General features: G+C 36.3%; 5 protein-coding genes across 19 annotated transcripts in view; 1 reads left to right on the forward strand and 4 right to left on the reverse strand.

Moving 5' to 3' along the window:
* Positions 1-220: 220 nt before the first annotated feature.
* On the reverse strand, positions 221-30,663 carry PBLD (phenazine biosynthesis like protein domain containing). 3 transcript variants are annotated; one of them, XM_033129941.1, is made up of 10 exons: positions 30,525-30,663; positions 17,084-17,226; positions 9,932-10,031; positions 9,238-9,336; positions 6,879-6,988; positions 6,762-6,791; positions 4,488-4,576; positions 4,053-4,231; positions 2,088-2,150; positions 221-1,012 (listed from the first exon to the last, which is right to left on the reverse strand). In XM_033129941.1, the coding sequence occupies exons 2-10, from the start codon at positions 17,165-17,167 to the stop codon at positions 900-902; spliced, it is 867 nt and encodes a 288-aa protein (XP_032985832.1). In that variant the 5' UTR covers positions 17,168-17,226; positions 30,525-30,663; the 3' UTR covers positions 221-899. The 3 variants fall into 3 exon arrangements, with proteins under 3 accessions (XP_032985832.1, XP_032985833.1, XP_032985834.1); XM_033129942.1 differs by having other exon boundaries at positions 17,084-17,223; positions 30,525-30,656; XM_033129943.1 differs by lacking the exon at positions 30,525-30,663 and adding an exon at positions 13,166-13,245 and having other exon boundaries at positions 17,084-17,218.
* On the forward strand, positions 29,793-40,692 carry HNRNPH3 (heterogeneous nuclear ribonucleoprotein H3). 6 transcript variants are annotated; one of them, XM_033129939.1, is made up of 10 exons: positions 29,793-29,975; positions 34,830-34,964; positions 35,476-35,614; positions 36,126-36,310; positions 36,740-36,826; positions 37,120-37,235; positions 38,214-38,349; positions 39,134-39,229; positions 39,309-39,401; positions 39,532-39,832. In XM_033129939.1, exons 2-10 carry the CDS (start codon positions 34,853-34,855, stop codon positions 39,606-39,608), a joined length of 1,041 nt encoding a protein of 346 aa, XP_032985830.1. In that variant the 5' UTR covers positions 29,793-29,975; positions 34,830-34,852; the 3' UTR covers positions 39,609-39,832. The 6 variants fall into 6 exon arrangements, with proteins under 6 accessions (XP_032985830.1, XP_032985825.1, XP_032985827.1 ...); XM_033129934.1 differs by having other exon boundaries at positions 29,833-29,994; positions 39,532-40,692; XM_033129936.1 differs by having other exon boundaries at positions 29,833-29,994; positions 36,126-36,292; positions 39,532-40,692.
* A 238-nt stretch (positions 40,693-40,930) lies between these two features.
* RUFY2 (RUN and FYVE domain containing 2) lies at positions 40,931-78,253 on the reverse strand. 8 transcript variants are annotated; one of them, XM_033130876.1, is made up of 18 exons: positions 78,050-78,149; positions 76,012-76,185; positions 72,249-72,366; positions 70,515-70,616; positions 68,842-68,965; positions 68,587-68,648; positions 67,735-67,800; positions 64,786-64,855; positions 63,150-63,251; positions 62,892-63,008; positions 61,680-61,847; positions 60,710-60,807; positions 58,174-58,293; positions 52,261-52,390; positions 51,876-51,970; positions 47,417-47,465; positions 43,232-43,309; positions 40,931-43,139 (listed from the first exon to the last, which is right to left on the reverse strand). In XM_033130876.1, the coding sequence occupies exons 1-18, from the start codon at positions 78,132-78,134 to the stop codon at positions 42,996-42,998; spliced, it is 1,902 nt and encodes a 633-aa protein (XP_032986767.1). In that variant the 5' UTR covers positions 78,135-78,149; the 3' UTR covers positions 40,931-42,995. The 8 variants fall into 8 exon arrangements, 7 of the variants coding, with proteins under 7 accessions (XP_032986767.1, XP_032986769.1, XP_032986766.1 ...); XM_033130878.1 differs by having other exon boundaries at positions 40,931-43,309; positions 78,131-78,253; XM_033130875.1 differs by having other exon boundaries at positions 40,931-43,309; positions 64,786-64,852; positions 78,050-78,229.
* A 5,269-nt stretch (positions 78,254-83,522) lies between these two features.
* DNA2 (DNA replication helicase/nuclease 2) lies at positions 83,523-121,154 on the reverse strand. Its single transcript, XM_033129775.1, is given in 22 exon segments — positions 83,523-84,179; positions 84,795-84,941; positions 86,160-86,342; positions 86,932-87,021; positions 88,709-88,913; positions 88,998-89,087; positions 89,177-89,370; positions 92,185-92,409; positions 93,054-93,163; positions 93,446-93,555; positions 93,640-93,756; positions 96,621-96,851; positions 98,423-98,617; positions 100,013-100,178; positions 101,109-101,226; positions 105,581-105,800; positions 111,694-111,825; positions 116,349-116,494; positions 118,152-118,335; positions 119,355-119,537; positions 120,963-121,097; positions 121,099-121,154. Coding segments are annotated over 22 exon segments (3,306 nt in total). The 3' UTR covers positions 83,523-84,110.
* A 9,606-nt stretch (positions 121,155-130,760) lies between these two features.
* The window catches only part of SLC25A16 (solute carrier family 25 member 16), a 29,225-nt gene continuing 15,806 nt past the window's right edge, over positions 130,761-144,179 (reverse strand). Inside the window, exons 5-9 of the mRNA XM_033131412.1 lie at positions 141,333-141,454; positions 141,030-141,096; positions 136,556-136,718; positions 133,549-133,617; positions 130,761-132,309 (exon numbers count right to left, since the gene is read on the reverse strand). Of these exons, the coding sequence (XP_032987303.1) occupies positions 132,153-132,309; positions 133,549-133,617; positions 136,556-136,718; positions 141,030-141,096; positions 141,333-141,454 (578 nt within the window). The 3' untranslated portion in view covers positions 130,761-132,152. The remainder of the gene's footprint in view (positions 132,310-133,548; positions 133,618-136,555; positions 136,719-141,029; positions 141,097-141,332; positions 141,455-144,179) is intronic.

The following is a 144,179-nucleotide window of genomic DNA, read 5'->3' on the forward strand; positions in this document are numbered from 1 at the left end:
AGTTGGTTAGAGCGCGAGCTCTCATTGAAAAGGGTGACTGGACTTGGAGCTGAGCTGCGCCCTCCACAACTAGACTGAAGGACAACGACTTGGAGCTGATGGGCCCTGGAGAAACACACTGTTCCCCAATGTTCCCCAATAAAATTTTTTAAAAATCCTTTTTAAGTTATCACTCTAAAACTAAATATTAATATAAAGAAAAGATAAAGAAAAACACTTTTAGTGTTTAATTTTATTACCACACTAATACACATACATTTTTTTAAGTTACTGGGTTTTTATTTAGTTATACGTCCTGATTTTTAGTTATTAAAGATGAGCGTATTCCAATAAAGAAAATAAGTTTTTAAATACATTAAAATTATTCCCAATTTTATTCCCCACACATAAACTGTTTCCACTTGTCTGTCTTCGTGACCCATCCTTGTCCATATAAATTCATATTCTCCATAGAAAGCATAACATTCTATAGTCTACTGTAATTTTCTTTCTTAGTATTATATCTTGAAACATTTTTCTATATTTCCACATAGTTATTGGGTTGTTTTTAATGGCTGCAAAATATTCTATCAGATACACCTGAGTTTAAATGGTTTGATCTTATCCTCATAAATTTGTTCCTTATCTGTGATTGGTAGTCATAATCAAAGGTGACAACATTATTCTTTGTTACTGGTTACTTACACTTCAAATACACTCACAGGAGAGCCAAAACTCCATCAGTTAATTAGGATGCGTTATTAAATCTCCATGAATATGTCTTCATTTTTCTATTTTTAACATGAGGATTAAGTGGACTACTATGTAAGTTTGCTAAAGGCAGCCCCTTATGTTTCTTTGTAAACAGAAAATACTTAGTCATTTTGTGCTGAGATAGGAGCATCTCAGCACAACCATCTCTAGGCTGTGAGAGTACCCTCTAAAACAACGGCAGCGCCTCCCTTAATGTCAACTCGTCCATCAGGACGCAATGAAATCTCCAGTTCTCCTCCTCTGCAGGAACACTGAAAGGCTAAAGAAAACATAAAACAAATCACAAATTAAGATTGTTTTCACCCTTTTTAATTAACAGAACATAGTGAGAGACCTCTTATTACAAGCTCTAAAATTCTCCCAGGTCAGTTTAAAGAATAAATTTCTTCATCTGTCCATGGTACTGCCCAGCTCACCCCATCTCCTGAGGACTGAAGGGCAACGAATGCAATTTGATCCACAGAACACACAGCTCCACACCTTCCCTTCCTGAGCCATTTCCTCCCCCTTCTGTACTGCCCCAGACACACCCACATACAAACTTCCTCCCCAGCTCTGTCTAGCAGCAAGCAAGGATGTGCGAAAAGATAGACGCAGAACTAGACATGTAAGAAGACAAAGAGGGGTGGTCTTGGCCCTCCTGAGGAGGCCCCATCTTCGCAGATCTGAATAGGACAAAGGGAGTTCATTCACGCACTGTGGTTATCAAGGAACCACATGGGTCAGGCAAATGAGAGGCACAACCCTCACCTTCCTGGAGCTCAGTGCTGAAGAGAGTGGCTAAGCTCACCAAAGAGACTACAGCCACCCTGTTGCCCAAATCAGGGTCACAGGGGCCTAACCCTCCCACTACATAAGGCTTCTACCTTTTGGGTCAGACTCCTCTTTTAACTTTTAGAGCTGTGTAGCCTCCACAGTCTGAGCCCTGTTCTCTGTGCCCCGGAGACCAGGGGACTTGGTTCGACTCAATCAGGTGAAAGCAATAGCAGTAAGGGAGCTTGGTGACCATCCATTCTCAACTGGTCACATCATAAATTACCTCTTTGGGCCAAAGTTATACAGCTATTAATTTTATTCAACAAACATTTATTGGGCACTCACGCATACTATGCTAGAAATATGTTTGTGCGTCGGGAGGGATAAAGGTGGGAGATATTTGGGACTGGGGATATTTTGAGTAAGTGTTCAGGGTAAAGGAATTTAAAAGCCTTTCCTTTTCATGTGGGTGATACATAACATTGTATTATATCTCCAAGTGGATAGTACATGTGAGAAAGAATACTAGCTTAAGGCTAGGCAAATTTTTTTAAAAATTTGAAAAAAAGCCGTCCTACCATGCATGTCTTTCTTCCCCAGTTGCTGGGACCAGTAGCTGCTGAGAACAGTATGTGCAGATCCTTAAAAGAAATAAAAAGTAATGGTACAATTCCAAAGAAAACAGGGTGGCTTTGTGGCAAATTTATAAGCAATTACAATCAACTATCCAGTTTGACTAAATTTTAGATTACTTAGTCATTATGTTGGCATAGACAAAACAGAGTGTTGAATTATGAATGGAGATAGAAAGGAAGACACAGAACTTATGAATAAGCTTCTCCAAATGATGCATTTGCTATGTCTTAAACTTTCTGAAGGCTGAATTAAACTGCAGGCTTTAACTCTTGTCCTGTCTACCAGTTCATTGTCAGCCCATGGTAGGAAAATCAGGGCCTTCACATAAGTCTTCCTACATCTTTCAAGGGAAAATATCTGCTTCCTCTGGAGATGCATATGTAAGGAAAGCTAGAAACTCTGACAAAATGCCAAATTTTCTACCAAGCACACATTCCCAGAATTTTGGTGCTGGAAGAACTTTATTTCAGTGAGGTATTTTTTCACATGATTGTACCCTAGGTTTAGATCAGAGAGTAGATATTAAAATGAAGAAACAAAACATAAAGTAATAACTGACAAAAAAAAGTCTTTGGAGGAGAAAAAGATGGATTGGAAAAGACCACTCCTTCAGGAAAACTTATCAATGCTATGGGAGGTCCACATAGGGTGACCGGCCATCCCAGTTTCCCTGAGTCTGTCCTGGTGTTTGCGCTGAAGGTCCTGTATGCTGGGAAATCCCTCAGTCTCAAGCAAACGGAGGTGGTTGGTCATCACTGTCCAAAGACCTTCCCATTCTCGAGAAGCATTATTACAGGGGAAAAACTTGCCCTCTGTGCCAGTGAAATCCTTTTAAAGCAGCTGTGCATGTGTAAATCTGCTCAGAACTTCTTTTCCATAGGGGAGGGTTTAGTTGGACTGTTTGGGCTTCAGGCACTTTCCTGAGTTTTCAAAGTGCTTGCTTGCTGAGCTTTGGATTTCACGTTTTGTCCCTCAGAGACTAACTAAGTCAAGCTCCTGAAACCACTGCAGCCCCTGCCATCTGACCAGAAAAGGAGCCTGGGAGTCTCTGTCCCGCCTCTTTCTGCCCTGGCCACCAGCCTCCTCCATCAAGCATTGCTCCCTTTTGCTGCTCAGCCCACTCTTCACAAAGAGGCTTCACATTCTGCCCATCTTTGATTTCATCCCTCTGCTTCTGGCTGGTAGAAGATCTTGAATACCCCCCTGTTCCCAAACCCATCCCACCCACTTTGGAAGCAGGGCTGGGAAAGGAGGAAGGGAAAAAAAGCAACACTGTTCCTGTTCCCTATTTCCCACCTACAGCCCAGGAGTTTATCCTTCAAAACCAAATCTTATCTAGATATCAATGATTACGCAGGATGGTCACTAAAAAGGACAAAAGGTTTTGGAACGCACTGGACATCAGCCCCTGAATTTTGGAAATGGCAGATCTGGAAGTGTTGGCTCAGGGAGCCAGTTTCATTGTTGTTATTAAAATAATATTTAATAATAATATATTTTAATAAAAATCTTTCTAAAAAATAAAATAAAATAGCGAATAGGTTTGGGGGCACTTACTGTGTGCCAGGCACTGTTCTAAGCTCTTACCTTGCATTGGGTTTACATAACCCTATGAGTATTATCCATATTTGATAGAGGAACTTAAGTCATTTACCCAAGGTCAACAGCTAGGTAGCTAGAATGCAAACCCAGGCTGCCTGACACTAAAGTTTAACCCTGCTATAGTGCCTTCTTAATTCTGTGATTTTCACATGAGACCTTAGTGAAGGGATGGGGGACGGGTAGATAGGGAAACAAAGGCAACTCAAAACCCAAGCAATCTGGAAAGTTACACGAAGGGCACTTAAACTATTTGTCCTCCTCCTCCTCCACTGTTTAACCGTCCCTAGAACCCAAATCAAAAGTACCTGTTACAGGGTCTTCCGCCACACCAACCCATGGCGCAAAATATCGGGAATAAAAGTCAAACGCTTGGGTCTGCCCACCAGGATCTCCTTTAATGGTGAGAATGAGTCCTTTCACCTTCCCTGTGTTCTCCACTTGCAGCAGACTCTGTGTGTTCACTTGCAGTTTCTCCAAAAATGACCTTGTTCATAAATGGGATGGATTAGGACAAACCTATTCCACAGACTCTGTAAAGCGGGCCAGGGTGTGGCTTGCCCAAACAGATCAGCAGGAGGGGAGGGGAAAGCAAATGGAATATCTTCCTACCCGAGAACAAAACTCTCTGGCTGCATAAATCATCATTTGACTGGACATGGCACAGCCAGACCAACCCACAACTATAAATCTGGGTGCTCAGCCCTCCCCAAAGTGCTGACGAAGCCAAAAATCTTGCTCACCTGTCGTAAGTATCACTGAGTCGGACAAGGAGCTTTCGGGTATCTGGAGAATAGCGGATGTCCTGGACCTGTGTGTCACCTATGGCGGTCTGTGGAGACAGATCGGAAACTCCGTAGGAATGTGCCCTGGCTCAAGCCCTTCATCCCCTGCACGGAAAACGATGTCTAATGAGCATTTGCAGGGTGTCCGGCACACCCATCAGCTCCAATCCTCAAGTTTAAGTTCAGTTTCGGGATTCAAGGAAGGCCAATTTCCTGGTGACCAAAGAGGTCTTTAAGGGAGACCTCTGAAAGCCGAAGATAGGCATTACTCACAAGTGTCGACATGTGCCTCAGCACACAACTCCTTCAAATGGGTATTTCCCCCATAGATCAGAAGACTTAGAGAGGCCCAGGGTCTCACACACACACACACACACACACACACACACACACACCTTTGCCCCAGGTCTGAGGGGCCCTGGAATCAATGGTCATTGCTCTGTCTACTGTTTTTAGAGATGGGAGCCTCGTACCTACCTCTTAGAGTTGTTGTGGGGATTAAATAAAATATGTGAAGTCTCTGCAGCAGTAACTAGAATATTCTACATGCTAAGGACTTGGGTCTGGCAGTTTGATTGGGAGAGAGGAACTAGAGGACTCATCTTAATGCTGCCCTGCTTGGCAAGCACAGGGTTCGCTTCGATTGTATGCTACAGATCAGTAACAACGTTTTCTAAAGATGCTCTGATTCACCCTTGACCTAAGACCGCACATAATCTTGCTCATTTCCAATAACACTGTTTTGCTTGTTTGTTGGGTTGGGATGCTGAGGGAGATTATGAGGGGACAAAAGCCCTCCAAGCCATCCTTTGGCACTACCACCGGCTGCCGGCAGAGCAGATGACAATACTGATGACATAGTATGTATATGTCGTCAGTATAATGCTGTCTGGCAGTCGTTAGGTGGCTTCGGGTTTTCTAACTCTCTTTAGGGACTGAAGCGCTCCAGCTCCCAAGGCCAAGACTCCCTGCACCTTGTGGGGTGCCTGAGCTGTCTGTCTCTATAACTACAGATGAACAATGTCCCTCTTTCTAGAAATGAGAATTCCTGCAGCCAGATCCCATCTGCTTTCCGGGCCTTTCAGTCTCTCTAAAGGGTCAGCCAGCCCTTCTTTGCATGGATTCTGAGGTCGAATTGAAAATGTAATTCTCAGCAGGGAATCTTATTGCCAGTTTCTAGGAACACAAAATGACAACATTCATGACAAATAACTCTTTGTCATTCCCATTTTACAAATGCTGACCCTGAGGCTTTGAAAGATCCGGTTAAATTCTTTCTACCAGGAACAAGGTCTACCTACTGTTATGAATAGTTTCCATTTCCCTGCCAACCTGCTTCAAACAGTTCATTTATGAATTTGGCTGACCTCTCAAAACCCAAACCATAGGTGAGGCTGAGCGTAAAATTAGAACAGAATCCATGATGTTTGCTTATACTTTTTGAAAACTTAGATAAAGCAAAACACTAATGAAATTATAAATGATATTGTTGAAAATTCACTGAGAAACCCCCTAGTAGTACCCACAATAGGCCATTTTATGGAATCATTATTTTTCATGGCGGCCCTTCCTTCTCTACATACTAAGTACCTGGTCATCCAGGGCTGCTCTGGCTTTCTGGAAGTTCTATCAGATAATTACAGTGCATACTTTACCAGGCGACAGTGAGAATTAAATGAAATAACGCATGTGAAGTGCTTAATGGTACTGCCTAGGGAAGACTCAAAAATGTTCTCAATGATGACGATGACGCTGCTGCCACCGCGGCCCCACCCCACACGGACCCCTTGAGAAAGCCAGGCGTGGTGTGTTGTCTTCTCTGTCGAGGTTCCCATGCTTTCCTGCTCTCCTCCATCAAACCACAGACCCTCCACCTCAGCCTCATCCTTTGTTGCAGAAACTGTGGACACCGACGGCTGCCCGGCAGTTAGTTTCCTTTCTTTTCTTTTTCTCTCAGCCTTCCACACAGCAGTCTCTCCTCTCTCCACCCTACCATGGAGGTTAATGCTGACTGTGAAGAGTCAGGGAAAACTAGTCAACCTTCTCATCAAATAGACTCAATATTAAAATTCAAACCTCAAATGTACTGTGCACTATTTATCCAGGCTTAGACTGGAACATTGATACTGGTGGAAGGCCTGTCTTTTGGGATCAGATGGTACTGAATCATTGTGTTCAAACAATAACAAGTGACCAGACCACATGAGCTCAGGTTTGATTCTTTTCACCAACCTTTATCAAGTCCTTTACTTCATGGAAGTCCTAGATGGGGAAAAAAGACAAAACCATTATAAAACAGGCAAGCTGTTAGTTGCACACAGTTTATGGCAATAATTAGAAAGAGCTGACCTGGGGGTGGGCTGGATAAAGAGGCAAATCCAGGATGATACCATCCTCCGCTCTTCTGGCCTTTAGCTCCCCACTCAGCGTGACAAAGTTTAGAGTGCTATTCACATTCTCTGGCCAAAAAACAGAGAGACTTATTCTGTCAATCAGAAAACTGTTTGAAAAGGAATCAAGAAATAGGAAAATAAACTGAGGTAATAATACCAATTTCATTTTACCAATAACCATTTTCATTTTACCAATAACAGGGTAATAATTAAGCCTACTTCGTAGGGATGCTATGTTTTCTAATGAAGATTTAAAAATATTGACCTATAACAACTATAGAATTATAAGTTCTACTAGTCTAAGATATGCCAAGGGGGTGACAAATAGAACATACAAGTTATGAACAACAGTATGATATGAACAAATCGGATTTATTCTAAATAAACCAAGCTATACATAAAATTTTGATTTAAAGATTGGACCACAAATGCTGATATAATATCCCTCCCTCCATGCTACTAATACAACTTGAGCCACTTATCTGCCTTCAATGTGTATGGCATTTTTGGTGAAAACAAAGACTTGTGACATAATTCTTTGTCCCCCCCACCCCAGCATTTCTGTAAAACTTAATTGTATCTCAAAGGTGAGGAAATTCAGCATTGCTTATTAACTTTCACAGAGTATAAAATTTACATTCTGAAACCCAAAGTTTAACTTGCTCATTATAATCGGTGTAGGACATTATTTTCATACTTTTCTCATCTAACCTTAGAACCACCCTATGCCGGATCTGAGGGCTATCATTCAGCCTCACACCAACCAATGTGGGGTTTTCAAAAGGCATTCAATTCAACTTCAGTAAAACTGAAGTTTATTTTTCAAGACTGAATTCTTAAACAATATTTCAGGATGTTTACTTGCCTTCATTCTTTTCCCCTATCCACCGAAACCAAAATTATCTTTTTCAAATGCATAACGGATTACATTACAGAGGGGCCAGGGCCTAACTCTCGGTGCCATGTCCCATCAATCACCCCCTCCCCTCAGGAAACTTGAGCCCTCTGCTTGTACAGTCCCCTCAGGGGCTTTGCATTTACTTCTGCAGCTCTAATGCTCTTCCTCCCACAGATGGCTTCACATTCTTCAGTTTAAATGTTCCCTTCTCTAATGGATGTTGTTCCCCAACTTGCCCCTACCCTCCAGAGCCAGCACTAGGTGAGGTAAAGAAGTACCCAGACCCAGAATTTAAGGAGGCAGCTGCTCTCGGGTGCCTTGATTGTCTCACCCAGCCCTGACCCAGCTGCCGAGAGTGTTGGTGACTGACAGCTCTCCGCTGAATCCTGCTCTGGGATTTGCCCTTGGCTGAATAGAGCTACTTTACCCAAACTCCTGCCACTTTTCTGGGCTGTTGGAGACTGGTCAGTAGAGGGAATAAAAGCCTGAACCTTTGCTTCTATTTGGAACTACACTGTTTGGAGGACCTTCACAGCTTCAGACCTCCCTGTGGATTTGCCCTAGGCCTTTCTTTGTGGCTAACATTTTGCAGTTCAGCTTCTCCCACTGGTCAATCCTTTCTTTACTCCCCTACCAATATTGACCTCAAGAATACTGCCCCTAGTTCTTCCGGCATGTGTCCCAGAGTCTGCATCCTGCGGGAACCTGCCCTGTAATACCTTGCTATCCCCATCTATAGTAACTCCCCAAAGGCCCTCCTTCTCCACCCCCCACTTTTTACAGTTACCCTCTGTCATGCCACCCTGTTTTTTCTTTAACTTTCTGTTTGTTGTCTATACTTGTTCATGGCTGCATCCATCTCCACTTTCAGGGAATCTCCAAGCATCTCTCCTCTGCCCCATTCCCACAAAGCCCTGATCTTTACTAAATGTACTAAATACAACTAAGATGGAAACTGATAGGATTAAGGTGCTACAAGGTAAATGTATATAGTGGGGGCACATGAATCTTTAAAATTCAGAGTAAAGAAGTTCTTGTTGTGAAATGAGTGTCAGTGTGGGTGGGGACACTTTGGGGACAAAGTGTGCCTTTTGGTGCCTGATATCACATCATGTGTGACACCTGTTCTGCCTTATGAGCTCCCCTCCACAGAAACCAGAGAGTTCCTATTTAAAATAAAAAGGCATTCTAGGAAACAACCACCACAGCTTTCTAACATGCCTGGTGCATACTCAGGAAGGCCAAAGTGTTATTGAAGGTTGCTGTTTTTGTTTCTGCGTAATGAATGGCTCGAAATAAATTCTGTAATGTCTTACACCAGTCATTTGGTTCACTGGAAAGTGTATATGAGAATTTAAAAAAATATTTGCTATTTGCTAAGTGATAGGTTCACTAAAAAGAAAAAAAATCATATTACTTATTTTGTGAAACAGCACAGCTGCGGAAGCCAGGGTAGCATGGCCACAGAGAGGGACCTCACTTGCTGGCGTAAACCACCTTAGTCCAAAGCGGGAACCTTCAGAGGAAGACAAGCCAAAGAGAAAGAAGACCATTCTTATACAAGTGAGTTACAAACTTCATTTTCTCATTCTTTTCAAAATATTTCACGGGCATGAATTAATTGCTGAAATATGTTGTAAAATGAAGAGTGAAATCTAGGCAGGCATCCTAGGGATCCCCAGTACTGATCTGGAGCTGAAACATACAAATTAACCAACACCTGATCCCCCAGATGAACTGAAAACCGAATCAGAATCCCCGCCCTCTCTCCTACTGTGTTTCCCCGAAAATAAGACCTACCTGGACAATGAGCTCTAAGACATCTTTTGAAGCAAAAATTAATATAAGACCCAGTCTTATTTTACTAAAATACAAGACTGGGTCTTTATAATATAATATAATGCAATGTAATGTAATGTATACCGGGTCTTGTATTAATTTTTGCTCCAAAAGACACATTAGAGCTCATTGTCTGGCTAGGTCTTATTTTTGGGGAAACAGGGTAACTGCATGCAAATAGTAAATGGGCATTTCCCTTAAATATCATTCCCCCACTGGAAAAGCAGCTTCTGGTATCATTCAAGAATGGTTAAAAAAAAATGCATATTTACTTTGTGTAAAGTTGTCAGTTGGGTCCAGTTTTCGGATAAAAGCAGTTTCTGAGAGATTCATTTCCCTTGCAATTTTTTGATGCATGTCTTCATCCAATTTCTAAATTAGAAGCAAAAAGTTATTGAGACTCTAGAAACACAAAACAGACTTCCTTGGATAGCAACTGCCATTAGTTAACAACACAGTTTATTAATATGAAAACTTACCCATGGTTAAAGGAAATAATTGCCAAAGAATTCAAAGCACTATTATAGAGATTGTTTTTCAGAAATCCATGCTTACAACACCCTTTGAAGAGCTGTGGATGTACAAAGCTAGGACAGACTGAAAAACCTACTGGGCTGGCCTATCCTTTGTCAGATTGTTACCTAGTCTATCTGAAAGTATCCTAGCAGGAGATTTACTTAGCTTTTCCTAAAGAAGCACTGTATTCAAAATCTACAGAAGCTCTGTAGTTCTATAGAAAGAGAAATCACTTAAGACATTGATACTTGTTTTCTGAAAACCCAAACATAATACAACGGTTTTGTTTTTTACTTAACATTTTTCTTTCAAAAGATTAAGTCCAATAATGCATATAAAGTGCTCATCACAGTGCCCAACAGATAGTAAGTACTTGATAAATGTAAGATTTTCATTTTGAGTGGCTCAAAGCCCAGGGCTTTAACCTGCCACACTACACTCCCCATAACAAAGACAAACACTTACTCACAGTATCCCTATAGCACGCTGCAGACAGGAAAACCAGTCAGTGTCTATCAGATAAAACAGACGCCTGCCACATTTCTGAGGGAATGCAGCAATCAATTATCGAGTCCTGTGCTGGGCCAGCAGCACCATCACAACCACTGAGGGACTTTGTTAGAAATGCAGAGTCTCGGGAAAGGGTGGTAGAAGAGGGTAAAGGGGATCAAATATATGGTGATGGAAGGAGTACTGACTCTGGGTGGTGAACACACAATGTGATTTATAGATGATGTAATACAGAACTGTACACCTGAAATCTATGTAACTTTACTAACAATTGTCACCCAATAAACTTTAATGTAAAAAAAAAAGAAAGAAATGCAGAGTCTCAGGCCCCACGCGAGACCTTCTGACTCAGAACTTCCATTTTAACCAGATCCCCAGGTGATCTCCGTGCACATTAAAGTTTAAGCAGCCCTGGTGCATAAGATACAGCCCTGTGTTCAAGGGGCTTAGCTTCTCTGTGGGGAGTCAGGACAGACCCAGAACGCAGCAATGAACAACACCAGAGAGTACATACATATGTATGTATTTGATATACACAGATTTTGACAATAAATATGCTAGGACTTTAAAGAAAAAGGGCAAATTTTGATGAGTTGGACAGAAAAATGTGGGCAAAGAGCTTTGTATTAGTGACACTTCGTGGGCCAATCACTTGATCTCACATCTGTTCTCCTTCTGCTAAATCTTTGACACTCTAGGATTCTGTGAGCCGAGGTAAGGAGAATTAGGATGGTAGGCATGAAGTAGAATATGCACCTGTCACACCTGTGGGCACCTGTGAGTCTAGGGAGTGAGACGTGCCACCTGAGTGGAGCGCGGGAACTGCTGGGGCATCCCAGCCAACAAGGCAATACTGTTAAGAATTGAATTCAAGCTCTTCCCATGGCCTATAGAATATTGTCTGTGGAAACTGGCTCACATACCTGTGTATACAACACCTGAGAGAAACCGGAAGCCATTTAATTCTCTAGTTCAGAATCTGCAATCGCAGAGCTCAGTGGTGATTGAAGGGGTGACAAAGAAAAGCCTGTCCTGGTCTTCCTGGGTCTGCCTCCTTCGCTCCAGAAACTTGCACTGCCTGCCAGTCCTTCCTCTGGCTCACGCGGCCAAACTCCCCCTATCTTTGTCCTTCCTTTCTTTGTTTCTTCCCTCGATCTTTAGGACAAGAGTCTCTAAAAGCATTAAAGCATCCCCCATTGTAGCCAAGCTCACCATCTATTGCTTATGGATTTCCTTGCAAATGGGCTTTTTTACACATCAGTTAGAACACACACTTCACTGACCATCGCTCTTTAATCTTCTCTACCTTGGTGTATTGCACCAATTGCAATTTGAATTTCTATAACTGTAATTTCTGTCCCAGAACATTTAAAATGCACCTGTCATTTGCCTGAGGGACCAGACATAATGTAGAAAGTTTGATCGTAGCAGCCCTCAGTATGCACAACAGGCAGCTACTCTGGAACCAAAAGTCAAGATAATGGTGACTCATGAGAAGGCCAAAATTGGTTCAACTTTGAGGGCTTTCGAAACAAAAGAAAGAAGCTGCATTCATTCAAAATACTGAATTTTGGTTCCAAAAATTTTTCCATTTTACACTACAGGCTTATTTTCAAAATCAGCACATAATAGTTAAAATACCAACAGCTATTAATTCTTTTGTTTTAATATCCATTTCCCTTTGGCAATTTCACATGAGTCAAATTTCCAACAGCAAAAATTGCCATGTTTTTGGGGGGATTTTTGATGTACTGCATTGGCACACTGAAACATTCCATCACCATAAGGCCTACAAAAAATTAATGATCAGAAAATCAGACTAATGTTTTAAAATACTCCCATCTTGTGGCAGTGTAGAACTATGACATCCTAAACATGACAATCTTGCTCTGTCTTTGTTCCTTTGTCCCTCTGCTGCAGATAGATTGCAGCGAAGGAAAAGCTTTCGGATGTAGAAAGTTCTAAATCACCTAGGAAGAAATGAGAAATTCCTTCTGAGGCACTTGGATTTATTATTGTGAAGTTATGTCCTCACAATGAAGTACTCAAACTGTAGGCCATCTTTAGTTGTTTCTAATGGTTCTCTGGGATGCCTACTCCCTCTAGCTGCATCATAGAACCCAAAACTCACACTCACTTGGCATACCCCACCCACCCTGCCCCACCAATGAGAACATAAACTCAATAATTGTTGGTTAACTAGAACTCTTAGGAAATTTTGCCATAATTTAATTGATTATATTTTCACTTTCCTCGACACGTTATTCATGTAGTGCCTCCCATGTGCTAGGCCAAGTGTATTGGAACAAGTCAGAATGGATTAAGAGCTCACAGAATGTGCAGTCTAAAGAGGAAGGTAGGCATTGAATGAATTACAAGAGTGATGTTTGTTACCAATGGGGATGTAAGAGGTGCCATGGGAGCACATAAAAGAGAGAACATGTAGTTTAATAGTGAGTACAATAGTTGAAAGCACAGACCTGGGATCCTGAAGTCAGCCACCTAGAAGTGTGTGACCTCACGCAAATTACTTAACCTTCTTCTGCCTCTGTTTCCCCATCTGTAAAATGGGGACAATAATACAACTTACTCATAGAGTGGTTGTGAGGGTGAAATGAAATAACGTATGAATAGCGATTTGCACAGTATCTGGCTGAATTTGTCTGAAGTCACTGCTCCCAAAGCTGAGGGTAATGTTCTAGAAGCCACTGAGGATACTTGGGAAGCAGAAATTCCTATACTAACATCTCCTCCTCCTTTGCATTGCTTTTTTTCTTCAAACACTGGGCAAAGGAAAACCCTTCAAGGCCTTAAAGAATCTTCTCTGCACTCCTCATCCCTTCTCTGGGCATAAAAATGAGATATGAGGTTGAAACACCCCAGAAGCCCCACCCAGGAGTCTGACCCAGTGTGGTCACACCCAGTCAGCCTCTCTCCAAGGAAGGGCACCAAGTCTGGAAATGGCCAGGATACCATAAGCTTCCCCACATGAGTTAAAGCATAGGTTGAACACAGTATTGTTATACACCTGTTTTTTTCTTTAAATACATAACACTCTATGCTGTAAAGGGTTTTGTGGTATTCTCTAAATTTAATAAGGAAATCTGGAACAGCAAATAGTTCAGGAACTAAAACTGAGCATTCCTCTTTAAAAGTGTGAAGCCAATGCTTCTTGTTGTCACTGGAAATGATCACTGGTGTTTAAAAGAATAATAATGCAGATATATGAATATTACATTTGATCCCAACACATGGTAGATAGCCAGGAAATGCCAGTTGAATTGGAATAAATGTATATAGTGGACACACAACAGAGTTGTTTTTTATGGGCAATTTTAACAGGAAAACTCAGGAATAAACCTCTTGTGAGAAAAAGTAACCTATGAAGCAACGGATCTCAACTGGGGGTGATTTTTGAAGGGGGGAACCACTGTCGTCTAATGGGTAGAGGCCAAGGATACTTGTAAACATTTAACAAGGCACATGACAGCCTCTTACAACAAAGAACTACCCAGTCCAAAAAGTCAGTATTGAGGCTGTTAAGAAACCCTGCTCTAAACACATGCGCGCGCGCGCAACCACAAAAAGATAAAAAACTTAAGGCTTTGTTAAAATATGAGGGAGAATAAATATATGGGCTCTTTACCCCTGCTGATATGTTATTTTCACTAAATATTAAAGTTGGCTTACAGAAAAATAAAAGATCACCCCTCATCACTACCACAGCCCTCTGACCTATTCCAATAGTTGGTCATGAGTTCTTGCAGTTTTTTACACAGCTATCATCGTAATGTATCTATTTAATATTTTAAATATTATTTCTATACATTTTCCATGTCTCTCTACATAGCCTTTATTGTCAAACAGATTGTCATGCATTTGAGGACAACATCAATTTTTTTAAGGTTTAAGTATTTTTTCAAATATCTGTTTCATGTTCCACTTATCCCTTAATCTGTTTTTGTTTTCACCTAATGTACAGCATTAGAAGTTCTTCGTATGAGAATATTAAAAATTGACTTGTCCTGAAAGAAAAATAAAACTTTAGAATATTATAAAAGTTCTTGGAACTTTGTTACCCAGAACTTTTTACTTTCCTTCCAGTGTTCTTTTATCAAGTATTCCAAAAGCTCCACGTGCAATTACCTAGTCTTTAGTCTGTCCATCAAGTTTTTCTGTGTTTAGCCTCATCTTGCTCAAATTTTAAATAATTTTAAACAAGATATAACAAACAGAATTTCCTTTGAAACACTGCACTTAAAATCGGAAGTATTTTCTTCTCCACAAAATCCAACATTGTTCTCTGAGTCCCCTTTGTACCTGGTACCTTTAGGTCTTTCAGCCTCTGTGGTGACTACTGAATAAAGATCAGGTTTACATGCCTCCGTCCTGCACTAGACTTTGAGAACCTCAAGGGCAGACAAACTTTGTACCTCCCATGCCTAGCCCAGAGCCTGGCTCATGGTGGGTGTCGATAAACATCCGTAGGATATGTTAATAACAGGCTAACCGCCTACTGAATTGTGGTCAGTATTAGAAGGTGTAGCACTTATTTGTCTCTGATATTTTCCTGAGCTCACTTGTGTTCTTTCTCTCTAGGTATTTCAGGTATCCACTGTCTCCAGCTATGGGGAAGAGAGTCCATGGGCAGAAAACACAGTTTGTATACTTCCTTTATAATTTTTATTGATTATGAATTGGGGAAATTGCTAACTCCAGGAAAACAGGATTCTCATGTCCACAGAATAGAAAACTAGCAAACTAGGCTTTAGATATCTATTCAGTTGTCCCTGACAGGCCATCACATAAGCCTGGTCTCACAGGTCTCAGGCCCAGAGGAAGTGAAGGGGGCCGAGAGGGTGTCCCCAAGTCACGGACTTCCTCGCCTTCTTTTTCTTTCTTCCATTTGCACTTGTTTACGTTTTTGGTTTTTGTTCTTTGTCAAATGATATCAGCAATGTTCATGTGTGCAAGTGGATTTGGACAAACTTCTATGGTGAGAATGCTTCTACCTAGATGCTTAAAACTACAGAAATGAAGATTTATGTAGAGAAGGACTAGAGTTCCCTCTTAGCCGTTAGGTTTTCATTTACTTACCAAATGTGGAAGAGAATAAAATTAGATTAGTTTTATGTGACTAGACATGGCTAATATTACATTTAGCGTAACAGATTCTAGCTGGATATCTTTACTATTCAGACAAGTAGAAATTCTTTTCAGAACAATAAAAATGAGACATTTTTTGCAAGGAAGTAAGTAAAAAGATAGAAGGAATTAAGCTCTAAAATAGGGAGAACTTAGTTTACCAAAAGTCTCGTTTTTAAAAATGGCTTTTTGATTTGGGTAAATATTAACCGAATAGTTAAATATTCCTTGACTTTCACTGCTTTTGTTGGTCTCTGGGTATTAGGAAAAAATCAAGGTGCCCTTCCACTCAGAGCAATTAGTGCAAGAGTAGATTACCTGAGAATTACTTCAGGAGTACAGTAAGCAGTTGGTGATCTTAAATACATCTTACTGAATTGGGCAAAGTGTGCTTTGGGGCCTTGGAGTGCAGTGAATCTCAGCCTGGCCTGCACATTAAAATCAGCTAAGGAGCTTTAAACATTTCTAAGCTCAGGCTGCATCCCAAACCAATGACAAGAGAACCTCTGGGGGTGGGACCCAGGTAGCCCTGCTTTTTAATCTCCTCAAGTGATTCTACTGTGAAATCAAGATGGAGAATGGCTGAGGTTTTACTGAGACAGGTGAATATTGTTAAGTGTGTCCTTAGTACACTTATTTTCTCTCTCAAATGGAGCAGCAAAATGGTGATCAAGAATCTTCCTCTCACTCTAATAAATGCATTCGTTATGCAACCTCGCAGCCGGCATTTTCCAACCACTGAATGCAGAAAGTAATAAATACGGTTTTATCAAGTAACACAAGAGATTCGAAGGATTAGTGAGAGAATAATTAACAACCAGAGTCTAAATCATGAACTTTCTTTAGAAACAATCTGGCAAGGAATTGTGAAATTGACTAAATTTCAAGAGTCTTAGTATATTTATTTGCCCCATGTTCCCATGTAATATCGTTGAAGAGTTTTAAAAATACTTTTGAGTGATTTATATTCTCAGTTTACATCAGATGAGAAGGATTTGCATTATCCCTCAACTTAGTCCTTTTACCTCCGATATACTCAGTAAACAACAGACTTAAGGCTATCGCTCCACCTCTATGTACCTTTCTATCTCTGTGTCTATCTCTCTACCTCTCCATTAAAATATATTTTACATGTTATTTATATATTTGGAATAACCAGGAAATAAAAATTTAAGCAAAGAACATAGATCTGATTTTTTTAAAAAGAAATATGGAGTTCTACAGGAATCTAGAATTTCCAAATCAGTACTTACATCTTCTAGGAGACAAACAGCAGCAGGATTCCCACGAAATGCTTTTGCTGTGAATGCATCTGCTATGAAAATAGGGAGCTTCATTTTCCTTGCAGGCTGTTTTTGCAAATTCTCAGAATTGCTGTTAACCTGCTTTACTTCTTCTTGTTGGAAAAAAATAATAAAGTTAATGTTTTACTTGGTGTACTGTTTTACTTGGTGTAGCAGTTCCCAGATACAAAGTCAAGCAATTATTCTAACACACCTACATTTAAAGGTATGTGACCCCCTAATTTTTTAAGTCTTTACATTGAATTTGTTTTAAAACATTGGATGAATAGAATGTTTTCTTTTGAAATTTTGTATTCCTGTTTCAAACTGTACAGGTACTTAGCAACATAATCATATTCTTTCTTAGAGTAGCCAGAACTAGCTTAGGCTATGCTTTTAATGGAGTGCATGAAACATCCAAGGAGCACATAATTGGCTATTGTCTCCCAATGAATATTACTATCCTTTCAAAAGCATGTGTATTTTTTCTAATTATAAAAAAGTGCTTGTTATAAAAAACTCGGAAACTTAAAAAGTGACCTCTGCAAATCAGCAATAACAGTTTTAAAAATTTTTGGTTACTATAGTCACCATGCTGTACATTACATTACCATGGCTTATTTAACAGTCAAAAGCCTCATGCATTAATTAATTTTGTGTTATTTTATTACATCTGTAGATGGAGACTTTTTGAGCTCATGATATAGATTTGTTAAAATAAAGCTTTTCATTATAAGAATACTTTCCCTTTACTAAAAATGTACAAAATACAGAAAAGCAGAGAAAAAAAATAATAATCTCCTGTAGTTCCACTCTCTAGAGATTAATTCTGTTAACATTCTGGGTGTTTCCTTTGCTTTACTAGAAAGTACAGACTTTGTTATCGTCATGGAGGGATTGCCACCTCCCAAAGTTATAGTACTTTTTGAACATTCAGCAAACTGGGGTGGGGGGTGGGGGAGTTGATTACATCTAAAGGAAAATAACCTATCCTAATGTACATGTCTTGTTCTCAAGGAGATAAATAACCTAGGAACCCTGAAGCTTCCAGGTCTACAAGTTTCTCTTTCTTTCTTTCTCTCTCTCTCTCTCTCTCTCTCTCTCTCTCTCTCTCTCTCTCTCCCTCTCTCCCTCTCTCCCTCTCTCCCTCTCTCCATCACTTCCTCCTTCCCTCCCTCTCCTTCCTTCCTTCCTTCCTTCCTTCCTTCCTTCCTTCCTTCCTTCCTTCCTTCCTTCCTTCCTTAACTTACTATTTAAGTGTTTTTGCTTAATTTTCTTGCCAAATGCCTGCTTTTCTTTCTTTGTTGAGGTACAATTGACATTGTTTCAGGTGTACAACATAATGATTCAATATTTGTATAGATTGCAAAATGACCACCACAGTAAATGTAGTGAACATCCATCAGTACACATAGTTACAAAATATTTTTTTCTTGTGATGAGAAAGTTTAAGATCTACTCTCTTAGCAATTTGCAAATATGCGATACAGTATTATTAACCACAGTTACAGTGTTGTACATTACATCCCCATGACTGACTTTATTTTATAACTGCAAGTTTGTATCTTTTGATCTTCTTCAATAACTTCAAAACGTTTGTATCTTTTGACTCCCAAGCAATAACATTATTAATATTTTAGATATATTGTTTTTAATCAGAATTTTTACCATCTTCACAGTGTAGCATGAGTATTTTCCATGGGCACTAAATGCTTCAGAAACAACATTTTAATACATTTACAATAGTCTTGTGGATATGCTATACATTATTTAACCATTTCACCTTTGGTGAATATTTAAGTTATTTCTAATTTTTCACTGGTAAAGATAATGTAGTGATTAAACTTATTAAATGTGAATCTTGGCCTGCATTTCTGATTTTTAAAATTATAATAGATTCCTAAAAGTGAAATCCCTGGGTCAAAGTATATAGATATCTTAACTTACACCTTACAAACACAGTTAAATTTGTCTTCAGAAAGAGTGTACCATTTTAGACAGCATATGAGAGTGTCCCTCCCCATTGCTAATCTCATAGATAAAAAATATCTTGGGTTCTCATTTGTGTTTTTTTGGATTATTCTAACTAGACTATTAAAAGCATAAAGTCAGAACCTCTTCTTGCTTTTCTTTACTGCTATAATCTCAGTACCCAGAACAGTGCCAGGCACACGATAAATATTTATTGAATTAATTAGGTAAGTAAATAATATGCTGTGCATACATCAAAACTGGACTTCCACACATTGATTGACAAGTACTTAGAGTTTCTCAACATACTATCATCTGCCAGCCAACACTTCCTTTTCAATAGCGTCACCATTATTGACAGAACACTGCTGTTTTGTTTATGCAATTATTTGGAAATTTGATTATAGATTGTCTTTACTATCTTAGAAAATTTGAATAGACAACAGGAACAAATTAGAGTTCTGGTAAGGAAATACAGTTTTCCTAAATTTAACAGAATTGAGACTATTATAGAAATCATAGGTATGCCAAAAGGAGCAATGTTTTAGATTCGCTGAACTTCAACCTCATTGGTCCCAGCCATCAGCTACATGTTCAATTGGATGAGAAAATATATATTGAAAAGACTGTCTAATTTTTCTATAGTGATTATGAATTCATGTGCAAGTTTTTAAAATAATGTTTGTTTAAATAGTCTTCTGAAGTTTTCTTAATCTAATCTAGTACAGAAGAATAACATTTTACAACTAAGTTCTTTATCAGGCTTCTAGAAATACTGCACAGCTTCTCAAATGAAAACATTTCTTTAAAGGGAAAAAATTCTGAGACTCTAAAGCCAATGTCATTTGCCTGTTTAACAGCCACCTCCCACTACCACCCCACCTCCAACCTCCCCCCACACACTTGCTGAATTGCAAGCTATAAGGTAACTAAACGAAGTCTAACCAAGTTATTAATTTTCCAAGTTTCACCCTTATACCAGGGGATGCTAAGCTGTACTTGGAGAATAGCCATAGAAACAGCATGAAGTTTCTAATACCACACATATATAAAAAATATTTTTCTAAAATGTATTGTATAACTTTAATTTTTATTCTGTCAAAAGGTAGAGAAAGGAGTTTTTTTCATTTCCGTAATTTAATTAATATCTCTGTCCTATATGGTGACAGATTATGCTGAAGGTAGGACTCACATTAACAATTTTATTTCAAAAATTACTGTGTATCTCCTAAGTGTTAGGCAGCACATGCTAGACTTTGGGGATAAAATGATGAATAAGTCACTGGGTCTCTCTCAAGAAATTCTCAGCCAGTAAGGAGACCAATGTAAAAATTATTATGTGAATGAAAAATATATAGATAAAATGCTTAGGAACACAATGAGTGAGCAATAACTATACCCTGGAGAGAGAGGGAGCTCCAAAGATAAGGTGACATTTGAGTGGGTCCAAAAACACCCACAAAAAAGCATTCAGCAGTTCCAATAGGTGGGAACAGGCATCTTAAGCAGAGTGCATAGACTGATCACAGGAGAAGCAATTGAATGTGGAAATAGAGTGGGGAAGGGGATAGGAAAGAGTGGAGACGAGACTATGAAGACCTGCTAGAGCCAAGGTTCATGATTTGGTCTTCATCTTTGTGGGTTCAGAAATCCAAAGTTCAGTTCAACAGCTACTGTGTGTCAGGCTCCAATGCCAGGCACCCACAGAGAAGAGAGGCTCATGAATGAGCCATAACTCTCTACCCCAAGGCTCTGATGTAGAATTTATTTCTGAAGATGTCTCTCTTTTTTTTCTCTCTCTCTCTCTATTTAAAATTAATTTTGATATCACGTCTGTAAGGAAAAGTCAGCCTTAACCTCCCTCTGAATTGATGAGAGAAAATTTGAGGCAGGTAAAGTTTAAGCAGTTTGTCTTTCTTTACCCAGTAAGTGAGCTTACACAAATTCTGGCATTCTGGTCAACTTAATCGTTGGTCTTGGGGTGCAGCTATCAGGCAGGTGTTTTTCAAATGACCCAAATAATTTAAATTATCCTTTTCTAGTTTCACTCACATTCCATTTGGACTCCTCGGTTGGCTTTATATGCCCCTCGATAATGCCAAACAAATATTCTGTTTAAACAGAAATAAATTACACCCAAAGGGCACAAGCTCATAAATCTAAATTCATACAATTTCTCAAGTATTCCTATCTCTTTTTTAACTCTTTTAAGTTGGTTTTTAATCACCAATTTAGTATATGAATATAATCTTTTTATAAACAATAAGATAGTATAGAAATAAACTAAAATCCCGTTTGACAAATCCCTGTCCCACTACCTTCCTCAGAGGTCCATCAGGCTTGTTTTTGAGAACACTGCAGACACTTCCCGGAATTCTAATCTTGGTTTCATTTACCCTGTAAATGTAGGGAAATCATAAACCTCCCTCGTTCAAATAACTTAATTATTAGACTGGCCCATGGGTGCGCCTGGGAACATGATGCTTAATTGTCCCTCTGTAATAGTCTTAGTTTGTTTACAGTCTCCTGTGGCTGCAGACAACAGAAAGTTGATTTCTGTTACCCTGTAGCTGTTAACATAAAAGAACTCACTTAGCTTTGCCTTATGACTGCTGCCTTAAAACTAATAAATGCCATTAATAAATGCCATTAATAAAGTTCTTTGGAAGGGTAAATAATAATAATAGAGTACTGGCATTCAAAGTGTACGTGAACATTGTCTACTTTCCTAGCTGGGGAAAAGAAAATAAATATAAAAATTACAAATTCTAAATAATATAAGTTTTAAATCAAAATCTGAAAGAAAATTTATTTTTAAATTAGCTTCATCTAGTTACTAAGATCATATATATGTATATATAGGGTTGGAAAATTAAGTTCAGGAACTTTCCACCATGTAATTGCCGTCAACTACTTTGTGTTTACTTTTATGCATATTTCATAGACTTAATAGAAGCTCTGGAACAGTGCCATTGTTAAAACATTTATAGACTCGTTCCGATTTCCTCAACTGCATTTATGTTCAAACACCCACTGTTTTGGAATTTTTTCATGTTTCTCTTTAAGTTTACAGTTCTCATCTTATCATCATGACTTACCATTTATCAACCAAATTTTTAAAAAATACTTTGACTAATTGAAAATAAGACCCACATACTTGCCCTCTAAGAAGTTCAAGGGATTAGAGCAGATTCCAGAAAATAAATTATAAACTGATTTTATGATTCTTTCTAAGTAAGAAAAACATGATTCAGTACTTTGTCTGCAGTGGTAAAACCCTTAGCGTGTGTCAAAACTTGCTGAGGCTCTTTCTACTACTCTATATAGAAGTTGTATACTACCCTATAAAGAAGTTGTATTTGACTATCTAACTCTACTGCATATTTATATTTTGAATTTTGAATTTTTAGACAGTCTCACAGTTAAAGACTTATCAATGTTTTTGTAAAGCCCTGATGGAGTCTTGCTCTATCTTGAAATTAAATGGAGAAAACTGGGTCGACAAATTCATTAGAGAAAAATACTATCTATTTCTCCACATACATACATCAACATAAAAAACATCTAAACCTGCAGAGTATTTTTATAAGAATTTATTTGAGTCAAACTGACAACATATGCTGGAGAGCAAGATCTCAAATGTTCCAGAGAATAACAGTTTTGCAGTTTCCTTTATGCATTTGAAATTTTGGAGGGAACATAAGGAAGATTACATGGAGGTGGGGAAAAAGCAAGGTGGGGATTAGATTAAAGGATAGTTAACAAGATTAAGTGCTCTCTTGAGGGTGGTTAGGGATTATTTCAAAGGTGTGTTAACTGTGTTGACCTAGATGCACAGAAACAATGGACAGGGCTTGCTTAAGGCAAAGATAAACCTTTTACTAAAAAGTTATATGCCCGAGGTGTGACTACCCACCATGACCTGCCCAGTTAGGGATTTATGATCAGATTACCCTGAGGTTACTTTCTATAGAACCCCTTTTTTCATCCACACATACTATTTGGATTTGACTTTAGCAATGGTGGGAAATACTGTTTTTTGAAAATGTTATGATTATTACAATCTCATGAATAAGTAAAATAATAACGCTTAAAACCTTGTAGTCCTCTCTATGTGTATCCTTCTGTTTTATGTACACTTACAAACACATGCTTATTAGAAATACATATAATACATATATTCATATATATATATGTATATATATATATTTAATGTAAAAGAAACAGTAATGGAGGAATAGAGGAACAACAGACATAAGACATAGAAACAAATAGCAAAATGGCAGACTTAAACCCTACCTTATCAGTAATTACATTAAATGTAAAAAGATTAAACTCTCTAATCAAAGGGCAAAGATCAGCAGAATTGATTTTTTTCTTTTTTTTGTTCCTTATTTTTTTATCAGAATGGATTTTAAAAAACATGATCTAACTATACACTTTTTACAAGAGACAAACTTTAAATGCAAAGACACAATAGATTGAAAGTAAAAGATGGGGAAAAGATGCCATACAAAGAGTACAAAAGAGAGCTGGATTGACTGTACTAATATCAGACAAAATAGACTTTAAGACAAAAGTTGTTACTAGAGACAAAGGGGGGCATTTTGTAATGATAAAAAGGATCAATCCATCTGGTAGATATTACAATTCTAAACATATATGCACCTAACAACAGAACCCCAAAACACATTAAGCAAAAACTGACAGAACTGGAGAAAGAGATAATTCAACAATAATACTGTAGTTAGAGACTTCAATGCATACTTTCAATAATGGATTCAACAACTAGACAGAAAGTCAACAAGAAAACAGAAGACTTTAATAACACTACAAATCAACCAGACCTAACAGACATCTGTAGTACATCCCACAATTAGAGTTAACAACACGCTCTTCTACAGGGTTGGAACATTCTCCAGGATAGACCATATGTTAGGCCATAAAACAAATTTAAAGTCCTGGATCATACAAGGTATGTCCTTTGGCCACAGAGGAATGAATTCACATATCAATAACAAAAGGAAAAGGAAATTTGGGAAACGTAGAAATTAACATTCCCCAATAATAAAAGGAACTGGGGCTCCTTAGAGAAATGGCTGATTCTAAGGCCAGGGCAGGGAAAATACCAGATGAGACTGGAGCATCTTCTAGTACCAGAAAGTAAGGAAGTACTGTTGTCCCTGAGTATCCGCAAAGGATTGGTTCCAGGAACCCCCACAGATACCAAAATCCAAGGATGCTCAAGTCCCTTATATAAAATGCCATAGTATTTGCATATAATCTATATACATCTTTCTGTATACATTAAATCATCTCTAGATTACTTATAATACCTAACACAATGTAAATGTTATATAAATAGTTGTTATATTATTTGGGGAATAACGACAAGAAAAGTCTGTACATGTTCAGTGTAGATGCAACCATCATACACCTAACTACATAGTACACATCAGCAACAAATTAACATTAAAAAAAATATTTCCATCCATACTTGGTTGCATCTATGAATGCTGAACCCATAGAGGACCGCTTGTGCTCAAACAATAAGAAGTATAAGAACATGTCAAAGAAATACAGGAGCCAACCTGAATGAGCTCCTAGCGGCCTAAGCAAAAACAATTTGAGCAACAAAATAAGTAACATAGTATTGGTTTATAATACAAAGTATAAAATTAATATATACATGAGTCTGTACAGACATAAAAGAAGGAAGGAAGGAAGGAAGGAAGGGGAAGAAGGATTGATAGATCCCCCTTATAGAATAATTCCAAATCATTTACCTAGCTACTCTCCATTCCAAGAGGTGGAACTTAAATGCCTCTGTCGTCTTGAGAGTGGGCTGTACTCAGTGACTTGTTTCCAGAGGGTAGAGCACAGGAAGAGGATAAAAAGTAACCTTCTAGTGGAGAAACCTGGCAGAAACATTACCTTAGCCAGGTGATCAAGGTAACATTATCAGTGATAAATCATACTGACAGCATGTATCCTTGACATGAGATGAGAATGGCACTTTACCTCTGTGATCTTCTTCCCAAGAACGCATACCCCTGTCTAATCATAAGAATAACATCAGAAAAATCCCCATTAAAGGATATTTTACAAAACACCTGGCTAGAGGATACTAAGGAGACAAGATGACTAATACAGTGGCCTAGATGGGATCCTGGAACAGAAAAAGGACATTAAGGAAAAACTAATGAACCCCAAATAAAGTGTGGATCTTAGTTAATAGTAATGGACCAATGTTGGTTCATTAGCTGTGACACATGTACCATAATAATATGTTAACAATAGAGGAAACTGAGTGAGGTATACAGGAAACTGCCATACTAAATTTGCAACTTTTCTGTGTATCTACAACTATTTTAAAAACTTTTAATCATTAAAAAAAAAAAGGATCTGGGCAGCCGGATGGCTCAGCTGGTTAGAGTGCGAGCTCTGAACAACAGGGTTGCCGGTTCGATTCCCACATGTGCCAGTGAGATGCGCCCTCCACAACTGGACTCAAGACAACTAGACTCAAGACAACAAGCTGCCGCTGAGCTTCCGGAGGGGCAGTGGGATGGCTCAATTGGTTAGAGCACAAGCTCTGAACAACAGGGTTGCCAGTTCGATTCCCACAGGGGCCAGTGAGCTGCGCCCTCCACAACTAGATTGAAGGACAACGACTTGGAAGTGATGGGCCCTGGAAAAACACACTGGCCCCCAATATTCCCCAACAAAAAAAAAAAAAAAAAAAAAAGGATCTGACGCCTGCCAATAGACACATTTATTGTCGACAACATGACAAGCACATATGAAATACGATGGGACTAGAATTCTTATTTCAACTAAAAATCTCTACCCTATATAACAACAACCCATTTTAGAGATTAAGAAACTGAGGTTCAGAAAAGCTAATGTCCTCAGCTCAAAATCAAACAGCTCGTAGATAAGTGTCAGAACTGGGGTTGTAACGGAGGCCTGTCCAACTCCCATTATGAAGACAACTCTAAATTCTACCATTGATTTTCTTTGTAAACTTTGGATGGAGCATTACATTATCTCCTGATTCTTCTATTTCTTGCTCCATAATAACTTTCCTAGACTGTGGTGAAAATTAGTTACTTAAAGTGCCTCCATCCCCAACATGACCATCATTGTTTGTGCACTGAGAGGCATAGGCACATATATAATGAAACCTATATTTGTATCTACCACTCAGAAGCTTAAAATCATGTGTGGGGGTGGGGGGAATGGTCTGTTACTCTACTATCTGTGCCATGTTCTTTAAGTTATTAATGTGCTTATGACACATTAAAAGCAGTATAATTGATTTCAATGCCTTAAGTAGCTTTCTTTTGTAGCTGTTTTCTCTGTTCCTCTCATCAATCTACTAGAACAGAGAGAATGTTCAATACTTTTACATTTTTTTGAATGTTCAATACTTCTAATATTTTCAAAAATTAGAGTGCGTGATAAGTGCTTCCTTCTTTTTAAGTTTCCATTTGCTTATTTAGTGTATAATTATTAAAATTGGATGAGACTTTTGGTTTACCCTAGTCCCAGAATGAATACTGATGTGACACAAAGTATTAAGAATGTTAACTGTAATTCATTAAGCCTTGTTTGGAGAACTAATTTTGACAAATAATCATGACAAGGAAGATCACTGATTTCTAAAGACAGTAGATATATATGCTATAAATCCAAGAACAAGCATTTCACAAAACGTTAGTAAGACAGATTTAGTGTTCAGAAGGCATTAACTATACCCCAATTAGACATGCTCGTAGAAACTTATGCATAAGTTTTGTTATGTTTAACTTATTTGCTTTTCATATAGGCAAAAAGATTATGATAACCCACTTTTTATGTTATTTTCAAATGTCATTGAGGGTATGTGAACAACTATCTTAACCAATTTTTAGTTAATGTGTCTTCCTCTCCCAGAAGCGCAATCTCTTTCAGTTTCTACATCTTTCTTTTACTTTCAGGCTCTGCATGGAATTTTCCTCTCCTCTTCATGTTGATGGTGTAATACACGATCACCTGTTCCTTGTCTTGTTGTCCCCTGGGTGATGTGGGTACTTCTATTTCTTTCTCCTTTTTCATCTTTTCTCTCATTATGGCCTCTAACAAGATCCTCTCCAGGGTCCCTCTGATCTCTATGTCAATAGGAAAGCACTGAAATGACTGAAAGAAAGACAAAGAGAAAAAAAAAAATCCCAAAAGCAGCTGGGAGCCCTTAGTTCTAACCATCTCTATGGAAACAATTCCACAGAGATCCATCTGGAAACAATTCTGTAGGGATCACTGGAGCAGTGGTAAACCAGTTCACCAAGGCTTACTTACAGGATAGGATTCAACTTGCAAATAGGAATAGTTGATAGACTTTTTGTTGTTGTTGTTGAGAAAAGTAGTAAAATAGGAAGCCAAATAAAAATTAAGTTTACCCCTATATAGTGTACTTTTTTTAAAACTCAAAGCTTCCTACTTGCTATAATAATAAAAAAGCAAAAGGAACATATGTACTAATTTCAAGTTCTTTGTAAGCATTCACACTGGCAAACAGTGGAGTGCCCAATACAAAGAAATTGTGATACCCACCCCCCCAAAAAATAACACAGAAAAAAAACAAACAAAACATCACGGTGTGGTGGCAAAAAGTCATTAGAATGATTTTAGGATTGTGGTCCATACCACACTAAGTAAGTATGTGCAGTGCCAAACCTCAACAAGGCAGTAAATAGATTGTTTGAATTCAGGAAAAGGGTGAAAGGCATTACAGAATTCCATCCACCAAATCAGGTTGAAAGATTGAAAGGATGACGTAGGGATGTAACCTGAACGGAGGAAAAGAACTCCATCCGAAGTGTGGGAGGTTGGAGACTTACTAACACAGAAATTATTTTAAAAGGGGGGGGGGGGGGATTGTTCACAGTGTCAATGACACCAGGACATCAAGTTTCAGGCCTGTTCAAATGTCTCCAGACAATAAATTGTTAACAGCAAGGTCTCCTGAGATCACAACTCTAGTGTTTATTAGGAGAAGTAACTTCAATTTGCCTAAAATGATGTTTGTTTCCTTAGCATGGTTAAGTTATTTGCAACCCCAGGAAGGTTAGTTCTTTTAAGTCCCTGGTCCCTGGAGTAAAACCATTCATTTGGGTTCAAATCCTAGCTTCTGCCACTAGGTGTGTGACCTTGGGCAACTTTCTCACTTATCTAGAACTCAGGTACCTCATCTGTAAATTGGGGATAATAATAATCTTTCAGGGTTGTACAGAGTCAGCGAATTGAGCACAGCGTTTAGCTCAAGCATGCTGTCAATTCACGTCAGCTATTATTACATTATTCTGTTTTTTTCTCTCTTTCAATGATGACCACACCATCCCTTCCCCCTTTTCTGAGGGGTATTTTGAAGGAATAGGCTCAAGAAAGGCAGTACAGCACTATGACCTAACCAATTCTCACTGTCCCACACTTGTCTTAAGCACATTTGAGAATGAATGAAAGCCATGAAATTGAAGTTTCCATTATCTGAACGTAACCGGCCTCCTGTCTTTACACATTGCAGATCTTAAGGAGGAAAAAATTGTTCAAGCTTCTCCACTAACACACCCTGCGCCCCCTACGCCATCCTCAACGGGCTTCCCAATAGCTGTAGTACAAAGTCCAGTCTTTGGCTGGGTATTGAGGGTCTACAACCTAGTTGTGTCCACCTTTCCAACCTACAGGAACAAGTGTGTTCAAACTCATTTCTTTTCCTCCCTCTCACTTCATGTATCTCCCTTCCCACGTTGGATATTAATTTACATTGATCTCTTTACCAGTACTGCCCTCCTCTCTTCCCAGAAATTGGGCTTGCATTCTTTTTTAATTAAAAAAAGGCTATAAAGTGTCACTAGGAACCTTGGTGACAGCACAATCAAAAAGTATTAGATGTCACTTGTACACGCAATTTTCAAGGATGCAAAGCTCTATTTCGAAAACCCGAAGTCGGCCGTGAACGACTGGTCGGTCACTGACGTTACACAGTGGAAAAGATGAAAGGCAACAGAGAGCGCAAAGGCGAGGAGAAAGCGAGGAGCGATTTGTAGAAGAACGTGGCAGGGAGGAAATCAATCAAGAAGCCCCCCAGACTAAACCCGCTGGGGGGGCCCGATGCGGAAGCGCCAGGGCCCGACGAAGTTGGAGCCCTAGCTCGAGTCGAAATTGGGGTCTGGGGAGCACTTCTGAATCTCCGCAGCGGAGAAATAATCCTATTTTCACTGCATAATGCAAACATGGTGGACGAGAAAAACCCTCCCTGCATTTGGCAGCCGAACCACGTGGCGCCTTTTCCACGCAGACGACGCTAGGATACGGGCGGGGCCTTTATGGAATTTGTTCTTGGTGGGGCAGAGTACCAGAGAACTTTTTCAAACTGCGACACCACGGTTCCTTCAACACACGTTGGCAAGACTACGACCGCCACTTATCGTCCGGGAGAGGGCAGAAAGGTGGACTCTGAGAACTTGCTGGTTGTACGGTAAGCAGGAAGGGCGAAGTCTCCGCCCCTTTCTCTAACTGGGCAGCCCTCGACACCTCCCCTCCAACAGTGGTCCAGCCTACCAGTGCGCAAGCGTACTACTTGCTGCCCGCGCCAAAGCGGGACCAACTCTCTGATCTCGCGAGCACGGGGCCGGACCATCTTCGTTGCTCTCGCTCCGCCCACCCCCTCCTCGTTCGCGCTTTCCCATCCCCCCAAGCCAGTCGCTCTGCTGCGCAGCTCCCATAGCGGTTGCCTCCGCCGGAGACGGTTGGAAGAACCGTTGTGGGGAGCGCTCCAGTAGGCAAGCGACTTCTTCCTCACGATCGGACATCGCGAGTCCCGGAATCGGCGCTGTTGTCGTTCGACAGGGTATCTGAAGTAAAAGGGGGTAGGTTGGGCTGGTGGTTTCGAGAGCGGAGTCGGGAGGACGAAAGAGACGGGGAGGGGGTGCTGTGGGGGTGAAGTGTGGAGGTCGCCGCTCGGAAGAGGCCAGGCTGCGCCTCCCAGGCGATCTCCCACTTCAAGGAGGGCGGCATGCCGGGGGGTGGGAGGACTTGCTCAGGTGGACTTCAGTGGACGAAGCCGAGGCCTGAAGTGGGGGTCATCCAGCATTTCCCCTCTCCCTGCTGGTTTGGCCTCCGCCATTTTGGGTACGGTGGCGCGGCCACCTCGGCTTCCCGCCCTTCCTCTCTCTCTCTACTTTCTGCCCCTCAGCTTCCGAAAACTGATTTAGAAGGCCAAAGGGTGGTCACAGCGCCCTGGAGGGGTGAAGGTGGGGGACGAAACAAGCAGGGAAAGGCCGGGCAGTTGGGTGGGGGGAGGACCTGGGCAGGCGGGCGCGTTCCCGTTGGAAATGGCGCGGGATGGGCCTGGCCTCCCACCGCGGCCTCCCTTCCTCCGCAGTCTCGGATGGGCTACCTGGGCTGGCGGGACTGCGAGTGACTTCTGACGCAGATTCTCAAGATGAGAGAGGCTGGAGCTGGGGGAGGAAAGCCAATGGCGACGAAGGCGCTCAACTCCCAAATCCAGGACAAAGGAGGCAGACGGTCTCCTTTGTAATTCCGCCGCCCGGTGGCGAAGGATTTTAAGCCAGGCTTGGCTGCCGGACGGGGGGCGGGGGGGGAAAGGGGAGTACTCTCCCTAGCTTTCTGGTCTCTAGGGCAGCTAGATAAACGAAAAGTCTCCGGGGAGGAATAAAGGACGCTTATCTGGCCCTTATATTCCAGATTCGGAACTTCGAAAAGAGTACGTACTCATTTTCCGAAGGGTTTTTTTTCATGCTTATCTTAAACGTAAAGACTTTGTGGGTAATTGTTTTGTAAGCAGAAAAGTGGGTGACTTATAAAATAGGAATGTGAAATGGGCATGTTTCAAATAGGTCGTCTGGGCCCAGTGAACTGTGACTATGATACGGCTTACTGAACTTTTGGGCGGGGGTGGAATGGTTTAGCAATGATTTTTGTGTAGTTTTGGCACGTACTGGGTTAGAACTTAAGCAGTTTTTACATTTGAGAAACGGTTAAAACACAACCAGTAATGGCAAAGGGTGTGTGTGTGTGCGCGCTGAGTTACTGACTTAAATCTGCAAGAGTTGTATTTTGTGCGAAGACTGTTGGCATTAGTATAGGACTATAGTAATATTTTGACCAAGAAAATACACCTACTCAATAGAAAAACAAATCCAAGTCATGTGGTTGCCATGATTTTTGGTCCTTATAACACAGGAGAACTGGCTAGGTGATTTTCACGGTACAAAAAGGACTGGCAAGACATGAGAAGAGTTTCCCATAATGCATATGGGTCTTTACAAGAAGTCTATTTTCTACTTTTCCAGCTTTAAAAACAAAAACATTCTTATTGAAGATGTTTTATGATTTTAGTGGACTTTGAAAAGACAGCCCAGAGTTATCCTATAAAGTAGTATATGATATAACAGCTTTCCTAATTGGATTGTCCTAGAAATTTTCTGCCCTCATCTGCATCAGAATCTGGAAATCCATCTAATTGCCTTTGTATTTTTAATAACCATGCTCTTTTTTGGTATCCTCATTTTGATGAACAAGCTGCTGAACTGTAATAGATGGTAACTTTCTTCTAGAAAAAAACTCATTTTTCGTGACCTCACCTTTAAGTATTAGCGATTAAAAAAGTGATTAGTCTTTTTTAATTCAAAATTGAGCAAGCACATTGGAAGGGGGAAATGATGAAAAACCATTTCAGTTAAACATCACCACTTTTCTGCCAAAATTTGAAGTTCATGCTCATGTTTTAGGACCAGTGGGCTACCATTTAGAAAGTTACTTGTGGATGCATCAAACCCTTTTAAGTATTATACCTTGGAAGACACTATAATCTCTTGTAAAGATATTTTGTATTTCATTGGCCTTTGTTAGGTGCATTTTCTTAACAGCTTTGAGATAAAATTTGCATAACAAACTTAATACATTTAAAACCATACAGTAGGCCTATGTGTTCTTTTGTGGCTGGTGTCTCAGCATAATGTTTAGAAAATTACAAAACTGACTACAGTTATCCTAATATTTCCACTGATGGTGTTTTTAATTGGTGCTTTTTTTGTGATTTTTTTATTTTTAAACACTTGTCATTCTTAAAAGCAGAATTGAGATGGACTCTAAATTAGTAAAAACTTAGGTAGTTTTTGAGACAACTTTATGAAGGTACTAAAGCAGATTGTCTTTTTGTATGGTTTTTGTTTTGTAAGTAAAATTTTAGACTCTAACATTGAATTTTGAAGAGAAAATAGTATGTCTTTTTTTATTTTGTACTCTACATGCACATAGGAAGGAGACTTGCCCTATAAAAGTTTCTTCCGAATCTGGTTAACTTTTCCCAAATTTAAAATTTAACTTTTCCCTAATTTAAAACAGTTTAGTGTGTATGTCTCTGTTTTTGTTTTTAGACATAGTACTTTACTTGTTTTTATATCGGTCTCATTGGTATGGGCTGATCAAAAAAATCAAAACTAGTTTTCTTGCTAGTGTTTGTTGGAAAGTGCTAAGATTTGTAGTATGGATAAGTCGATTTCCATTTTTTGTGTGTGTTCCCCCAAAACAGTAGCTTTACATTGAAAAAAAAAGTGCTAAATGATAAAAAGCAACACACTAACATCTTTTCACAACAGTTTAGATTGACTTTGCAAAGTTCTTACATTTTTCATGAGAAATTAACATGTGACGTTGGATACTCTCTCCCTCTTCTCTTAAATCACCCTTTATAGGAAATGGCTGTTATTTAAATCGGTGCTATTTTTTTGAAAAGTTTGTTTGTTTATTAAAAGAAAATGGTAGGTCTTCATAATGTCTCAACTTTTTTCCCTAAACAGATTAGCGGCCCTCTTCTTTCAGGGCTGCTATATTAGAACAGTGTTTTAAAATCATCTAGCCTAACATGTTGTAGTAAACATTTCCCAAAACCCTGGCTTTTTTTCTCTGCTTTAGATGATTTCTAAGGAAACATGAAAATGTAAAGCCTTTGTTGACTTTGGAAAAGACTTGTAACAAACAGTTCTTACTCCTTTGAAGACTGGGTACATTTCTATCCTTTAAGGTTCAGTTATTTTGTTTGTGGTACATTTCATTCGTTCCACCAAGCCTCTTCAAATCCAGTAACACTGGCCACCATTGAATGGTCGTCCTGTCTCAGACCACTGCTTTATTTTACAGTTAGACACGGGTTAAGCAGTTTGCTGAAAATTAAGTAGCCAGTGAGTGACAGACTAGGGATTCAAACCCAGTGTTTCTTTTATCTTAAAAAGTTCATACCAGTTATTTGTGTGCATAAGAATTAGATGTAATGTCAGATAAAAATTTCTATTCTTCCCATTTTGGGTGTGTCTAGAGTGGCACCTAGGATACTGGCTTTAAAAAACAACAGGTCCCAGGGGTGGTGATTTATATGCAGAGATGTTTGATTAATAACCACATTTGAAAATGTCTACATTAGCTTATTTTAACTGCGTAGATTCTAGGAAAAAGAAATTTTACTCTTTGCAGATGCTGCCCCTAACAGTTGCACTGATAATTAGATCATACTTAACTGAAATTAAATATTAGTGAATACTGTTGACACAAAATATAATCCTTGAGCATAAATAAAGGAATGAAGTTGAACAAATTGTTTTGTTTACAGGGGAGGTGGTGGTGAGGGAAAGGTTTGAAATATTCAGGTGAGTAGGATTCCTTGTAGCTGCACAGTGAAATTTGTAAGGTCTGGTAAGTTTCTGCAGCTGAAGGACTTCTGCATTAGCCTCTTTTATAGTGTTCTGGAAGTTGAAAAGAAAGGATGGTTGTCTTGGGAAGGAGACTGGGTGGATGGGTTCTTTTTGAAAGGAAAGGGCTTCTTACTGTACCCTTTTTGATACTTTCTGAATGTGAATGTATTTTTTTTTAATTTGTGTTTAAAAGTAAAGCAGTGAGTAAATTGGGATTTAATACACTATCTTCAATAACTTCCAAAACAGGTGGCCTCAAAAAAACACTGATACTGTTGGAAGGCATTCATCTTTGAGTGGTATTGTTACCTCAGTTTTCAAATCCAGCCTAATTCAGGCATTTTAAAACTTGCTCTTGAGGAGTGTTTAAACTAGATTTAATTAAAATAGAGATACGAATTTTTCCCCCTTCAAAAACAATTTGATATGTTCAGAATTATAGTGCATCTAATAAATTTAGGCTTTTGTAATGCCATTTTTCCAACATCATAGCATACTCGTACTTTTAACTTAGGCTCTTACTGTGAATGGATAGTGGTACTATGTGCAACTTTTGAGTAATGAAGTTTTAAAGAATTTGCAGAACGAACTATTCAAGTGAATAATAAAACCTGGAAAATTAAAATTTTGAGAGAGGAGGAAGAGGCAAAGTTGACATTAAATGACAGTCAAGCAATAGGGAACATTTGAAGACTGATAGTGAAATTATGTAAGCTATCTTAAAATTAGGCAACATATAATATTTGACCCTTAGAAATTCAGTTCAGTACTTTTTGGTGGGAGGGTTAGGTTTCACAGCCTTTCCCCAGTCTTTTTGCTTACCCCACCAAAACAGAAAGCTGTTGTACTGTTGTATTGTGGCATTGTCGCCGGAGTGTCACTGAGTTGTATGTTGTATTTCCTGTTATGCATCACTGAGAGGTGTTTCTTCAGTACCTCTGACAAGAGTATATTTTGATTGACTGCTTTATGTGCTTGTTTATTTTTTATAGCATTTAAATCAAACGGTATTGAGATGGATTGGGTTATGAAACATAATGGTCCAAATGACGCTAGTGATGGGACAGTACGACTTCGTGGACTGCCATTTGGTTGCAGCAAAGAGGAAATAGTTCAGTTCTTTCAAGGTACCTCTAGTATTAGTCAAAGTTTAGTAGTATTTTAATTTTACATTATATTACTCAGTTTTTAATTTGTAAAACCCATTTATTTGGGGGACTTTTTAATTTGGGTATATATTGGTTAATGTATTAAGTTGTGGGATGTGCTCCAGTTAATATTCAATACAGAATGTGTAGAAAATGTAAAAACTAATGTGCAATAAACTTGAGAGTAATGTGTGATAAAATGAACCATGAATTAGCATATGGAGCATAAATTTGATTCGAGCTTTTTTTTTCTTTTAATATAGGTGGGCTTTTAGCGTATGTGTATAATTTTAAAAGACACTGGTCACAAAAAAATTTATGTAATCCAGTAATATTTGAAAAATCTTCCATTTGTATTATGGGGTGATGGGGAACTAAGCTTTTTTTTGTTTGTTTTGTTTAGACTTGTTTTAAATATTTGATTCAGATGGGAATGTTTCAGCCTTTAACACTGTTCCCCTTGATGGGGTTATTTGTCCTTGGGTTAAAGGGTTGGAAATCGTGCCAAATGGGATAACATTGACGATGGACTACCAGGGGAGAAGCACAGGGGAGGCCTTCGTGCAGTTTGCTTCAAAGGAGATAGCAGAAAATGCTCTGGGGAAACACAAGGAAAGAATAGGGCACAGGTGGGGATGGAGAGTTTGGGATGGTGTTAAATTTTTATTTTTGGGGGTTGTGGGTCACTATTGCTTAAATGGGGGGGTAACAGTAACATTTTTCTGGGGTAGTTTAAAAGAATTGATAATTATCTAAATTTAACTTGGAAACTACAGATTTGGGTGGGGAATTAATGCTAATAGTTGGCTTAAATTAAAATTAGATTGTTTCCATTTTCTGTAGGATGTTGATAAATGTTTTTGTATAATCAACTTTTTTCTAAACTCCTATCATGTACTAAAGGAAACAAGTTAAAATTATATTTATATTATAAATTGTTTTCAAATGACTAATTTGTCTATGTAAACTTAAGTATTATTTAAGTTTGTAGATGTTAAAATGTTAACTTTATGGTGTATTTAGGCAATTTAAATTGGCTTATGTATCTAGATATAGAAAAACTTACTGCATTTTGCCCGATATCTTAGTTACTCTAATACATTTAAGCTGAAACCTATACCTTAAACCATTTTTAAATAGGTATATTGAGATCTTCAGAAGTAACAGGAGTGAAATCAGAGGATTATATGATCCACCAAGAAGATTGCTGGGCCAGCGACCGGGACCATATGATAGACCAATAGGAGGAAGAGGGGGTTATTATGGAGCTGGGCGTGGAAGTATGTATGACAGAATGCGACGAGGAGGTGATGGATATGATGGTGGTATGTGTATCTAATGAACAAAGGTTCTGTTGTCATTTTCTTAATATTCCTGACACTTTGTCAAGAAATATAGAAATGGCAGTAATTTCAGTACCTACTAGGTTTTAAAACCTGTTCATGAAAATACAAATTCCCATGGCCAGCTGTGGGACTTGATTGATGCACATATAAGCACCTAGATAATGTATACAGGAATTAAAATTTTGACATTTTTCTGTTTGGCATAGGTGAAAATTTTGATATCAAAGTGTATCTTTTTGTGATTTTAATTTCCACCAAGTGTTAACTGCTTTTTTTTCACGTTGGGCGTTGTAAACTTGTGATAATTAATAATTTGACCAGACTGCTTATCACAAAGTATGCTTTTGTAAACTAGATTATAAAATGTATCTCTTTAAAGTGTATTCGTGTATTTCTCAACTTATGCAGGTTATGGAGGTTTTGATGACTATGGTGGCTATAATAATTATGGCTATGGAAATGATGGCTTTGATGACAGAATGAGAGATGGAAGAGGTAAACTAAATATTAAAGACATACTCATTTTCAATTTAAGTATTTGCTTTACAACTACCTAGTGGTAATATAAGTGATTTATATAAAGTCAACTCAGGCATCTTTTAATACATTCCTACATCGGGCTTTTATATGATGTATACTTAAAAGTAAATTCTCTTTGATGTTCAGAACACCTGTGTTAAGATCTTTCGAGGTTGTCAAAAAGGTGTAAATTGGGAAAGGTGTGTAGGGAAGAAATGCTTTCTTTTCTACACGTATCAGTTTATAATCTTGGAAATTTTATTCTCTAGGTATGGGAGGACATGGCTATGGTGGAGCTGGTGATGCCAGTTCAGGTTTTCATGGTGGTCATTTTGTACACATGAGAGGATTGCCTTTTCGTGCAACTGAAAATGACATTGCTAATGTGAGTGATTTTGGTAATTTACTAGTGGTTTTATACTTAGTCCTAATATCTAAGTTTTGAAGCATTCTTAGTGTTATCTTTAAGTAGTTGATAAGTATTTTTGTATCTGTTGTGTGCTGACCTATGTACGTAGGATTCAAGCAAGTAAAAGTTTTAAGTCCAGTTAAGAATTAAGTGACAGACTGATCATAGAGTGGTTGTGACTAGAAGATTGTTTCTCTTGTATAAAGTTTTAAAAGTGTAAATATGTTAACAAGTCAATACATTTTAGTAGTTTGGTTTGGCTTTCTAGGCTACATGGTGGGTGAGGCGCTGAAAATAATGGAAGTACATGCTGCTATTGATTTGAAACTGGTTGGTTTCAAATTGGTTCGAGAATCAGCAAACTTCAGCCCATGGGCCATATCCAGTCACACTCATTCATTTACTATCTAGTTCTTAAAATTTTTGCTTATATCTTACTGGGAACCAATTGGCCTAAGTTCCAAGTGCCTTTTAGGATCACTGAAACCTGATTAACTTATGATTAGAATTAAATGATATATTTTGGGAGCTATCCATATATAGTTGGTAGGTTTATCAAACTCCATCGTTGTGAATCATAACACCCAATTTCTCAGCACATACTTTTAGGAAACCTGTTAATATTTCAAACAACTGTGAAATACCTTTCTCGGGAGTGGGATACCTTCTCTCTCAAGTGCTACGGTTATGAAACTTTTTTATTTATTTAGGGTAAACTGTTCTCTAGGTTAGAAATATTTTTCTTTTACATTTAATATCACTTAGATTAGTTTAGAAGAGATAATTCTGTAATTTTTTCCAAGTGAATAATCTTATATTCCTAGAACCTCTGGAATTGTTAGCCTTGTGACACAGTGCAGAAGAGTTTGTTTTAATGAATGAGGAAAAACCAAGGCGTGGTAATTTCAATACTATAAATAGAACAATAAGTAATAAGAGTTATCTTTTATTTAGTTCTTCTCACCACTAAATCCAATACGAGTGCATATTGATATTGGAGCTGATGGCAGAGCAACAGGAGAAGCAGATGTAGAGTTTGTGACACATGAAGATGCAGTAGCTGCCATGTCTAAAGATAAGAATAACATGCGTAAGTGGAATCCTTGGCATGCTATCTTGTTTCCTACCGTGTTTCCGCAAAAATAGGACCTAGCCAGACCATCAGCTATAATGCGTCTTTTTGGAGCAAAAATTAACATAAGACCCAGTATTATATTAATTTTTGCTCCAAAAGATGCATTGCAGCTGATGGTCCCCCTAGATCTTATTTTCGGGGAAACACAGTAGGTGTGAACTTGCTTATAATTTCAGGGTTTAGTAGCTTTCTAGAGGACTTTTTATTGAAGTTAATTCAGACTCTTAATACTTGACAGATTATTGGATCTTAAAGTTATTAAAGAGGGAAAATAGGTATGTTACTTGCATTTGCCTGAGTTTCCGTGCCTTTTGCAAATTAATACCACTTCTTAACCTGTATATTGATCAACTTTGGTAAGTTATTGCTGCATGTCATCAAATCTGTTCTTTAAGCCATTAAATTTCACCTTGATCAGTGATTCCCAAATCTGGCTACACATTCATTCACTTGGTAGTTTTAAGATTCTGATTCAGTTCTGTGGCTGGGCCTGGAATATATTTTTTAAGAAAGTATACCAGCTAATCCTGAAATAATGAATCAGCCCTTTTATAGGTAAGACTGAGGCCCAAAACATTTTCTGTACTTGTTCAAGGCTGTACAGTTTGAACGAAACCTAAATTTTAGCCCTACCTGGCATACATTTAGGTTAATATTAGCCAGTCACCCTTTTTTATGTTTTGATAAATTTGATCCATCATTTCTTTCTCCCTTGTTACTCTTTTTTTTTTCTCTAAAGAACACCGATACATTGAACTCTTCTTGAATTCTACTCCTGGAGGCGGCTCTGGAATGGGAGGTTCTGGAATGGGAGGCTACGGCAGAGATGGAATGGGTATGTAAAGTTTTTAAAAGAAGCAGAGTTAGATACTTGGCAATCAATCTTAAACTTTTTTTTTCTTTTTTTTTTAAAGATAATCAGGGAGGTTATGGATCTGTTGGAAGAATGGGCATGGGGAACAATTACAGCGGAGGCTATGGTACTCCTGATGGCTTGGGGGGTTATGGTAAGTGTCATTGGTTACCGAGGTTCAGTTTATTAGCCCCATATGTGGTACAGACAACTTAAAGTTTATGTGTTACTATATTCTACATTGATACCTCCTACTAAACAATTCTTAATGTCTTTTTTCTAAGGCCGTGGTGGTGGAGGCAGTGGAGGTTACTATGGGCAAGGTGGCATGAGTGGAGGTGGATGGCGTGGGATGTATTAAAGCATAACCACCAACATAAGAGTCCTGACAACAGCATCTGGTCTACTAGACTTTCTTACAGATTTAATTTCTTTTGTATTTTAAGAACTTTATAATGACTGAAGGAATGTGTTTTCAAAATATTATTTGGTAAAGCAACAGATTGTGATGGGAAAAATCTGTTTTCTGTAGGTTTTATTTGTTGCATACTTTGACTTAAAAATAAATTTTTATATTCAAACCACTGATGTTGATACTTTTTATATACTAGTTACTCCGAAGGATGTGCTGCTTTCATAAGATTTGGGTTGATGTATTTTATTATTAGCTCTACAAGAAGTAGTATGGTGTAATTTTAGAGGACAATGGTTCACCTCTGCATAAGCTGTAAGTCTTAATAAGCAGGCATCTGGAATAGAGCTTGGAAAATAGTCTTTTTTCTTTAATTTCTCCTGGACAACATTGTAAATATGTAGCACGTAAAGATGAGTTTAGATGGCTTCAGGAGTGTAAATTCAGCTAATTCTATATTTGTCTTTTTCAAATGTCACTTAACCAGGCATAGCTCTGAAATGTTAATAATCTAAGTAAGAGGTATCTGGATTTCTGAATATTCACAATTGTGTTACCTGGGGATGGGGGTGTTGGAAATTTAAATTCTAGCCCTAGATTTTAGAATAAAATCCTCTCAGCACTTGACTGAAGTACCAAAAAATGTATCCAAAAAAGTGGTAGTTGTGTTATCTCAAAATGTCTTAGACTAGATTAAGGTTCTCAGTGACACCAGAATTCAGTACAAGTACAAAGGTATTTACCGTGGAGTATAATTCTCAGAGATGTATTTTCGGTTTCAGCCCAACAGTTAAAGCATATGGTTTTTTTAATAACTGTGTAACTTAAAAAATGTAAGAGACAAGTCCACGTTGTAGTCTTAATTAAAATGAGTCCTACAGTTGGGTTTTGCTTCTGATACTTGTTTGGAGTTTTAGAGCCATTGTGTTAAAAACTATATGTAGCCAGGAAAAGGTGCTTTTTACTTTTAATCCCTTTGATCAATATCCAAATTGGCTAATGGATCAAAATAAAACCTGTTAATGTGAATTCAGTTACTGAGTTATTGAACTTGTTAACTTGTTTTTGCTAGAAATGTTACTAATGTAATAAATATCCATGTGGGAGATAATAGTATGGCGTCTGTCCTAGAATGCTTTGTGTCATTTACTGATTACAAATCAAATTGGTAGAAGGTGCTAAATGTGTCTAATTGAAGATTAGACAAAGTGACTCCTAAGGAATGGTTTCTGCTGTTAGAGAAGGTAGCCTGAATGTAGCCTATCAACAGAAACAATGATTCATCTTAATGCCTGTACCCACTCCCTTACATATTAGGCTCATACCACTTACCTTTATGTGCTTTTATTTGCTCAGGAGTACCCTATTAAAATCTTCAAGCAATAAAAATATAAAGCGTTAAAAATGAAAGTTGCCCTTGTAAAGCAGGCTAATTTTTGAAATCTTTTACTTGGTTTATAAAACTTACATTTTATTTTAAAACATTGCAGGGTGGAATGACAATCACAATTCCTTGGCACCATGACAGCATTATTGTGGTAATACTGGCTAGATGAGACAATGGTATGTGAAGTTTAATAAAATAAATACATCTGTGAGGGCAAATCTTACTTGAAAAGTAAAAGTGTAAGTTTACCACCACAAAATACAAATTGAAGGTTTTGTAACAAAATCCAAAATTAGTATACATGGTTTTTTCAAAAGCCAAAACTAAATGGAGCACGTTGTACTGCTGTCATAAAAGCTTGCCTACAAAAAGTCCAAATCAGTGGTGATAACGTGAGTTTTGAATAGCAAAGAATTTAAAGGGGGACTAAAAAATCAGTCCTAGAATTTAAGCGAAATGGAATTTAAGCAAAAATGACATTTTGGAAGTTGTAGTAAGCACTGTAATAAAAAAGACCTAGTATTTGAAATTTTTCATTTTTGCTTATTCTCATTTTCAGCAATCATAAAAATGTTAATCCATTCCATCAATACAAAACAGTTCAAGAATATAATTCGTATCTCTTGATAACATTTCTACCAGCATTTAAGAAAGACCACCTAAAAATCTGTTTTGAAGACATCCAATTGAGTTATGGAGAAAATAAGTCTTAAGTAAAATGTTAGTTTCATACTTTGGCAATTTAGAAAATTACATAATTTTAAACTTTAATGGAAGTATGTACTTCACTGCAGAATAAAGTAACACCCTACAGGTAAAGAAATGGCAATGATTAAATTCACTAATGTTCCTAAAAATAATGTAAGATTCCTAATATGACATTCTTTGAAAAGTTCACAGGCTTAAAGTGCATGGCTGAAATTACAAACTAATAGAAAAAAGAAAAATTACGGTCTCAAGTAGTGATGTTGTTCAAGTGATTAATTATATATACTTATATACGGGTAACTTTAGAGATTAAATTCTTGGTAATGCTATAAGCAATATAAGAGGATTAGTGTTTACTGAATCATGCTTGAAATGGTTCAAGTATGTTTCATTGCAGGGCTGAGACCATATCTTCTAAAGACCCTGGCCTAGAGGTGCTCAATATATGCTGAATTTTTTACTCCTATGCAGTAATAGACCACTATAATATAATGCTTAAAAGTTGCTGGAAAGATCTGCAAATAGCAACTTAAGGTAAAAAGATGCTGGTTTTTCCTTTCAAACTAAGGAAAAAGTTGAGGCAAAAGAATACCTCTTTAATCTACTGTATCTGAAAGGTATCAGCAAATACATTGATTTTTAGAGAGGAGGAAGACCGAAAGTAAATTTTACAAAACACTGGCTTTTTCTAATGCAAAATGGGCAAAGGAAGGTGGAGAAAAATGGCAAATAGCTTGAAATCTTACCAAGCTAATGGAAAAATCTTGAATTGGAATGTTAATGCTTGTTAAAAGTTCTACATAATTTCAGTCTTTCTCTGAGAACCATTAAGCTTTAAAGTGCATTAGGAAAATTACAGGCACCACAAAATACCAACACAACGATCAGGAGCATAAATCTGAAGCCCTGTTTGAGAAGGCCATTACCAAATAAGGCAAACGTGTGTTAGCTATGCTATGTGGCCTTGCGTTGTCATTAAGAGTTACATGATTATTACATGAATTAGGAATTAGGCTAAAGTTAATTTTAAAGCATGCCCTCTTAAATGCTTTTTGAATAGCAATGGGAAAGGAAATACCAAATTATACAACTTCTAAACTCATGAATATGTGGAAGGTAAAACTGTTTCCAATACTATCTGAAAGCTGCTTAAGAAGGGCTGTCTGAATATGTTGTGTACATGTTCATACATAACATTCAACATAGGTACTGGCATACAGTAAGGATTTAGTTCTTGAGTCTTAGGGCAAGTTAGATGAGCATCTCTGAATCAGCAATGCGTGACAGGAATCACAAACCCGTACTGGCTTTGGTGAAGAAGGCAAAGGCAGTTCGTTGTCAGAGCAAGCATTACAGAAAATTTCCCCACAGTTTCTACAGTGGTGCTATTTTTGGAAAAATCAGAAAAAACTTGATGAACAATATTAGAAGCCATATTTGCACTAAAACTTTTGGACTCACTTCCTACTTCCCTTACCTTTCTCTTAGAGAGTGAGAATTCCTTTTCACAAAGCTTACAGTGTGTTGCTTCTTTGTCTTTCAGCCAAACCAGTCCCTAGTAGGAAGGAAAAGTGTAGATATTGATGTTCAAATTGGTAACACAAAAAATTACATGTGAAAACAATTTCAACCAAGAACATTTTACAGGAATATATATAGATGAAGAATCAAAAATGAGTCTTTTTTTCTTTGAAAGATAAATACTGAAAGAGTTGTAGATTATATAAATGTGGAATTTGCTTCAAAATAATTGGTAAGAAGAAATACAGGTTGAATATAAGTAAAACAAGATGGCCATATATTGATCAATATTGAAACTGGGTAATGGTTTGTTTTTCTCTCCAATTGTATGCTTGAACATTTCCATGGCAAAATGTTTTTAAAAAATAATCTATTACTGATGGGAATTTTCTTTTAAGAACCTTCAAGATTACCTAGTCCGACAATGTTTAAGGATAAATTCACCGAAATGCATTTGAGTTTGGCATTATGTATATCTTACATATATAGTAATTCCCTAAAATTTGAAGCGAATTTGTAAATCAGATGTTAGGGTTCATTATTATTTTAAGTAAGACTTCACCTTAAATTCACTTTTACATGGCTATCCCCTCAAGTTCTGTAACTCACAGGTCTAATAGCTCAGTAGAAAATGAACGTCAAATATATCGTGATGGAAAGAACTGACTGGGTGGTGAACACAATGTGAGATATAGATGATGTATTACAGAATTGTACAGCTGAAATCTATGTAACTTGACTAACGTCACCCCAATAAACTTTAATAAAAAAAAGAAATGAACGTAAGTAATCTTAAACAGGTGGGAGTTAACTTGACCCATTCTTAACCAACCAAGTATCTTGGCTGGAAAGAGCATTTTCCTTAAGAAAGCAACTCTGTCATATGGTGCCAGTTTTATAATGAAAAGACCCAAGTGAAGGAAGAGCCCTCAGCACTTATGATTAAGCCCATCTCATTCCTTTTAAAAACAGCTTGGCCTAAGCTACATTGCTGCTGCTTCCTAAGTACCAAGTATAAACATTATCCAGTGCGGGAGGTGGAACAAGTGCCATCTGTAAGGTACCTCTGAGGCACAGGGACCATTATCTCCAAGCAAAAAAATCCCACAGATACGTTCCCAACAAACCTGAGTTTTCTTAAAAGACTTCTGACTTTTAAGACAATAAAACATTTAAACATTCCCAGACAAAAATCACAAGGTTAATTTCAGGTACTTTTGTTTTAATAACGCCTATTGTAGAGCAGAAGTAAGACAAACGGTGTTGGGTTACTGCGCATGAGGCAGTCTAAGGTTCCTTAGAGCACAGTATTATAAAAAGGGAAGGCTTAAAAAATAGTTTATATCAAACACTAGCAAAGAATAAGATAACTTGAATCATGGAATTTTATTTTTAAAGCAAGATATGGGACCTTAAAATATAATCCAACCCAACTTGATGAACACCATAAAAAGAAAAGGCACTTGCCAAATGTCCCAAAGCCACCTAGCGGAAGCAGCTTTGCTTCCTACCCAGCTTTGCCTGTAAGGATGGAGAGCCTGATGTGAAGATTTCCAAGCAAACCACTAGGTTCAGAGGTACCCCTTCTGATATTAGGGTTGGGCCTTCCAGACTTTGTTGTTGTTGTTAAACTTTTATTCATCTAAGTGTTTTACTTCAGGACCCATCAGCTCCAAGTCCAGTAGTTGTCTTCAGTCTAGTTGTGGAGGGCACAGCTTCCAGTGGCTCATGCAGGAATCGAACCTGCAACCTTCTTAAGAGCATCACACTCTAACCAACTGAGTTAACCAGCCACCCCAGACTTTTTTTAATTTGACTGAATTTACCCTGCCCATCTCCCAAGGAGAAAGCTGTACACTATAGGGTGAGCCTAGTGTATCAGCTGGAAGGGACCTCAGGGATCAATACCTACAGCTCTCATTTTGTGGATAAGAAAGTGTGAGGTCCAGAGAGCTGAAGTTGCTTCCTCAAGGAAGTGCAGCTGAGTATAGGCAAAGCCAGGACTGCAAGCTATTGCTCTATAAATAGCTGTTCTTCTCTGCCTAATTCCTGTCAGCCACCTGAGTTACACCCCACCAGACAGGACATTAGAGGATCCTTTTCTAGAGAAACTCAACTGCCCCAGAGACAACTCCTGTAGCTGCAAACATTTAGAGAGGGTATACTATATATTCTCAGCTAAAATAACAGGATGCTATGTTAAAAAGTAAAACTGAGCAAATAAGAACTTGCTGAATATTAAAAATACGGTAGTAGAAATAAAGCCCCACAGAAGGTTGCACCTGAAGGTTGCATAAACCTTTAGATTTAACTTCCACTTTACAGGTAATAAGGGCCTGACAGAAGTTTAAGATGAACAAGCAACCAGATAAAATGCAGAACGTGTAAACAGCTGTCACAGGCCCAACAACGGGTCAACAGTAAGGACAAAAAAGGAAAGCAAGTCACATGTTATTTTCATACATGTGAAAATGTGGAAATCTAGATAATATTTTGTTAAAGGCAGACATGAATGATAAAACTGTATTTTTAAAAAAAAATAACACAAAATAGAGGATTGTTACTATCTGGAGAAGAATGTACTCAGGGACCACATATGTTCTATTCATTATAAGCTAAAGCAGAATATGTCAGTATTTTTAAGTTTACTGTATGTCTCGCTTGTACATGATATATTTAACAATAAAAAACTTTTCAGAGTTCAATGACAGTTGAGCAAACATCCCTACCCATCTCCTTAAAATTGAGAGCAAAATAAAGGCATATGCAGATATGCAAATTCTTAAAATCTTCACCACTTTCCAGGAAGGGTGCGTTGACTAAAACAAGAGCGTAAACCAAGAAAGAAGTTATGGGCTTCAGGTAACAGGAGCTCTAACACATGAGAAGGGTAAAGGGAATTCAAAGAATGGCCAGCAAAGGGAAATGTAAGGATGGGTGACCAGACCAGACAGGAGTAGAGGAGAACACAGAAATCCAAGGATTCCAAGGAACAAAGAGAGAATTACCCAATTACCTCATTCATTTTACCATGTGAAAAACGTTTATCAAGAAACATTTTATAGAGGTATAAGAAAACACTGATGTTCAAATACAACTAACCAACAAAAAAAACACACAAAAAAACAGGCAATTAACTCCAGAGGAAATAAAAAGTAGTTCAAGAAAGAAAATATAATCCCAGTACACTACTTGGCCCAGCAAAGAACAATATTGAAATAGTCATAATGAACAATACAGAGTAAATGAATTCCACAAAAACTTGTACTTAATTATACTGGGAGGACGGGGAAGAGAAGACCAGGGTGAAAATCAGCAAAACTCTTCATCCACCATATTAACCAGGCAATAATAGATGGCTCTAAAATAGATTGGTCTTAAATAAATTAAGAGCAAAGAGTATATACTACTTATCATTTAGAAATGGATAAACGCCTGAAGAAACAACTAAAAAAATTAAAAGTAGTTCCCTTGAGGAGGCAGGAACTGGGGTGGATAAGGTATAAGGGGGTGAAGAACAAGAGACATGCCATTATTTCAGTCTTTCTAGCACTATTAGACTATAAATTATTTTCATTCAGCACTTTGATAAAAAACAAAAAGGGTAGCTTGTGCAGGAGGAAGCCATCTGTCACTGAAGTACTCACACAGAGACTGTATTTTTGCCTATGTTATAGAAGGGATTCTTGCATCCAGACACATTCAGAACCATATACTGTACCAACCACTTTCACCTATATTAACCTACCCAATATTCAAAGCAACTCTGCAAAATCGTAAGTCCATTTCAGAAGAGGAAACAGACTCTATGAGGATATGTGACTTGCCCAAGGTCAAAATTAGTAAGAGACTGGCCCAGGAACTCAAGGATTCTCAAATTCAAAGGCAATTACACTCTATCATGCCACACTGTGTAGAAGGTAGACAAAATTGTTTCCAAAGTCATTTCCAACTTGAAGATTAATAATGTGATTCTAAAGGTACAGAAAAGAGCTGGATCCCCATCACTGAGGCTCCCCATTCAGTGTTTCTACCTCTATAAATCCTGGGATTCAATCATAATACCTTAGATTTATGCAGGGCTTTACCTTCTATTGAAGACTTTCTTTCACATATATCTTAAGGAAAACTTTCTACTCACCTGCAATGCTTTGTTGGCTTCTTTTATATCTTCTATTTTAAGTTTTGATCTAAAAAAATTACAAATAGATCCAAATTTCAGTACACATATTTAAATACAGAACATGTAGTAGAAAGGTACAGAACATTCATTAAGAAGGTACTGCTTTTTCACAGGCTATAAAACGGTATATATACCACATGATTCTAATAATCTTCTTTGGCTAGTGGGATTATATTTTATATTGTCCTATATTTTCGAAATGAAAGCAAAAAATGTAATTTTTAAATTAAAAAAATTGCATTTTTAAGGAAAGAATATTGGCATTTTCATGTGGTTATGACAATATTAATAATAGTTACCATTTATTGTTGGCTTATGGTCTGCCAGAAATTATGCTATGATCTTTGCATGCATAATCTCATTTAATCTTCAAAAAAAACCTATCTTAAAGACGAAGAAAGTGAGGCCTGATGAGGTTTAATCACTTGTAACAGGTCACAGAGGTGTAACTGGGGAAGCCAGGATTCAAGCCCTGGTCTGTGTGACCCCAAAGTCTACATACTATCCATTATGTACACTATTTGTCTAGGAGATGCAAAAGGAAAAATTCAGGAAGCTATAGCTGTAATACTGTTTCACTTTTAAAAATACATATTAATGAACATACAGATTATAAATAGCATTATTTACCTGTGATCCCACTACCCAGAGATGATAATCTCTACATGTCAATGAGTGTGTATTTTAAGTGGAATCATTATTGACAGTTTTCCATAAGGAGTTCTTTATACTTAACAATATATCCTGAAAAGGCTGAGCTTCTTAGTATCTGCCAATTATATTAAATGGTTACAAGTATACCATGAAAAAGAATATAAAGTGGTTTATATAATTATCTACTGCTGAACTTTCAACTTGTTTCAAATTACTTGCCACAAAAATTATTCATTAAAATTGGAATGACCAAAACATTTGTATTATTTTTTCTTAGAGCAACAATTTAGAAATGCAATTACTGATCAAAAGATCCATGAAACACTAAAGTCTCTGCTAATGAAGCGGAACATTAGGAACTTGCTTCACCCTACAAATGCTCTTTGTTCCAAGATATAAAATGAAAGTGTTAGTCTTTTATCTGGCTCATACTGACTCTTATATTGAGAATAATCAATGTAAAATTACATAGAATAATCAAATTTTTTTGTCTGAATTCACGTGTACAAAATGTGCCAAAGCAAAATTGATGCTGATGGGAATAATGGCCAAAACAATAACAGTGCTGTATATAAAAACAGAATATGGAATGAAAGTAGTTTAATAACATTCACTACAGAAATACTCTATGAAAATTTACTGGTGTTAATATATTTCTGGTTAAAATATCTTTATTCACAAATATGGACTCTAAAACACTTGCCCCTCTAATACAAATTGGTAAAGTATCCTAAAGAAAGGGGAGGGCCGGCCCAGAGGCTCAGGAGGTTAGAGCTCCATGCTCCTAACTTCAAAAGCTGCCGGTTTGATTCCCACATGGGCCAGTGGGCTCTCAACCACAAGGTTGCTGGTTCAACTCCTCAAGTCCCGCAACGGATGGTGGGCTCCGCTCCGTGGAACTAAGATTGAACACAGCACCTTGAGCTGAGCTGCCGCTGAGCTCCCGGATGGCTCAGTTGGTTGGAGCACAGGCTCTCAACCACAAGGTTGCTAGTTCGATTCCTTGAGTCTCACAAGGGATGGTGGGCAGCGCCCCCTGCAACTAAGATTGAACACAGCACCTTGAGCTGAGCTGCCGCTGAGCTCCCAGATGGCTCAGTTCATTGGAGCGCATCCTCTCAACCACAAGGTTGCCGGTTCAACTTCCACAAGGGATGGTGGGCTGCGCCCCCTGCAACTAGCAACAGCAACTGGACCTGGAGCTGAACTGCGCCCTCCACAACTAAGACTGAAAGGACAACAACTTGACTTGGAAAAAAGGCCTGGAAGTACACACTGTTCCCCAATAAAGTCCTGTTCCCCTTCCCCAATAAAATCCTTAAAAAAAAAAAAAAAAGGAATGGGTTATCAGTTATAGTTCCAACAAACACAATGTACAAGAGCACCTTCTCCTTGTCATAGACAGGGAGGAAACACATGTCCACATTACTCCTTTTAATTAGCTTTTATTTAGGAACATGTGTTTAAGTGTGTGAAAATATTTGACCATGACATGAAATCAATGTAGAGTAGGGTCAAAATAAAATGTGATAATATAAATGTGATACAACCAATTATGGCCCTCTAGGAAAACATCCATAAAATATAACAAGCCTCTGATAATCCTAAAACCCCTGCTTTTGAGGGGGGGAAAAAACTATAGAAGTTTCTTTATATGGAAAGAATAGCATTTACAAAATACTATGTTTGGAAGAGTCCTGGTTAATACTTCTAAACTGAAAATTCTTCTTGTTGAAATTTAAGCCTTGATGAGGACATGGGAAGAGCTGGTTATCATCCTTTGTGTATTTTAAACTGTCAGTCATAACATAGATACATTCATTACTCTAGATTCTCTTCCTTAAATATTTTATCCTAATATTTCATACCTTCCATGTTTTCTTCAAATATAATAGTTCTAGGTTATTTTCATTTTTTTAATCCTAAATTAGTCTACCTCAACCATAATTTATTTAGAAGAATAACATTTAAAGCCATTCTAAATCTACCAAAAATTCTCTCTTTATAAGAATCCTTCAATAAGAAACCAAGACTAAATATTTCATTATTAAAAGTATTTTTCACAGAGTAATTTTCAGATCCAATCTGCTCATGTTACAGACAAGAAAACTGATATTTCAGTTGCTTTGAGGAAAGGTACTGTGCTAGGTGCTTTCACACACTTCTCCTCTGTTAATTAGAAAAAGAATTCTGGTGATTTTATAATTCTCCAATCTACAAATAGAGCAACGGGCTTAAAGAGGTTAAATAAATGACCCTAAGTCACACGGCTGGTAAACAGTAGAGGGATATTGTGAGTGACATTAATGAATACTAATTTTTAAATTTAGTCATATCTTGAAAATGCAGATCTTAAATGGTAAGTTTAAAAACTATTCTTTCGGAAATACTAATTTTTCCCTTTTTTACAAAATTAAACATTTTGTATTATTCTGTATGACTTTCCCCTTCTCACTCCTCACTTTAAACAATACCCAAATGGTCTATATAAAGCCTGAAGCCAATAATGGTAAATTAGGAGCAAAGGTTAAAAAGTATCAACCTGCCTCCAAATTTTTTTCCCCCCCCAAAAAATGTATTGACCCAACTTCAGGCCCTCATCGTCAAAAATTTTTAAAGACATTCATTATCCTGTGTATTAGGAAGGAATTTGTTTTTACTTAGGTTCAATCTTATAACATACAATCATAGGAGTAGGAGGATGACGAAGAAAAGTGTTTCAGCAGATACACTGGTACAGTCAAGGAAAACTTATAGGCCCATTGGTCCTTTCTTAAGCTCTGATTAAATTCTTATCACTGCGGAAGAGAACTAGAGTTGAGAAAGAATAAAATATGTTCTGACTCACAATTGGCCCTACTCATGTCTTAGGGAATATTGGTCTCAGAAGCAGTAAAGGAAAACTATAATAAAACTGCACCATAAAATTCAAACATTAGCAAGGAAAAAACATAGAGTATCATAAATGAAGTAAAACGACAAATGACAAAATGGTGGAAAAAAGATATACACTGTGTACAACAATTAATTTACAAAGATCCCATAAGAAAATAATGAGCAATCCAACCAAACAATGTGCAAAGGATATGAACAAGCAGTATAATAGGAAACAAAATGCAAATACAAACAGAACACAAATAAATATAGATGTTTCCTTTTGTGGTTTTAGAGAACTACTCTTTCCTATGCCCTTGGAAATTGGACTCAAGATTTCTTAATGGAATCCCATCTTTAGCAAAACAGACCGCATGAAACAGGAGGGAAATGTGAGAAAGAACACCATTTCTTGTTGTCTTTATAGGAACCCAATAACTCTTCATTGCAATAGAACTAACCACACTGTGTGAAGTTAATACCCTACTCATGATGAGATAAAACACCATTCCCATCTCATAATGTTGGCTCCTTCTCAAAAGACTGACAAAGCTATCTCCAGATATTGTGAAAATTTGGCTTCCGTTGTTCCGAGAAAAATATATTAAATGAAATTCAGAATTCTTTGATTTGAAGAAATTAAATAAGTCTTAGCTTTCATCTCCAGAAAAAGTTTAGAGTTAAGATCCAATAAAATAACGTAACTTTTAACAAAATCTCTCAAACCTACAGTCTTATTTGTTAATTTTTAAAGTTTTTGTTTGGTTTTGTTTTTAATAGTTCGTATCTTTCTTTTCTGTATGTAAACTTTTCTGCCTATTTGGTTTGGCACACTCATTCCTTTATAAAAGTCAATGACTGCTTAGTTGAAAGAAAAAAAAGAAATTACTCGCTAAGTTTGTTGCCAAGTTCTTGAAGAGCTTGCTCCTGTTCATGATATATTTTTTTCAACTGCTGATTTTCATCCTGGAGGTTAAGGAACTCCTTCAAAACATAAAAAACAGAAAATGCAATTTAAAAGAGACAAGAAACTTCACATTGTATACGTACCATTAATTAGGAATAGAAATCCTTCAGCATTTTATGAAAAACAGAACTGTCCAAAGCTCTTTCATAGCTGCTCTATCAACTATTTTCCATTCATTTAATCTCCTTACTGGTATTTTTAAAGATGACCAGTATATTCTATTTCCTTGGTATAAATGTAAATTGTGATTTTCCTTTTTACAGAACTTTCATCAAAATGTAGTTTTAAAAGTTTTACCACCATTTACTTTTTTAAGACTAATGATCTGTTGGGTCTCATTTCTAAGATGAGATAAGGAATCTTTCTCCTTTTGAAGATCTTCCTGCAAAGTCTGCCTCCATTCCTTCTCAATCTTCAAATCAGTTTCCAGTTGTACCCTTGAATGACAAACAATAAACAGAAGCTCAGAGCTATTTCTCACATGACAGTTGTTTGTATTCTTTAATAAGAGTATCTATTTGGTTGACGACTTTTGCCTTTATAATTCATTTCTTCAGATATTTTCTTTCACAGATTTTTTTTTGGTAAACAAGTTCAGCAGCACAGGGTTTTCTAATCTCAAAGTTATCAGTTTATTTGCCAACCATAAAAACTACTTGCTAAACAATAATTTATGTAATTTATTAATTCTGTACATGTAAATGCTGTATAAGCATAGAAAATACCCAGAGAGGCACATTATACTATTAAAACTGGATACGTCTTGGGAAAGGAAACATGGAGAGGATGACCAAAAAAATCATTTTGATAATTATTGCTCATAAGTAGGTATAACAGCTGAGGCAGGTACTAATAATGCTATAGTTTCTAATACTTTACACTTTAATTGCAATATATCATAATACTGAGAACATCACATTATTTTAATATTTTTGGTAACACTTTTGTGTCCTCTTAAAGTTAGCATTTCCATTAACAGCTATATTATTTTCTAGTGAAATACATTTTAGATTTTATAATTCAAGTTGGAGAAAAGAAATACCTCAAAACAAAATTTATAAATTGTTGACAGATACTATTTCACTACAAAATTAGAAGGAATACGGAGGAAAACTGAAGTAACCAATGTATAGAGTGCCTTGCCGAGTGGCCTGATCATCCAGAACCAGAAAATCAGTGAAAAAGCAAAGGAAAATTTTGTTTTTAATTATAAATATATTGTCAAAACACATGTTGACCACCAAAAGCAGAAATTATAAAGGAAAAAAGGGGAAAACATAACTATATAAAAATTTTAAATTTGTAAATGAAAAAATAACCACTATGAACAAAGTTTAAAAATTATAAAATATTTTCACTGTATGTGAAAGACCCAGAGTAAATACACAAAGAGCTCTTACAAATAAATATTAAAAAGCTGAACACCCCAGAGGGGAAAAATAGATATGAACTGGCAAGTCACAAAATAAAGACATTCATGCTATCACTAATAATCAAAAATATGCAAACAAACAATAAAGCAAAATTTTTCGGGCTAAAGGATTCGTTTAGGTTAATTGTGACAGGATGGTGTAGAATTATATTAATTCATATGATAAAATGTCCATTATGTGGTAAATACAATAAATAAGACACAAAAGAGCATGTAGCATGATCCTTTCTAAAAAACATAAAAAAAATCTATGTAATATCAAAATAATGTAATACCAAAAATAAATAAGGATATTCATCAAAATGTTAAAAAAAGAAATCCTAGCTGCTTTTTTTTTTTCCCTCCCCATTCTTCTGCCTCCCTCCGCCCACCCCCACTCCCGTTCAAGCCACTGTTAGCCGCTACGGGCCACTCATGGTAGCCCACGGCTGTCTGGCTGCTCACAGAAGCCTAGGGAGAGCCATTGTTCACAATCTTAGCTGTAGAGCGTGCAGCTCATTGGCCCATGTGGGAATTGAACCGGCGACTTTGGCTTTAGGAGCAAGGTGCTCCAACCACCCGGGCCCCTGCGCCAGCCCACCAGCTGCCCATTTCTGTAGTAATGGTTCCAATTTTTCTGAGCCATCAGGGATCCTTCCTGATCTCCCAATTAACATGTTCATACTCTACCAAGATGGCACAAAATTACTTTCAGGCTTTTAACAGGGACAAACATCTCCCTGTAGCTATACCATCTTATTAAGTAGGTTGGGCCTATAGGAAAGGGCCAGGCACCTGTAGCACTATTTAGGTCATCCTTTGGGCAGGGATCAAATAGCTGCACCACTGCAGAATAAATATCAGATTTGTCTTACCTACATGTTTGGCAAACTCTAGAAAACTGATTCAGTAACACAGTACAATACCAGGGTTTCAAGACTGTATTCCAGGGACTGGCAAAGAGTGGCCCAGCCTGGCTTTTCTTGTTTTTCATTTGGCAGAGCACAAGGACTTAAACAACAAAACCCTTGATGTTATTAATAAACTTGTTGACTTAAGTGCGCCTCATGATTTTTGTTGCCTAGGCAGCCCTGAAAGTGCTGGCTGTCTGTCCTTTTGTGAAAGTCTTACAATTAAGAAAAAAATGTTTGCTTGCTGAGTGTTTTTGTTTTGAGGGAAGTAGTGGATTTTAGTTTCAAAAAGTACACATGATGCACGTTTTCAACCAAGGTAACATTTCCTGCCCTAAAGCCTTATTCTATATACCAATTTCTCAAAATGTTATTTTTGTGGTAGATTTAAAAGGAACTTAGAATTCTGGTTCTAGACAAGATGGAGTAAACATATTTCTACCTATCCATTCAACTAAGTACAGTTAAAAACCCTGGACATTATATATAAACAAACATAAGATTCTGAAAGGGAGAAAGAAGGCAGACCAGCTAAAAACCCCAGGACTCAAAGAATAACACGGTGATGAGCTCCGAGGCTTCTTTGTGCCTCTTCTATAGCTAAGACTGTGCACCAAAGCTGCCTGCAACCCACAAACACCAATGGGCACAGACCAAAAAGAGCCACAAGAAAGACCTGCTCTCTCTTGCCAAAGAGCTGGGAAGAGGCAGCCTAGTATGATAGAAACCTTTCTGACAATAAATGCCCTATTCCAGCAAAACACCAGAGGAAAAAACCACAGGCCCTGACCACACAGCAAAGTAGGGAGCCTAAATTTCCATCCTCATCTGGCAATAATGAGGTGTCCCTTCCCCCACCCCACTGTGGTGATATCAGAGAAGGCCAAATCAGGGAAGGGCATCTGAGCATCCACCCCTGCCCAGCAATAATAAGGTGTCTCTCCTCATCCACCCCTGTGGAGGCCATGTGAGCAGGCAGTACTTTTATCCCTATGCATCAGTAACAAGGCAGTTCTCACCTTCCCCACAGTGTCAGCCAGGGCCAGGTGGGGAGCTTAGATTTCTATCTCTGCGCTGTGATAATAAGGGTACCTCTCCTTCTCCCCTCCAGCATAGTGTCAGCAGAGACCAAGGAGGAAGCCTGGACTTCCACTCCCACTTGATCGTAACAAGGCACCTCTCCCCGTCTCTCCATAGTGTCAGTGGAGACTGAGTGGGAAACATAGATTTCAATCCCTGCCCAGTTAGGCACCCTTCTCCAGCCCATCCAGGACGGTCCTGGGCTTCTATCCCCACTTAGTATAAAGGTCAGTGTGCACATTTCCCTGCTGGTGTAGTTATCATAGAGGACTGCCAAAACAAGATTTAAATACGATGCTGTCTCATAATTCCCAAAATGTCTAGAATGCAATGAGAAAATACTTGTCACACCAAGACCCAGGAAAAAAAATCTCAATTTGGATGAGAAAGAACAATCAACAGATGCTAACATGGCAGATAGTTCCAGATGTTGGAACTATCTGACAAGAATTTTAAGACAGCCATTATAAAAATACTCCCATGATCAATTAAGAACATGCTTGAAACAAATGAAAAAATAGGAAGTTCTGGCAAAAATGGAAGAGTGGACGGAGGGATGAAGGGAGGGAATATAAAAAATTTAAAACATACAATAATCTCACTGGATGGGCTCAATAAAGGAATGAAAATGAAGAGGAAAGAATGAATGAACTTCAAAACAGAAAAATAGAAATTACCCAATCTGAACAACAGAGAGAAAGACTGAAAAATAAAAGTAAAGAGTGTCAGGGACCAGTGGGACTATTAAAAAAAAGATCTAACATTCATGTTATCAGAGTCCCAGAGGAGAGGAGAAAGCAAGTGGAACTGACAAAATACCCGAAGAAATAATAGTCAAAATTTTTCCAAATTTGGCAAAGATAAACCTAAAGACTCGAGAAGCTGACCAAAGCCAAACAGGATGAATCCAAAGAAAGAATCTTGAGCATAATTAGAAGAACAATTCAAACGACAGTCAGAAACAGTCAGAAAGCCAAAAGAAAGTGGCACAACACTTTTCAAGTGCTGAACAAAAAGAATTATCAACTCAGAATTCCTAGGGTAGTCTGAAAGTACACTTCAGCAATGAAGGTGAAATCAAGACATTCTCAGTTCAAAGAAAATTAAGAGAATTTGTTGCCAACAGACCTGCCCTCAAAGAATGGCTAAAGGAAGTTCTTCAGACACAAAGGAACCTTGGAACATCAGGAATGAAAAGAACAATAGAGAGAGTTTTCTAAATTATGTTTAATGGTTGAAGCACAAACTATAACATTGTCTGATGTGGTTCTCAATATTATGTAAATATTTAAGCAAATTATGCTATAAAGGGGAGACATAAAAAGATCTAAGTAGAGGTAATGCTTCCACACTTCATTCAAAGTAGTAAAATGTGGATGCCAGTAGACAAAAAAGTTGCAAATATATTAATATAAAGTCTAGAGTAACCACTAAAAACTCTATACAAATAAATACACTCAAAAACACTACAAATAAATCAAAAAGGAATTCTAAGTAATGTTCAAGTAACCCATGGGAAGGCAGGAAAAATAAAACAGAGGAATAAAAAAACAGAGAAGAAATAAAACAATAAAACAGCAGACTTAAGCTCTAATATATTAATAATTACACTAAATGAAAATGGGCTAACTACGTCATTAGCAGAAGGAATAAAAAACATGAATTATAAAAAACTTACTTCAAATATAATGATAAAGATTAAGCTGAAAGTAAATAAAAAGTGTGAACATTAATCTTTTGTTTACTGCATGAAAACATTAATCAAAACAAAGCAGAAGTAGCTATATTAACTCAGACAAAGTAGACGTCAAAAGAAAATTACCAGAGACAAAGAGGCATATAATATAATGATAAAAAGGTCAATTCACTAAGAAGATTTAGCAATCCAAAATGTGTAGACACTAAAAAATGGAACTTCAGAATTCACAAAGCAAAAACTGATAGAATTGGAAGTAGAAATACCTAAATCCATAATTATAGTTGGGATATTTCAACAAATCCTCTACTGATAATTGACAGAACTACTAGACAGAAAATCACCAAGGATAGAGAAGAATTTAACAGCACCTCAACCAAAAAAGGCATCATGCATAGAGGTATCATGCGTGGCATGTGGGCTTGTTTAATGATCTGTTAAACATAATATGTAACTGTAGTTTCCATTGTTGTTTTTCTTTTAGTAACAAAAGTGATACATATTTACTGGGGGGAAAATATTGATATTTATAAAGTAAAAACTAAAACACCCCTGCCAATCTGCCATCACTCCTGAGATAATCATTCCCCAGGATCTGTTTTAAACTCTTTTCTACGTATATGTAAGTATACATATATGCAGTTTCAACTTTATAAAAAAATGGGATCATACTTAGTTTGCTTTCCTTTCAACTCAATGACATTCTTCCCAGCTGACTATATACAGATCCACCATATTGAAATACTAATTAAAATGTTCTCAGAAAGCATCATGTTCTTTGGTAATATAGGCTCCTTTGAGTTACAAAGGTCTATTATACTTAGTATCCAGAAACATAATGGCCATCAGATTAACCTCAAACAGCAGAAAAAATAAAATTGTCCTTGAGCAAGAAGATAAGACAGTTGAAATTGCTCTGCAAGCAATAAAGGGAGTAAAAACATAAGTTTTATCATAAGTATGTTTTCTAAGGTTTTTATCTTTTAGAACTCCACAATCTACACAATCTATCTGACATCATTAAATAAATGAAAATATAGGTATTCTACTATATGTTCAAAAAAGGGAGTGGGTGGGAATTAGGTTAACACAAGTATTTGTTTCCAAGAGTGAAATACTCACAGCTGTTTCTCCTTTTGGGAGATTTGTTTCTGCAGACTGTCGGATTTACTCTGACATCCTTGTAGGTATTTCCTGTCCTCATCTTCAGCTTCCATTTGCGCCTTCTCTGCTTGCTGCAATCTGGTGTAATTCAAATCAACTTTGGGTAAAACTGAGGCTAGAACTAGGGTGTAAAAGGGTGAAGAAGACAAATAAAAGAAAAATGGGGAAATAGAAACATTTCTAAATGAAAACAAAGTTTGGGGGAAAACTCACAAACTCAAACGTGAAAGAGCCACACAATGTCTGTTTGTGATTTTTTTTTCAGTATAACATATAATATGCCCAGAATACTATCTTCAAATTCATTTTATTTCTTGTTCATAATTAACAATGCAAAGCAATACAGCCTCTACCACTTCTGTAGAGCGTAATGAATCAACTTCCAAAGTGTAATAGGTGTGTTACTGTCTTTTTACAAAACCATGAAAAGCATAGTACTTAAGTCTACACTAGCTGAAGAAGCCGCATTGTTCTATTTTATGTTAGGATATGTATGCCAGGAATCAAGTGTGCTAACAAGGCCAAGAGCAAAGACCTGCAATTACTTCAAATAACAGCCAAGTCTTCCCTGTAGGATCATTATGCATGTATTAATTATGCCAAAGCTGTTATGTGTGTATGTGTGTGTTTTAAGATTTAAAAGAATTTAGTTACTAGTTGGCAACATTCTCTAGAGATCATTTTTGTTCCTCATCACTGAATTTTAAAAATTAGCTAAAAATGTGATTTTCATTTTCTCTGTTTTTATTTGTAAATTGTTGCTTCTCCCTGTGCTTAGCTCCACTCCATGCCTCCTACGGTCATTTAGGATTTCTTAGATTTAACTTCAATATTTTTATAAGAAAACATCTACCAAGTATTCAAGGGACATCAATTTCTTATAGGGAATCATAAGAGAAATTTCTATTCAACTAACCAAAAAAATTGCCTCTTCTTTTCTTCCTTAAAACCATACCAATGGGGCAACCCCCACACATTTCAGAAGTATAAATGCCACTTCCAAGGAGAAGGGAGTAACACTGAAGTTACCTCTAAATCCAAATTTAAAATATTAAGGTGGGGGGATGGGTGGCCCAAGCTTTTCTCTCATGTTACTAAAACTAAAAAGTGAGGTAGGCCTTGAAGTTGTGCTATCATAGAAGAGGGCTAAGGGGAACCAGAAACTTGAGGTGTTAAGCACAAGATGATGGCCAATCTGGGTAATGAACTATTTTAAAACATATTTAAAAAATCAGTAAAAGAGCCATTAGGCAAAGAGTGGACTTATGGTGGGGAAAAAATCTGTGCCAACACATTGTCAAAACAAAGGTTAACTTTTTAAACAACTTTTATGTTTTCCATCAAAAAATGGCCAAAAAGATAAAACTGCATTTGAAAATCCTGACCTCCAAAGGTCAATACTCAAATCAGCCCTTGTGCACAAGGTTTGAGGGATGTGTTTGTGGAAATCCAAGTGCACCCACTCTGCTTGAGGGCAGTGTATTACCACAGCAGCTGATCAAGAAGTGTACAGGGTTCCTAATACCCTTTTAAAATACTTAATAGCATAAATTCTTTTCTGTTTAATATATTATAAAACTGTTGATTCTCTTTTAGTCTGTTTAAATACAAGTGGTTTTCAGAAAGATATATCTTTGACCAGCTTGTACTGGTCCTGAGTGTCACTGCTGGCACATTTCACCAATGACATTGCAATTGTCCTAGTTTGAGTTAACAAATCATTGTCACTTCATAATGGAATGGACAGAAATCAAAGACAGAAAAAGGTAATAAAGATGTCCAAAATGTAAAAATGGGGATAAAGAAACAAAAAAGAAAAAAGAAGAAAGAGGATGTCAATAAAAGAATACTCATGTCAATAAAGCATTAATAGTTATGTTTTTCATAAGTAGATTCAAAGAAAGCAATGATAAGACATATGTTGACACCAACATGACAGGTCAATGGAAGTACATTACATTTTCCAACAATAAAGGTGAAAAATGCCGATATAAAACAATTCCATTTTAAACAAAATTATTTCTTGGGTTGGGGTGAGGGTCCTAGCTCGAAGAAACACAACTAAACTGCCAACTCAGAAAGCTTGATTTCAGATAAAGAGATGGTGAATGACAAAGGATATGACAATCAATATGCATGGAAATCAATCAGGGATAATTCAACCGTTGGTTTTGTTCGTTTTTTTTTTTACTTTTTTGAGGTTTTTGTTTGTGTATTTGTTTTATGTAACATAACAGATTGAACCACATAAAATTGCTGATATTAGGCCTTTTCTAAAATGTGCAAAATGGTAAGTTCAAATGAATCAGCCTAATATAAAGCAACTTGATTCCATGCAACAACCAAAACAAAAAAGGCAAAATTCTGCTGGGCTTAAAAAACCATGTCCTAATCTAAATTTTCCTAATGGCTTTTGTGGCAGATGTTAAGAGTTAAATAAAGAAAAGGAGGGGAAAGGAAGGAAAAAAAGAAACTAAGACAGAAAATGCTGTACCTTTGTTCCAGCTGCCTCATGGCTACAGTAATTTTATTGGTTTTTTCTTCTAGTCGGGCAATTATTTCATTTTTTTCTTTCAAACCATCTTCAGAACCCTATTTAGAAAAACACAGTGCTTTTGATTTTTAAACCTGAACATTTATAAGCTTTGTATACCATTTTGCTATGGGATTATTACTTTGAAATGAGCCAAGTTAATTTGTAGTTTAAAATACTCCGATATAAAGCACTAGTACTACTAGTTTTCCTTCAAAGTAAAATAAAGAAAAAAAACCACTCAGCCTTTAATGTTTTTGGAAGACAACCAAATAAACTCTTGTAAAATATGCTATTTTTCAAATTAAATTAAAAAGGGCTTTTGGCAACATGTCTACTTAAGAAAAATGTCACTTTATTAGAAAATTTGTAATTATTATAGTAAAGCATTTCAGTCAAAATTAAATCTTTCTCAGGACTATGCTATATAAAGAAGTTCACAAAAATGTCTCGCATATTTAGATTGAGTTTTACCAAAAGATTTAATCTTCATACTGTTAAACTTTCAACATCAAGAAATAAATTCAGAAGGGTGCAGGGGGTTCTAGAAGAGGGTAAACGGGGTCAAATATATATGGTGATGGAAGGAGAACTGACTCTGGGTGGTGAACACACAATGTGAGATATAGAGATGATGTATTACAGAATTGTACACCTGAAATCTATGTAACTTTACTAACAGTTGTCACCCCAATAACTTTTATGAAAATAAATAAATTAAATAAATTCAGATAGGTGATTCTGTTTGTTGTTTGATACCTCTTTCATTGCTACATTTCTAAAGCTTCCATTTAGCAAAAAAGACACTGCATTTTATTACTAACATACCACTGTTAAAATAGGCTCATCTCTTAAAAACCAAATCCTTTTACAAACATTCATTTTTAATTTATATAACAAGAAATTCCAAGAATTTAAGAACGTTCCTTACCTGCAACTTTTGATACATCTCTATGTTAATTGCTTTAACTTCCTCTAGCTGTTGTCGAAGGCCTATCAGAGTATCTTGCTTCTCATGGATATCTTTCTCCAACAATTTCATGGCAAGTTCAATCTCATGTTTCATACTAACTTGTACCGCTAGCTCGTTCTCCACATCCTGCAATTTCAACATATCCTCAATTCACATGTCTCTTCAGGATGTCAAAATCAGACACTCAACAATTAATGCGCTCAAGAAAGTTTCTATTCAATATATGGACTATTCCTTTTGAGGTATAAGCCCCACCAATGGGAATCCACCATGCCATATAATAACATTTTAAGTATTTTCAAATGCATATTTTGCTAAAATGAAAGCATTTTCTAGATTCTGTTAATTATCACTGTCCTATTGGTTCAAGATTGAAGTATTTTTATGCCTCATAAACTCAGTATAATTTTCCTTAAACAAAAAAAATGAAGCAATCTGTATAAATGAAAGCCAAAGATAACTCAAAAATCCTATTTCACAGTTTTAATTTCTTCTTGTAAAGAATTTTACATCAAAAGGAAAAGAAGTTTCCTAATATTAAAGACAAATAGCAGGGATGAAAAGGCTGGCAATACTCTTCCTGACCTGGGTAGTAGCTACACAGGTATTTACATTATAATCCATTAAGCTTTACATTTGTATTTTTCTGTAGGTATCATATTTCACAAATTAAAAGGGTAAAAAAAAGTTAATATTAAATATGATTCTACTAATATTTGAATACATCACTCTATTCTACTTCATTTTTTGTAATGCTAGTCACAATCCATTCATTTCACACACACAGATTGTAACAGTTTAAAAACACAGTTTAAAAAAACACTGATCCAGAGGCAGCCAGTTAGCTCAGCTGGTGAGAGCTCAGTGCTCTTAACAACAAGGTTGCCAGTTTGATCCCGACATGGGCCACTGTGAGCTGCGCCCTCCACAACTAGATTGAAAGAACTACTTGACTTGGAGCTGATGGGTCCTGGAAAAACACTTAAAATAAATAAAAGTTAGGGAAAAAAAAGCACTGATCTAAATGGGAGCTTAAAGAATTTGAGGGGATTAAGTGAGTGAGACTGCTACTCCACACCAAGGAAGATAAGGCTAAAAGAGATTTTAAGTAGAACTTGCTTAAGGGCAGATGATAATGATGATGGCTAATGTAATTTTAATGCAGCCTACCTGTCGTAACTGAGATTCATCTCGAAGTTGCCTTCTGGCTTCATTGTACATTTCATCCAGCCCCTGCCGAGAATGCTTGTATGTTTGAAGCTCAGCCTCCACATCCACTTTAGTAACCTAGGAGGAAAACATAAAACTTATTATTCTGTAATATCTACTATTAATACAGCACAGAAATACCCAGTCTACACGCAAGAGTCCCAAACAGTCACAATTTCTGATACAAGCCCGTCTGTTTGCAAATCAGTGTATACTTACCTCTAGGTGCTGCTGTGTTTTCATTAAAATCAATTTATTTTCATTTCGTAATTGATGATTTTCTTCTTGGAGTTTAATGATATTATTCTTTGCTATTGCTAACTAAAAATTATGAAACGGGCAAGAAAAAAGATTTTAAACATTCATGGCAATAAATAATAGAAAATAAAATCCTACAACTAGTAAAATGTCTCACATCTACTGAAACTTTCATAAGAAAAATGTGTTCCTATTACCCCAAGATACCAACTAAAGAAACTATACTGATTTCTACTATTTCTTTTTGTTAGTTGAAACATGCTTATCTGATTTACAATGTCCTGAATACAAAGTGCCTGAGCATATAAAAAATTGTGCATTAAACAATAAGACTATAAAGACTTGTGTAAATATAGGAAAAAAGGTTGTGCTACCATTGAAATGTAATACAGACATAACCAAATAGGACACCCTGTGAAGCCTGGACACACTGAGTGACCATCACAAATTTGAGACAGCTCCAATCATCAGCATTAAACATGAATGACTAGGTGACTTGGCTCTGAGACCTAAAACTGGAAAGAAGGATCCTAGGAAAGGAAAGCTGGGACCACTGCCCAATATTGCCTTGCAAATAAATTTCTGAACACTGTTGAGGACATAACTTGAACTTCACAGTGTGCCTAAGGCCAAGAAGAGACACAAACCAGTGAGCACCTCGCTCTCTCTAATAGTCCCAGTTTATCGAACTACCAAATGATCCAAAAATGTCAAAATGAAGAAGCATTCTTTTTTTTTTTTCCAGGGCACATGTGGGGATAGAACCGGCCAGCCTTGGTGCTATCAGCACCACGCTCTAACCAACTGAGCTAACCGGCCACCCCTGAAGATGAATTCTTAACTGTAGTCATGCAAACAATCATGCGTTCCCTGGTTTTAAAAAATTAGGAAATAAGAATTTTTAAAGAAATAAGAATTTTAATTAACATGAAAAATAGGGTTCATAGCACTAATAACAAATTTCTTCCTCTACCCTAAATAATTCTGAAAAATAGAAAGCAATAATTCTGTGGTTCGACAGATTAAAAAAAAAACTTATCTAAAAATCAATTTTACGAATAATATTAAAAATAGAGCTGAAATAAATTTCTGGTTCTGGGACCACCAAATAGCCACTTTAAAAATACTGGAAACCAGAGCATATCAGATGAGTTTTACACATGGGAAGGTAGAGAAAGTGTGGATATGATCACACTTGTAAAGAAAAGCAATCTGAATAGTGGAAAAAGAGGGACAGTATCATTTTAACATGTCTAACTACAAGTGATCCCACTATCTAAATACAGGTCATCCAGATATGAAAATGAGAATCAGAGCACATTTACAGAAGAGTTTGTATGAGTTTCACCTTTAGGCTCATTTCTAGAAGCTGAGTATCTCGAAACAATTCAGATTCACCTGAGAATTTGCCTGATAACATGTGGTTTCTATTGAACTTCTCAATTACAATTATATTACAAGTATTCCATCATAATGATGAAAATATCTGTCTGTGTGTGTATGTATGAGTATGCTTAATGCATTCATAATGAAAATGAAAAAGGATCACAAATACTAAGTCCATGAAAGACAATTATCCATGGCTGGGTGACAATACCTCTTCAATCAGCTTAGTATTTGACTTTTCTAATGAGTCAACTCTTGAATGGAGACTGCTGACTGTGCTGCTGAAATTAATAAAGAAAAAACTCATTCAAAATTACACACTCTACAAAGGCAAGAAAAAGTATGTTACCCTAGAATCATTATGTTGACTAACATGCACCAACTGCCCTGTCTGAATTTTTGAGTGTGGGAAATTTCATTAAGTTGAATAACTTGATTTGGCTAGGAGAGCATTAAAGATTGTAGCAAAAGAATTAATATTTCTATTAAAATTTCATTTGATGCTGCTCATGATTTTTTGTTGTCTTCTTAGGGTCCTTCTAACATTTAACTTACAATATTTGGGAATGGAAATTCCACACAAAGAATACTAAATAATATCAAAACTAAATTTAAAATAACATTTTAAAGGATGAGCTTTAAATGTCCACTTTAATAATTAAGCGGTTTAATGAAGCTCACAAACAGAAGCCCCATTCTGTTTCTCCTCTCCATTTTCATAATAACTAAAGACCTCCAAAGTCACCCAGGTTTGAGAAATGTGAAGATGAGATACCCAACATTAGGTACCCAGTCAGCCTGCAGCTAAGCAAACAACCCATCTTTCAAGGGTAAAGTCGAAAGTCAGGCGACGCTACATGAACACATTTGTTTTTTGCATTTTTGTTTAAACTGCTCAAGATTGGACATTATTGTACAATTTTATTGAGTTTGATTTTCAAGACCTGTTTGATTTTACTAACTCCAACTTTCTCTAATAAAATATAATATGCAGTATACATTACCAAAAAAATCTATATTAGATTAAACGAATTCTATACCAGCCGCAGAAACAAGTACTGACATTTCAGTTTAACTGGTGAAACAAGAAAAATATTGTTTCATTCATATTAAATCATTTTTAAATATAATAATTCTTAGGTAAATAACTTGAATTTTTCAGAAATAGCACCAGGGTATCCTGATGATGAGATATAGCAAGTACAGGACTAGGAGATGGAAGATCAAGGTTATGTTCCCTGCTTTTCTACTTTTTAACTGTATCTCAGATAAAGGTAGGGCAAATATTATTGTCAGATTTTATAGATAAGGAAACTGAAGCTCAGAAAGGTTTTACAACGTAAAAGAAAACCTTTCTGTGCTTCAGTTTCCTTATCTATAAAATCTATAAAATCTGACAATAATATTTGCCCTACCTTTATGTGAGAATCAATAAAATAATCATCAAAAAAGCACTTTTGAAAACAAACCCTCAATAGTGGGTGTTTTTTTTGAGTGAGGGATAATAGGTAAGTTCTATTTTTTCTATATCTGTGTTCTATACTTTCAAAATATTCTAAATGTACAAGAACTATTTTTTAATTTAAAAAACAATGAAACTTTTTAATACATAAAATGTAGAAAACTAAGGCACTAGTATTGCTGTAAGTGATTAACACACACATAACATAAAAGGGAATGAGAAAGCTCTTTTGAATAGAATAGACTCTAAGATAAACTGTCGAGTAAAAACAGTAAAGTACAAAATAGTGGAAAAAGTATGCTACCTTATGTGTAAAGAACTGAGGAAGGTAAGAAACATAAGAAAATATATGCATATTCGTGCTTATTTGCATAAAGTATCTGTGGAGGCATAAATCAGAACCTAGTATATCAATTACTCCCCAAGAGTAAAACCAGATGGTTGGAGATCGGGGAAGAGGGAGATTTTTCATTTAACATTCCTTCTGAAGTTCAAACTATGGGAATGTTTTACCTGCTCCCAAAAAAATGAATAAAAGTTTAAAAGTAAATAAATATGCATACAAGGTTGCACTTAGAAATACAATCTCAGAAATATAAAATTACAAAATACACATATTTCCTATGATAGCTATTAAAACTCCATGATTAAAAAAAAAAGATACTGACACAAGATCTTTCCTATCTCTCTAACTTCAGAAGAAAAGCCAGTTACGGCTTATTAGTTTCTTTTTCTAAAATGGGAAAATGTTTAATTGTACTTTGACTGTAATGCATGTTTATTGAGTGAAATTCAGAAAATACAGACGAGTACAAAGAATAAAAATTATTCGTAATCCCATTACCCCAAGATAGTCATTTATGCTAATTATTCATTTTAATAAGAACAGTCCATTTCTAACTATGTAGCAAACATTACTCACTACACCTGTGTTATACAGTATGTGTGGTAGCCATAAACCACATGTGACTAATAATAAGCGCTTACAATGTGACTAGTCCAAACTGAAATGTGCTATAAGTATAAAATATACATTGGATTTTAAAGATAGTACCAAAAAACTGAAAATAAAATGCCTCATTAATAATTTTTATATTGATTACATGTTGAAATAATATTTTGCATATACTGGGTTAAATTAATTGTATTTTTAACTAATTTTATCTGTTTCTTTTTTACCTTTTTAATGTGGTTTACCAGAAATTTTAAATTATCTATGTGGTTCACATTATACTTCTATTAAGCAGAACTGCACTATACTATTTTATAAACAGGTCTCAGAAATTCTTCCCACATAGAGTATTTACTGACAGCTCCCATGACCAGGTGACACTGTAAGGAGAAAACTTCCATCATGGAAAATGACAGCTTACTTTAAAGTAAGAAAAATGAATTTTTTGAACCATTAGATATAAACTTCTACCCTATCTAGTCTTTTCTCTCAAGGATACAGGGATAAGTTTAAAATTCTATTTTTAAATTCTCTGGAGATTCTATTTAAAAATCTGACTCTCGTTTTCTATTAAAAATGAGTAATATCCAATAATTCTCTGTATTCTTAGTCTCCATGCTCTCAATCCCCTCAACCCCTTCTAAAAAATGCGTAGAAGAAAGGAATAGGGTTAAGCTGACCTGAAAGGAAGACCCTAAGACAACAGTCATCAATGCATTAAGTATCCAACTATCCATAACACTTACTTCAGTTGTCTATTTAATTCTTCAACATAATTCTTCTGGTCTAATATGGCAGCAATTTGAACATTCCTAGAAGAGGGGAAAGTAGTTTTGTGCTAGGTTACAAAGGTATTTATTAGGTGCCAAAAATAATGTCTAAATCATCTAAAATTGTTATAAAACCATAATGGTAAAACATTATCTTGCCTTTAAAATGAAATTCAAGAATATAATCATATAGCAGTAAGCTGTGTATTAAATAACTATAACTTTTATTAAGTAAATTACTTGCTAATATTAGACTTAACAGTACCATTAGTATATTTAAATTTTTTTGCAACAGTATGATTTGTTTTTTATTGATTTATATGACATTATATTTTTATTGGTTTATATTTGACATATAATATTGTGTAAATTTAAGGCATACAACAGGTTGATACATTTATATATTGTGACGTGACTGCTATTCTAATGATAATTAGCACCTCTATCACGTTACCTAATCCTTTCTTTTTAGTAGTTGGAGTAAGGATATTTTAAATTTAAACACAATTAGATCTGGAAATAAACCATCATACGTAAGCTTGTAAATAGTAAGTTTTCATCCCTTTTATGACAAAACATAGCTAACTATTAAAATGGGTCTCAGGAACTGCAGGTATGACCCAAGTTGGAGGCTTTCGTATGAAAGCCTCCTTCTAAATAGTTTTTTGCTTTATCAAGCTGGTAAATGGAAGTGAAAACTAAACAAAGCAGGAACTACACATAAATAAATGAAATAAAAACCACATTATAAGTAGGTGGACCTCATACTGATTTGTAAAGAGCTAAAGAAAAAAAAAAACCATGTGAAATAACTTATGAAAATCATACCTTTCTTTATTTCCAACATCTTCTTCATTCTTTAAATACATGGAAAAATCAATCACTCCAACCTGAATTAAATAAAGTTATTTTTATTTAAAGGGGAGAAATATCAGAAATACCTTTAACATGCAACTGAATTTTACTCGAAATTTTTCTTTACTGTTAACTGCACTGTTTACAACTTAAGAGTATAAACTAGATCAAAGAAGAACAGTACAAACTTAAAACACTCTGCATTTGGTACTAGTCACTTGCACTTACTTGTGAGTCTAAATCTTCTCCCTTGACACAGAGATTAGCATCTATCACATTCAGGCCAACCAGCAGCCCAACAATTACTGCTCCTTCTTCTTCCATCATTAGTGCATGATACTCATAGAATTCACTGTAAAAATTAAAATAATAAAAAACTTAAATCACAAATTTATTTCAAAAACTAAAATTTAAATTTTAGTACCTTATTATAAAGATGGAACCAAGCTAAGTCTTCAAATTAGCCTTTCTATATGTGAATAACTTAAAATTTTTGAAATTTAAATATCTATACAGAAAACAAAACAAAGAGACTGAAGGAGACAAAAGAGGAAAAGGAATTTTGATGAGAGAAAAGAGAGATAAAAAATTGGGCGGCCGGTTGGCTCAGTTTGTTACAACGCTGTGCTCATAACACCAAGGTCGCTGGTTCAATTCCCACAGAGGCCAGTGAGCTGCGCCCTCCACAATTAGATTGAAAACAACGACTTGACTTGGAGATGATGGGTCCTGCAAAAACATGCTGTTCCCCAATATTCCCAAATGAAAAAAAAAAAAAGAAAGAAAGATCAAAAGAAAAAGAGCCATCACTGAGGGGTCTGAAATGTTTGTAACTCTCAGAAGACACAGTGACTGCTGCTGATATAATTACAATACTTTTATTAGAGTTGAATTTTCAGTTCTTAGATTTATTAAGACCCTTGGGATAAAGACTAAGGTGGGAAAATGAATATATGAAACATTTCCAAACTCAGGTTCCAGTCAGTTGCATTTGATATGTATATTTCAAGTGTTCTTAATAGATAACCATCAATAAAAGATACTGATGGGTATCTATATTCTTTAAAAGTGTTCAAATAAGAGGCCTCTCAAAGAAATTGGACAGTTTAAAAACTAATACTTGACAACTTATATTCAAAGAACTAGTTATCACTGTCTCATGCCTCCCTCAAGAAGTCCCACTTTAATTAACCTTTAGAATACTGAAAAATTGCAGGTGCTTAAAGTATGATCATTCTTATTTAACAAATGAAAAAACCAAGATGTACAACCAAAGTCACAATTCTCCAGAACATCAGAAAGGTACTCTACAAGAACAAGGGTGAATGGAGGGGCTACCATGGACCCAACTCCCTTTGAGAACTGCATACCTTGCTCTGAAAGTCTGTGTTAACCATTTGGTCTTCAATTTAAATTAATAGTTTAAAATGTGCCCACAATACAGTCGAAGCAGTAGTTTGGACACTCAAGATCAAAAAGATCCCTCTTGAATTAAAGCCCCAAATTCCACTACAAATTTTTATTCATAGAAGTAACTGTAATTTATTAGGTTGGTGCAAAAGTAATTGCAGTTTTAATCTTTTAAACTGCAATTACTTTTGTATCACCTAATAGAAAAAAAAAATGTATGTTAGTCTTAAAAAAAAGAAAGAAACTTAGAAATATAACATAAATTTCCCCTTATCAGCTGATAAAAAGCTTACGGTACTTATTTTTTAGGCTAGTTCCTGATCCATATTATGTCCCCACCATGATTTTCTCACTCATTTTGCTCCTCCTTTTATTTTATGCCATCTTGTTGTATTTTATGAATCCTTTTGTACTACACCTTCAATCCTTTTTCGAAGATAGGATATAAATGAAATAAAAAATGAAAATGAACATGATTTAATGGTACTAACCTCAAGAGATCCCTCTGAATAATTAAGCAACGCAGGTAATCGGCCATTTTTTTTTGCATGAGAGCTAATCGAAGCCATGCTCTTGCACGACCCAGGGGTGTCCTGAGAAACAAAACCAATTGTTAAGAAAACAGCCCCAGCCCAAAGATTATAGACTATATGTTCTATATCTGTTGAGGTACACATTAATAAAGAAAAAAGGCAATTTATCATGGTTTTTCTTCATTTCTATAGTTTTAAGCTAGCTCTTTATAGCATGCAAACCAATCCCCGAGAGCTATTTTAGTCTCTAATGTAAATCTGAACCTGTACAACACCTAGGTAATATTTTATGACTTGGAAGAAATTAAATAGTGAGGATATTTCTACAAAAAATACTTTGTTCAATTGTCATTAGAAAATTAAATCTGGTACCTCTTACTCAAGTTCTATCATTTAGTGAAAATAAAAGCCAGTTTTACAGAATATGTATGATTTTTTTGAAGAGAAAGATACCATTTACACTTTTATGTTTTCTTATACAGAAAACATTTTGGCAGGTAGCGTGGGCGGAAACAATCTTCACTTCTAACAGACAATGAGTTTCTTATGACTTAGCATTTTAATGAATATCATTCTTCAGAAAACATTTTTTACATTTGTAGAGTTTGGCTTTTTAAAAACAATATGAACATCTATTTTCATATTAAAATGAAACCAAATTTTATATTTCTCTTTCTGAGACTTGAAATTCCCTTTTTCTTCTGTCTTAACTAAAAATCACTACACCTAATCTACCATTATAAGAAACGTCAAGTGTAACATCACTTGCTATTTAACTCTAAAAACTGGGTTTGAATCCTGGCTCTGCCACTTATTAACTATAACTTCTCTGACCTTTATTTTTCACAGCTATACAATTATTATAATAACCTCTACCCTATAAGACTGATTTAAGCACTAAATGAGATAATTCAAACAATTATCTTATTACCCTGACACAGTGCTCAATAAATAGCAGCCGTTGACTTTTATAACTCAACTAAATACAACTTACAAACATCTGCATGTTGTGATAACAGCCAGAAAACACTTAGACAGCTTTACAATTAAACCCTAAATTGTAAAGCTGTCTAAGAAAAAGCAAACTGATGATCTGACAGAAAATGCTAAACATAAAAAAGTTATCTCATTCACAAGAATTAAGATAAACTAAAAGGAGCTCTTACATCTTAATCATACCCTGAAGAGCATTAAGACCTTAGCCTTAACACTTTCTACCTGCAAAAAATATTCAACACTCAGTAGTTACTAGCTAGAATACTCAGCTACTAGGACATTTCATATATGTTTGTCAAGTGAAACAGATAGGTGACATTACATGTCCCAATTTTCAGTGGAAGAAAAGTAATTTCCACAAGTCCTATGTTATATAAATGGCTTACTTGAGAACTCAAATCTCCTAAATTGCCTGGATTTAGCATAAATCAATCTCAAACAAATTGTTATTACTGCAAACTAGCTTAACACTCAGGAAACTGAAATACAAAATTGATACATCCTACCTTCATCCTACATTCATAAAGGAAATGTAGTTTGAGCTGAGCCATAAAGAAAGAACAGAATTTTATTAGGACAGAATGGAAAAAGGCCACTTAAGCCTGAGAGAAGATAATAAACTACCATTGAGGTACTTTTCAGGAACTGTAAGTACACTTCTGTGGTTAGGGATGAACAACTAATAAGAGTACTTACTTAAGACCAGGTAAATCCCGGACACTGGCTCCTATTTCCTCTGCTTCTGGGTATAGCTTCTCCACCAATTCCAAAGGGCCCCAAATAGTCTTGTTGTAACTCAAAAATGATTTTCTTACTGAAAATAGAAAATATAATGCATATAACTTCAACATATAAAATAATATTAACTTCCTTTTAAATATTTAGTTTCAACATTTCTAACAACATACAATTAGTCAGAGACCTTTTCCTCTTTTACCACTACACAGCCTTGTTGATCAACAACCTGTTAATCAGGATCCTGAGATTTTTCCTTATCACAAATATGATACGGCCATGCTTCCATATCAGAAATATGGATGCATGTAATTACAGTAAAAAACTAGGCTCTTTTTTTTTTTAAGGAGGGCGCAGCTCCCAGTGGCCCATTCGGAGATCGAACTGACAAACTTGGAGCTATTAGCACCACGTTCAAACCAACTGAGCTAACTGGTCACCCATCTGGGCTCATTCTTTACCAATACCAAATATAAAAAGGCTGGAGGCCCTAGAAAGTTGATTTTTATGAGTTTACTAAGTAAACCAAGGACAAATAAAAAGTTATCTTACTTTTAAACATGAAAAACTGTGACTTTACTTTTCCTTTTATTCTGAGATTTGGGTAATATAAAATACCATGAAACCACTATCTGTTCTTTCTTAAGACCTACCGGCTCTAAAGACTTCAGATCCAGTGTGCCTAACACCCGAGGACAACCATGAAGTTAGGCAATTTTTCCTTGGGGGATAAAATCAATCAGCACAAAGTAGCTTTACAATAATTCATCAAGATAAGCCTCTTGACTGTTAGAACATGCCTCGTGGTATTTTGTGACGTAAAGGAAAATAAATTCAGAAGAGTTTAAAATTGAACTCTTTTGGCCATCATTTGGCAAATTCCATCTCACAGGTTGGGGGAGAAATTAAGTCAATGTTACTGCTATAATCTAAAGATAAAAAGGACAATTTTCAAAAAGATTGATAATAGCAAGAGTAGCCAAAAATGTGGGGAAAGAAAACACTCACGTTCACAGTACTTTGATAAATCAGTGAAGCCTTCATAGAAGCCAGTTGCCTGTATCCTTTGACCCAGTAGGGTTCCTAAAGAAATCCTAGCACTTGTGCACAAACATATACACCCAAAGATGTTCTTACAGCACAATTTGAATAGCAAATAATTGGAAACAACCTAAGTGTACATTAAGAGGAGAGCAGTTAAAAAGTTATGGTATACATATACTATAAAACATCATACAGCCATTAAAAGTGTGATAAAGACCTCTATGTAAATGGAAGGATCTCCAAACTATACCATCAAGTTGTGGGGTTTTTTTAAGAGGAGGGGGAAAAAGGAAGTCACAGAATAACATGTATAGCATGATTCTACTAAGAGTAAAAAAAAAGAAAAGTGCTAGAATTACAAGGATTCCCTTTAGGGAAAAGAATAAAGGGAAACTATGTCTTGCTCTTTGTGCTTCTATACTGTTTGATTCGTGTACAAAAAGAATATATTTCTCTATTATTTATGTCATTTTAAAAATTATCTTAAGGCTTTTTTTGTGTGGAAAGAAAAGCAGGTTTACCCAAAATGCTGGCATTCTATGAGGGTGGTGGACTCCTGTCCAAAAATCCATCCCCCCTAAAAATTATCCTAAGGCATTAATTAAAAAGTGGAATCCCCCCAAAAAAACACACAACTCAGACACAGAGAAGAGATTGGTGGATGTCAGAGGCAGCGGGTAGGGGTGGATAAAATGGATGAAGGTGTTAAAAAGGTACAAACTTCCTATTATAAAACAAATAAATCATGGGAATGTAATGTACAGCATGATGACTACAGTTAATAATACTGTATTATACGTAAGAATTACCATAATTAGACCTTCAGTATCTGTAGAAGTGTATATGATAATCACACATAACAAGTGTATACAGATAACTACATTAATAATGAGAAGTTGCTACATTTTAATAGGAGACCTTTCTGAATATTTCCTGATGAATTGCTCTTAGCTGCCAAACTGCCCCACTGTTGGGGCTTCTAATCTTCTCTTCAAGTGTATATCAACATAAGATACAAGAGGAAAATAAATATGTAAACTTTTAAATAAATAGTACTGTGTTGTATATGAAAGTTGCTAAGAGCAAATCTTAAAAGTTCTCAAAAAAATTTAAAAAATAAAAATAAAAATGGGGTAGCCAGTTAACTCAGTTGGTTAGAGCATGGTGCTGGTAGCACCAATGTTGCTGGTTCGATCCCTGCATGGGCCACTGTGAGCTGCGCCCTCCTTAAAAACAAACATACAAACAAACAAACAAACAAAGAAAAAAGTGCTCATCACAAGAAAAAAAACTTGCAACTACGGGGGTGCCAAAAAAATGTATACACATGGCTTGTATTCATCTTTTGTTATCGGTACATATTGAGTATTACAATTTTAATAGTTTTTTTCCTTTCTTAAAATGTGTATACATTTTGGCACCCTTTGTTTGTGTGGTGATGAATGTTAACTAGACTTGTGATCATTTCATAATATATACAAATATCAAATCATTACGCTATCTACCTGAAATTAATGTTATATTCTAATTATATCTCAATATAAATAAATATTTTTAAAGAAAAAAAAAGAACAAGAAATGAGTACATTAACATCACACAGTGTTTCTAAAATTCTAATGCCAAGGTCCCTTTTCAGTTTGAACTACATTTATTAAAACCACATTTAGATAAATCTCCTCTTTTGCTTTTTACATTAACCCCCACTTTCAACCACCATAGTCAGAACTTCTAGACCCTCCCAACCTACCCAGTCCCTAGTATACCAACAAGAGACTTCTTTTGCTTTATAAGTCACCTTAGTATCTAACTCAGGGGTGTCCTAACTTTTTCCAACGTTTTTCACCAAGGGCCATATGCGGTAAAATACACAAACAGCCGGGCCGCTCACTCGAGGTGAAGTACGTATTGCCTCACCTGGTTTATTTAAGTAAACTAAATATATTTTTGGAATTTGCTGCGGGCCAATTAAAACTGGATCGTGGGCCGCAGTTTGGATACCCCTGATCTAATTCTATTTACACATAGGCCTCCACACAGCTGCTGATCATAGGAATTCAAGATGAAAACTGTCAATGACTGTTATCATAAGTAGTTATTACACTGGTACATAAAACAAGTTATTGTACAACGTATATTAAATACCTAAATATAATACATTTTATACATAATAATTTAATATGAACTGTATAAAATACAATAATCACTACTATCATTTTCAGGGAGCACTCACATTTTTACAACAACCCAATCCAGAAGACAATTTTTCTAGATATGTTCCCATGCCTAAGGTGGTTTATATTTCAACAATCAACTATTTTAATGTATTTGTTCAACAGCGCTCAAACTAGTAGTAATAAGAGTTCATAACAGAATCACCATGCTTAACACTTTTAAAATAACTCTTTAAATGTCCTAGAAAATGAAAATCAATTCAGAGTATGTTGAAAAATCTTAAAATTAAATATGCTTTTTACAAAACACTAAGCATTTTCTAAGACCACTCATTTGAAAACATAAAGCAGTAGGATATTTTCTCCCAAAACCAACCCACCCACTATTTTTTAAATGTAAAGTAACAATAATTACAGATTTTTTAAAAAAAAATCACATTTTCAAGGATGTTTAAGATGGAAGGGGGGGAATTCTAAAGTTAATTAATTTTTAAAAATCTCATGATACCTTTAAGACCGTGTTTCAGACAATGTTCCATAACAACAAAAAACTGCTGTAAGGGGGGATAATCAGAATCCAAAGTGCGGCCAAAGCTTAGAGCAGATTCAATGAGTCCTTTGATACTCAGTTTAGCCATGTTTAACAAGTTTGCTCTCTCTACAGCTGTGGGATCTTTTGTAGCTGAAAGCACAAGAAAGGAGTCCAACATTATTTGCAAGATATGACATTGAAAAATATACAAACACTTTCCTTCCCCTATAATACCAACAGTGGTTTGTTTTTCGTTGGTCGACAAATTAGTATTCCTAATTAACCTATACCACTAGTTCAATTCTCTTTATGTTTCACATACACCACAGAATACCACCGTGCCCATTCCAGCCAAAGTTTATGAATTATTGCCAAGATCCTGATTGGCTTGTCTCTAGTATTTATTTCACTTTTGTGGCACCTCTTCAGGGAGAATGAGTTGGGTTTTTTTAAATGACTTTCTGCAGAGAAATAGACTCCACTTTCTGTGGAGTAATAGACATGTTTAAGGATCTCATGCAAAAGGTGGATAGCAGGAACCATCCAAGAACAAATTCCAAGGAAAAAATGTTCAGAATAAACTGGCAATAAAATAAAAGGTAGTTAAAATTCTAAGATTCTCAAATCACCCATAACAAACATGACAGGTAAAAATAAAAACATACTGATAAATTAGAGGATACAGGAAAAGCCATTCAATTTTCACTCATTTTATCCCTCTTTTGTTTTCATTGCAACTGTAGTTCTATATTGCATGACTCCTTTATTTTCCCAGAGAAAATAAAAGCAGGGTCCAGTTTCACATTAAAGTTCCCTGCCCTTTCACACAGATGATTCAGTTGAATACCAATAGATGCACTTTTAAAAACACTCATCTTAATAATATTTTCAATTCACAAAAATATTTTTTTCTATCCTACAAATTTTATTCTCAGTTTTCTTAGAAATTCAGATGTTTCCCGATACTCTCATCACTGTTGCCAGAGGCAGGAATATTTTCGCAAAAACAGATGACAAAATGAAGTGCAGAAAAATGCAGCACTTCGAAAACCGTTTCATAATCTCTAACAAATTTACTAGTCCAAGTAAACCAAGTGTCCGTTTTTCCTTCACTGCACAAAAGTTCAGGGTTCCCAATTATCTAGTATTCTAGTTCTGATCTCAGATGGCTAGGCCTGACACTGAATCCTAAGCAACTCAAAATACAAACAGCCATACCTGCTATGACCAAGCTAGCAGGTGGAAAATCTCCACACGCCTCATTTCTTCAAATCTGCATAGTGTATGACTCCCTCTCTTTTCGGGGTCGAAACCACTTGATATTTCATAATCTATGGCAATTCTTTATTTTTCTTAACAGTGCCCATCACAATCCGTAACGTACGAAGCGACAGACAAAGGGCTCCTTTGAAGCTGCTCCTAAGCAGGTCCGAGCTAGGTGACAGCAGCATTCTCGCAGAGGAGCGTTAACAACCCGAACGCACCCTGCCCGGGCTCACGGAAGTGTCCTGCCGGGTCGCGGCCCCCCAAACCGGACCAGAGGCCAGTCCCCGCATCTGGCCCCGGCCTAGAGCCCTTTCCCTGCCTCTCTTCCCCCTTCAGCAAGGCCGCCCAAAGGTCTCGGGGCGCCCCCCGGGACCCTCGCGGAGGGCTCATCCGAGGTCCTGCGCGGCATCGTTACCACTCTCCCACCCTCGGCGTCGGGTACCCAGGTCAAAACCTGAGACGCGTCTTTCCTCCGCCATCCCCCAAACCAGAGAAGTCATCTCCCGTCCCCGACTGTTCCCACGACCCGGGGGCTGCACCCCGGCGGGCCCTGTCCTCGTTCACTGGATGCCGTGGGACCAAGAGCTCTCGGTCATTAGACCCCCGAATAGGGGCGCAAGCGGGAGGGAACTGGGGTCGGCCTCGCGTTGCCATGGCGACCCCGGGCGACCCGGAGTCCCCGGCTGCCCCCGCCCAGCCCCAGGCCCGGGGTCCGGCCTAATTCTGATCCGGAGGCCTGGGTGCCCACCACCAGCAGCTCTCTTCGTCCAGCCGCGGCCTTCAGCCCAGGACGCAGCGCCCAGCGTCCATCTCGGCCCGCTCCCCTTACCCATGGCGGCGGCGGCGCGGTCTCGGGCGGAGACTCCCTGGGCCCCGCCAGCAGCTCCCTTCAGGCGCGCGGCGGCCACCACGGCGTCTGCGACCAGGCCCGCTGCGGCCCACAGCGCTCCCGGCGGCGGGAGGACGCCCGGGCAGTCCCGCGGCGCCGCGAGTGGGGCGGGGGGCCGCGGAGCCTGCAGCCGCGAGAGAAACCCGCCTTCGCTGAGCTTCTCGGAGTCCAGAGGGACCGGAAAGAGAAGGAAAAGGAGCATAAAGGAGACCTCGCGAGTGAGGAGCCGGAGCGCTAAAGCTGCATTTCCAAGGGGATGCGAGCCACGTGCAAACGTTTTCATCCACAGGATCCCGCTGGGTTTAATCTAACATACCTGACCACTTCCCTTTCAACTGCACAAACTTGTAGGGAATCAAAAGAATTTAGAACATCTGAAGCAATTAACAGGCAGCAACCTACTGAAACTAGCCCAAATCACAACGTTTAAACCAGTAAGTATACAGGTTTAGAAAAACAATGAGGAAAGATCTCATAATCAAGAGAAAGAGGTGTGGAGATAAAGCTAGTGTTTTTCCATTTCAGGGAGAGAGAAAAAAACTTCAAGTTAGATGACTAGGTTTAAGTTATATATCATTTTGGGGAAAGTGAGCTATTACCTAGTTAGATCAGCAATTGTTAAGACGGTGGCTAAGCTAGAAATAGACCGAGAGATATGGTGAAAATGGAGCAATGTTCTTCTCTTCATCACTTCCATCATTATAAAGACCTATTGTGTTTCTTTATTTGGTTTTTAATTTTCGTTATTGTGAGATAATCATACATGGATAAAATGGATAAAACGTAGTATACACAGTTTAAAGAATCATTATGCAACGAACAGCTGGGTAACCATCACCAGATCAAGCTGGCATAGGACCGAACCATCCTCCCTGGGAAATGCCCCTAGCCACCACTCGCAATAGTTTTCCCCCTAGAGGGAAATACTATTCTGACACATGAGAATCATTTCCTTGCTTTTCTGTATACTACTACCACTCAAGTATGTGCTCCTAAACAATGTGGTTTATTTTTGCCTGTTTACAAACTTTTCACAAATGGAATAACACCACGAATTTAGTTACTTGTTTCATTTGCTCAACATCATCCATGTCCATGAGGAGTTTCCTGGCTGGTGTGTTTCAGGTTGTACATACATCCTGGTGCCTATGTGCAAGTCTCTAGGGCATATAATTAAGAATAGAATTACTAGACATCAGGTCTTTCTTTCTTTAAATTTGCTGGATAATGCCAAACTGTTTTCAAAACTCCTCTCAAAATTGACACTCCTATCAGCAATGTAGTCTTTCTGTAACTCCATGTCCATTTTAATCGGCGCAATTGTGGTAATTTCATTATTTTGCCAATCTTGTGGGTAGGTGATTGTATGGTGGGTTCATTTTGTATTTATCTCATTACTGATGACAGTCAGCACTTTCCCTATGTTTACTATTTGGAGATTCACTTTTGCAAAGAAACTGTTCAAGTCTTTAGCCTATTTTTCTATTGGTTTATCTTTTGCTTATTGGCCTGTACAAGTTATTCAATATTCTACATAATAATTTGGTGTTAATTATATGTTGCCAATATCTTCTAATATTTTCTTTTTATGGAGACCTTTGATAAATATAAAGTCGCAAATTCTTTGTAGTTGAATTTATGGTTTATGCTTTAATCTTGTTTAAGAAATTCTCCCTACCCCAAGGTCCTGAAGATACTCTTTTAAGCGTTACAGAGTTTTGCTTTTCATATTTAGGCTTGTTATTGTACTCACAACTGATTTTGGTGAATGGCATGATAGAATCAAATTTCTTTTTTTCCATATGTATAGCCCATTATTTTTGCCCCATTGTCTTCCATGCCCCCTTTCATATCAATGAGCATGTATATGCAGGTCAGGTTCTAAGCCAAAGTCTCATTTGATTTTCAAAACCATTCCAGGAGAATTATCTTCATTTTGCAGATGAAACTAACCTCAGAAAGGTTAAATGGCTTACCCATATTCACAGAACTATTCAGTGACAGAGCCAGAATGTGAATCAGTGCAAAGGTAGCCTCCATTTTCATAATCTCAAAATATAGCTGAGGTTTTTACAGTGTTTCAAGGAGTCTAAAACTCATCACAAGTGTACTTGTCCCCTTCTACTATCCTGCTGTTAAATATTGAAATATGACTGACTTGTTCATTTTTCTCCTCTCCAAATGAAGGGTAAAAAGGGAGGAATTCTAAGTGCATTTGTATTATAAGTGCATTTTAGAAAAGCAAATAAAATTAAATACATAATTATTTTATAAACCCATGAGAACAAGGGAAAAGAGGTTTATATCCTAGATTGCTTTCCCCGGGGACTTTATAGGTAACAAGTAGGAAAGAAATTTAATTCAGTAACAAACCAGCTTTATTTAAAGCAAAAAACATTTCTCCCTTGAAGGCAGATTCTTAAGCTCCGAAATGAACATTTGTGGGATAGTCTAGCCCCCTTGTGTTGTACAGAACTGGAATTTGGTGTGTTATGTTTAAACTATACTTAAGAGGGTTAAAGTTGAATTTTAATCTCTTCTGAGTCCTTGATCTACTAAGGCCAAGAATCTAGGTTTTTAAGCATACAAATATCATGTAATGTTTATTTATGTAAATACTGTTTTAAAAGCTCATCACATACTGAAGTATGGGGGTAAAATTAAATGTCTAGAATTTGCTTTAAAACATCTCAGCAAAGAAAAAAATTAAGCAAAGAAAAAAATTAAGGATGTTGAAAACAACTCCAGCAAAATCTTCTAACTATTGAATATGGGTGATGGTTATATAGTTCATTGTACTACTCTACTTTTGTGTATGTTTGAAAATTTTCATAATTTTTTAAAGCTCATCATAAAAAGTAAGCTAAAGTAAAAAAAAAAAAAATAAAATGTAAAAATCTTTATACTATGTGCCAAAGCAGTATCCATGAAAGAGCTGATAGGAGACAGACTTCATCCCCTGCATCCATCTTGGTTCACACTTCCCAGGATTTTGAGTTCCAATACCGAAGGGTCAGTGGTGCCTTGAGTGGAATTGGATAGGCCTATCCTATTAGTTACAGGCAATCTTTTTAATGAACAAAGCTGTCCCCTGAATCCAAGTAGAGCAGCTTGTCACATCATGCCACAAGGCTTTCAGTCAGCCCCAGCTGGTCCAAGATGCGATTTGCTCACAATGACAATTGTAATGCTTCTGGACATTTATATAGCACCTAGAAAATGTATGCAACACCAAATGGGGAACTCGTAGTACCTGGGAAAATTGCTGAATTATTAATCAAAATACCTAGATTCTAGCAATGACTTGCCCAGGGCCAGAGGCTAATACAGACTTCTATGCTAGGTACTCTGGAGAGTTAATTCAATTGAGAAAACATCTATGAAAATGATTGGCAAATTTTAAAGCATGCAACATATTACTACTGCTGCTAAAAAAAAACCAGTAAAGTACTATTATAGTATAAAGATGAAAATAATTCTTTTGTCAGGAAAAAAACATCAGAAAAGTCTTTTTGGAGAAGCTGGTATATTAAAGTCTTTCAGACTGGGTAGAGTTGCATAAATGGTAATGGAGGAATAGGCAAAGCTAGATTGAGGGTATAAATGGGAAGAGGAAAACACACATACAGGGAATAGCAAACATGGTTTAGTATAGTTACAATAAATATACAAAGAAGTATTAGAGAATGACCTCTATTACTAACCATGGGTTCCAACCTATTAGTGGAACATGAAAGCAATTTTAATAGGTTGCCACCAGCTTTGTTTTTAATGGAATGGAGTGGAAAATATCAGGTTGTATCACATATAAAAAGGGTAAATATTTTGTTATTGTTTCAGGTGCACACACATACACGTATCCATGCTGTCATGACATAAAATGTATTGTTGTGGGTTGTGGTAATTTTTGTTTTTTAAACACCAGGCTAGATCAACATATACCAAACTATAGTAGTTATAACTAAAGGATGAGATTACAAAGAAATTTAATTTTCTAAAATACGTAGTGTTTGAAATTCTCATTAAAATCATGTACTGCTCTGTAATTAGAAGGGGGAAAAATGAAAAAAAAAAAATGTATGCCAAGACGTTTAAGCTCAGATAACTGTGAGGTAGAGGGAGATGTTAACCAAAATAAGGATCACAGAGGGAAGGCATTAGATGAAGATGGAAATTAACATTTTATATGTACCGAGTCTGAAATGCTCATAGAAGATTCTGAAGGCATCAACTAGAAAACAGTTATAACCAGAATTTAAGACAGATAGCATGGAGTATACGTTTGGTAAATAGCCACACAGGTGATGGTTGAAGCCAGTGACCGTCCAAGGAGGGACAAGAAGACCAGAACTAACAGAGCGCACTGGGAAAGACCTGCCTTTAGAGAGTGAGAGAGAAGGAGGGCGAGGACTCAAAGCCGGCAGCAAGAGGGAGAGGTCAGGAGGCTGGAACTCTGAAGTGATTCAGGACTGGGCCCACTGGAATGGCTACACTGTCATCAGTCTAGGCTTCATACTATATGAAAGATCTTGTTTAGGAGGCTGCTGGTGCTTTTGATCTAGAACTGAACAAAGTGAGGGCCCAGGAACAGGAGTGATTGGCAGCCATTGCTGTCTTAGTCCTTGGCATGGACTATCACACTTATACTGACTGCACTCTTTGCTCTTTGAATGGCCCAGTCTGGGTTTAACTTCCAATCACTCCAAGCCTCCAACTCACAGCACCTTATACATAGACAATGAATCCTAACTCTTTCAAATAATTAAGTGGCTAGCATCATGTAACCAAGACAGATTCACAAATGACAAAAAATACAGAACTACTCCTCAGGTTCTTCTTCCATAGGGCTTTACTTTACAGGCCATACAAACCTGTAGAGAAGCAACCACTGACTAAACCAAGAAAACTTTCTTATTCATAATCACGCGCAGAAACTGAAATTATCTAAAATCCTTCAATACCCCTTGGTTTCAGCTTTAGAGTAGTATCAATATTTCATTTGTGACTACTGGAAAAAATGCTGGATAACCCTGAACTTAATTATTATTCAGTATTAATAATTGACACAATAAGATTTAACAGTAGAAAACAATTTATTTCATAAAAACTTCAAGCAATAATTTTTTAAAAACATGAAGTAGAAACAATTTAGAAAAATGAGAGATTTCCCCCCAGAAGATAGATACACAGAGGTTAAAATCAGTCACCATATTCATAACTAAGTACTTTGAGGTAATTCTGTTTTACAAAACATCTTTATATAAAGAAGAAAAATTGAGTAATACCCCAAAACAAAGGGGCATATGAACATAAATAGGTGAAAACAGGGATATATCTTTTCAATTTGTCATCAATTCAGTAAACAAAATTTCTTCTCTAAAAAAGAGTAAAAATTATTCTTTTATATCAAAATCTACTCTAGAATACCGAATACTGAAAATTACAAGTGGGAGAGCAAGAGAGAATCAGAAATTAATTGGACATAATAAATGGCCTTTGGACAGGGACCTCAAAATATAGAAAATAATCATATCTATATTCTCATCATCACAAGACTGTGCTTAACTTATAAAAATAAATCAATTTTCTTTATCTAAATTTCAAATAAACAAAACATGATAAAAATATACAAAATCAAATTAATCCTGACACTTTAGACTTAAAAATAAATACTGTGTTCAATACTGTATGGTGATAGAACTTTATGCTTAACAAGATTATACCCCCCCCCCAAAAAAAAACCCACAAAAAACAAAACCTGGGACTCTGAACAGAGTACATATATATCATTTCATACCCTTGGGATAAAAGTTATCTCCACAGCCTAAACAGGCACTGAAAAATCAGCTTGTCCAAATTACAAGTGATAGAAAAATAGAGATCATTATACAAGTATGAAAAAAGCAAGGAAAACAGTGTTTCATCTTGTTTGAAAATCACCCAATATGTGACAAAGGCTTTCATGTTCTCCTGATGGAAGATCAATGATGTAAAATAAATTAAGGAAGATATATTTAACACAATATGGAATCACAAAAAACATTTATGACATTATTATTTAATATTGTATAATTTGGTTTACAAGACTGCTAAAAAATTATATAAATTTTACGGCATTCTATGGATAATAATGTACTTAAACAATAAGGTTTATATATCTTAGCCTAACACCTTCAAATAATTTTTTAAAAAGATAATCTATTTTTTAAATAAACCACAATATGAAAAAAGGAATACTTCCCCATTTTTAAATATAATGCTTTGTCCTAGATTTTTTTAAAAAGTTATAGTTGGGGTGACAGGAACCAGAAGGGATAACCAGTATTCCTAGATGTGTTCTAGGAAGCATGCACCCTGTTCCAAGGGCAACAAATCAAGTTCCTTTTTTCTCCCTTTCTCACTCCTCAAACTGTCCTTTTCCATCACCTTCATTATTTCACTTTTTGCTTAAAATTACTTACTGTGAATTGTTTTCTCTCTGTTGTAGAATCAGATCTTTGAAATATGCACATGGAAAGACACTGAGTTTTAATTTCTACAAGTACATAAAAAGTACTCAAAATAGCATGATCAAATGTGACAATACACAAAACAAAAAGGATATTAATTTTTCTGAATTTAGATGATAAAGTAGTTTCCTCAAAGAAGGATAGCGGTTTAGTGAGGGCACACATCCCAGGAGAATCAGTTTATGTTTGGCTCTCGTTATAGCAACATTAAGACGTCGCCAATCTTTCAGGAGTTCACCAAGCTGAAAGAAATATAATTTTCGATTATTTGAGTTTTCTTGTATATTTGAGTTTGTTCTGGCAAAGAACACAGTTTGTCTTGAACTATTTTATTACTTTTAAAAACATACATTGCAGAAAAAAGTTCAACACATTTAAAAATCTAGACAGCTGGAAAAACTTGACCACAATGCCAACTTCAAATATTTTATCTTGGGTTGATATCCTAGCCATAATTTAAAATTGATAAATACATACAATAAAAATTAAAAAGTGGAGCTATCTCGTCATTATAGTATTGTTCGTAACAGTTATAAAAAGAGAAGACTGGGGGAATGGTTAAATACACCATGACACATATATATAATGGAAAACTACTCAACTCTAAGAACAGATCTTCAAGCTATTTTATTAAGTGGAAAAAGCAAAGTTCAGAATAGTATGTATGTTACCTTTTGTGTAAGGAGGGAACTATGAATACTGATTCCTATCTGCTTGCATATGCACAGGAAACTCTAATAAAAGTTTATCCAAAAAAACCAAATATGTGATTTTATCTGTGAGGGTAAGAATTGAGTAGAAGAGGAACAGTGTAGAAGGGAGACTTTTTACTATGTATATTTTAAAGAACATATTACATAGTCAAGAAAAATGAATCAAGGAGAGGTAAAAATACAAAAAACAAAACAAAACCTGAAATTGTCTATAAATCTGAAAGTATATCTAAGGAAAACTTTAAATTTAAAATGCCCCAAATGCTATAGCCAAGAGGTGGAAACAATCCAAATTCTGTTGATGAGTGAATGTATAAATAAAATATTCAGCCTTTAAAACAAAGGAAATTCTGACTCATGCTAACACAGGGATGAATCTTGAGGACATTATGCTAAGTGAAATAAACCAGTCACAAAACAACAAATACTATATGATTCCACTTGCATAAGGTACCTAGAGGAGTCAAATTCAAAGAGACAGAAAGCAGAATAGTGGTTGCCAGGGGCTGGAGGGAGAAGGAATTAGGGGTTTGTTATTCATGGGTATCGAATTTCAATTTTGCAAAATGAAAAAATTCTGGAGATCCGTTGCACAACAGTGTGAATATACTTAACAGTACTGACCTGTACACTTAAAAATAGTTAAGATGGTAAATTTTATGTTCTGTGTTTTTACCACAAGTTTTTTAAAAAAAGAGAGGGGAAAAAATGTCCCAGACAAATCAGCAGAAAATACAATTGACTCACAGTTCCATCTTTATTACTTCTAACAAAAGATACCAGAATGATACTTTTGTCTCTTCCTTGGTATTTGTCTACTGTATTAACTTCAACCATCCCAACAGAAGAATGTGCCAATAAATCATTGATGATCTTTAATTGCTGCCTGTACGGTGCAATGATACCAATATCAGAGGGATTACATCCAGCCTAAACAGAAAAGGATACAATTTAAAATGAAAAATCCTGATTTTTGTTATTTAAGCTTTACTAAATTTATTAAATTAAATGTTTACTACATAATGCACGCAATTTAATAGATATTCCTATTGGCAAGGAGTAAATACAATTATGGAATTTGCTCTAAAGCTACATCCATATTGCCTGAGATGAAATAAATTCCTCAGCCATTGCTCCCTTGATTTTTAGAGGTTGGTAGCAGTATAATGGTTTTCATGCCACTAGAACAGTGCTGCCACACACAAAAAAAGTATAAAGGAATACATTTCATTTTCTGTTATCCCTTACAATGAAGTTCCCAATCCCCAATCATACTGACTACAGCATGTACCGACACAATCAGAATCATCTGATGTTACAAAAAGTTATCCTAAATGGAAACCCAAAATGCCATTATGTCTCAGATAAATTTTCTCAAAGAAACAAAAACAATGTTAATAAACAAAAATTAATGCTAATCTTAAGTTCCTTGCATTCTAACATTCTGTTACTCTGCACTAATATTAATTCTATTACCCTGCTAATATTAATGAGCGCTCAAAATTAAATTATAAATTACCTTAATAAAAATTGAGGTCAGGAAAACTGTAAGTTTAGCTTCTATTATATTGGTCACACCACCTTTTTCAACTTGTTCTGGTGCTGGAACCTAAACAGAAAAATATACATCCTGCTTGTAAAACAATTTCTGAAGTTAAGAGTACTATCAGTACACAGGTAGCCATGGAGACTGCACTACTGATTGAGGGGACAGATGAAAAATATCTTCATCTTAACAGTTGAAGGTAAACAAATTAACAAAAATGAATGAGATTCTTTACCTTCAGAAAGCCACCCAGAGGCAACCACCTTAAACATGCTACGGTTCAGACTAAAATCTCTCTATGAAAGCCGACCACATACTGGGTTCACATGGTTTACTTTGTTATCTCCCATTTAAAGGGACCAAGGGCCAGAAAAGATAAGTAACTTACCCCAGGCCTCACAATAAATCATGGCACTAGGAAATCGCACTTAGATCTAGCTCTAATATCTGTGTTCTTTCTATGCTTTTTGTTGCTTTTTATACAAATAATGGAACAGATGAAAGTTCCCCAGGTTCTACCATACCTGGTAAAACTCTCCAAGGACTATTTTGCTCCTACATCATCCCTAAGTAATCTTATTGATTTTCCCCCTCTTTCTTCCACCTACCGCCCCCCGACACACACATTCCGGTTTCTCAGTCTAGTTATGTAGGACACAGCTCCCTGGCCCAGACTGGTATTATGAGCCTTGCGGGGGGGGGGGGGGGCCACCCCACTCCAGCTGAGGCAATGATTATTTTTAATACAACTTATTTGGAATTCTGACGCTAAGAAAGAGGAAACCTGAAGTAGCAAAAATAAAGAATCTGAGTGGTCATTGGTGAGGTAAATAATTGTAAATTATAACTAATAAATTGAAATTGTGGTTTATAAAAGCAGTCATTTGTGAGATCAGTTTACCTGAATAAATTTGCCAGAGGCTGCCTGTCCCTAGGTGTTAATTCTTGAACCTGAAATGCTTAGGGCAATGCATAAGAAAATGAAAATTCCATCAGGGTGCTTATGGTGAGGCCCTATTTTTAACAAGCAGCTGATTCCAACCATCTTAATAACAAAAGATACAATTATTTCAGAGTAATATGCATATATATAATTGACCACTATATTTTTATTTGAATTTATGTGAAGACTGCCAAATCAATGCTAAGAAGCACTATATAAAAGACACTGTAGGAATACAGGGTCGAACTTTTGTTCTTAGTTCCTAGAAATAATAGTCAAGTCATTTAAAGTCCTCCTGAAGATTTCTGTTTAATGACAAGTTTCTAAAGACGTCTTCGTATACATATGTGGGGCAGAAGGTATATGGGAAATCTCTGTATTTTCAGTTCAATTTTGTTGTGACCCTAAATAAAACTGCTCTGGAAAATAGTCTTTTGTTTTTTTAATGTCTTTAAAAGAATATCAATTTATCGTATCTTCTGTCCATTTGTAAACCTGAGCCCTTTGACAGTATCAGTGCCAGTTTCTTTTCTAGGAAATGTAATTATACACTTGAGTTCACTTTCTAGCTTTACTTTCAAAGTCAATTTTGACATCTGTCAATCCCCAGAATAAACCTCCTCCCAAAGATACTGGGTGTACCACCAACGCCCCCGCCCCAAAAGATTCTTTTGTGTCTCAGCTAAGTACAAGAAGAACACTAATTTTAATTCATTAGCTCTAATGAAGCATTTGCTACTGAAAACTGAGAAATTTAAGTAATAAAAGGAGAAAAACTAAAGAAAATGTTGGGTTTTTTTTTTTTACCTTGTCTGTATTAAGAAAACAAACAGGATTGTTTGGTTCAAATACTCCAATCAGCCAAGGATTTTCAGAATAATCAGCATAAAATTCCAATTCCAGCTTTACATCTTTAAAGTTAGGTAGGTTTATCACTGCATTGGCCACTTTGTCTGATCCACACTCCAACTTTCCTTCATATGTCAGTTTATTACTTAAGGACATAATTTTACTAAGGGAATTACAAAAATAACTTTAGTTTTGGTAGATGAAAACAAACATGAAAATCTCTCATAGCTGACACTGTTACAAATACCTGTTCATTCTGTACTGCACAGTTAATTGTACAACAGCGTTTTTATTCCGCTCCAGCCTCTTGAATAAGCTTTCACTCATGCCAAGAGTTCTGTCAACACAAATTCAGACTTATCAGTGTACTGTAACTGTCCCTTAAAAAGAATCTGGTTTAAAATGAAAACTTCAATGTCTGTTTACCTTGCTTCACGGTTTAGCACCAGGGGAGGAAGCTGCTGATGATCCCCCACCAACACAAATCTCCGTGAGAAAAACAGTGGCCCGAGGCAAACTGGTTGGCTAATTTGAGAGGCTTCATCCACAATACAAAAATCAAAAACTTTACGAGAAAATATTGGATGGTTTATTCCCATACATGTTGTTGCCACTATAAGCTAAAAACAAATAAAACAGACCAGTTATTTAGTATGTCCAAGAAATATAACTTGTTTTTCCCATTTTTGAAGTTAAAAGATCCAAAAAAAGTTTTTTGTCCCCAATAACAGGAATCCCCCAATATTATTTAATTCTGAAACATTTATAGCATGCAAAAAAAATTAATGTTTTTACTACAAATTGAAAAAAGTCAAGTAAATCTTCCAAGCATTATTAACAATGCTCAAATTTGGATATTTCCAAATAGAAATCTGAAACACTCAAGAGGCAGCAAGTTGGGGTTTTTTCAAAATGTCAACCAGGACTTTTCCTTATTTCTCCCATAGAGTACAACTAAAATCCCTGGGCATTACATATAAAACAAACATAAGAAATCTGAAAGATAGAGAACAGGTTGACAAGCTAGGAATCTTGGGACCAGAGGAATATCCCAGTAGTTTGTTCCCTAAGTTTTCTTTTTGCCTCATATATCCCAGATATGGAAGCTAGCAAGCCAAGAACAGCAATGCGTACAGACCAAGAAAAAACTCCAAAAAGAAAAAGCCAACAGAACAGGAAAAGGAAAGCCTAGTAGACAGAAAACTTACATAAGAACCACTCTACTCTAGCCAAACACCACGGAAAACACTGAGCCCTCACCCCTATCTCCAGCAGAGGCCAGATGGGGAGCCCAGACTTCTGCTGTCCTGAGGCCATAATAAGACTCCCGAATACCTTATCAGGGTATAGTTTAGAGAAGGCCAGGGAGGGAGCCAGGACTTTCACCCCTGCTGACTGGTAATAAGCCCCCACCCACAATGTCAGTGAGGACTGCTTGAGGAGCTTAGACTTCCTTCACTGTCCAGCAGTAAGGAGGGGCACCCACCATAAGTGCTAAGAGGCAGTGTGGGGAACCTGGACTCAAGTCCCACCTGGCAGTTATGAGGTGGCATACCCTCCGGCCCTACCAAAAAAGTGTCAGAGAAAGCCAGCTAAAACAGAAGTTTTAAATAATGGAACACAAAAATGCTGAGGTTTCATCCAAAATCACTCGTCATACACAGAACCAGGAAAATCTCAAACTAACTGAAAAAACACGAATCAACAGATGCCAACACCAAGATGACAGTGATATTAGAATTATATGACCAAGATTTTAAAGCAGTATGATAAAAATATTTCAGTGAGCAATTATGAACACATCTGAATCAAATGAAAACGTAGAAAATCTCAACAAAATAGAAAGTTTTGGCAAAGAAAAAGATAAAAGTAGGGCTGGCCCGGTGGCTCAGGCGGTTAGAGCTCCATGCTCCTAACTCCGAAGGCTGCCGGTTCGATTCCTACATGGGCCAGTGGGCTCTCAACCACAAGGTTGCCAGTTCAACTCCTCGAGTCCCACAAGGGATGGTGGGCAGCGCCCCCTGCAACTAAGATTGAACACAGCACCTTGAGCTGAGCTGGCACTGAGCTCCCGGATGGCTCAGTTGGCTGGAGCTTGGGCTCTCAACCACAAGGTTGCGGTTCAACTCCTCGAGTCCCGCAAAGGATGGTGGGCTGTGCCCCCTGCAACTAGAAACGGCAACTGGACTGGGAGCTGAGCTGCGCCCTCCACAACTAAGACTGAGAGGACAACAACTTGACTTGGAATAAAGGCCAGGAAGTACACACTGTTCCCCAATAAAATCCTGTTCCCCTTCCCCAATAAAAAATCTTTAAAAAAAAAAAAAAAGATAAAAGTAGAACCAAATGGAAATTTTAGAACTGAAAATATAATAACTGAAATTTAATAAAATCACCGAATAAGCTCAACAGCAGGGGACAAAGGAAAGAATCAGTGAACAGAGCCACAGAAAAATAGAAATTATTTGTGGGCTTGGAGAAAAAGAAATATTTGGTGGGCTTGAATGAAGGGATTAAGAAGTAAAATATTGGCAGTTACAAAATAGTCATGGGGATGTAAAGTGCAGCATAGGGAATACAGTCAATAATGTTGTAATAACTGTGTATGGTGCCAGGTGAGTACCAGACTCATCGGGGATCATGGCATAAATTGCATAATGGTCTAATCACTATGTTGTACACCTGAAACTAATACTGAAAGTCAACTATAACTGAAAAATTTTTTTGAAGTTTTAAGAAAAATAGAAATTACAGTCTGAGTAACGGAGAGAAAATACTGCGGGGGAAAATAAACAAGTCTCAGAGACCTGTGGAACAGAACAAAAACTCTAAAGGGTGGTTTACCTGGAGCGGGCCAGAAGCTCCAGGAGCCTTTCCAGTACCTTACCGTATTGCATCTCTTCCATTTCGCTGTTCCTGAATTGTATCCTATATAATATATCCAGTAATAGTAAGTAAAGCACTTTCTTGAGTTCTGCCAGCCATTCTAGTAAAGTACTGAACTTAAGGAGGGGGCCATGGTAATCTGATTTATAGCTGGTTGTTCAGACAAAACACAGGAAGCCCAGACTTACAAATGAGAACTGAAGTAGAGGGCAGTCTTGTGGGACTTCGCCCGTAAAGCCCTTCATCCGTGGAGTCTGTACTAACTCCAGATTGTTAGTGTCAGAAGTGTTGTGAGTAGAGAGAAACAGAGTTTTCCTTTACTAGGTTATTTTAAACTAGAAGGTAAGAATCCCTGAATAATAAACCAAACACCTCATTTCAGTTCAGAAGCAAACAGCAAATAAATTAGTAAACTGGTCCTGTGGCTTATATGAATTAATCACGTGCAAATTTGGTCAATGCAACTGAATTTTCCAGAGTGCTGGAAAATTCCCCTCATTCTGTCCACAAAATTACTGTCAGTATTATTATACCATACTTATACTTACTTGACTATTGTAGAGTTCTTCTAAAAGAGCTAAAGATTTAATGGACTTTGATCTGCAAATTTCCTCCTCTGTAAATTTCTGGATATCTGGATGTACCTTCTGAGTCTGACCCAAGCGCAAAAATCCTATTTTAAATTTCGCTAACTTCAAAAGAATGTTGTCAACAGCAGAGTGTGTATAACTGGTCAGCAAAACACTAAAACCACAGGCATAAAGAATTCTTACCTAATAACGAATAAGAAAAAGGTAAAAAGCATTACTTTTTATTCCAGAAAATTTTTAACCTGCTTATATTTTTCAAACAGAATTAGAAAATTTAATAGGAAGCATATCTAAGAGCTGAGCCAAGTAACTTGTTTTAAATTTATAAAGCCAAAATATTTTATGAAAATGACATGGCATTATCATGTTATTTGTGTTAATAATATATTAGTGATAATAAAATTGAATAATATGAACTTTGAATAGTGCCTGCCACATGGTATCCATAAATAAATATTTGCTGTCCTCATTATGATTATTCCAAGACTGCTCAGAAATTTACTAATATGAAAAACAAAGAAGAAAATCTATTTTAACCATACCTATATAATTGATCATTTTTTAATGAGAAGGAAAACATACAATGATACACATACGACCAACAGAAAGAGGTCTTAGACAATCCTAAATACAAGAAATCTACAACATGATGATAACTATTTGTGATTCAGCTTTTCTATTTTTCATGTCATTCTAAAAAGTTAATTTGAAATAACAGCACTTTAATTGAAAATTCAGTCATTTTGATAACAAACATCACATTCTATGAACTAAGGAGAAGCTGATTTAAACATTTAGTTTCTAAGCAAAAAGAAGAGGAACCTTACAAGAGTGCATATTGTAGTTGTTTTTCCTGTTCCAGGCATACCAACGATGAGTGTGTAGTCTTTTGAAAGAAGTACCTTTTTCATTGCTTGCCTTTGAGGCTTATTCAAACCTACATTTAAATTTTAAAATAACAGGAAAAAGAGTGTTGAATTTCAGAGCAAGTTAACTATCTTATCAGAAAAGCAGCCTCTATTCAAGTCTGTTCTTCAATACATCTTTTCAAAGTAAGAAAATATGATGATGTTAAGGACTTCTGGAAACTACTTCCAAAGACTTTGTCTAAAAACTATAACTGCATATAAATTATTAAAATACTAGACTATAATGTAGATTAACTCATAAATAGAACCAAGAAAAAGTAATGGAAGCATACATGCTGATTATAGCATACCTTTTAGAATGCAGGCAACTCTATCCTTTGCATCATGTGGAAGAACAGAACTGAGGTAGGATATAAACTGAGGTTCACGGAAGTCAATGATTAAATCTCGAAGTTTTTGGCTGAAAAGAAAGAAAATGCTTTTAGTAATATTCTTAGGAAAGTGGGGTAAAATTCAAAAATCAGATTCATTCACTGTTACACACCTGATATTAGTATTTTTCATCAATTTAGAAAGATTTCCTAATGGAGTATCTGTATCACAATTTTTTTCTTCCTGGTCCAATCTGAACAAAGTTGATTCTGGGAGTCCTGACAAGTTCCTAAAATAGTAAAACAGAGGCACATGAATGTTTGTCATTTAACACAGTCAGTAGGTCTGTACAAGAAATATGTTGCTGCCTGCTAAGAGTATATGGGCCAGAATAGCTATTAAAATGGCTATCAGCCCAATTTATACTTGCCAATCAATCAAAGATAGCACGAGACCCTGGACTGGTGGGATAAGGGAGAAGGGGAGGACACAAGGTCAAAGAAGTTAATATTCAGCAACCTACATTTGCTGATAATTCACTTGGCCTTGAAATCTAACTTGGGCTCACAACCCCAGGAAGCATCCTGGGCACATGGCTCTGCCCTCCTCCAACTTGGAGTACAGGTCTCTTTCCTGAAGCCTTCTATCTACTCCTCCAACAGCACCTAAAGCCCTGGGGATCCTTAGGGTCCCTTCCCTGGTCCTCTGATCTGCTCTTTATTATTTTCCCGTTGGTCCTATGCTTCCTCGTAGCTCTAAATCCCAAGTCTACATCTTCATGCCTGACCTTACATTCCTCTCCTATGGTACTTGGTTCCCCACCCAAGCTTCAGGTTTGGATAAACAGCAGGCAGCAAGATCTTTCCACTGGTTAAAGCCTGGGTTATGAAAGCTCAATATATTTGAAACAACAACTCTTAGTCCCTGCAGAACTTGATCCTCCTTCTGTGGTCCTGATCTCAGTTAACAGTACTTGCATCTACATGCTGCCTTCATCCTTCCCTCTCCCTCCAACCTGCATATCCAATTAGCATCCAAATGCCAGCCAATTTTACTGTCTAAATACTTCTCTCTGTCAAACCTACCCTGCCCTCAATCACCTCTAGCCTGGGCCACTACAACGGTTTCCAGGTTTCTCTGCTTTCAGTTTTGCCTCCATTAACTCTACTCTCCACAGAGCAAGTCTGATTATTATCATTTTCTGCTATAATTCTTCAATACATTTGAATAAAGCCAAAACTTCTTCACATGGTATATAAGACCTACTATACCCTGATCTCTCCAACCACTCCCTTCTTTATCTTTCACATTCCGGAAACAATTACCTGCACTTTCCTGCATACTCCACTTCATACTATATCACACTATCATGCATTTATGTACCATTTCCCTGTCTGGTACACTAGTCTAACGTTGCTGCACCAGACTAACTTATTAATCCACAGGATGAAAATCCAGAATGACCTCTTTCAAAAAGCCTTCCCTAAGCCCCCTAAAATGGGGGTAAATGCCTCTCCTTGGTGTTACCATCAATTCAAACACTTGTCATATTAGACTGAAAATATGTGTACATATTTGTCTACCCACAAGGATTTGAAACACACCTCATACATGATAGTCACTAAATAAATACTGCAAGGGACTGAGAGATTCCTAATAGACAACACAAATAGTGTGGCTCATACTCCCATATCATGAAACATAAACTAGCGTTGGTTACGGCTTAACTAGGATTACTGATTGGTAGTGAACAAGCCTGGACATTTCCACTGCAGTTACCCAGAAGTCACTGCATCCCAGTTGCTGATTTCCATCCATTGAAAAATAACGATGCACGTCTGCACTTAAATGCAAGGCAGGCTGGGAATACAGGAAGAGGGGAATTTGGATATTGGTGAATGTGGATTTTGGTCTCTAGCACAAAATTTCATATCAACTATTCTACTATTTACTTACAATTTTTCTTTAAATCAACCCACTTTGTTTTAACTGAGATAAATATACTTTATAGTGCAACTATAAATGGAAAAAAATATTTTCTTTTAAAAAAAGGAGAACAAAATGGTGAGTACCCAGAGTACCAAGGAGAAATAGCTTTATAGTTAACACACATCTATCCTGTCTGCCGTACATGTGGTTGTGAGAATTAGATAAGACTATGTCCACAGCACTATGGAATGTGATGTACTAAAAAGTTTAGCAGTTTGGAAGGTCTTCAAAATGTTAAATACAAAATTAGTACCTGATCCAGCAACCTCGCTATGAGATATCGACTAAGGCAAATAAAAATATGTTTACATAAAAACTTGTATGTGAGTATTTATAGAAAATACTAGCCATAACATCCAAAAACTGGAAACAACAAATGTTCATCAACTGGTGAACGGATGAACAAAATGTGGTCTAGCCACATAGTGCAATGTTATTTAGCCATAAAAAGAAATGAGAGAATGATAAATGCTGAAATGTGGATGAACCTCATAAACATTATGCTAAGTAAAAGAAGCCAGACAAAAATAAAAGTCACATATTATATGGTTCTATTTATATGAAATATCAAGCGTAGATATTTAAATCCATAGGGACAGAAAGATTAGTTGATGTCAGATGCTGGGGTAGGGAGGGACCACTTAATGGGTATGTTTCCTTTCAGGGTGATGAAAGTGTCTTAGAATTAAATAGAGGTGATAGTTGCATTATACTATGAATGTACTAAATGCCACTGAACTGTGTGTTTTAAAATGGTTAATGGTCAATTTATGTTATGTGAATTTTACCTTGATTTTTTAAAAGAAACAAAGTACTGATACATACCACATGAAAATGAACCTCAAAAACAGTAAGCTAGGTAAAAAAAAAAGCCAGTCACAAAAAATCACATACTGTGATCCCATTTATATAAAACGTTCAGAACAGGTAAATCTATAGAGACAGAAAGGAAACTGGTGGTTGTCTAGGGCAGGAGGAGTGACTGCTAAAGGGTACAGGACTTCTTTTTGGGGTGATGAAAACATTCTAAAATTGATTTTAGTGATGGTTGTATACTCTGTGAATATACTAAATACCACTGAATTGTACACTTTAGATGGATGAACTGTATGGAATGTGATCTATACATCAATTACGCGCCCCCCAAAAGGAGTATTTAATTACCTATCTAATAAACAGGTTACCGCTGTCATGTTAATCTCCTTCACATAGCCCCTAGACAAAGCAAGTAGTGTTCTCTCTTCTCCACTTAAAATAATTCTGTCACCTGCCATAAGATTTGTGATAGGCATGGCACCACTTTTATGCTGGAAAGTATGTAAATACTGTCCATCACAAACTGTCTTTACATGTTCTGTTCTAATCAGGTTTCCAATGCAGTTGCCACTCTGCTCCCTATGAAAGAGAAAGAGAGAGAAATCTTTCATTTACATCACATATATAAATATTATATTTGCAGTTTTCCACAATTTATCGGTTCATCTGATCCCTGGAAACTCTAATGCTAATATTGAGTCTGTCGTTTTTACATTTTCCACAATCCACACTATAGTTTTAGAAATGGTAAGGAAACATGTTATCAGCTTTAAAATAATCTCTCACCAATAGACCTCTAGATACGTGCAAAGGAGCACCTCCCTTGTTGCACCCACAGGTTGGGATCTCTGAACAATGTGTGTGTGTCAACATTTTGATGCTTGAAGGACATCCCCATCTCCTGTGCATAACATAACATTACAGAAGAACATACTGTAATAACCTGTTCCTGAACCTGATGTGAAGAAAATAGTAACCTACGAGTATTTCTTCAGTGTTTACACGCGGATTTATAATTATTGTTATTAAAATAATGGCAAGCAAAATGGTATTTCCATGCTTCTAAGAAGTATTAAACATTTACAGTCTCTCAAGCACTACTATTAATACACTATACAACATCAGAAGCTTGTTGATATGTGCATTTAACATATTCACTGCACTTATGTAGTCTATCAATAACTACTTAAACTTTCTCCACTGTAATGTTTCCTGTGTTAAGTCTGGTATTAAGAAAATAACAATCCAGTTATTTCTAGTCACATTATTATCAATATTCATTCTGGAAAGAAATAAATGGATAAAAGCAACTAAATATTAGGTAAAGAAAAACACCATGCTAAGATATACAACATTGCAACTTTATAAGTAACTTATAAAAAAGTGGATCTCACAAAATATAAGATTGATGAACTTTAGAAAATTTGAATCTGTATCAAATATATTATTTAAATACATTTATTTATTTGTTTATTTATTTATTTATTTAAAGAAAGGCACAGCTCACAGTGGTCCAAGTGGATATTGAACCAGCAGCCTTGGTGTTATCAGCACCATGCTCTGACCAACTGAGCTAACCCGGCACCCCAATATATTTAATTTTTTTAAAAAAATATTAATTATTATGTCACATTAGGCATGCTTCTTGAAAGGAGTGTGACAACTTTTTTTCCCTCAGATGCCTGAGAGTGATACCATATTTCCTCTAAATATTGTGTAAAAATAAATGAAGACTAAAAAGTGACTAAAAATATAACATTTTTTAAAATAAAATCTTTTGGGGTGATACTGTAAACTTTTAAATACTAGTATTTAGTTATATAAGTAAAACTTCATTAATTTACACTCTACTAATATGCTAAAATTCACCTTATAGTGTTCACAAGTTTATACTCTTTTCACTGATAAAAAGGATTTACTAATAATTTTTAAAATAAGATTTCTTGAGGCATATTTATCCTACTTAAAATAGCTAACAATGGTGCTCTACTTAGAAACAATTCATTGATAGCCATCTGGAGTTAGCACAAATATACGGAATTGCGTACCTTTAATATGCTACATAAACTATGTTTGTCGTGAATTCCAAATGACATCCCATCAACTAATCCAAATTATTGAAATTTTACTGTATTAAATGGACTACTTACATTTCTGAAGAAGGCATTAAGCATACATTTTGGTGATTCTTTTTATTATCCTTAGATTGTGACTCCAGGGTTAACATTAGACACCAAAGGCTGAAATACTCTAAGTGCGTAGGCTTTAGATGCTGGGTTTCTTCTTTTATTTGGGGCAGCATGCCAATCGGGACGGAATTGTCATCCATCTGTTGTTCAACTGCTCTGAAAAAAATAAAGCTCCAAGTCAGAAATGTGTATAAAACATTTCACTGGCTGGTTATGAAATGAGGTATTTCGAAAATAAGTACATAGATATGATGATGATCATAACTTATAACTATAGCCCCTAATTTTCTTGAAAAGTCATTCTAACATTTTACAAGTCAAGTGCTCTTTACAAAATGCATATGTAACTCATTCCTGCATTATTTTGCCTTCAATGACTATCCCCCTAACAACTAAAGTTTGGTATAGTCTTCTTTCCTATAAGCAGCTATTTTGGGTTTTCGTACAACCACATTTCTCCAAATCACAATGTGTGTACATCTAGCTCTGTGCCATAAGAAAGTCAACATACAAACAAGGAAAATCACGTGGAGTATCAATTTTGCTTAATACTAATTTTTACATTTTCATATAGAAACAAATATGTCATAGGAGTGCCTACAAAACATTGAAAATAAAACATAAGATTTCAAAGAAAATGTACTATAGGCCCAGACTTCCCATGGTTAACTGTCCTCTGCCATTAAGAGAGCCTTTGATACAAGTTTTAAAAGTCCATGAAGTGAATTTTCAGGCTGAATTAGAATTTTGGTTCTGATTTGATCTTGTTTCCTACTCTATATTTACATCTAACTATACTTTTTTTTTGGGGGGAGGAGGGCAGAATATTGGGGAACAATGTGTTTTTCCAGGACCCATCAGCTCCAAGTCAAGTCATTGTCTTCAATCTAGTTGTGGAGGACGCAACTCACAGTGGCCCATGTGGGAATCGTACCGGCAACCCTGTTGTTCAGAGCTCGTGCTCTAACCAACTGAGCCATCCGGCCGCCCCCTACCTCTAACTACTTTTTTGTGTCTTTCAAAACTTTCACTGGCCTATGATGGTATAAATACATATGACTGTTCATAAGAAAAGTCCATTGGATCATACCAAACTGCATATCTGGCAGAACCAATCCCATTTTTAACTACAAAAGGCCTGAAATTAAAATAACAACTAAGAAAAATGGAAGACTTCTTGAAATACCATTTAAGAAAAGTTGTGTTGTATTCAAAATGCCTATACCATTTACTATTTACATTGTTCCTAACCAGAGTCTGTAAGTCCTAAAATTATTTCATTTCTCCAGAAACTATGTGCAGCAAGATTAAAATATCCACTTTTCGAAAAAGTTTAAAAAGCATTCTAGTATTCCCCAAGGAAATAGGCTTGTTATAAAATATGAACTGTGCTTTTGCTTTATCCTAACCCCTTCATTTTAGAAATACTACACACAGAGAAAAATAACTAAAATGAAATTGTCAATGCCAGACCAGTCAACAATGTTAAATCATTTTGAGTTGAGTGTATACTTAACTAGAATTAAGATTTCTGGAAGACAGCATGTTTACCTGCTATAAAGAGCACAGTTGCCAACTTGTGAACAGTATTTACAGGTTTGCTTTTCCTCAATTATTTGTGGCAAAGGAGCAAGCTTTGTCTTCTCATTTCCAGTGGCAGATTTGCTAATACGGTGAAACAAAGAGAATGCCATCTGGTTTCTTAGCCTTAATAATTCTATGGGGGATAAAAAGGGTGAGTGTTTCTTAAGAATTAAGTAAAGTTTATGATATACATTTTCCATTGCATAAGTAAAACTTTAAGATTTAAAAACAAAAAAGTAAAGAACAATATTCATATTCCCCGCTAAACTGTAATAGTCACTGTTAACATTTTGGTATAATTCCTTCCATTTTCCTTCACTTAATAAGTTCTTTCAACAACCACGTATCTCATAACTAGTAAATATTGTACAGTTGGTGTTTTATCAGCTGCGGATAAATAATGCTAAGGATAAATACAGCTATCTATAGTACAGGACAGGAAGTTTAAAACAAAGTTTTGTATTGCAAAATGTTTAAAGGTTAATAACGTTTTCAAATATATGGTATATTGTTAAAATTCTTTTTTAAAAATACCACAACTACAAATTAGAGCCTGTATTAGGCTTAAAGTGCAGTGAGCTACTGTCAGGTATAAATACAGGCATAACTCATTTTATTGTGCTTTGCTTTATTGCACTTCACAGACAGTGCATTTTTTACAAATTGAAGGTAAGATCCTCCACCAACAAAAAGATTATGACTTGCTGAAGGCTCACATGATGTCTAGCATTTTTTAGCAATGAAGTATTTTTAAATTAAATGACATATTGGGATTTTTTTTTAGATAAATGCTATTGCATACTTATAAACTACAGTATCATGTAAACATAATCTTTACACGCATTAAGAAACCAAAAAATTTGTGTGACTCGCTTTATTGCGATATTTGCTTTATTGTGGTGGTTTGGAACTGAACCTGCAGTACCTCCGAGGTCTGCATGTACGTATCAAAAGTTGAAGGAATGTACCAAAAAGTATGTGCCAAAAGTTGAAGGAAACATATCAAACAAATAAACAAAATAACAAAACCCAGAGAAGTAAAATTGAGAAACAACAGCTCGACCTCTTTTGTCCAGATGGTTGGCAGGCACAGGGTACATGTGGCCAGTCTTGAGGTACAGTAGCAGCCCAGCTTCTGGATCAGCTCTTCTCTCTTGACTTAGCAGTGTGTACAGAACAAGCTGTGAAAATATTGCCCATTTTGTCAAATAAAACTTTAACTTCCTATCCTTTCATACATGTTTTGCAATCAACACATGTTGTAATTTTAAAATCAAAAGGTCAACTAAGCTATTTCCATTTAGAAAATAACATGAGCAGAATTAGTAAAGCTAACACAATAAATTCAACGTCAAATATTTAATTTCCACAAAACATAGTTTATGCTCCTCAGTTTCACAGACAAAAACGAAAGATTTCAAATTTTTCGTAGAAAGGAAATATTTGGGTTTCCAGTAAATTAGCAAGGGAAATTAAACTGTTTTACATTTTTTCAAATTTTACATTTTGAAGTTAACAGTCTTTAGACACTATTTTTCCTGTTTAAAATAAGGGAACTAAACAGTACAATGCATATTTTTGTCATAATTACTGTGACAACTAAATGAGACTAACTACAGAATTTAATGTTTTTTCCAGGGCATGAAGCATCATTAACTACACTAGATTTATGTGCTCCTCAAAGAAAACATCTAAGACAGTTAGAAATAGATCCTTTAGTTCAAGAAAACACCTTAGCAGCAAGAGTAAGTCATTTAGCATATACCACCTAACAAGTTAATTTGTTTTCCAAGCGATCTCCAAGATTAAAATATTAAATGATTTAAGAACACCTAGTCTTTAAGTCATAAATTACAAAATACCAAGATCAGTAATTATAATTAACATGCCTAAGGATGTCAAATTATAATTATATTCGTTTCCTAAGCTATATTTAAAATATAATGATTACTCTATAGAAGGCAAAAAGTATTATTTCCAGCATAAATATTATACCTACAAACTCATCAAGTTCACAAGACAGGTTTACAAAAACAAAAATAAATTAAATCTCACTGATTTTTGTTCTTTTGCTCCTACCAAAAATAGTGGTGCTTGTGCAATTAGCAAGTAATACAAATACAGAAGAAATTTCCAACATATAAATTTTGCAAAGAGAATACAATCCCAGATACCTCAAAGATCAAGGACATTTACAGAAATACTTAGGGTAACCTCAAATATCTACAAAGCAGAATGTGGAAAATTTCAGTCTTAGGAAATAACCCCACCAAAATTTGATATTTTAGCTTGATATATTAAATTCATCTATAAACACAAGATTCTTATGAAGGGCTGTTGCTTCAATTTGAGACTATGAAACATGTTTTGGGAGGTCTTCTTACAAGCACCCTACTTGTGTTCCCTGATACAGCATAAATATTAAATAAAACTTTTTAATATTAAAGTGAACTCATAAATGACAGGGTAGCGACTTGGGGCTGTGGACCAAACGAGTCATCCAAAATTAATAGTCCTTCCGTGTTAAGTTTTTCCCTCAATGGGAACTGAGGCAGAAGGAAAGCTACATAGGACTCTGCTTCTGGGACTTATGAGAAGAGGAAAATATCTGAAGTGAAATTCCCTGTATATGTGACAAAAGGAACTTGGGTCGAAATTTTACAGTATTATTGTAATTCAATTATATCACAAGTTACATAGGTTTTTGTGAGTGGGTTTAGGAATCATAGTTCCATATAATATTTTTCCTTCAGAAAATGTATTTCAAATGATAAATCACTCACTTACAAATGAACTTTTGGAATACAATCCATTCATAAAATAAAGATCTTCCTTAATTGAAGTCAGTTTATAACATAAGCTTTTCTGTAATATCAAAGTGAAAAAGTCAAATCTTCTAAGAAATCTGTCTTCCTTCATCCCCAATATCTATATAACTCAATGAATCACCATAATTATTTTTCAATGTCTCCTTGTTTCTTACACAATGAATATGCAACAAACCACTATTTCTGTTTGACCCTTGCTCTAATCAATTTCTTCTTTTTTTAATACATGAAATACTATTTTATTCTTAAAAGTTCTTCTTGCAGCTTCTCTTCTTACAAAGATAAAAGTTCCAACTGAAGAAAATTAAATACAGTAACATTCTTTGCCTTAAAGGCACTACAAATTTAGAGCAGCAACCTTCGAAGAAGAAAGGTCTTTTAATCTAGACCACTTTGGATTTCAGCATCCAAAGTGCTTTTATATTTCTCTTCCTTTTAGCATTCAAAAGTGATTTCAATCAAACTTTTCCTTTAAAAAAAACAAGTAAAAAATTTTCAGTCTCATGTACACAGAACACATTTTTTCAAATCTTTGACTTTAAAAATAGCTTTTCTTGGGTCGGCCCGGAGGCTCAGGCGGTTAGAGCTCCATGCTCCTAACTCCGAAGGCTGCCGGTTCGATTCCCACATGGGCCAGTGGGCTCTCAACCACAAGGTTGCCAGTTCAACTCCTCGAGTCCCGCAAGGGATGGTGGGCAGCGCCCCCTGCAACTAAGATTGAACACGGCACCTTGAGCTGAGCTGCCGCTGAGCTCCCGGATGGCTCAGTTGGTTGGAGTGCATCCTCTCAACCACAATGTTGCCAGTTCAACTCCTCGAGTCCCGCAAGGGATGGTGGGCAGCGCCCCCTGCAACTAAGATTGAACACGGCACCTTGAGCTGAGCTGCCCCCTGCACTAAGATTGAACACGGCACCTTGAGCTGAGCTGCCGCTGAGCTCCCGGATGGCTCAGTTGGTTGGAGTGCATCCTCTCAACCACAGGTTGCCAGTTCACTCCCGCAAGGGATGGTGGGCTGCGCCCCCTGCAACTAGCAACGGCAACTGGACCTGGAGCTGAGCTGCGCCCTCCACAACTAAGACTGAAAGGACAACAACTTGAAGCTGAACGGCACCCTCCACAACTAAGATTGAAAGGACAACAACTTGACTTGGAAAAAAGTCCTGGAAGTACACACTGTTCCCCAATAAAGTCCTGTTCTCCTTCCCCAATAAAATCTTTAAAAAAAAAAAATAGCTTTTCTTCTATCTTGACATGATTTTCCTTCCTCAGGAGAGCTTTAATCTAACCAAGACTTTAGTTCATGATTTCAGCCATTTCTGTATTTCCAAAGTGAAAAGTTCAAGCCTTCTAATAGGGGAAACCTACTTTTTCCTCTATCTCCAATATCTATAAAAGCTAATAATAGGTGAAACAACAAGGTTACCTTATTTTTCATTCCCAAATGGAAAAGCTTTCATGAGAACTTTCGGTGTTTGGTACACAATTAAGAATGACAAGAAAGATTTAATACGAGAAAGTATCTTTACAGACAAAGTATGGTGGTTATCAGAGGGGAATAGGGTTGTTGGGAGGACAAATAGCGTAAAGGGGTCAAATATATGGTGACAGAAGGAAACTAAACTTTGGGTGGTGAGCAAACAGTGCAATATACAGATGATGTATTATAGAATTCAACACTTGAAACTTACATAATATTATTAACCAACGTTACCCAATAAATTTAATTTTTTAAAAAACAGAAAGTCTCTTTAATCCCTTATTATATAATTCAGTATTTTGAATCTGAATCTTATTTTATATAAAATCTGCTGAAATAAGTGAAATTCCAAGGGCAAAAGGAAACTTACGTTATATTGCAAATGTTATATTGTTATTCCCTTAATTCATGTTATACCATAAAAATACAATATTACTACATTTTAGTTTTATTTTTGCCTATTTAGAAGTGCCTAAAACATACCGCAAACTGCCAATGTAGAGTTGGGCAGAGGGAAGGGAAATAATTAGAAAACAAAATAGAACTTTATGTAAATTACTTGAAGTAACTATAATTAATATAAATTTCAGATAATTTGAAGGACAAAAGATTGTTATGTTTACCAAAAAGAAGAAAAGATGATTAAAAAAACTTGAATTCAACATAATGGTGAGACACAGTTCTATATTCCATTTTAGATAAAAATCAATATAATCAGATTAACGGTAGGGAATAAAAGAATGAATTTACACTGATGTGTCCTATGTAGACGTTACATGAAAACCATAGCTCCATGTAAATTAAGTTTAGGAAACATTGGTTTAAACATAGCTAAAACAAAATGTATTACTACTTTAAGATTTCTCAGAAACTTTAATAAGCTAATTAATGTGCATCATTAAATCTACAAATATACTAGGTTTCCCCAACTTACTTGACCAAGGATTTCTTTTTTTAGGAGCATCTGTATAGACTGGTAGTTTGGCGACATAAACTTGGCAACAGTGGCTTGCTTACAAGTTCAGCTGTTATAGTTCTTTGCTGGAGAAAACTTTCTGCGGTAGCCATGTAAACATTTGTAAAAACAATTTGAGTACTATGGATGTATCACAAATTGAAAAGTACTATATGAAATTCAAATAAACATTACCTGAATTGAACTAAAGTATATAAAGCAGACTACATTTTTAAATCTATTAAACATTCAATTTTCTTATAATATTTATACCTGGCTACGGTGTTCAATAGAATTTGATTCTTTGCCAGTTTTAAGTTCCAAAGGCATCACTCTATATTTCGTTTTACATCCTCGATGTATTTTCACACCAACTGTAACATCTATTTTGCCTTTCAATCCAAACCTAGGGGACCAAATGCTTTCTTCAACATCCAGTGATTTTATGACTTCCATATTACATGTTGCATTATTGTCACCACCATCACTTGGCCTATAAAAGAAAACACAAAAACACTTAATTAGAATTCTCATTTGTTACCAATGATTTTCTATTGCATACAAAGAATGTGGGATGGGAGAGTGTATGTATCCTCACAGCAGTGATTCTCAAAGTGTGGTTCCTGGACGATCAGCACTGGCATCACCTGGGAAAATGCAGTAAATGGAAATTCTCAGGCCCTACGTCAGACCTGCTCAGTCAGAAACTCTATGGGTGAGGCTCAGCAAATTGTTTAACAAACTCTCCAAGTGATTCTGATGCACTGTCCTATAGGCTCTAGCTCATGTAATTTGTATTTTCTCAGATGACAATAATATTTATCACCTACCCCCTTCAGTTCATTCCTACTACAATCTTCCTAATTCAGGCCTTTATTTCCTCAGTCCTAGATTATTGCAAAATTCTCACTATTTGGACTGCTGGAGCCACAGTACCAAAGTATATATTTCGATATAGTTATTACACAGATTGATATATAATGGTTTGCATGTGGCTGCACCCTAGGTAGGAAGGGATGTGTTTCTTCTTCATGTCACACTATATGAAATTGGGTAAAAATGAGCTCTTTCCCCATTATCTATGCAGTGTGGGGCCTGATCATCCAACACTTCATCCCTACACTCTTCTGACAATCCTGGGAGGAGCTCATGTGTTCCTCATTACTTCCTTTATTTAATCATTAAACGAATCCATCTATGGCACTATCAATATTTAAACCTAAGTACTCAACATTGTTTTTTATATTACAAAAGAGGTTGTGATTTTAATAACTGTTAAATAAACCATGAGCATAGGAAGGAGGAAAACAAGGAATGTTAAAGCAATTAGAAGAGATGAAAATAACTTTGAAAGCCATTTATACTTCAGTTATCTAAGAATTACTCATTTTCAGAGCAGTAAGTTATGCAGGACAAAGTCAGATAAGAGCTTCTATTTATTAATGCTATTTTAGACTCAAAGCCATATAAAATACTAAATCTAATAGAAATCTTATGTGAAAAAGGTAAACTTTCTAGTAATAAAACACTTTGTATTAAGATCAAGATTTTTAAAGTATAAATATTCTGTTAGAATACATAATTTAGTTAATGTGATTTTCATGTTATTTAGGTCAGCAGCTCTTTCTTAACAAATGAAGATGTTTTCTAAGAAAAAGAATGCTATCTTAGTAATTTTTTTAAAAAACTGTATCAAGATGCTTCAAATACAATCTCCAGGAATATATTTCAGCAATCTTTGAAGATGACAACAGGTGAATTCAGAGAAGCCACAACTTATTGGAAATTTCTTCAATATTAATGTTTTCTTTCACCAAATGTTATCTGATTAAGACATGTATTGAAATATGCTTATGAGAAATAAAGCAAACTTTATTATTTATAAAATGTCACATGTATACTTAATAGAAGATAGATAATAAAACTTTAAAGGTTGCTCCTAAAATTAATTCCCTAGGTGATTTTAGACCTAGATCTGTGTAACAAATGACAGTATTTCAATTCAACTACTACAATTTTAATCAACGCAATGCTGTAAAACTCCACTGAGAACCATCTGATGGAGAATATAGTGTCACGAAAATTTAAAAAATACGTTTACTATATATGGGTGAGAAATGCTGTCTCTTTAAAAGGCTTTTAAAAGTCTCATTCTGTGCTTTACAGTCTAGAGTTATTTCTTTTAAAGATCAGCTATAAACTGCTGGGAAAATGATGCAGGCTAAAATCCAGAGGAGCTCCTCCTTCACAGACACACACATCTAAGAGTCCATTGTAAATAACAACTAACTGTCTTACACCGAGATACAGACAGAACACTGGGCTGGCAATTAAAAGATTACTTATTCTAGACTCAGCTCCACCATTGGTTTTTCATATAAAACCTAGACAAGTCACACCACTCACTGGACCTCAATTTCCCTATTTGAAATCTAGAACTTAAGTCTGAAAATTCCCTTTCAGGTCAAAGATGACCTTGGATTCTATGATACACTTCTTCCAAGCTACCAAATCCCTTGCTGGTCCATCCCAAGCCTCCTTCGATGGAGTCTACACTCTCCCTGTCCTTTCACACTGTTATCTCTCAGGGTTCCAGGCCTCTTCTGTTCCTGATGTGTTCTCTCTCAGCAGTCTCCACCACTTCTATGTTTTCAACTACCACCAGTACACTGACTTCTTGGAGGGCTTTAGTCTCCCTGTAGCACCAATACCTAGTCAACCCTGGGCACAGACACAGCATGTAATACATGTTTGCTGAACAGGTAAGTCCATGAGTCTATGAGAAAATGGCAGCTTATCACTGCAAAAACAGTGAGTAAATAATTGCCAAAATAAAAAAAATGCATACAAAATGCTAAAACAATTGATAAACAGTGAAAGAAAAGTTACTATATAAAACCACCATAAAAACGAATATCCACCACAAGTTAAAATCTCAAGCAAATTTAAATGACTCCAAAAGAAATAATAAGGAAGGAAGGAAAGAAAGGGTGGGAGAATAAATAAGAATAAAGAAATAATTAGGAACAATGGAAAACAAAATTAAGTTTCTAATTATTACAGAAAATCAGTAGAGACCAAAATGACAGAAACAAAGCAAAAAGCCAGAAAAAGAATGACTACTTAATAAACATATCAGTTTATCATAGTGAAGACTAACGCACCAAAATCCACCTCCATACCAGACAGCAATATGTGGTCCAAATAAATAACAAAAAAATGAAGCATTTATAAATTTATAAAAAACACTACAAGAAAAATTAAACAACCTATTTACTTCTAGCTTTTTTTTTTTTTTTTAAGGTAGGGAGCTGGTGGTAAATTTAAGGCCACTACAGAAATAAAGAATATGAGAAATAAATTTAATTCTAACAGTAAGATAAGCCCTTTTAAACCATTAAATATTTAAAAAACATATATCAAAGTCCTATTGGCAAACTAATTGTAGTGAAGTTACACAAGTCTATGAATATACTGAAAGTCACCAAATTGCACATAATAAAATAAAAATCATTAAAATCCTACTGGCAGATACAGGACATTTAAACATTTCTAGCAACCTTCTAAAATTAGTTTAAAATCCTGAAAGAATTCTAGCAATATGCAAAAGGTTGTAAAATTCCCAAATATCTCAAATATATGGTGATGGAAGGAGAACTGACTCTGGGTGGTGAACACACAATGTGATTTATAGATGATGTATTACAGAATTGTACACCTGAAATCTATGTAACTTTACTAACAATTGTCATCCCAATAAACTTTAATTAAAAAAAATTCCCAAATATCTTTGATGAAGTATAACCTCCAGTTCTGAGGTTTTCACACAAGGAAATAACTATCCCCATCAGGTCCACCCTCCTACTTGTGTACTCTCATTCCTTCTCCCCTACTCAAAGACATAGCTCTAAGAATTCCCGCATCTCTTCTAAGTATTAATTTTCTCCTCTCTATGAAAATCTTTTCATCAGTATATAAACATGCTACATCTCCCATCTTCAAAATAACAGAGCTCTCTTAACCCAACATAAGCCAATAGCAACCTTTTCATTTCTGTATACTCTTTCATAGAACAACCGCTTAGTATAGTTGTCTACACTCCCTGTCTCCAAATACTCTTCTACCATTCTCTCTTGACCCCATTCTAATCACATTTTCACCCCTGGAATAACTGCTGATTTTTCTTTCCCTCACACCTCGCATCCCACCCAAAACCTATCACCAGCTCTAACCTTTAAAATCTGACCAAAATTCAATTAATTCTCATCACTTCTGCAACTCTCACTCTGGTCTAAGCCACCACCATCTCATGTTTGGATTCTTGCAAGAACCTCCAAATTGGTCTCTCTATCTCTGCCCTTATCCTACCTCATAGTCTCAAAAGAGCAGCCATTTTGATCCTTTTAAAAGTAAATCATATCAATGCAGAAACTAGCACAGAGAGGTTAAGGAACTTGCCTAAAATTACATAGCTGAAATGTGGTAAAAGGATTCATATACAGGCTCAGTATGTCCTTTGAAGCACCAAGAACATTAGAGAACATATTGGTCGAAAGAACTGACTGTTCCCAAGATTTCTGATTCACCAATTTAAAACAAGTTATTCAGATGACAAAATGTCACAAAATAGTGAGAATAGGTTAATAAAATTGATAAAATGAAAGTTTTTGTCAATTTAAAGAAAAACAAAATCGGCGGCCGATGGCTCAGTTGGTTAGAGCACGAGCTGTCAACAACAAGGTTGCTGGCTCAATTCCCGCATGGGATGGTGACCTGCGCCCCCTGTAACTAAAGATTGAAAATGGCAACTAGACTTGGAGCTGAGCTGCTCCCTCCACAACTAGACTGAAGGACAACGACTTGACTTGGAGCTGATAGGTCTTTTAAAAAACAGTTACCCAATAAAATTAAAAAAAAAAAAAAGATAATCAGATCAAAAGCCCCTGTGCAAACTCCAGTGTCTTCCCATCTACAAGACAGCAGCCACAGTCCCAACATGACTTATGAGGACCCTGCAGAACTACTTCTGCTCTCTCCTCCCACCTCACTCTGCTCCAGCCACATAGCAGGTGGATGTCATCCACAGTGCTTGCCTGAAATGCTCTTCCTGGAGAAAGCAGCACAGCTCCCTCTTTCATTTCCTTCAGGCTTCTGCTCAATGCTTAATTACAGACATCTTCCATTATCATTCTAGGGAAATAATATGTCCCACCGACTCTCCTTCTCCCCCTCTTCACTGTTCTACACTGCATTATCACAACTGGGCACATTGCTGTTTACATGTTCACTAACATAGAAACTCCATGAAACCAGTGGCTTTTTTTCCCCCCGCTACTGTTATCCCCGCACCTAGAACATTACTTGGCACATATTAGGCACTCAATAAATATCTGCAATAAATATTTGCTGAATACAATGAAAAAAAAGTATTACCTATACATTTATATCAATGCTACATTAAGGGAAAAAAGTAATAAAACATTAAATGGCTAAACACAGTATTTAAACATATAGCACAAATCCACGGCAATCAATACATGACACAGACCATATGTAATACATAGGAACACAGAGAAATATATGTGAAATTAGGACCCTCCAAAATATTTAGGAATTCTTTTATTTAAAAAAATACCTACTGAGTTCGCTTTGGCAGCACATATACTAAAAAAATACCTACAGGGTGGCAGGTTGGCAGTTGGTTAGAGCTCAGTGCTCATAACACCAAGGTCGCCAGTTCCATTCCCACATGGGCCAGTGAGAAGCAACGGCTTGATCTTGGAGCTGAGCCACTGGTGGGCAGCTGGTTGGCTAGGTGGTTAGAGCACGGTGCTCATAACTCCAGGGTCACTGGTTCGAGTCCCACATGAGCCAGTGAGCTGCGCCCTCCACAACTAGATTGAAAACAATGACTTGACTTGGAGCTAATGGATCCTGGAAAAACACACTGTCTCCCATTTGAAAAACAAAAAACCTACATACAAAAGTTAGATGACTTTACCATAATAAAAATAGAATTTTCTATTCTGTTCTCCCGAAAATAAGACCTAGCCGGACAATCAGCTCTAATGCATCTTTTGGAGCAAAAGTTAAGATCCAGCATTTATTATATTATATTATATTTATTATATTATATTATATTATGTTAATTTTTGCTCCAAAAGACGCATTAGAGTTGATTGTCTGGCTAGGTCTTATTTTGGAGGAAACATGGTATTCATCAGATTATTTTTTGTCCTGGAAAGATACTCAGGAGTTTCATTTACAAAATAAGCAAACAAAAAGGCTAGTTGTAACAACTCAACCTTTAAAAGACTTTAATTCACCATAGAATAGAATCCTGGTCTAAACATAACAACACCATGTAAATAAAATGGGTTTCTTACAAAGACAGCTGCATCTGAGGGAAGTCAGTTGAAGTATATTTATGCATGAAATCTCCAGCCCATTTAGAAAATGAAGGCAGATACTCCTCTACTTCTTGTTTTACTTCATCTTGATTCAAATTTAAGCGGTACCTGACAAAGAGATTAAATATAAAAAAAGTAAATAAGAACAAAAACACCCAAATAAGCAACCCCAGGACCCATCGACTAATTAATGGATAAACAAAATGTGGTCTACACATACAGTGGAATATTATTCAGTCTTAAAAAGGAAGGGAGCAGAGCCCTATCAGTCCTCCCAAAGAGCTGGTTCAGCAGGGAAAACAAAATCAGCAACCGTAGCTCTGCCAAAGTTGCTTCTCCGGTGCACGACAGCAAAGTCAAGTTGATAGAGAAGCTCAAATTCCTCAAGCCAGGGAGCAACTGCTGACACCAAAGTTCTCAAATGATCACACATTCAGTCCAACAGAGTCAAAGGTTATCCTTGGAAATCTAGCAACTTCCAGTGGATAAAAAAGAATGTAGGTGAGAATGTGGGGAAACAAGGACTCATGTATTGCCATGTAAACTGGGACAATGCCTATGCAGTGCAATTTGTCAATATACATCAATATAAATGTACCAGGCTAGATCCTATACTGGAAGGGAAAGTGCTATAAAGGACACTATTGGGCAAAACTGAAATGTGGACAGATCAGACAAAAGTATTCAATTAATATTAGATTTCCTGAAGTTGGTAAGTGTACTGTGGTTACACAAAAGAAAATCCTTATTCTTAGGAAATATACACTTAAGTATAGTTTTTTACCTCAGGGATATGAGTGAGCCCTGAGCCTACCTGGCTCTGCGTCAGCAAGGAGTCATGAGCAAAGTCCTTGGCGAACGGCAGGCTGCCACAGCAGGCACTGAGGCCCCACACCCCACTGTCACCACATGCCTGGCCCCAACCACCAGAGTGGTCTGGGGAGAAGAGGCCTGAAGGAAGGGTGAGCAAGGTCAGCTCTTCCCACTGCAGTGGGAGCCCCTGAGCCCACAGGGCATCCCCCCAGGATGTCAAGGGCCCTGCTAGGACTGCTCTGTGGCTGGTGTGTTCATGGCTTACAGCCCATCATGTATACAATGACGTGCACTACTTAATCTTAGAAAAATAATCTCTACACGTGCACACACACATACACACACACACACACACAACAGGTAAGTCTGAGTAAAGAGTATATGGGTGTTCTTTGTACTACTCTTGCAACTTTTCTCTAAATTTAAAATTATTTCCAAATAAAAACTTTTTAAATGTTTAAATGCATACATCCTCTGGCCCAACGATTCTACTTCTACTTGTATTGAGCCCAGGTATGAAATAAAGGACGCACAAAAGTATTTATTATAGCATTGCTAATAAAAGCAAAGACTGAAATGCCACGGGAATGCTTAAATAAATTAGGGCATATCCATACAATGATATATTATGCTACTATTAATTAAAAATTAGATAACTCAATAAGTACTAATGGAATGATCACAAAGATTGAATCTTTAAGTGCACAATAATGTGCATGATATGCTACCATTTACATAACAAATAAAATATAAATATATGTACAAACACACACAAACATACTCTATCACATATAAATTGAAATCTCTGTGGAAGGACATATAAGAAAACAACAGTGGGGCCGGCACGGTGGCTCAGGTGGTTGGAGCGCCATGCTCCTAACGCCAAGGTCGCTGGTTCGATTCCCACATGGGCCAGTGAGCTGCATCCTCTACAGCTAGGATTGTGAACAATGGGTCTCCCTGGAGCTGGGCTGCCATGAGCAGCCAGAGGTTGGCATGAGCTGCCATGGGCTGCTGAGAGTTGCCATGAGCAGCCAGTGGCCAGCGTGAGTGGCCGGCAGCCAGTGTGAGCAGCTGTGGGCTGCTGTGAGCAGCTGACCGACGTCAATCAACCAACTGCCTCAGCCGGGGGAGCGCAAGGTTCATAACACCACCATGGGCCAGGGAGCTGTGTCCTACACAACTAGACTGAGAAACAATGGTTTGAACCAGAGAAGGGTGGGGGAAAAAAAAAGAAAACAGCAGTGGTTGCCTTTGGGGAGAGAAACCGGGTGACGAGGAAGACAAGGGTAGAAACAACTTACTTTTTACTGTATACCCTCTTGTACTATTAAAATAACACACAGTATTACTAGTACAAATAACACATGGTATACATGAATTTATAAACTATTTAGACATAATTAATTTATTATTATTTTTTAAATCTTGCACAACTAACTAATCTTTTTCCTAAATAACTTTCTCCAGTCATCCTGGAACCTTCTTCATTGTCATGAACTCCTTAGGTAGATTGTCCCAGTGTTTTACTTTTTACAGATCAGTACTTGTTTTAAAGTTTCCAAACCAGTCCATATTGGTTATTTGTCTTCTGCATTTAAATTCTCCCTTTTTAATTTTGCAAAGTCACAGCAAAATGACATGTAACAGCCTGGTCTTTCCTAAGATTATCAAGATACTTAAGGTAGGCTCTTCAAGCTAGATTTCTATAGATGTAATGACAGGGTACAGTGTGAACAAATAAAAATTTGTTCTAAGATCTGTAATAGGTAGAAGGGCCTATGAGAGAGAGTAGAAAAGAAGTTTGGAACTGTTATTTTAGGATTGGGGAATTTAAAAAAGTATTCTTTTGAACAGGATTGACATTGTGGATTGGCAAGATTCATGAGAGAATTAATATTTTTATAATTATGAAATGAAACACACATTTTCCCTTAATGACTTAGGATATGATAAAAAACAATATTATAATCCATTGATAATCAAGGATCTGTTAAAAATGCATTCCCCCAAAATTCTGACCTTCATAGCTCTCAGTTTTAAAAAGCTTCCTCTTTCCTATACTGTAATGCAGTTATCAGCTCTCATGTTATAGGACTATGAAGCTGCCTCTTTCCTGCATCTCGGAAACGTAAGACTTAGATATTAGTGAAAAGTAACAGATGCTGAGGGCATAAGAGACATTCCACTACATAAAGTACACAAGGATTTAATACATGAACATCATGAATTCTGAGTCAGGCTGCTCAGAAACCTTGTTTTTTTTCATCCTGATATTCAAGCTAGGTTCTGGACTAATCAGGTGACCTGATACCTAAATATCTGTGGTGGTGGTTTAAAGTATGTCCACAAATTATTTGACACTCCCTTCAAAAGATGGCACCCAATTCCCCCACCCTAGTGGGACAGCTGGACTTAATGACTTGCATCTAATGAATAATAAAAAAACGGAAGTGACAATGTAGAAATTCAGACACTAGGTTATAAAAGGCACTGTGGCTTCCTGCTTGCTCTGTTTCTTGGACCCTTCAATCTGAAGGAAGCAGATACTACGGCGTGAGGATACATCATGCAGCCTTTGGAGAGGCCCACGTGGCAAGGAACTAAGACCTCCTGCTAACAGCCAACTGGGGACTGAGACCTCAGCACAAGAGACGTGTGTGAGTCATCTTGGAAGCAGATCGTCCCACCCTGGTCAAGCCTTCAGATGACTGCAGGCCCACAGAAGAGACCCCGAGCCAGAATCAGCCAGCTAAGCCACCTCCTAATTCCAGACCTATAGAAACTATGAGATGTTTTTCACTTTAAGCCACTAAGTGATTTGTTTCAAGGCAATAACACAATACACAATATATAAGGTACCACTTTCTGATTAGGGTGTGACAAAAAAATTAAAAATTTAAAGTGCAAAGTAGCAAATATGGTGATAAGTAGAATTCTTAAAGCAAAAACTTTATTAAATACATTCATATTCTGAATACCATGCTATGTGGTCGTGAACAATGACAACTTCTCTGTGCTTCAGATTCTTCATTTATAACAAGTTGCTACCAGAGTATATAACATGTCTAAAAGCACTTAACACAGTGCCTGACATATGGCAGGGTTCTAAAATGTTTTTAGGACAATAGAGTATGTTATTAGTAAATAAGTTGTGTGAAATTTTGGAATATATTTTTTTCCCATATAAACAGTGAAAACATAGAATTACGTCTGGGACAGTAGATTGATGTCAACTAGTCTGGAAATCGGAATCACCGCTAATAAAAACATTTCTGTGAGAAAAGATGGATTGCAATAGGAGTCAAGAAAGAAATAGACAGCAGAACATGCCAATCCCTCTGCAAGGAGTCAGTCACTCATAAAATGCCAATCATTAGCCATCGTGGGTTTATACACATTACCTCCATTGTCACAAAATGCAAAATAGGTATTATACCTTTTTCAGAATCTTTAAGTAACTTCTTCAGGTACCAGACTGGCAAAGCTAGAATTGGAAACGAGGTCCATCTGACTCCCAAACTCATACAATCTTCAGTATGTCATATGTTCTTAAAGGTAAGACAAAAAGTTGTTCAGACTCTCTGAGCAGCTAATGAGTCTTGTGCACAGGTAGAGAATATTTAGATATTTTTAGCCAGAGTTCCTGTTGAGTAATTTTAGAAGCTCTTCATAGAACTGCAACGGAGTACTGCAACCCTGGAACCTGTATCTTCTAGTATTACACTAATCTATACTGACTAGTCTAATACTTTACAGATTCTGGGAAAGAAGTTATGTAATAAAATTCAACCTGTAGTTCTCTCGTAACTACTTACATTTCCTTCAGATGCCTTGTTTCTTGAACTGTCTGAAAAGCAAATTCTTGTAGCTTTTCTGGGGCAAAGCTGTCACTTATTGCTTTCTGAAATACTTCATGGAGAATTGTACCAATCAGCATTTGGCGTGTGGCTGGATCAGAGTTCTACAGAAAAAAAAAAAAAAATCATACAAAAATTTTACCTCACAACATATTAACATTCATAAATATATGAATATATATTTATTACCTAACCTATTAAGCCACCATAGCCAAAGTGCTCTGCTAAGACAAATGGCAAAACATCAACCAGTGTTTTTTTTTGTGGTGGGTTGGAATCTAAGTGACTCACTTGCTTGTCTATTCAGAATGACCTGAATTATTTTATAAATTTTTTTTTAAATATGTATGTTTCTATTTTGAAAAAAATTAACTAATATGAAAAAATTCATCACATTCTCAAATATTTAATATATTCATCTCTAATATCACTTTATAATTTAACCAAATACAAAAGTCAACAAAGGCACAGCTCATAAACTCATGCAAGTAAAAGATATTATTCAAACATAAAATTTAAACTTACAGCAGAAATTTTGGGCAAGAAAGTTCTCTTCACTCAAAAATAAAAACAGTATTTTTCAATTAACTCTTTTATTAGCTTAGGCCTCTCCCTTGAAGCTATGAAAAAAACTAGATAAAGTCCACCAAACCATCCATCAGGAATTTTTTTAAATGTACAAAGGAACTCTGTATTATTTTTGCAAATTCTATGTGAGTCTAAAATTATTTCAAGATAAAGTTTTTAATAGATAAATATCCAGGTCTACTTTATAATATGTGGTTAAAAGAGAAGTTGATATTCTTCCACAACTGAAGGAAAAAGGTGGATAAAATAAACTATAAGTGACAACTAACCCTATTAAAAAATCTATTTAGATATTTTTCCTTGTTTTTCTCTTCTTGCTCAGCTGTAATTTTGGTTTTCTACATATATAGAGATTAACTGTGTAATTAAAACAATACTCTGGAAAAGGAAACTTTTAACAAATAAAAACCCAGGTTCGTCAACAAATAAATGGCACTGAAGCAAAGGGGGTTGAGTGGAAGGCAGAACTAATACAGATCAAAAGAATCTTAACAAACATATCAACCAAACCTATTACAAAGATTTTGTTTGGTACTTATTCTAACAACCAGCTGAATAAAAAGATAATTTTGATAAAAGACATTAGAGATAAACCAAGCATTAGATTAAGAAATTACTGTTAGTGTTACTGTATGTGATAAAAATATTGTATTTATATATATTTTTTAAATCTCAGCTTTCATTTATTTTCAAAATATTATAATGTTTGGGAAAAGCAGAATGGGTACTTGGGGGGGTTACTATAATCATTTACATATATATTTAAACTTTTCCATAATAATTTTTTTAAAGGAAACTGTTACATTTATTTTCAGTTTATTGGGAATCACAGGTAGCCAAGTTTGAAAATGTCTAGATGCATTAAATTAAAAAATGTATCATTAAATTAATTTTCATCTCATTAGAATGGATTATTTTATTGGTATTGAACAAGATTCAAAGGATTCAGAAATCTGACTTTGAGTCTCAGCATTGCCACTTACTAGCTATGTGACTTTGGGCAAGTCAACCTCTCAGAGCCTGATTTTCCTCATCTGTAAAATGCAGCTGGAAAGGATTTTTGAAAGGATTCAAAAGGAAAGGATTGTTGAAAGGATTAAGTAAAATGAAAGTGTAAAAGTGCTCTCTAAACTCTAACACCCTGTAGAAACTTTAGCTGTTAATATTATTTACCCTAAAACTTTCACTCAGGACAGCTCTTCTCATGCATCGAATACTACTGGCTATGCTTGTGCCAGAAATTAGCATGTCTGGATACAGAATCAAATATCCAGAATCTTCATCTATCGTCCAAGTATCAGATTTGCAGTGTCCCTCCAAATGAATGATGTCCCCTGGCTCTACTGGTACAGAGCACCTAAAAATAAAGCAAAGTTAAAGTCTGAATACATAGTTTAGGTTTCTACATTTAATCTTAATAAGGAGGCTTCAAAAAGTAAACATTTAATCTAAAGAAATAAGTATCTCTAAATTTCTGCATCTTTTATAAAAATTGAATACCAGGATGCAGGCGTGTGATTCAACTCCTAATCATTCTACCTGCTTCCACCTCTGAAACACACCCAAGAATACTCATGGGTTTTCCTTAAATACCAAAAAGGAAAACTGCTTTCTTTAGTATCATCTGCTGAAAAAGCTATCCAGTCTTGAATGGTATAATATAAAACTCCAACTATGGATGATGTTGTTTTAATAATTAATTCTCTCATTCTTAAGATTTACAGCATATGTACAGATTCTGTAAGTCTTAAAGCCAAACCCAATGTAGCAGGAATAAAATCCTACTGATCTAGTTCAAACCATCCAACTTGAAGACTAGACAAAAAGCCTAGACAAATTTAGACCTCCACCTTCTCTGCAACTCCCCTTCACCTCTCAAATACCACACTTTGCTTGAGTAGAAAAATTGAGGATCAAACAATGTTCTTATGCTATAATTAATTTTGTTCTTAGTGAGAATATGAGTTTTAAGCTGCAATCTTAAAATAGAAAGTACTGCAAAATAGGAAGTAGTCATTTAATAAGTCCTTTTGTACTTGATTTTCAAATGACAATAAAAATCAAGTTTTGGAATAAGGGATTTGAGATACTGGGGTTAAAGGCAAAGTTTTCATGTAGAATTAATTCAGGTTAAAATCGACTTCCTTTATTAACAATTAAATTGTAGTAACATTCACACAAGCCCATGTGATGGGTTTTAAGATGGTACCCTTAAGAATCTGCCATGAGGTGGCTGGTTAGCTCTGTTGGTTAGAGCATGGTGCTAATAACACCAAGATTGCCGGTTCCATCCCCGCATGGGCCACCGTGAGTTGCACCCTCCGTAAAAAGAAAAAGAATCTGCCAGATCAGTGTTCAAAGTCACACAAAAATTACCAGTCATTCCTAAGGATGCACAATTCTTTATAGTTTAGCGACTTAGTAGCAGTGATGATTAGGTGCTTTTCATGGTTTCCTTCTTCATTCTGTACAATATTGACTGCTAATACCAGGTACCGGTTATCCATTCCTCTGCTCAGGACTGTTTTAGAAAAGGAAGCTTCCACCTTCTTCTGAAATCTAAAGCATACATATACAAAACTACTGTAGCACAAGCATGAAATAAGAAGCCATCCAATCTCCTTCATCTATAAACCAACCTTCTAGCTTTTAGGCTTGTTTCTTCTAGAAAGCTTACCACAATGACTTAGCTAAAACAGGTAAAAATTAAGAGCAAGGACATAGCAGAATTCCTATCATAAAAACTTACCAGAAGCAACGCCATTTAACACATGCTTATGATATGGATTTTTCCAAATGTGAGCACCACGATTATGAAGATTAAGGAGAAACTGGACAACATTAAGCAACACATTCCTACCACTAGTGGAAATCTTCTCAAAGCACAAATAAAAGGAAATGTTTTGGACACTATGCTGTTTGTAAATAAAAGACATGTTTGTTACAGAAAAGCATAGGGTGGGGTGGTTCGCTGGAAGTCCTACTGTGAGCCACAGAATTATATTAATCTTTAAATTCGGAACATATTTAGAAATTATCTAGTCCAATCGATTATTTAATACAGGAAATTCTTCTATAAAATCTCATTGGAGATCAACCTGCCCCTGCACCGCAGAGAAAGCAAGCTTAATATATTAGATCATTCCTTCATAAACTCAGGAATTTCTTTCATTATGGGCAAGTCAACATCACTCCATTGATCCTCCTGAAAACCGAAAAATTATCTCTTCTAGAAAACATTAAGTTCCTCTTGAGTCTTTCCAGTTTGATTGCAGTAAGACTCCAACTGAGTCCAAAGTCATTATCTCTCTCCAATTATAACACCAAATGCCTTTCATATAACTCTAAAATTATCTTTGTCACCCACCCTAGGTTCTATTATTTTGTAACCTCCTCATCCACCTACCCCACGTAGCTTCAGGCCATGAATTTCCCAAGGTCAGCTGAGACGAAGTAAGGACCTCTCAAAAAGAATTGCTGATCAAAACCCAAAACGCAAAGATCCGTCAACAATAATTAGGACCATTGTGTCTGCTATGGAAAACAATTCCACACCACGATTGTGGGTGAAGTTTCCCTGACCATTTAAACTGAGATGAGGGTGCAGCGTTCTCCCGGGAATAAGTTTTCCAACTAAACATCGAGAAAAGCATCTCACAGTTGCAATTTCCTTTTATGAAGACATTGAAGGTGGCTGGGACTCTCCAAATTCGGAAAAGATGTGAAATCAAGAGAAAGAATGAAGCGCTGGGCAAGAGAGTCTCCAGGCTCTGGAGTGTGGCCACAAAGAGCACCCTGCGAAGCAGACCCCAACTCCGGAGGCTCGTCTGGTGCCCGGAGACCTGAACCGGGTCGGGTCACTCTGTCCCCAATCCCGGTCCGCGGAGGGGTGGGTGCGGCCTCTCCCGCTCCTTTCTTTCAAATCTCCCGCTTTGTTCCCAAGCCCTCCCCAACCCACCCCACCCCACCCCCAGCTCCGCTCACTGCTCCGCCGGCGGCTCAGCCTCCTCCCGGAAACTTTTCTCCATCAGCAGCTCCAGATCACCCAGCTGCTCCAGATCACCCAGCTGCTCCATCCCGACTGCGGAGACCGCAAACGGTCGCCAGGTAAAATCCGAGCCCGGGAGCAACACTGTAAAGGGAAAGGAGCGCGGGCTTGCAAGACGCCGTGCGCATGCGCGGACTCGCCGAGTGCTCAAGTGACCTGCGCGAACCGCCCCTCCCGCAGGGAACTTGTTCCACGTGGAGCACAGCACCTGGGAAACCCAGGCCCTGAAGGCAGCTTTGCTCCCTGGCCTTCGGTTTTGGAAAACAGGGAGTCTTCATAATCTGAACCAGACTAAGTGTTCCTGCCCTGTCTTTAGAGATGCCAACCCATGCCAAATGCATGCTCTTCGTTTGAGCAGAACCTTTTGCAGTTGCCCAAACCCAGGCGTCCGTTTTCAGCCTTCGGAATTTTGCATTCTCTGGAAAACAACCTCTCTTCCTCCTTTTTTTTTTTTTTTTCTGGAAAACTCACTGAGAAAATAGAAGCTGTCAGGAACTTCCTGTCATGCTACGAATAAATCTACAAATATCCACACTTGTCTTATAACCTTTTTCACCTTACAACAGTGGACAAAGCAATACTCCTATCAATGAGCAAATCCTCTACTTGTATTCAAGATCCCAAGGGCTCTTAATATTCTCAAGGGCTTTGCTTCTCCACTTATTCCCTCATTCTCTGTATCATCAATCTGTCCCTCACTATTAGATTGCTCTCAGGCTTGTGATAGGGCCCCAGTATCTCCCATCTTTAAAAGATGGTACCTTGAAGGAACTTACTCCATCCTCACAGCCACCCTCCAGAGCAAACCTTTAAAGAATTTTTTTCAAGGCTATCTCTTTATTCCAACTATTCACTTTCCTTTGTTTTTAATTTTTTTAATTAAAAAGCAATTTATTTTACATATACAGAATATTAAAAACCACCTTTAAAAATAATATACTATAGATTATTTAAAGTATATAAAAAGCAGTAATAAATAATAAAATGATCATCTCATAAGCCTGTCAACTAACTTAAAAATTACCTTTATGAAGAGTTGTCTCTCACAATCATTTTTGTTCATTTAAAAATTGTGATCAACGTCTTGGGAAAAAAATTGGAAAAGGCTTGCCTGTAATAGATACAGATTTTGCACCCGTGACACCATGCTAAATTGGCTTTCCTCCAACCTCAGGCCCTCCTCAATCTCCTTTACTGTCTCTTCACTCTCTCCCAATCTCTAAATGTTGAATGTCCTCAGAGTTCAGTTCTCGACAAATTTATCTATCCACTGGCTTTCTAGTTTATTTCATCCATTCCCATGGCTTTTAAATGCCACCTCTCTCCTGCCAACTCTCAAATTTATATTTACAGGCAAGACTTTTCCTCTGAATTCAAGATCCAACTGCCTACTTGACATCTATACTTAGAAATATTATTGCAGGAGGGGGGAGTTCTCAATTATAACATGGCCAAAATGGAACTTTTTATTTCCCCCACAAACCTTCTTCTCAATAATTGCACTATTTACCCACAGGATAAGGTCAGAAACACAGAAATTATCCTTGATTCCATTCTGTACTACTCACGTCTAATCTATAGGCCGACCCATAGATTCTCCCTCTAAAACTATCTTAAATCTCTCCACGCTTTTCCATTTCCACTGTCGCTACCTGATGATTATTACCTCTCACCTGGAAAACTGCAGGAAATGCTTACATGTGCTTCCCATTCTCGTCTCCCTGCAATTCAGTCCTTTTCCCCAATATTTTATCATGACAATTTTCAAATGTACATAAAAGTTAAAAGTTATATCGTGAACACCCATATACCTATCAACCTAGATTTTACAATTAACATTATGTTATCTTTATCACATATATATATGTATATATATATATATCTGTCCATGAATTCAAGTTTTCTTTAATGCATTTCAAAATAGCAAGCCACAGTGCATTTAACCCCTAAACACTTAGACTGCAAATCATTAGCTAGAGCTCAATGTTTGTTTATGATAATTTAAATTTTTAATGTATTTATATGTAAATTTTTAAATTTACATAAAATCAAATGCACAATCTTATGTGTACATTGCATGAATTTTGACAAATTTGTGGCTTTTCTTTAAACTTTTTATTTATTTGTGTTTTTTCCAGGACCCATCAGCTCCAAGTCAAGCAGTTCTTTCAATCTAGTTGTGGAAAGCGCAGCTCACAGTGGCCCATGTGGGGATCAAACTCGCAGCCTTGTTATTAAAAGTACCGCACTCTAACCAACTGAGGTAACCAGCCACCCCTTGACAAATGACTTTTAACCCAAACCCCTGATAAGATACAGAATGTTATCATTACCCCCAGAAAGTTCTTCCATGCCCTTTCCCAGACAATTCCCACATCCATCCCTACTGCAAAGACAACCACCAATCTGATATTTTTTCACTGGAGGTTAGATTTGTCTACTCTAAAATTTCACATTATGGAATCATATGGTACGTACTATTTTGTGTCTAGCTTCTTTTATTCAGTATAATGTTTTTGAGATTCACCCATTTTACATAAATCAGTAGTTTATTCTTAGTGATTCCAAGGGGTTCTTAGGATTCCAAGTGATACCAATTTCAGGGGTACAGCATAGTGGTCACACATTTATATAATTTAAGAAGTTATCCCCCTGACTAGTCTATTACCCACCTGGAACTATAAATAGCTATTACCATATTATTGACTATATTCTCTATGTTGTACTTTACATCCCCATGACTACTTTTAACAACCAATTTGTACCTCTTAATATCTTCCCATTTTTCAACCAAACCCCCACCCATCTGGCAACCATCAAAATATTCTCTGTATCTAAGAGTTTGTTTCTGATTTGTTGTTTATTTTGTTCTTTAGATTCCACACATAAGAGAAATCACACCGCATCTGTCTTTCTCTGTCTGACATACTCCACTCAGCACAATACCCTTCAGGTCCACCCATACCACCACAAATGGCAAGAACCCAGTCCCTTCCATGGCACAGCAATACTCCATTGTATATATGTACCACCTCCTCTTTATCCATTCTTCTATCGATGGATACCCAGGCTGCCTCCACATCGTGGCCATTGTAAACAATGCTGCAATGAACATATGGATGCACATGTTCCCTCAAAGTAGTGTTTTGGGTTTCTTCGGATAAATACCCAGAAGTGGGATTACTGGGTCCTTCTTTGTCTCTGTTATAGCCTTTGTTTTAAAGTCTATTTTGTCTGGCATAAGTATGGATGTTTCAGCTTTTGTTTGTTTTCATTTTCATGAAATATCTTTTTCAATCTCTTTACTTTCCATCTGTGTTTGTGTCTTTCAATCTGAACTGATTCTCCTGCAGGCAGCATATGTAAAGTTTCTGTTTTCTTATCCATTCAGCCCTCCTATATCTTTTGATTTGAGTATTTAATCCATTTACATTGAATGTAATTGTTGATAAATATATATCTACTGCCATTTTATTGCTCATAATTTTGATCTCTTTTTCCCCCCCATCTTAAGGAAGTCCCTCTAACACACCTTGTAATACTGGTTTGGTGGTAAAGGAGTCTTTAGCTTCTTCTTGTCTGGGAAGCTCTTTATCTGTACTTCGATTTTAAATGATAGCCGTGCTTGGTAGAGTAGTCTTGGTTGTAGATTCTTACTTTGAATATTTCCTCCCAATCCCTTCTGGCCTCCAAAGTTGCTGTTGAGAAATCAGCTGACAATCTTATGGGGGCTCCTTTATAAGTTACTATTTGCCTTTCTCTTGCTGCTTGTAGTGTCTCTGTCTTTAACCTTTGCAATTGTAATTATAATGTGTCTTGGTGTGGGCCCGTTTGGGTTCATCTTGTTTGGGATTCTTTGTGCTTCCTGGGCTTGTATGTCTATTTTCTTTGCCAGGTTGCAAAAGCTTTCAGTCATTATTTCTTTAGTCCCTTGCTTTCTCTCTTCTCCTTCTGGTATCCCTATGATGCAAATGTTGTTATGCTTGATGTTGTCCCAGGGTCTTTTAAATAATCATTATTTTTTTGGATTCTTTTTTCTTTTTGCTGCTCCGATTGGGTGTTTTCTGATACCTTGTCTTCCAAATCACTAATTTAGTCCTCTGATTCATCTAATACATTCTTCATTTCAGTTATTGTTTTCTTCACTTCTGACCAGTTATTTTTATGGTTTCTATGTCCTTTTTTATGCTTGTTATCTTTTTGTTGAAGTTCTCTCACTGAGTTCCTTGAGCATCCTTATAATAATTTTGAACTCTGTCTCTGTTAGGTTGCTTGCCTCCATTTTGTTCAGTTCTTTTTCTGGAGTTTTCTCCTGTTCTTTTATTTGGGATGTATTTCTGTTTCCTCATTTTGCTGCCTCCCTATGTTTGTTTCTATGTATGAGTTAGATCTGCTATGACTCCCAGTCTTGTCCAGGTGACCTTATGTAGTAGTTGCCCTCTGGGTCCCTGGCACAGTCTCCCTGGTCACCTGCTCCAGCTGCTCCAGGAGTGTCCCCTGTGTGGGTTGTGTGAACCCTCCTGTTATAGTTGAGACTTGATTGCTTTTGGCACATCAGTGGGTGGAATTGACCCTCAAGCTGATTGGTTGTGGAGTTTGGCATGTCCACAGCTACTGTTGAGGGGGCTTACCCCAGTGAGTGAGATTCACCCCAGTGGGCTCTGGTGCCTGTTGTGACTGCCCTTTGTGGGGTAATTGAGCGATGCTCTGCTGTGGTCTGAAGCCAAACTCCAGGTATGTTGATTCTGGGGCCTCTTGGGAGGGGCTCCAGTGCAGGCCTAGGTCACCCACTGCCTGTGGCCAGCCAGGGACCACTTGGTAGTGGCAAAGCAATTCAGGGTTTTTTGCTGCCTGTGCTAAACCTGGAGACATGTGGGAGAGGCCACACTGTGAATCAAGAATGGCTGCCACCGGTACTGGGCCTGGGATAGCTCTGCAAAAAGCCAGGACACCTCAAGGCCCGCTGCCACCTGCCAGTTCCCTTAAAGTTCAACTTGTGCACTGTGTGAGTTGAGCGAGGCAGAGTCTCACGGAGTCACTAGCATAGGAAGAGTTTAATTTACCAGGTTAATGTAGAGTCTACTTTGGTGGCAGTGCTGAGCCTGGAGCTATTCAGGAAAAGTCTCAGAGCACACTGAGGACAGTTGTCACCCACCTGGGGCCCATTGACTCCATTTTGCAATGCGGAAGGAGCTGGCTGCTCACCAAGAAAGTGCCTGTAGCATTGGGGGAGTTGAGTAGGGCAGGGTTCCAGTGAGTCAGCAGGGCAGAGCGCCAGAGGTCACCAAACCAATCAGATTCAGATTTGTCCATAAGCATAGGGGGCGGGCTCAATATATTAAAAATGGCAGCCACCTACCTGACTGTATGGGAGGAGGACCCCACATGGGAAATGTCCTCCAGCCCTGGCATTAAAGCCACACACCTCAGTGTGCTCCCCATATGCCTCTAACACCCCCCGAGTCACTGTCCTTCCGCTGGAGCCCAAGGTGAGTGCCTGAGAGTGAGTGAATCTGTATGCAGGCTGTTTAAGAGGACACCTGGGTTTCCCACAGCCTTCTGTCCACTGGGATGGTTGGAATCCTCACTATTTTTCACAGCCGGATGTTAGGGAGACTCCTCTTCCTGGCAGCAGCACTCTGGGCTGGGGAGCCTGGAATGGCGCTGGGTTCTTCACTTCTCTGGGAAGAACCTCCACAGCCAACATATCCCTATTTTCAACCACCACATGGAGATTTGGGACAAGCTCAGTTTGCGTCTCCACCCCTCCTACTAGTCTCAACGTGACTTCTTTATATCCTTAGTTATAAAACTTCTGTTCAGCCAGATTTCAGATGGTTCTCAAGGTTTATTGTTCTATATTTAGTGGTAATGTTAATACGTTCACAGAAGGAAGCAGGAACGGAGTTTATTTCACCCTCTTGGATCTTCTAATTCATGGTTTATTTCTCCACTTATGTAGATCTTCTCTAATGTCTCCAAGCAACATTTTATAATTGCCAGTGTAGAGCTCTTACACATTTTTGGTTAAATTTAAGTATTTAATATTTTCTGATGCTATTATAGATAACATTGTTTTAAAATTATTTTCCAATTGCTTCCTGCTGGTACATAAAAATGTATTTTTTTATATTTACCTTATATCCTGAGACCTTGCTAAATTCACTTATAATTTCTAGTAGTTGTTTTGTAGATTCATTAAGACTTTCTACATAAATAATTGCATCATCTGTGAATAGAGGCAGTTTTACTTCTTCCTTTCTGATCCTTATTTTTTAAATTTCATTTTCTTACCTAAGTTCACTGATTAAACAGCAGTTTTGACACTGAGCATCCTTACTTTCTACCTGATCTTAGTGGGAAAGTATTGAATATTTCACCATTAAATATGATGCTAGCTGTAGGTTTTTCTTAGATACCTGTTATGGTTATCTAATGGTATGTGTAAAACAAAAACAAACCTCCAAAATTTAGTGGCTTAAAACAATCCTTTTTTAGCTTATGAATTTTCAATTTGGGGAAAACATCAGCTGAAAGGTGGAGGATCCACTTTGAAGACACCTTACTGAAATGGCCGGCAAGTTCATGCTGGCCGTCAGTTCCTCTACAGGGGCTGCGTGGCGTCCTCTCAGCATGGTGGCTGGATTCCAAAAGACCAGATGGAAGCTCTTTCAAAGTTATAACTTCAGAAGTCACTTAGCATCACTTCCACTGTAATCATAGGCCCACTCAGCCAGATTCAAGGGGAGGGAACACAGTCTCTTCCTCTTGGGGTGAGTGTCAATGACACGTGAGAAGAGCATGTGAATAGGAAGTAGTATTGGAAAATATAATCTGACAAAATACCCTTTATCAGATTGAGGAAGGTATCTTCTAATGTGATTAGTTTTTCTAATGAATTGATGTTGAATTTTACCAAGTGCTTTTTGTGCATTTATTGAAGGGTATGGTTTTTTCCTTTTTCATTCTGTTATTATGGGAAATTACACTATTGAATTTAGATCTTTAAACAAGTTGGCATTCCTAGGATAAACCCAACTTGGTCATGATATAAAACGTTTTTTATATATTGCTGGATTTGATTTGCTATTATGTTAAGGATTTTTCCATCTTTGTTCTGGGAGGATATTGATCTGTAGTTTTCTTTTTTTGTAACCAAAAAAAAGTTTGTCAGGTTTGGGTATCAAGGTTATGCTGGCATCATAAAATGAGTTGGGAAATGCTGTCTTCTAATTTCTAAAAGTTGTATAAGATTATTTCTTTCTTAGATGTCAATAGAATTCACCATGTGAGCCTGGAGTTTCCTTTGCAGAAGGATTTTGAAAATTATATTTCTTTAATTGCCTATGCAGATTTTCTGTTTCATCTACCGTATGTCAGCTTTGGTTGTGAGTTTCAAGACATCTGTCCATCTCATACTAAGTTGTCAAATTCCTTGGCAAAGAGTTATTTAGAAATCCCTTTTCTTTTTAATACCCATAGGATCCACAGTGATGTCTTCTTTTCATTCTTTTTTTTTTACTTTTATTTATTTTAATTTAAGTGTGTTTTTCCAGGACCCATTAGCTCCAAGTCAAGTAGTCGTTTCAATCTAGTTGTGGAGGGCACAGCTCACGGTGGCCCATGTGGGGATCAAACTGGCAACCTTCTTAAGAGCGCCATGCTCTAACTAACTGAGCTAACCAGCCCCCCTTCTTTTTCATTCTTGATAATGGTTATTTATGTTCTTTCTTTTTCAGTTATCAGTCTAGCTAGGGCTTATCAATTTTGTTGATCTTTTCAAAGAACCAATTTTGGGGGTTATTTTTTCTATTGTCTTTTTTGTTGTTGTTCATTTCTATTTTAACTGCAAACCGTTGTTGGCAAAGCGAAGTGCTTCTTGTAAAAAATATAATCAGACAATTTTATCCCCCTGCTGAAAAATCTCAAGGGCTTCCATTGCATTTAGAATAAAAGACAAAATGATTGCCATATCTTTTAGAACCCTACACGATTTGGCCTTTGTGTACTTCTCCAATCCCATTTGTTACTATTCCTTCACTCACAATGTTTCATTCACACAGGCCTTCTCATATTTCCTATGTCAAGCCAACCTTTTTCCTATTTCAGGGTTTTTGTATGTGCTGTTTCTCTTTATCTACACCATCCTTCCCCCACGACTCTTTGTATGGCTGTTTCCTTTTTATCCTCCATATTTCAGTTAAAAAGTTCTGTATATCAAAAAGTTTTTTTCTTGACCATTCTAAAGTAACTCTCTGATCTTTACATCCCACGTTATTTTGTATCATGTAATCTATTTATTTCTTTAATAAGCATTTCCACAAACGGTAGTCATATTATTGATTGGTTTATGTTTATTGAACATGTTCAAATTTATTGACATTAGAGTTTTATTTGAGCAAGATACTCAAATCTTGAGTAGTACTGTGTTGAAGTATTGCGTCATAGCTAGTAGACTAGGCTGTAGATTCAGACTGGCTGAATTTGAATCCTAGATCCACGGTTTACTGTGTGATCTTGGACAAGTTACTTGATCTCCCTGGGCCTTGATTATCCCATCTGTATTAAAGGAATATTAAATAGTACCTATCTTATAGTATTGTTGTAGAGATAGAGTTAAGGCATCAAAAGTGCTTAAAACAGGGCATGGAACTTAGTAAGTCCTCAGGAAATATACATGACTTATTATTTGTCATTGATTTCTAGTGCCTAATACAGTGTGTGGTATTCAAAGAATGGATGTGAGCAACTGTGTAAAGTGTACAGTTCCTATACAAGTATCTTATATATCACTGGCCCAACTCTGCCAAACAATGCATTACTCATAAGTTTTATTATTTGCCATTCTTCCTGGCTGAAATTAGCAACAAGGCATTTCTGTGAAACAAACCAAATCATTTTCCTTCTAAATTGCTCTTTCCATAAACTATTTATGCCTCATTTCTCCCTACTAGAATAAAGGTCTCCAAAAACAGGGACCAAGCCTTCCTTCTTCCCATCAGTTATCACTGAGTACCAATTATCGTGCCCCCTGCCACTGTGATCCTTGGCGGGGATGAAGGCATGGCTCTACCCTTGAGAGAACCAATTGAAGGGACATAGGTAAACAGGCAGTCACCCCAAAGTGTGGTACATACTCTATTAGAGAAATACCCAGTGTTAGCTGTTATTGAGCATCCAAATCAGATAGTAAGTCAGCTAACTGACCTCCCAAGGTAAGGCTCCCATAATGCTGACATTATGCCTGGCACACAATGGGTGCTGAATAAATAGATAACGAATACCCTTGGGGAGGATGGGGTAAAATATTATTATACATACCCACTAACCTTTCCACCTCCAGGCAGACAACCATTCAGAGCTAGGAGAGGTATCTCCCTTATCAATCCCTAGACCAGATGACTGTCCCATTCTATAGATCTGAGGGCTGTAACCACCTAAAGGAAGAAAAAGAGTAATAATGGAGATCAAAACAGAAACAGTCAATCTTCAAATGGAGGATAACCTGGCAAGATGCACTTGGGTCATCAATCTGAAATAAATCAGATATAAATAGTCATTATTTTAAATATTCTTCCATTCTGATTGCTTATGTTTAATGTTTGTGCTTCAATAATGTAACTAGTTAAAAGAGAAATATTGTTAAAATATGAATAAGATTTATTTTTAATATCCTATGTATTCTATAAAAGACAGAATGCAAATTTTTGTTTAAAAAAATATTTGCAGTCCTTTTTATTGGTAACATAAGTGAGATACTTATTTTATACATTTAAATTATCTTGAGATTTGATAACAATATTTAGTTACAGTGTAATCGGGAAACGAAAATATACAAAATAGTTTTAGGAACACATGTATTTCTACCTGCAAGTACACTTATAAACCATACAAAGATACATATTTATTTTAAAATAAAGACTTTGAAAATGAAACCAGTTCATCTAATGTTTTACCAAGGTATGATGAGAAATCTTTTAGACGAAAAAAATAAAAATTGAAGCAGAAAAAAACACTTTCAAGTTGGTTTTATAATATCTTAAAAATCACATCAAATCTACAAATTGCTATTTCTGAGGACAAAACTAATTGTTCCCCTCCAATTTCTGTCATGCTTATAATAAAACATAAAAAGTACTCTAAACACAGCAACTCGAATTCTTACATTTTAGACCATTTTAATATAAAGGATAGCAATTCAAATAATTTTTACATTTCTACTTAAGTTTATATTGCACTAAAATTATTTTACATGGAAGAACTAGTTGATGTATCATGACCTTAGAAACATTCTTTGACATTCACATCTATATTAATAGATATTTCACAGTCCATGTAATAACTTTTCTAGTATACATCAAATCATTTAACAAAACAAAATCTATAATGCTAATTTGTTTTGGGAGCAAAGATAGTATTTATTATCACTACCTTTGGAAAATACATTGACTTTTTAAAATATTTAAATCAGTTGTAGTACTTGATAATAACATTTAAGCAATACCTGAAAATTCTTCATTTACGGTTGAGTTTCTACATGACTACTTTTTAAATACAACATTTATTTCTAAAAAAATGAAGAGAAAACGTGTTTGTCCTTTTATCCAGTGGAGCAGAATTATGAGAAGAGAAAATAATAAGAATACCTCCATGCTGGCTTCTAAGCTATGGTTTATACAATTTAAAAATTCACTTCTCATCATTCTGCTGCAGTACAACCAAGACTGTTTATAAAAATAATAATAATAACCAATATTAGAGTCTTTGGAAATCATGATTACAATTAAAAGCTTGGACCAGCATGATAAAGCTAACGACAACCTCCTGAATTCCATTTAAGTTAGTTCTACTTCCAAATGACACTTTAAAATGGTTTCAAATAACCTAACTGATTAGCCAGCATCAGTTTAGGAATTTATTTTCAGTGTTCTACGGTATAACTTTAGGCATCAAAAAGTATAGTAAGCACTTTTGACTTGTGATGAATAAAAAAATTAAGTACTAAAATACCAGTGGTTTCTGTGACAGAGTAAATATCTCCATTCAAGTAATGTGCTCCCCAAAATTAAAGTAATATTTTACTTCTCCCTCTGAGAATTTATTAAGGAAATCAAAAAATTTTTTTTTCAGTTGAGGTGAAAAAACTGCTTCATAAGTTCATACGTTGTAAAAGCTACTGCTTGAGAGGGAATGCAGCGAATGTAATTCAGAGATAAACCACGATATAATCCTTTTCGAATTCCATGGTGTCCATAGACATACTTCAAAGTCTCCCGCATAGTACTGAAAGACAGTGGTTAAATGATGACACTTTTATGCCCACTCATAAACAGAAAATTTCAGGATCCATAATAGCATTTTTAAAAGAAGCTAAAATACCACCTTGAATAGCTTTTGGAAGGCAAGTGCTAAAACAAGCTAAAAATTCACAATAAAACAGCAATTCATTCCAAACTTGTACAAGCATTATGCATAGAATTGTGGAGCTCATTAATACAATATATTTTGTTTGTACCATGTCTGTGACATTTACTGGCAACACTATTTCATAATAGTATCTGACATATTGACGTAGTCTTTTTTCTTTCTTCCTTTTTTTTTTTTTTTTAAGGAGGGCGCAGCTCACAGTGGCCCATAGCAGGGGATCGAATCGAACCGGCAACCTTGTTGTTATTAGCACCATGCTCAAACCGACTGAGCTAATCTGCCACCCTTTGATGTAGTCTTTTTAAAGGATGGAGATGAGCAGTTGTCCTTTAAGCTTTCATTTCAGCTCAGGTTCTATACTATAACTAGCAGATGATTACAGAACTAAAGCTTAAAGGACTATCAGATTTCAGCAGTAAACTATTTCTTGTTTCGAACGGTGTTTTCTTTCTTTTCAAACCAACATTGTGGGGTTTGCCTTTCCTTTTCAATCGGCAATCTGGACTGAAATTTTCAAAAAATCTTTTGGATGACAGGAAATTCAAGTTCCTGAACAAACATTCTGCTCTTACCCCGAGGGACAAACACATCGCTAACCAAACAAAATGATTCTAAATCTCTATAGATTATAGAAAACTCTAGAGTGTGGCTCATGAGCACTTGAACTGTGGCAAGTCCACACTGAGATGTGCTGTGAATATAAAATACACCCTGGGTTTCAAATGCTTAGTATAAAAAAAGGATGTAAAACATTGAAATGATGAAGTAATAATATTTTAGATCTATTAGGTTACATAAACATTGTTTTTCAATTTCATGTTTCCTTTTTACATATCTTTTTCATGTGGTTACCAGAAAATTTTAAATTATATACATGGCTCACATTACATTCCTATTTAACAGAGCTGCTCTAAAGTCCAAGTTTTTTTAATGGGATGATTGAGACCTGATTAAAACCTTATAAAGTTACCAAATTAAACGATGGGAGATAAAATGGAAGCTCTAGTCTACCAGTGAGACCACAGTCCTATCTCCTTGCTTACTTTAAACATTACATTCCCTAACTAAATGAACAATGATAAAGGGAGAACTTACAGGCACTTTTCAAATTCTGGAAGAACAGTTCCTAATTGCATTCGCCGGCGAGTTACATCAAATGGATAGCTAAAAGAAGAAAAAGGCAGGACTTAAAAATGATCAGTTTTCTATGCAACAATTATTGCATACAAAGCCCTATATATAAGCTAAGAAATAATGTGTTCTTATTCTCCTATTGTTTTGTCTAATGTGGGAGTCGGGTATAGGCACACGAATAAAATTAAATACAATATAGAGGTCTCCAGGCCTTTGCTTATATGGTTCTCTTACATTCGATGATTCTTCTCTCCTATCACCACAATATCAAGCTCTGTTACTCAAGGCTAAATTAAGTGCCACTCCCTGAAGAAACAAATTGGGTGCTTCTCATGTTTGTAACCCTAAAATAGGGTTTGTCAAATTTGGGTTAGATACTTCAGTTGTGGGGGACTGTCCTGTGCATTGTAGGATGTTTAGGTGCATCCCTGGCATCTACCCACTAGATGCCAGTAGTGCACCCCCAGTGGTGACAACCAAAAATGTCTCCAGATATTAATAAATGTCCACTGGAACAAAATCACCCCATTTGAGAACCACTACCCTAAGAGTATTCACCAAGTCCCTCTCTATCCAGTAGACCAACAAAAATTTTTTCCTTATGGGCGAAAATTAATAATACAGATAACTGCATTTAGAGGACAGAGGAGATTCTACGTAAAGATTGCCTGAAATGAAGTATACAAAAGTAATCTCTTTTAGGAGTGGGATGCCAGGTGACTTTTTAAAATTACTTTTATTTTGCTAATACTGACTACTTCTGTTAGGTCCTGTGTAAACAATTTATGCACATTATCTCATTCCATCTTCAAAACAATTCACGAAGTATGTAGGTACTGTTATCCCAACATTAAGATAAGAAAATTGAGTCTTAGAGACATTCTCCAGTGTCATAAAGCTGCTTTCTACTTTCCTATTCAAAGCTCTTCAATATATACATAAGTGATATATGACATAAATATATACTTTATATACATTTAAATGTACTATGAAATACTTATAATAAAAAAAAAAACCCATGTACCAACCAAATAGCTAAAGAAATAACATTACCAATAGTTGAAGCTCCCTATGTACCTCAATAGCATCTTCAGGATTTATTTCTTAACGGGGAGTGGGAAGAGGAGAAAACTTCATGGGGATAAATAGACCAAAACCTCAACCTGAAAGATTCAGCTTCCAAGCAGGAACAGGTGTATGTGGGTAGAAGGAATTAATCAGTAGGAAGGAGAGAATGTAAGAAGACAAGGTACAGGATCAGAACTAGGGAAATCACAATGAGGAAGAAAGAAAATAGGCAATGTTCTGAAGTAAAAAATGATAAGACAGTGACTATTTAGATATGTAAAATGTGAAAAATGATTTCAAGGTATTATCAGGACTAGAAAATTAATGGTTATCAATAACAGATAAGAAAGTTAGGAGCTGAGGATTGTCACAAAAAGGAAGACAAGAAAGTAGTATCTGAATTATAGAGTTTGCACTGATGGCAGAAGTCCAAGTAGAAACAACCAAGAGCTTGCTAGAGATGTAATGGTGAGTCAATAACAGAGAGTTAAATAGAACTGGTTATCTGTACCGAGGTGACCGTTGAAACCATAAAGTTAGATGAGTTACTCTAGATATTTAAGGGAAGAGCTGAGGACTTAAGTCTGGCAGGGCCTTAAAAAAATTGGCACACATAGTAGGAAGGAAAAGGAGGACATGAATCAGCAAGGTACCTAAAAAGGTAAGGTTGGGGACCATGATCACCAAGAGAGGGCACTGTTACAAAAATCAAGGAACTAGAGCAATTGGAAGGAGGGTAAAAGATCTGAGAAGGAGGCATTGGCTCTTCAAGAGTCAATGGGTGTAGAACATAGTTTAAGAAAAAAAGTAGGAAAGAGAAGCAGATTTGTAAGGATCTAAGTTGGCACTAACAAAGAAAAGGGGCAGTAAAATCAAAGAGAATCAGAATAGCTAGAGGTGATCGTGTCTCTTGCAAATAAACAAGATTCCACAGCTAGGTTTCCAAAAGTAAACCACACACATACTTTCTTCTTTACCTTCAATCAAGTATGGCCTGCTCCCACACACAAGTAAACCGAATCTGCTTTCACAAAGGTGAAAAATCCTTAATTGTTGAACACCTTACTTTTCAGTACTGATCTTACTTTGACTTTTCTTTTTTCATTGGATACTCTGCTTTGAGTCTGACACTACTACTTTTTGAGTTTATGACACTACTACTTCCTGTTGTCTTCTTGTTTTACAGAATGCTCCTCAGTCACAGAAAGTTTTTCTTCTTTCTATTCCTGAAAAGTTCCTGCTTCTTATTATTCCAGCCTCTTTTTATCTCATCTACTCAATCTCTCTTGGTCTAGACAAATGCTTTGAAGCACCTTTCCAACTACAATATAGTAATACCTTTATCTGTCTCCCCTAGCACTTAAATTAATATATAACTCCATTTTATTGCTACTGTCTTATTAAGAGTATAGGCTTCTTGAGGCAGTAACTTTGTTTTTCCTTCAGTGAACTTCTCAATACTTAGTACACTGTCTGACACAAAGCAGGCCATCAAGATTTTAGTGCAAGAGAAGTTGTGCCTCCTTACACACACAAACAATTAAATGGCTCAAATTTCAGAAACTTCACATAGGCAAATTCATGAGAAATTATGGATGAAGAATATATTTAGTGTTTCTTCCTAGCTTTCTGTCTTTTCTCTTTCTTTTAAATGAATTCCTTTCTTTTAAAGGAAATTGGGTGGGTTCAAACTAATTTAGTCAATTTGACTCATAATTATTTACAATATGCTAAAAGCGTAGGCACATCTGAAAAAAAAATGTATGAAATTAATGCTTATATTTAGCAAGGTATCCTGTCTTTTAATAATCTATTAGAAAAAATAAAATGATTAACCAATGCTGAAAATCAGGATTGGGCAACTGTAATTTGACTGAATTAAGTTGATGAAGAGACTTACGATATTGTCTGTGCTATTGCTCCAGCAACACCACCACAAAGTAAGTTTATGTGAGTTTTCAAAACTAAGACATTAGGATTGTCTGATGAAGGTCTGCCAAGAAGGGTAGGAGCATGGGAAAGCCCAACACTCTTTAAGGTACCAAAAGTAAAAAATGAAACACCTGAAAAACAAAATATAAATTCACCACGATGCTTAACAGAACATAAGCTGTGAAAAGACACCATTCTTACATAATCAATTAACTCAAGGAACTAATGATGCATTTCCTGTTTCCTGATGTTTGGCCTAATCTAAAATTAAAAGATTTAATTAATGTCTATCACTAACCTAACGACAACAAAATTACCACCTATAAAAATTTACAGCATTGGTTTTTACACACTAATATATAGTTCAGTTCCCTGAACAGTGATAGTAATGAGTATAATACCACCTTATATATGAATAGAATTAAACAGTTTTCCAAAGTGGACATGAATAAAAATTAAATTCATGATTAAAATTACAAGTAAATATGACAACTATTTACAATAATAATGATGATAAAGATAGAGGCAAAAAATTCAGAAGTGACAAAGCATGTTATTTTAACTCAGCATCTAATTTTGTCTTCATGGAAGAGTTGGGACTCTTCCTTGAGAGAAATCATATGGCCCACGATGCACATATTGGTAATATGCAGTTGGTGCTTGTTCAACATTTACATGATTTTATAACAGACCCATTAAAGTTGTACATTAATAAAATCAAAACTAGAATTCAAGCATTCCTATCACCTAAGCATTACTCAAGATATTTTGATTTCTACTAAATTTAAAAACATATTTAAAAAGATACTTGATGCCTAACAAATAAGCACTAACAAAAATTCAGTCTAGGATAATACCTCAATATATGCATTTATTCTTTATACAAATTTCTTATAATCTAAGAGTATTGTGAAATCACGATGTATACTTTTGGACTACTAGTACACTTTTATATATGGGAAATCTATTCTAAGGACTTCATTTGAATACAAAAAAAGCTCATGACAAGAAATTCATAGCAAATTAAACGTAAGTAGAAAAAAATCAGAATTACCTAAATGATGTGCAATTGTATTTAATGAAATATGATGACACAATCAATAAAAATGATGTTTGTGAAGAGCATTCAAAAGTATTTTTAAAATATTTGGAAAATGGGGGAAAGAAACAAAATTATACAAATATACTATTACTATGTTAAAAGTTTTTTTCAAATGTCTATCCATATGCTGTACACGTGAAATTAATATAAAATAATATTGAATGTCAACTGTAATTGAAAAATTAAAAAGGGGGGAAGGTGAAGAGGAATAAGAGGTTCAAATTTCCAGGTATAAAACAAATAAGTCATGGGAATGTAATATACAGCATAGGGAATATAGTCAATAATATTGTGATAGCATAGTATGGTGTCAGATGATGGCTGGACTTATCATGGTGATCACTGCTTTAGGTATATAAATGTTGAATAACTATGGTGTACCCCTGAAACTCAGGGGTTTGTTAGCTATATTTTTAGTAAAAATCTTTAAAAATAAATTGTCCCTAGACATTTAAAAAAAAATTTTTTTTCACTGAAAACTAATTATAAAAACAAAAAAAGAAAGAGAAGAAAATACAGCAAAATAGTAAAGAATTCTGCTTCCAGCATAATGGCAGTATTGGTATTCTGAGAGACTTTGTCATTGCAGAATGACTACTGTGCTTCCCCAAAAATAAGACCTAGCCGGACAATCACTTCTAATGCATCTTTTAGAGCAAAAATTAATATAAGACCCAGTATTATGTTATATTATTACATTACATTATATTATATATATTATACCCGGTCTTATGTTATAGTAAAATAAGACTGGGTCTTAAATTAAGTTTTGCTCCAAAAGACAGACTCATTAGAGCTGATGGTCCGGCTAGGTCTTATTTTCGGGGATACACGGTATATCCATTACTGGGCTTGCAAAAAGAATGAGAAAGTCTCCAAGAATCCAAAGCACCATCACCTACCAAAAATATAAGCTGGGGCCCACGTGGGAGTTATGGGCCTATGAGAAAGGGGGAATGTCTCTACGTATTGATGCCAGTAGCAGCAGAGCCATTGAAATGGATCCTGCGTCATTAGGTCTATGAAGAAGGAATCACTGGGTCTCAACCTCAAAGATTAAGATCAAGCAATGAGCTCATAATTAAAGACTACTAAACATAGGAGGAGTCAAAAAAATGTATATTTATTTACAAAGAGTAAGGGGGTAAGGATTCAGCACAAAAAGCAAACAAGAAAGGAGTAAAAAGAAACATAAAAAGCAACAAACAGAAATCAAATAGTATGGTATAGAAACAAGTCCAAATATATCAATCACAACAATCATGAAGTGGACTAACTGACAATTAAATATTTTACAGACTGGGTTAAAAAGAAAATCCAGCTACATGATGAATACAAAAGAAATACCTTAAACATAAAGACATGAACAAGTAGAAAAATAAAAGGATAAAAAGAGATATACCAGGCAAATATAAACTTGGATCTGGCCAAAAAATAATTATGAGATGTGGGGGAGGTGGATTTGAACAATGATTAGATGATACTTAAAATTTTTTTAAAAGTTTCAGATGGTATATCGTCATTCTTTTAAAAAAGCATAGAAAGCTGAATACAGATATGTTGTACATGAAATAACTGATTTGCTTTAAAACAATTTGGAATGAGGGTGGAGGGAGTAATTAGGGGTTAGATAAAACAAGATTGATTGGTCATGAGTTGATCACTGTTGAAGCATGGTGGTTCATTACACTATCGTCTACTTTGGAATGCTTGTAAATTTCCAAATTTTCAGTAAAAACAACTAAGCAAAATAACAAACTCATGGGATGTAGCTAAAGCAGTATTTAGACAAAACAAAATGCTTACATTAGGGAAAAAAAAAACAAAGGTTGAAAATTAATAAGGTAAGCATCCAACTGAAGAATAAACCCAGAGAACGAGGTAGATAATAAAGACATGAACAAAAATCAATGAAATGGGGAAAAAAAGGTAGAGAAGAGAAAAAGCCAAAACTTATTCTTCGCAAAATCTAATAACTGATAAATAGAAATGAAAAAGGGAACATGACTATAGATAGAACAGATGTGAAAAAATGTAAAGAAATAAGGAAGACCGTTTGCCAAAAATTTGAAAAATAACACAAAATAGTCAAGTTCAAAATGGTAAAGAAAGGTATGAATTACCAAAAATGATTCATGGAAATGTGAAAGACCTACAATCATTCAAGAAATTAAACCAATATTTAAAAATCATCCCACAATGAAAACTTTCAAGAAACAGCTAATTCTAATCATCCTATGCAGATCCTTCCTGAGGATGGAAAATGAAGAAAAACCCTCAAACTCATTCTATGAGATGGAGGTATTCAAACCATACAAGGATATTACAAGAAAATTACAAGCTAATCTCACTTATGCATATAGATATAAAACTTCTAAAAACAGGATATAAAAAGATCATTATATCATAACCAATTTGGGTTCACATTAGAACATCTATTAATGTCATTCATCATATTAACAGATTAAAGGAGAGAACTATATGATCACCTCAGTAAATGCAAAAAAGGGTATCTGGTAAAATTCAACACCAGTTCAGATAAACATTCTTATCAAAACTTCCTCAACCTGATGACTGATACATACTACCATAAACATTATGCTAAATGAAGAAGTACTAGAAACATTCCTGTTAAAATCAGTAATGAGCCCAAATGCCCAGGATCGTCACTTCTATTCACTGCTCTACTATAGGTCCTTAGCTAGTACAGTAAGATAAGATAAACAAATTTTAAAACCATAAGACAAATAATATTACTTGCACAAGATCTGATTTGCCCACACAGAAAGCCCAAAAAATCTACAGTAACATGGTGGTTGGTATAATATCAACAAGTAGAATAACAGCCAGTTATAAGATCATATAAAAATTGTATCAAGCAATAAACTGAAAGTCATTTTCTAAAAGATACAACAAAGCTTATAAGGTGTCTACTACTATATTTAGCAAAAATATCTAAGAACTGTGTGAAATTTCATTCAAAATCCTAACAAGGATTCTTGTGCAACATCAAAAACTGATTCTAGTGTGTGAAATAGCAAAATATCTATGGTCCTTCCATTCCTGAAAAAAAGAAGCATAAGGTCAAGGGACTTGTCCTACCACATATAAAGACTTATTATAAAACTGTACTCTATTAGTGTTTTAAGAAGTAGCACTGCAGATCATTGGGGAAAGAATGGACTACTTAATAAAATAGTGCTGGGTCAAATGGTTACCCTGAAGGAAGAAAAGAATTCGGATGGATTAGGGGCTTAAATGTACTCATAAAATGTTGAACTTTAAAAATCATTCTTAGAAAAAAATAAAAAACCAAGATTCTGCCAAATTTGAAACATACCTGCATATGGAGCCATTCCTAATATAGTTGGCATCAGGCCTCTATAAAATCCAAGGAAACCACCTTCCTTTTGAATGAAGAAAAAGTAGATTACATTGTGTTCATTATGATAAACATCAAAGAACAGAAGCATACAGTATAATGAAAATATTATTCTGGGGTCCACCTTAAAACACAGATGTGTTTTCATAATTATTATTAATATCAATTAACCATAAATAAAAAATAACTATTTAGATAACATTCAACATATTTTCCTAAGTAAAAAAGAACATGTTATAGATGAGAAAAGTAAATATGTACCTTTGCATAAATTGTTTTGAATGCATGAATAATTCCTGTATAAGTGTGTTCCCCTTTCACCTGGAATGCTAGGCGTACTCTAACCATGTCAAGAGGGTAAGTACAGATAACTGCTGTCATACCTGAAAAACAGTAAAAATTTAAATATATAAGAAATTTTTTTGACTCATATATCTCTTTCCTGTCATTATATAACATCATATATATCATTATATGAAAGAGGTATACTAAAACGTCTATATGTATGTGTGTATGTGTATATATACACACATATATATACATATATAGCTTTCTTAGCATTAATTGTGCTCTCAAATTATAGCAATGATGAAAACCCAATGAAATCAAAGCTGATATTACTGATACAATAATATATCACATCCGCTGAAAACAACCTTGTAAGTAAAGGATCTGTTTGTAAAATCTTTTCAAGTTCTTCTCATTGTGAAGTTATATTGTTAGCACCAAAAGAGTACAGAGTAAGTGGATCATGAGTATTTTTTTTATTCTGTTACTTGTAGGTATATTTCAAGGTAAGATATTAGAAGGAAAAATTATCTTCATAGCACTAGGCCAGGTATCTGACATTTTACTTATTTTCTCTAATCTTAAAATCTTATAAAAATAAAGGCATTTTTTAAAATGACAAAGCACTATCATTATTTTCTTTTAGAATTTAAGTAAATGTTATTCACTAAACATAAAAATATAAATGTCCAAGGTCATAGAAACAATTGTCTTAGTGATAAAAATCTCCTCATAAGTAAATTTAATATAAAATTCTAGATTTTTCGTCAATATATTATTTCAAATTCCATAAACTATCCAGCTATTTTTTAAATTAAAAAAAAATCTATTTTTATAAGGTATCAAAGAAATGTATGTTCAATGTAGAAAAACTAGAAAACATACAGACAAAAAATTAAACATATACTCATCCTCTATTAATATTCACCTAAATATATATTCCAAACCTTTTACACATGTGCATTTACATACATATGAACAAACACACACAAGCACACACACACACTTAAAAATTATAATAATGTAATTCTATTTTGTAGTCAATTTTTTCTACTTTATATTGTGAATATCTTTCCATGTGAGGAAAACATTACCCAGAGATACCGTAATTTATTAAAATAATTTTCTTAGACATTTGGGTTATCTCCGTTATTTGCTACATGATACTGTAATAGCAAACAATGCTTTGGTGAATGTCCTTATAACTATCTTTGCATCATTTCAATTATGGATAAATTCATAAGATAGAACTATTAGGTCAAAGGGCAAGGCTTTTAATAGAAATTGCTCTCCAGAATGATTGTGCCAATTTATGTCATCCATTAGAATAAAAGCCCTATTACTCTGACTTCTTGGAAGTATTACATAACTATTAGACAATTAGAATATTTGATAATTTTCCGAGCATTTGATGGGCAAAAAACATTCTTGCTGTATTACTTGGCTTGTTCCTCATGTGACTTTCTTTTTCTTTTTTAGTGGTGGTTGTATAACTTTTTGACAATCAGCGGTCAGTTTTCTCCACATGACAGTAGATTTTTGAAAGCGGTGACAGACTTCTGTTTTTTTAATTGGGGAATACTGGGGAACAGTGTGGTTTCTCAGGGCCCATCAGCTCCAAGTCGTCCTTCAATCTAGTTGTGGAGGGCGCAGCTCAGCTCCAAGTCCAGTTGGTGTTTTCAATCTTAGTTGCAGGGGCGCAGCCCACCATCCCATGTGGGAATTGAAACTGGCAAACTTGTTGAGATTTCGCGTTCTAACCAACTGAGCAATCCAGCCGCCCCAGTGGTGACAGATTTTTGAATGCGGTTACCTATTGGTACATAGGTACCAACATATATTGCTTGTTTGGTGAATCTTCATCATCATTATTTTTTCTGGACAAATGCACACATAAACGTGTGCACAAGGAGACATTCCCTATTTCTTTGGCTCAGATAGCTTTGTTGAGCCTGGTGTCAATGCGCACATCTGGAGTTTCCAATCTCCCTCATGGCAAATTTTCTGGACTCTTTGAGCACCCAAGGGCACACTTCTTGAAGCCCACATCATGGATGCACTTGTGAATGTCATTCTGTATTCTCTGTTCAACTACCCTCATGGCTGGCAGAATGGCCCTTCTTGTCACCCTTCTTTGCAAGAGCTATTCTGCTGAGCCCACGTTGGAAAAGGAGCTTGAGGGATTGTCATGACTTTTTTTTTCTATATATACTTTTAGTACTGTATTTTTAACATGATAATTTCAATCTTTTATTAGTCTTACCAAATGAAAATATAATTTTTTGCCATAACTTTGATTCAAACCAGTTACTGTATTTTGCCATGTATAATGCACACCCACATTTTTGGCCCAAACTTTCAGGGGGAAAATTTTTTTGTTTTAATTTTTCAATTCAAAATTTTATTTGTTTGCATTTAGGTACGTGTGGTTTTTTTTTTATTATAAAGGAATTTTAGCATTTATTTTTTAACATATTATGGCACAAACAAATTTTATGTAACAAATAATTACAAAATACAAGAACAGATACAAGGTACAAGAAATTTTATGTACCAGTAAAAATTTATGATATTTACGCATCATACCAGGTCTAGAACTCTTTGTCATTGCAAGTTCACCATAAGTTCAACAAACGGATTATTGTAGTCCAGGATATTATTTTGCTTATGGATATTGTTTATTGATTTCTAGAGTTACACTTTTAATTCATAAGCATGAATAAAAGAACTAAAATCATTTATATAGATATGGAATTAGTAATACCCATATATCATGCCCATCCTCATTATTCCCTCACAAATTGGGACAAAAAGTGTGCA

This window comes from Rhinolophus ferrumequinum, chromosome 16 (assembly GCF_004115265.2).
Source record: "Rhinolophus ferrumequinum isolate MPI-CBG mRhiFer1 chromosome 16, mRhiFer1_v1.p, whole genome shotgun sequence".
In the NCBI taxonomy this organism is placed as follows: Eukaryota; Metazoa; Chordata; class Mammalia; order Chiroptera; family Rhinolophidae; genus Rhinolophus; species Rhinolophus ferrumequinum.

Excerpts from the sequence above, each read along its gene's own strand:
- PBLD (XM_033129941.1), bottom strand. The coding sequence starts at position 17,167 with ATGAAGCTCCCTATTTTCATAGCAGATGCATTCACAGCAAAAGCATTT. Across the intron at positions 9,337-9,931 it reads AACTGACAACTTTACACAAA|GTTCCCGCTTTGGACTAAGG; the intron begins GTAAATATGCAT and ends CTTCCTCTGAAG. Across the intron at positions 6,989-9,237 it reads TGTGCTGTTTCACAAAATAA|AGAATGTGAATAGCACTCTA; the intron begins GTAATATGATTT and ends TTTTTTGGCCAG.
- HNRNPH3 (XM_033129939.1), top strand. The coding sequence starts at position 34,853 with ATGGATTGGGTTATGAAACATAATGGTCCAAATGACGCTAGTGATGGG. Across the intron at positions 36,311-36,739 it reads AGGTGATGGATATGATGGTG|GTTATGGAGGTTTTGATGAC; the intron begins GTATGTGTATCT and ends CAACTTATGCAG. Across the intron at positions 39,402-39,531 it reads TGATGGCTTGGGGGGTTATG|GCCGTGGTGGTGGAGGCAGT; the intron begins GTAAGTGTCATT and ends CTTTTTTCTAAG.
- RUFY2 (XM_033130874.1), bottom strand. The coding sequence starts at position 78,134 with ATGGGTAAGGGGAGCGGGCCGAGATGGACGCTGGGCGCTGCGTCCTGG. Across the intron at positions 72,367-76,011 it reads TCTGAAACACGGTCTTAAAG|TAAGAAAATCATTTTTGAGT; the intron begins GTATCATGAGAT and ends TTCTATTTTCAG. Across the intron at positions 68,966-70,514 it reads ATTCAGAGGGATCTCTTGAG|TGAATTCTATGAGTATCATG; the intron begins GTTAGTACCATT and ends TAATTTTTACAG.